This window comes from Dermacentor andersoni, chromosome 3 (assembly GCF_023375885.2).
Source record: "Dermacentor andersoni chromosome 3, qqDerAnde1_hic_scaffold, whole genome shotgun sequence".
In the NCBI taxonomy this organism is placed as follows: domain Eukaryota; kingdom Metazoa; phylum Arthropoda; class Arachnida; order Ixodida; family Ixodidae; genus Dermacentor; species Dermacentor andersoni.
Genome location: NC_092816.1, coordinates 178,302,577 through 178,446,755, shown reverse-complemented (window position 1 = coordinate 178,446,755; position 144,179 = coordinate 178,302,577). Strand labels below are relative to the sequence as shown.

Sequence of the window (144,179 nt, the reverse complement as noted above, 5' to 3'; positions counted from 1 at the left end):
AGCGTGTTGTCACCCCAAGTGCGAAACCTGCAGGCAGATTCAAGGTGCCTGCAGGTGAAAGTAGCCAGAACAAAAACTTTGCATATAAATGAGCTTATACATGCCACTTACTTTTCTTGCGTTAGCTAGCAACAAGCTAAGGTTACGCCAGACGCGACCGATGCATGCGCCAGACACCGTCATGTACCGAGGCCAGCGAGGCCGCTTGGGCAGGTGAAGTTCGCCTGTTCGGCGACCCGTCTCCTTTGGATGTAGCCTGTTTGTTCAGCTCCCTGCGTATCCTTGCGCACGTTCTGCACTTCGACACCGCATCACTGCACTATTGGACTACGGCAAGGGGCGAATTTTGTTTGACAGTCTGTGACGCATTTGAATCAATTTTGCCTTTTAGCACATTGAAACGATACTTGCGACGCAGTTAGCGAAAAACAGCTTGGCCGTCCTGTCGTAGTTCGTTTGAGTTAATGACTCGTACTGCAAGTTGTTTGCGACGCTTTCTACTAGCCCCAACATTATTATAACTTATTTCGGTCATCTTTCGGCACGCTCGCTGGACCCGCCTTTGTGTCACAGTTAGTTGAAAGCCCCTCGGCTGTGTGACGCAGTTTCGTGTGTATCGAATTTTACCGGGACAAGTTTGGGCACTTTTTTTGACCCACATCATTATTTACTAATTTCGTTACTTCTTGGGGCACTTTTTATGCACGGTGGCCGCGCCCGGCGTTGTGCCACATTTAGCGAAAAGCATCTCTCCTGTGTGCTGCAGTAAGTTTCGCGTGCACTGAATCTTACTGGAACAAGTAAATGACGCATTCTCTGACTCCCAAAATTATTGTAATTAATTTCGTAACTTTTTTGGGACACACTTGAGGCACGCTCGCCGCACCTGGGGTTGTAAAGCTGTTAGCTAAAAAGCCAGCCTGCCGTGGTCACAGTTCGTTTCACATGTACTGAATCTTAGTGAGACAAGTTTGTAAAGCTTTCTGCGGCCCCGCATCATATACATTCCTTCAGTACTCACGCTTGTCGAAGATTTGACGAGCGGTTGCCAAGAGAACACTAGGGTGTGTTGCTTGCGCCGGCACAACGTGCAAAAGATAACGCCGATGAGCTCAAAATCCAAGAACTCGACAATTCTGCCTTCTGAATGCCTGGATCAAACAGGATTTGCATCCAGGCATTTCTCTTGCGTGCCAGTAGAAGACATTCTGCAAGTGTTTAGCGTGGTCTGCCTGAAAGCCTGTCTCGTGGCCACCTCTGTGCCCACGTTTCCCCTCTACACGCAGTATTCCTATAAGGGTGAAACACCAAAATGATACATCCTTAGAATTTATTTTTTTCAGCTGATACAATCCGGTGGAGCTTTGCACAGGAACTAGTGCTGCTTACTTGATTCTAAAACGTTGAATGAACGTACGCAACGCCCGAAACCAGCATTTATATAGAGCGAAGTAAACATTTCCTCCTTCACAAGGCCTTTTGCGTCTACTTAGGAAATTGCACGTGAAACAGATTAGATGTAGGCTTGAAACATAGTTCGCAGTCTTTTTAAACAAATAAGCGATTACTCACTAAGACCGCGCGCGATGGAGCAGCAGAAGCAAAAAAAAAAAAAAGAATGAAAGAAAATGGCGCCGAGTATCGTTGCCGGCAGGGGCGTAGCCAGGGGGGGGGGGCTTATGGGGCTTCAGCCCCCCCCGAAATTTTTTCGTGCTGTCCATGCACCGCCGACCAAAGCAAACACCGGCACCGGAAATCATTCTGGATTTTGTCTAGAACGTCTTTTTCACGCTCGAAAAGCCATTTCACCGCAAAAATTGCGAACTCGGGCTGGATTTCGCGGCAACGCCCATGCACCGGGAGTCACATAGCGCAAGCAGCCCCATCCCAGCACAAAGTTTCAAGGACATTTTGATGGCGAACGGGCTAGCCGGGCGTTTCGCAGAGGCCGCGGAATCTACACTGTATCATGGTATCTACGGAGCGCGTGGATGTCAATTCCGAAACTTTATGGGTATAAAGTTCTCATAAACTTTTGATGTGGAAGGTGCATTGACATTTCCAAACGTGTGCTTTAGATTTCAATTGCGGAACTTTGTAAGTTTAATGTTCCCATAAATATTTGACGCCAAAGGTTCATTAACTTTTTCAAAGTCGTACGTACATCGGGCCATACAACGAGACAAGCCAAATCAACACACTATCAGACAAGTTGACAAAGCCCGCAGCGAGGCCCGATGAGAAGAATCGTTGTGGTGGTTCATTCGTGCCGTCATGTCACATAAAAAATATGAACATTTTTTTCCACCTGCGCCAAAGCATCCAGTGAAGACTAGTACTAAAGCCAGCCAAGGTAACTACGTTCTTATTAATTTTTTCAACTTTGACTTTTAATCGCGAGGACCCATTGAGCCTCTTCAATTTTTTTTCTCTCTGCCCTACTCGCGGGCTGCCAGAGCCAGCCAGAGCGCATGCATCTTTCTCGTGTTGCCCCGACCACCGCGCGGCGCACTTCGGTGCGCGTTCGGTTTTCTCTGGCCGAGTGCATTTTCGCCTGGCCGAGTTTTGGACGCTTTCTAGCTAGAAGACGAGAAAAAGAAACAATGGTCGCTGGCCGCCATCACTGTGGGGACTCGATGGATTTCACCGCGTTCGCCTGAGCGCAACCTCTCCAGAAAGTCTTGTCTAGCCGGTGTAGAATACCGAGCAGTATGCGTATGGTTCTAGGTGGACCAAACGTCTCACGATTTCTTCGATATTCTTTCGGTAGCCAAATTAGGTGCCCAAAGTAGGCATTCGATTGTGGAAATACTTTCCTTTGCGTTTCTGCATTTCGGTGCCCCCGCCCCACAAAAGGAAAAGGACATTGTTGTAGCACAGCGAATTGTCGCATGGTGAAAGTTCGATTTTGTTGTTTCTTCTTTTGCGGAAAGTAATGGGCCATGGGATGCTTCAGCTGCCGGATACTCTTATTATATTATTGCGATAGCAATTATATCGACACTCTAGGCGCATTCCTACCGTTGCCGTCGCCCTCATGTTCCGCATAAAGTCCAAGCGCGATAACATCATAACCGCGCACCGCATGCTGTATGTGCGATTCACGTAAGGAGGGGGAGGGGGGGGTGCAATGGATGAGCCGACGATGGTGGCTCAGTCTTGTGTGCGCAAGGGAGAAAAGTGAGGAGCAAGCGCGCCGCTTTCCGTCGCGCGCGATACATCGGGGGGAGTGGATGGAATGGGGGAGGGATCTAGGATTCCGTAAATCTGTGATTGCGCAACATGTTTATTTGCCTTGTTTGACCCATCATACACCGCGACTTTTTCTTAGATACGTAGATTTATTGGAGACTTATGCGTACGTTTAGATATCTTGTTGCGAGGTTTTGTGCATACGTGCAGTATGCAAGTATGCAGTACTTTATTTCCAGTGGCACTTTTTTGCCCTTTATCAAGCTGTATCTTGGCATTTGTATATTCCATTGTATCTTCGCGTTTCTATTGTACGAAGGCGAGTGAAATGAAAGTGAGCCCACCCATCCTGCGCAATTACGGTTCTGTTAATTATCTGCAAGGCCTGCGCGTAGCACACAGGCATCTCTCATTTACAAAAGTGACACGCAGGTGTGAGGATGAATGTTCTTTAATGCGCACATACACTGGGTTGAACATGGTTGCGAGAGGTAACGGACGCTCCAGAAGTCGTGTAGCGAGGTGCCGTGATGTTTTTGACAGCTGAAGGTGTTTCCCAAAAAGAAATTAGTGACCGTATGGCTGCCGTGTACATTGCAAGCAAGCAAGCAAGTAAAGTAAGTAAAGTAAGTAAGTAAAGAAAGTCAGTAAAGTAAGTAAGTGCTTTATTTCCCATATACAATATACATTTGAATATGGACAGGTCTTGAGGAAGAAAGCTGCGTCAGCGGCTTGACTAAGTCCTATTGAACATTGAACATTGCGTTTCATTGGCCACTGTCAAGCGTTAGAACAAACGGTTCAAAGAAGGACGTGAAAGTTGCAAAGACGATCCCAGACCGCACCAAAGCCATCGTGCAATCACTCCTAACAAAACTGAAAAGGTTGGTGAGCTGATGACACAAGAACGAAGGATAAGCATCGATGAACTGGCAGAGCGTGTGAACATCAGTCCCGGTTCGGTTCACCGTCACCGTTCACGCCATAATTCACGAACATCTCGGTTATCAGCTCTTGTGTGCGCTATGGATGTCAAAGATTTTGAACCACCGCCAGAGTACGGAGAAGTTCGGCGCTGCCTTTACTCTCTGATCCGGTATCACAATAAGGGTGACGATTTCTTGTCTGCAATTGTGATCGGAGACGAACCATCGTGCCACTACTACGAGCCTGAAACACGACGGCAAAGCTTACAATGGAAACATTCGAATTCACCACCCCCAAAGAAAGCAAATGCCGTCATTTCCGCCGGAAAGATGTTGCTGACTTTTATTTTTCGATGGTCATGGACCATTACTGATAGAATTTGCTAAATCTTGAGAGACTATCAATTGTTTCCGATATTGCGAAACGCCAGATCGGCTGCGTGTTGCAATCAAGAACAAACTACGTGAAAAATTGACAAATGGGGTCATCTTGTTCCACGACAATGCCCGTCCACACGTCGCTGATGTGGTTAACACAAAACTGGCAAAGTTCAAGCGGGAAACGCTGCAACATCCGCCATACAGCTCAGACCTGTCGCCTTGCGACTTCCACAATTTGGGGCAGCCGAAAAAACAGCTCAAGGGAACCAGATTCCTCTCGGACGATGACGTGAAAGTCAGTTGCAGACGTTTTGAAGCAACAACCCAAGGAGGTTTATGAGACGGGAATTACGCGACTCGTTAGTCAATGGGCCAAATGTCTAAATGCTCATGGAGGCTACTTTTAAATAAAGTATCCCGTCTGTCATATATTCGCATTGGCTCACTTTCATTTGACTGGCCCTCGTATATTCTGCAGTACTCCTGCTTTTTATACGTGCTCTCTGTTGCGACTGTAATTTCGTTGCAATTACTCACGATACATGACCGGTGACAGCTGCTCCGGCGTAATACATTGGAACAAATGACAGCGTCATTGAGATTTTTCACTGGTCCTTGCATATGTACAAGAATGTAAACAAGGATCTTGAATGACAAAGTTTCATTACCATATTTGTCCTCAACTTGTTCATTTCATGGACTTTACATTTTTCATATCAGTGGCATGCACTACTTTGCTGGTTTCGAACTGATGTAGTTCTAAAGTTCGTGTGATATTTTCTTTACTTACTAAGTAGACAGAAACATGAAAGCATCGACATCAGTTATGTTGGGCACAATTTTTGGCACATATGAGTATAATATTCAATGAAAAAAGACATATTTTGCTTGTATTGACAGTGCGTAGCGTTCAAGAATTCGTTTGCAGCATCTTTGGTAATGACAATACAGTTATTATTCATGTATTTGATCCCTAGGCAAATTGTTTAAGAGGAAGCTTTAGCTCGGGCCCAACTCCGACGCGGCCTATTCAGATACATGTAAAACGCAGAAACGCTTTTCTGAGATAACTCTTGAATCGCTTTTAATGAAATTTGTTGCAGTTGAGAGAGTAAGTTAAATTCTAGTGTCTGTTGGAAGTGGAATTTTGATTTAGGGCCCGAACTTTGTTTAAAATATTTTAAAAAATTCGAAACTCCGAAAAAAAGTAGAAGCACGAAGTTTACAATTTAATAGGTCTTCATCAAGAACAGATATCGTGGTTCTGTAAACGGCATCCATTACACCATTCAAAGCGGACAAAATCGATATGTCTATTTGAATTGGTTATGTTATGTACAAGGGTTCTGCAAAAGCCTTATTTCCATAATACGTAATTTTTTGCGACTCATGTGTAACATCAATTTTGTCCGCTGAAGATGTACTATTATGTGCAATTTGCAGAATTGTGATATCAATTTTCATTGCTGATTTACAGAGTTGTAAGCTTCATTCTTTCGTTTACTGAAAATTTTTGATGTTTGCCACTTTTTAATAAAATATTGACCACCTAAATCGAAAATTGGAAACAAAGAATCACTAGAATTTAAGTTTTTGTTTTAAATTCAACAAACCTCATCAAATTTGGTGAAGTGGTTGCCGAGAAAAATGAATTTTCCTTCTACATGTATTTAGATAGGAGCATCCGACCTAATATTTCCTCTTAGGAGGTGGCCGAGCTGCATTGTGAGCCCCCCCCGAACGAAATTTCTGGCTACGCCACTGCTTGCCGGCGTAGCGAGTGCCAGCTAGCATTCAAAGCGCGCGAGCCAATTAATACCATCCGCTTGGTGCGCTACAGTCGATTCGGCCGCTGGGCTCTATGGGAGTGTCCGCTCTTGTTGAATGTCTATCTGTATATGAATACCACAAAAGGCTGGGCGCGGCGAGCTCGCCCATACGTATGTTCATTTTCTGCGTCAGTTATGCTTTCAATGAATTGCAAGACTCGCGTGGGTCTTAGAGAAGCATGTTTTATAAAAGTTTCATCGCTCTGCTAGGTAATATCGAGGATTGGCTCCAAAGTACTCATTTGTGTTAGCCTAAGCTCAACTATTCAAAAGTAAGTTACTGTAGCTTCGTTAATCACGCAAACAACCGTTCAACTTACTTCGTATGTTGAGGTCACCAATTTGAACACTCCAATGATAACAATTATGTGAGCAAGATTTATATTTGTCTATTTCTTAAACTTTGGCGCCAAAAAAGACACTGCCCGAATATGCCTGGTGCGGTATGCTTCTGATAAAGCAGGTGCGAATGAGTGAAGACATTTTCTTGGCGCAATTCAAGTTCATGAACTGAAACGCATATGCCCAACCGCGGATTCCTGCATTAACAATGGATTCTCCTACATTATACAAGAAGCACCTCATTGCTAAGGAACATCCCAGAAGGTGTGCGAGAACAATGGGCGTGCTCCCGGTTCAATTTATGAGTGTTAATGGCATCAGGCTCGGTTTGCTGGCGTTGTCAGGAATAAAAATAGCTGCCTGTGGAAAAAGACTACATAATTTTTGGAGTACTTTGTCACAGACCGAGCAACGCTGATATATGCGTATAAACGAAAAATACTGAAGTATTGGGATAAGTGTATTGTGGCATATACGGTATTTTGGCTGTATATTTTTAATACCTGATTAGGAAAATAATGAGATATGACGACAATTAATGCTGACATACGTATACAGTCAAGCAAACTATGAGCTCCGACATAGTGCGCGTGGAGGAAGCGGCATACGCCTACCCATGATATATTTTCGGCGGGGGGAAAGGGGGTGCTATCCCAAAGTAGCTTTTCTATGAAAATCAGGGGAAGGGATATCTTTACTAGTACAAACGTGAATAATGCCTACCGTTCCCCATAAGGACACGTAAACCCGCAAACGGGAATTGAAATGAGGTGTATCTCACAGGTACGCCGCTGAGATACACCTGTCCTTTAGTTGACAAACAAGGCACCAGATCCAATGGACTCGCGCAGGAAAGAAACGCAAGAACACGTAAACAAGCGAATGTCTAAGCGATTTCTAGTAGCGTTTTTGGGATTAGGTCTGGAAGAATTGTAGAGAAATATATATTTGCGGAACAATCACAAATGTCTTGAATCCTTCGCTTACGGCTCTACCAAGTGCCAAAGCCGACTCGTACTGTTATTTGGGAACTTCTGTAACGATGCGCGGCCGCCGCTGCTGCCGTAAATCCGCGCACAGGGCAGGACGTTGCGGTTCTAGACGTACTGCGCCTATCTCGGAAGGTTAGAGAAACACCCACATAAGCACAGCAGAGAAGTGGCTACGTCAGGCGGCTCGACTAATGACTGTAGAAGCGTTATTTGAAACACACGCAATCATTCTCCATTTCCGGCGGCGTTTTCTCTACTTCTTCTTTTTTTAAAGAAAAAGGTGGTGATCCATAAATATTCTAAGAAACAATGGTAACATTTGTTAATCTTCGCTTTTCCTTCCTGCTTGGCTGTTGCATTGGCTCTCTCCTTTAGTACATCGCTTAATTTCTGAACTCCTTGCGACCGCTGTTTCCCGTTGCCAATTTTCGGGAAAAGTGCTGTACAATTAGTGAAAACGCAGTCGAGGTAACGGGTCACATTCCTATTGCTTATGGGTTTAACGGTTATTGCAGGATTTGCTGAAGGACGCTGTTTCCCATGATTTTATCTTCCACCTTAACTAACCCATCTCACGGGTATGTGGTTCTGAGGATCTGCCAGCTTCTAGCGAGCCATCACTCGAGGAAGTAATGAGGCAAAAGGAAATGGGTAAGCGCGGGGTGGTGTTTCCTCCGGCAGCAACTCATTCCACGAGGGTACAAACCAGCTGTCTACGAACTGAATCCCTTTCCTGGTCTTTGGTTCAGTCTAAACAAAGAAGGTTGAAGTTACGAGGCAACAGCGGTGCGCGTGACCATTGCAAGTGGTCGTGGCAACTGAACGCAACTCTACTTAATCGGGCGCGCATCGAATCAATTAGAGAACTTGCCTTCACACCCCAGGAGATGCCCATAACTACCGCCATCCAAAAGGAGTGAAGCAGGAAGCAAGATGTTGACCGCTGAATAGCTGTCAAGTCTCAGCGCATATGGGGCCATGTTTACAGTAATATTTAAGGCTACTGTGCTACATTTCTTTTAACCTTCTCCGGTGGCCTTTCCTGAGGATCTAACCACTCTCATGAACTTATTGTTTGGTGTACGACCTGGCTCCATGTAAGCGAAACTTGATTAATGGTGTCGCATATTTTATAGTGAAAGAGGATTATCTAATAATAATGTGATCGTGAAGTGAATAGGTGCGTACATTGCTTATCAAATGCGGGCGCCAGCAATTGTGCTGCAATGTATGACGATTTGTGCCTGCTTAAGACACGCCTTGGCTCCGGACAGGCCGCCATTGGAATATGAACCTCGCAACGTTTAACGCTAGAACGTTATCTAGTGAGGCGAGTCTAGCAGTGCTATTGGAGGAATTAGAGGGCAGTAAATGGGATATAATAGGGCTCAGTGAAGTTAGGAGGCCAAAAGAAGCATATACAGTGCTAAAAAGCGGGCACGTCCTGTGCTACCGGGGCTTAGCAGAGAGACGAGAACTAGGAGTCGGATTCCTGATTAATAAGAACATAGCTGGTAACATAGAGGAATTCTATAGCATTAACGAGAGGGCGGCATGTCTTGTTGTGAAACTTAATAAGAGGTACAAAATGAAGGTTGTACAGGTCTACGCCCCTACATCTAGTCATAATGACCAGGAAGTCGAAAGCTTCTATGAAGACGTGGAATCGGCGATGGGTAAAGTCAAAACAAAATACAGTATACTGATGGGCGATTTCAATGCCAGGGTAGGCAAGAAGCAGGCCGGAGACAAGGCAGTGGGGCAATATGGCATAGGCTCTAGGAATAGCAGAGGAGAGTTATTAGTAGAGTTTGCAGAACAGAATATTATGCGGATAATGAATACCTTTTTCCATCATCATCATCATCATCAGCCTGGTTACGCCCACTGCAGGGCAAAGGCCTCTCCCATACTTCTCCAACAACCCCGGTCATGTACTAATTGCGGCCATGCCGTCCCTGCAAACTTCTTAATCTCATCCGCCCACCTAACTTTCTGCCGCCCCCTGCTACGCTTCCCTTCCCTTGGGATCCAGTCCGTAACCCTTAATGACCATCGGTTATCTTCCCTCCTCATTACATGTCCTGCCCATGCCCATTTCTTTTTCTTGATTTCAACTAAGATGTCATTAACTCGCGTTTGTTCCCTCACACAATCTGCTCTTTTCTTATCCCTTAACGTTACACCTATCATTCTTCTTTCCATAGCTCGTTGCGTCGTCCTCAATTTGAGTAGAACCCTTTTCGTAAGCCTCCAGGTTTCTGCCCCGTAGGTGAGTACTGGTAAGACACAGCTATTATACACTTTTCTCTTGAGGGATAATGGCAACCTGCTGTTCATGATCTGAGAATGCCTGCCAAACGCACCCCAGCCCATTCTTATTCTTCTCATTATTTCCGTCTCATGATCCGGATCCGCCGTCACTACCTGCCCTAAGTAGATGTATTCCCTTACGACTTCCAGTGCCTCGCTGCCTATTGTAAATTGCTGTTCTCTTCCGAGACTGTTAAACATTACTTTAGTTTTCTGCAGATTAATTTTTAGACCCACTCTTCTGCTTTGCCTCTCCAGGTCAGTGAGCATGCATTGCAATTGGTCCCCTGAGTTACTAAGCAAGGCAATATCATCAGCGAATCGCAAGTTACTTAGGTATTCTCCATTAATTTTTATCCCCAATTCTTCCCAATCCAGGTCTCTGAATACCTCCTGTAAACACGCTGTGAATAGCATTGGAGAGATCGTATCTCCCTGCCTGACGCCTTTCTTTATTGGGATTTTGTTGCTTTCTTTATGGAGGACTACGGTGGCTGTGGAGCCGCTATAGATATTTTTCAGTATTTTTACATACGGCTCGTCTACACCCTGATTCCTTAATGCCTCCATGACTGCTGAGATTTCGACAGAATCAAACGCTTTCTCATAATCAATGAAAGCTATATATAAGGGTTGGTTATATTCCGCACATTTCTCTATCACCTGATTGATAGTGTGAATATGATCTATTGTTGAGTAGCCTTTACGGAATCCTGCCTGGTCCTTTGCTTGACAGAAGTCTAAGGTGTTCCTGATTCTATTTGCGATTACCTTAGTAAATATTTTCTAGGCAACGGACAGTAAGCTGATCGGTCTATAATTTTTCAAGTCTTTGGCGTCCCCTTTCTTATGGATTAGGATTAGGTTAGCGTTCTTCCAAGATTCCGGTACGCTCGACGTCATGAGGCATTGCGTATACAGGGTGGCCAGTTTCTCTAGAACAATCTGCCCACCATCCTTCAACAAATCTGCTGTTACCTGATCCTCCCCAGCTGCCTTCCCCCTTTGCATTTCTCCCAAGGCTTTCTTTACTTCTTCCGGCGTTACCTTTGGGACTTCGAATTCCTCTAGACTATTTTCTCTTCCATTATCGTCGTGGGTGCCACTGGTACTGTATAAATCTCTATAGAACTCCTCGGCCACTTGAACTATCTCATCCATATTAGTAATGATATTGCCGGCTTTGTCTCTTAACGCATACATCTGATTCTTGCCAATTCCTAGTTTCTTCTTCACTGTTTTTAGGCTTCCGCCGTTCCTGAGAGCATGTTCAATTCTATCCATATTATACTTCCTTATGTCAGCTGTCTTACGCTTGTTGATTAACTTCGAAAGTTCTGCCAGTTCTATTCTAGCTGTAGGGTTAGAGGCTTTCATACATTGGCGTTTCTTGATCAGATCTTTCGTCGCCTGCGATAGTTTACTGCTATCCTGCCTAATCGAGTTACCACCGACTTCCATTGCACACTTCTTAATGATGCCCAACACTAAGGTCTAATTGCTTCAACACTAAGGTCCTCTTCCTGAGTTAAAGCCGAATACCTGTTCTGTAGCCTGATCTGGAATTCCTCTATTTTTCCTCTTACCGCTAACTCATTGATCGGCTTCTTATGTACCAGTTTCTTCCGTTCCCTCCTCAGGTCTAGGCTAATTCGAGTTCTTACCATCCTGTGGTCACTGCAGCGCACCTTGCCGAGCACGTCCACATCTTGTATGATGCCAGGGTTAGCGCAGAGTATGAAGTCTATTTCATTTCTAGTCTCGCCGTTCGGGCTCCTCCACGTCCACTTTCGGCTATCCCGCTTCCGGAAGAAAGTATTCATTATCCTCATATTATTCTGTTCCGCAAACTCGACTAATAACTCCCCCCTGCTATTCCTAGTGCCTATGCCATATTCCCCCACTGCCTTCTCTCCAGCCTGCTTCTTGCCTACCTTGGCATTAAGGTCGCCCATTAGTATAGTGTATTTGGTTTTCACTCTACCCATCGCCGATTCCACGTCTTCATAGAAGCATTCGACTTCCTGGTCATCATGACTGGATGTAGGGGCGTAGACCTGTACAATCTTCATTTTGTACCTCTTATTAAGTTTAACAACAAGACCTGCCACCCTCTCGTTAATGCTATAGAGTTCCTGTATGTTACCAGCTATATTCTTATTAATCAGGAATCCGACTCCTAGTTCTCTTCTTTCCTCTAGGCCGCGGTAGCACAGGACGTGCCCGCTTTTTAGCACTGTATATGCTTCTTTTGGCCTCCTAACTTCACTGAGCCCTATTATATCCCATTTACTGCCCTCTAATTCCTCCAATAGCACTGCTAGACTCGCCTGACTAGATAACGTTCTAGCGTTAAACGTTGCCAGGTTCATATTCCAATGGCGGCCTGTCCGGAGCCAGTGATTCTTAGCACCCTCTGCAGCGTCGCAGGTCTGACCGCCGCCGTGGTCAGTAGCTTCGCAGCTGCTGGGGACTGAGGGCCGGGGTTTGATTGTTGTGTTCATATAGGAGGTTGTGGCCAAGTACTGCACCAGGGTGGCCAATCCTGCTCTGGTGAGGGAGTGCGTTACCGGTTCTGGTCACCGGGATCAGGCCACACTCCAGGCCTGTTTGTGCAATTTTATCAACACGCGGATTTTTTTTTTTTTTAATCCGGTGGAAAATTGCCGGCACCGGGATTCGAACCACGGACCTCTTGCACGCGAGGCGGGTGTTCTACCTCTACGCCACCGCTGCATCAAGCGGGTTAGTCGAAAGTGGACGTGGAGGAGCCCGAATGGTGAGACTAGAAATGAAATCGACTTTATACTCTGCGCGAACCCTGGCATCATACAAGATGTAGACGTGCTCGGCAAGGTGCGCTGCAGTGACCATAGGATAGTAAGAACTCGAATTAGCCTTGACGTGAGGAGGGAACGGAAGAAACTGGTACATAAGAAACCAATCAATGAGTTAGCGGTAAGAGGGAAACTAGAGGAATTCCGGATCAAGCTACAGAACGGGTATTCGGCTTTAACCCAGGAAGAGGACCATAGTGTTGAAGCAATGAACGACAATCTTATGGACATCATTAAGGAGTGCGCAATAGAAGTCGGTGGTAACGCCGTTAAACAGGAAACCAGTAAGCTATCGCAGGAGACGAAAGACCTGATCAAGAAACGCCAATGTATGAAAGCCTCTAACCCTACAGCTAGAATAGAACTGGCAGAACTTTCTAAGTTAATCAACAAGCGTAAGACAGCGGACATAAGGAACTATAATATGGATAGAATTGAACAGGCTCTCAGGAACGGAGGAAGCTTAAAAGCAGTAAAGAAGAAACTAGGAATAGGTAAGAATCAGATGTGTGCGTTAAGAGACAAAGCCGACAATATCGTTACTAATATGGATGAGATAGTTCAAGTGGCTGAAGAGTTTTATAGAGATTTATACACTACCAGTAACACCCACGACGATAAGGTGAGAGAGAATAGTCTAGAGGAACTTGAAATCCCACAAGTAACACCGCAAGAGGTAAAGAACGCCTTGGGAGCTATGCAAAGGGGGAAGGCAGCTGGGGAGGATCAGGTAACAGCAGATTTGTTGAAGGATGGTGGGAACACTGTCCTAGAAAGGTTGGCCGCCCTATATACACAATGCCTCATGACCTCGAACGTACCGGAATCTTGGAAGAACGCTAACATAATCCTAATCCATAAGAAAGGGGACGCCAAAGACTTGAAAAATTATAGACCGATCAGCTTACTGTCCGTTGCCTACAAAGTATTTACTAAGGTAATCGCAAATAGAATCAGGAATACCTTAGACTTCTGTCAACCAAAGGACCAGGCACGATTCCGTAAAGGCTACTCAACAATAGACCATATTCACAATATCAATCAGGTGATAGAGAAATGTGCGGAATATAACCAACCCTTATATATAGCCTTCATTGATTAAGAAAAAGCATTTGATTCAGTCGAAACCTCAGCAGTCATGAAGGCACTACGGAATCAGGGTGTAGATGAGCCATATATAAAGATACTGGAAGCTATCTATAGCGGTTCCACAGCCACCGTAATCCTCCACAAAGAAAGCAACAAAATCCCAATAAAGAAAGGCGTTAGACAGGGAGATACGATATCTCCAATGCTATTCACAGCATGTTTACAGGAGGTATTCAGAGACCTGGAGTGGGAAGAATTGGGGATAAAAGTTGATGGAGAATACCATAGCAACTTGCGATTCGCTGATGATATTGCCTTGCTTAGTAACTCAGGAGACCAATTGCAATGCATGCTCACTGACCTGGAGAGGCAAAGTAGAAGGGTGGGTCTGAAAATTAATCTACAGAAAACTAAAGTAATGTTTAACAGTCTCGGGAGAGAACAGTAGTTTACGATAGGTAGCGAGGCACTGGAAGTGGTAAGGGAATACATCTACTTAGGGCAGGTAGTGACCACGGATCCGGATCATGAGACTGAAATAACCAGAAGAATAAGAATGGGCTGGGGTGCGTTTGGCACGCATTGTCAGATCATGAACAGCAGGTTGCCACTATCCCTCAAGAGGAAAGTGTATAACAGCTGTGTCTTACCAGTACTCACCTACGGGGCAGAAACCTGGAGGCTTACGAAAAGGGTTCTGCTGAAATTAAGGACGACGCAACGAGCTATGGAAAGAAGAATGATAGGCGTAACGTTAAGGGATAAGAAAAGAGCAGATTGGGTGAGGGAACAAACGCGGCTAAATGACATCTTAGTTGAAATCAAGAAAAAGAAATGGGCATGGGCCGGACATGTAATGAGGAGGGAAGATAACCGATGTTTCATTAAGGGTTACGGACTGGATTCCAAGGGAAGGGAAGCGTAGTAGGGGGCGGCAGAAAGTTAGGTGGGCGGATGACATTAAGACGTTTGCAGGCACAACATGGCCACAATTAGTACATGACCGGGGTAGTTGGAGAAGTATGGGAGAGGCCTTTGCCCAGCAGTGGGCGTAACTAGGCTGATGATGATGATGATGATGAAGACACGCCTTGACCCGTAGATAAGATTTCGACAACCGGTGACAATGCTCTCCCGCTATCGTTGTGCGTTGAGCGTTACTTCTATTTCAGGACACAAGTGCCCTAAATATGGCGTTAGAATCGCGACTCACAATTTTGGAATTGTATTTGTCCTTCAGCATCACAGTACAGACGTGGTAAAGTTTCATTGAGTGAATACGGTTAAATGGACCATACGCTTTTGTTCCGCTTGCACTTACTCTTGCAAGAAAATATTCTATAATTCATAACCGAATGTTTTCTCTAACAGATTGCAAAATAAAGGAACTTAGATATTTTGAGCGGAATGTCTTAAGAGAAAAGAAAATTATCATGCTTATTATTCAGGTTTCAATGAAAGGTAGAGAAAGGAAATTCAAGAAAAATATTATTAGTATGTTGAAATGTACATCCCTTTAAATTCAGTCATTTATGTTTCTCCTTTGCGCGCGTATACCGACTATAGGGGGAAAGAGAGAAGTATGACTGGAAACAAAGAATAGTGAAGAAATAGGCAGAGAGGACACACTCAAAGAGGAATGACCTGTCACAGTCCCAATCATTCGTATACAATGTGCAGCCGTTTTCAAGAAGCTGGTCTTTATGTCATTCAACGTCTATTAGTACTTAGGACAAGTTGCCAGGACATTTTCCTACGAATGCATTTTACTATGCAAGCAGCTAAGACGGAGCTCCCGGTACAGAGAGTCTGGCAACCGGCGTTGAGATTCCGGCCTCCATAGGCGTAACGAGACGCATCGGCCTAAAGAGAAGAGGAAGGTTGCTGATGCATCGTGTTGGTTTGGCTATGTTTGCCACCCTATCTTCTTACCTCTTCCTATGTTTGCGTTCGCATATGGCAAACTCAGCCCTGAAGGGACGCGCACCATACCATGCTGCAAAGTTGCTTGCGTTTGACGTGTTTAAGGCGAGAAACGCTATTCCACACTGTCCGTTTAGAATAGCGTTTCTGTCAACCCATGTTTCATGTATTACCACAATCCTTTGACTCAAGAGTATTATTTGCTCTCTAAGTTGTAAGTTTTTTGTCGCGAAAGCGGAGTTGTAATACACAGCACCTGCCTCTAAGACATGCTCGACGAGGTATGGCCGATGACAAAGTAAATGCCAATAATGGTATCGCGGGAGCGTTTATTACCGTGAAATGCGGCGCCTATACCACTGCAAAGAACAGAAGCTGGGTGGTGACTCCAATCGTTTGCTCGCCACATCACATATCTACACTGGAATTCAACTGGTTTCACCAACACCAGCTCGTACTCTATAGACCCTTAATAGCGACTTCGCCTGCCACCTGGGCTCTTCGCTTCTTTCCTCTTTAAGTTCCCCGCCCCTTTCCACATGTGCTTAGACGTGCTACAACCGAGGTCAATCAATCAATGCAGTCAATCATTGCATTCATTCACTGATGCATTCATTGCTGCGGGAAATAGCGCCTCTTCATCTTTATAATTACCCTCTCTCTCCCCTGGACTCTCCCATCGCAAAACAATTTTGCTTTGTTGCCTTGGCTCTGCCTCGCATTTACAATTTCTTTCACCCATTGCATGTCGCCAACAGTGCGACATGCAATGGGTGAGGAGACTAATCAACTTTCTGTGCTGCTTCTGCACTCAAAGCTCTCCTCCGTGAGCTACTACTGGCCGCTTTGACGGCAGATGGTTCTCGGAAAAAAATATCCTGCAATCTTGATATAAGCACACTTGTACGGAAAAGGCCAAAAATACCAACTGTACTTACTGAAAGCAACTATACTGTGTGTACGAACGCTTGCGACTGTTAGCGGCCTCTCGATACCTGTTCAATATTTTTTGTTATATTACTTTACCTCACGATCTATTCTGCTACTAACGCGTTAAGATTATGAGAGTCATATAAGAAAAAAGGTAGACGGATCGAAAAAATAGCTCTTTCTACCACGCGATGTGTCACGTCGACCCAATTGAAAATTCCAGCATTGCCCATCATAAATTTTATGCTGGGCATGATGGAAAATGTGATGGGCAAGGTGGAAAACATGGTGAGTATGATGGAATTAATCGCGGGTATATCGTGTGCATGGTGGGTACAGTGCGTAGAAGCTGGGATGTAATGGTGGGATATATACTGTTTGAGTTGTCGCAATGGGGGACGTGCTGGGTGAATGGTGGGTAAATGCTGGGTTTGCTGGTAGGAATGTGGGTACATACTGGCTGACCTGTGGGAATAGTGGGTGAATGGTGCATGTACGTATTGGGTGGCATGTAAAAAAAAATGGTGCGCATACTCGGTGAATGGTGGGGGTAAGCGGTGGATTTTGAAACACATAGTGGAAGGAAAATGAGCGAATATATGTGACAGCCAGAACATGACGGGTGTGTGTGTGTCAGTGGTAGTAACAACGTGGGGTGATGATAGAGGGTGCTTAATGTGTACACGGTAGTTTGATTTGCTAAATGATACCACTGCATGTAGTTTCATTTTTTTGCGTATATAAAGGTGCATGCACAAGAACTTTACTATTATAACATTTATGCTAATATTTCAGCATATAATTTCATGACGCATACCTAATTATTACCTAAATTATTATCCTCCTAAACTTGTGTCTAGTATTTATAATGTTGTTCTTATTTATGTAACGATTTCACTTTAAAGTGTTATCGAGTTAAATTCAACTTGAACATTGATGGCGATGGCAAACCGTGATAGATATTTCTGTGCTACTATACTCTACTGGCTATGGAAATTTTATATACGCGTCAGCATAGTGGGAAGCGCTTTCTCTCAGTGAGCATTGGGAGACTAATAGCAAGCACATAATCCTGATGGAAAATTGAACTTATATTCTTATGTAATTTATGTGTAATGGGCACAAATGACAATCGTACATATGTGGCACATAAGACATGTGATATTGAAGTTTGCAGAGTGGTAAAACCTATAATTGCTAACGAAAATTTTAGAATAGCTGATGAACAATGTTCTTTAAGGCAGCCACTATTGTAAAAGTGTGTTGTCAAATCGTTCCGCAGGCTGTGGATCAGCAAAATTGCATAAATTAGGTTGTTTACAATATGCTTTCTTTCAATTCACTGTCTTGGCCTCTACATGTGTGTAGCTTCAAGGTCCCAAAAGAAGAAAGTCCTGGCAAAGATGTTGAAAGATGTTGAATTTCCTCCATTTCTGAGTGGATTCGGACCCACATCCCAAGCCTTCATGAAGAACAGCAACTAGACGCTTTAGCAGACTGTGCCGCAAATGCACTGGTTACGGGCCGCATTTCAAAGAATGTTTTTTTAACGCCAGCGCTCCAGCGAGCTGCGCAGTGAATGCACTGGATATCTGGCGCTCTTCAATGAGCACCTCGCCAACATCTGTCCTTGAATATATGTCAGTGGGTGTGCGGCAAGTGAGGGAACAATTCGCAGCGTTCGCAGGCACCCATGCGCCTCTGTTCTCGTCTCAGAGGCCACGCACAGACTTCTCGGCAGCGTCACTAGCAGGGTGCAGCGTGTCCAGAAAGAAGGACCTGAAAGGAGCCCCGTTGCCTCATGACGCGTTTCTAAGCGTTCGCATGCAACGCCGTCCCATGAATTTCGCAGGCCACTAGTAGGCTTCATGACGGCGGCTCCAGATGGCGTCGAATGTTGCGAGGGAAGCGCGCAAGAGGAACCTTGCTGCAGCGTACGCATCATACATAACGCGGTCCGAAGGTGACAACACGTGATCTGGCTATATTGATCCATTGCTAAACCAATTACCGTCGACAGTGATCGCGGGATGGGTTCTACAGATTTTCATAAGAATGAGGTTGAATATACTTTGCGGGAACCTGACCAGCGACCTACCCACCAGAGTGAAACCATCGTGTGGTAGGCAAAGAAATCTTAATTTTATCAAGGTAAGGAACGTGTTATAGTCTACGCCAGCCGCCTTGTTTTCCCTGCTGAGCGTAAATATTCTGTTATTTTTTTCTTGCCGTGTGTAATTGGAAGACACTAACAGAGACGAGATGAGCAGTAGTTATAAAGAGTACACGAAGTGCCACGAAGAAACTTTGTTTCAGCAGATGCCAATGACGAAGTTGTTACTGCAATCCACATTTCCAGTAACCCGGCACTTCCGTAAAGAGTAATGCGGTATGGAGAAGCTAAACGTATCTAATATTCACCAATATAGATATCATCTAGTTCATTTTTTTGTAAAGCCTGTATATTACACACTGTTGTCATCCCGTTACCATGCACATCGAGCGACAGAAGCATATGAAACGTTTTCGCTCATTGCGGTAGGGTATTAGAGACCGGTGATACCATGCCATACGGTAACATGACACTGCTGAAAGTCTGTTGCTTCATCGTTAACCGCAATAACATGGGCATTCATATCCAGTTGGATTGTGCCAGAGGTTATTTTGAAAAAAAAGTAATGCGAGCGACAATAAAGCGGCGCGCGAATTGTTCGTTGCGCAACGCCGATGCACATTGTCAAATGCTTACTGCCAACCTGTGCTACGATACAAGTTCAGCTGCAGTGCACAGCTGTAGACGGCGACCTGGCTAGGCTACACTCGGCCGCATCGCAGCTACCTCCACCTCAAATATCAGCCTACTACTTCATTGTTTCTGTGAACCTATTGTGTTGGGGGGGGGGGGGGGGGGTAAAGTGGCAGCAATGCCACAAAAACAGGAGAAGTTATGAGCGTCGGCGTTTCATTCTGAAGTGCCGTCTGCTACAGCTCCGAAGTAAAACTGAAAAGCCAGCAAGCGGTCAGCGGTGGTGAGGCAGCCGCGACACCAGAACGTACCCATGTTGAACGAGCTTGGTAATTGGCACAAATAATAAATAATAATAATAAATAGAAACATCTGGTGTGTTATATGATAAGCTGGTCATGCGTTGCTTTGTGATAAGCCGCAATCTAAATAAGATATTGAAAACACATCATCAGCATCATCAGCCTATTTTACGTCCATTGCAGGAAGAAGGCCTCTGTCCGCGATCTCCGATTACCCCAGTCCTATGCCAACCAATTACGACTAGCGCTTGCGAATTCCCTAATTTCATCGCACCATCTAATATTCTGCCTTCCTCTACTCTACTTCCTCTACCCATTATGTAGTCCTAATGGTCCAACGGTTAACTAACCTGCGCATTACAAGACCTGCCCAGCGCGTTTTTTTTTTCTCTTAATGTCAAGTAGAACATCGGCTATACCCGTTTGCTCTCTGATGCAAACAGCCCTCTTTCTGTCTCTCAAGGTTATGCCTAGCATTCTTCGTCCCGTAGCTCTTTGTGCGGTCCTTAACTTGTTCTCAAGCTTCCTTGTCAGTCTCCAAGTCTCTGCGCCATATGTCAGCACCAGTAAAACGTACTCATTACACACCTATTTTTTCAATGATAATGGTAAGGTTCCAGTCAGGAGCTGACAATGTCTGCCGTATGCGACCTAAGACATTTTTATTCTTCTGTTAATTTCCTTCTCATGACCAAGGTTCACTGTGATTAGTTGACCTAGGTAAACATTCTTCTTCACAGACTCTAAGGCTGACTGGAGATCCTTGCCAATCTATTCATCATTATCTTTACCTTCTGCATATTAATATTCAACCTCACTCTTACATTATCTCAGTTAAAGGTCCTCAATCATTTGTTTTAACTCGTCTGCAGCATTGCTGCATAGAACCATGTCATCGGCAAACCGAAGGTTGCTGAGATATTCGCCGTCGACTCTTACTCCTAAGCCTTCCTAGTTTATTAACTTGAATACTTCTTCCAAGCCCTTAGAAAACTCTTACCTGAACAAAAACGCCGTCATCGTTACTCGGTTTGTTCAACATGGCGTTTTGCGGTAATTACCTTCAAGCCACGGAGGTTATGTACTTAACCTTTGCAGTGGAGGTAGCTCTCTAAATGTAAACCGGTTGCCGCCATATTGGTAGAGGCAAAAAGCCCGAGCTGAATTAGCGGCCGTAGCATATATCGTTGGACGTTCGTCGTGCTTATCGATTCTGCGCAGATGCAACATTGTTTAACGGATTGTGGCATGCTCTTAAAACAATTATGGGATTTTACGTGTCAAAACCAAGATCTGATTATGAGGCCCACCGTAGTGGTGTGTTTATTTTTTCTACATACTGTGCGTTTATAGCTCTCTAAGTTTTTTATAATAACGCTGTAGTAGGGAAATCAGAAATAATTTTTACCGCCTGGAGTTCTTTAACGTGCACCTAAATATATGTACACGGGCGTTTTTGCATTTTGGACCCCATCCAAATGCGACCACCGCGAACGGGATTTGAGGCCGCAAACTCGCGTTTAGCAGCCCAATACCGAAGCCACTAAGCAACCACGGCGGGTGTGGCAAACTCTCTCAGGGCATTACAATATCTCAGCAGGTAATGGCTGCTCCCATCACGTGAAATAGACGCCCCTGGTATAATGTTCCCCATGTAACACCTGAAGCATAAGATCTCGTTTCCTCGCAACAGGATGTCGTGCATAAGTTTGTTTCACTTGGGAACAGTACTTACACGCACGAAATTTACGCGTCAAATAGTCGCTGGCATGTCTCTGCGCATGGTATTGTGTAGCACAATATCTCTGCTTGTGACCTGATGCACGCTTCTTCCATGACCTTTTCGCTATTTTGCTCGCCTGTATCACGTAATGCCTGTGTTTATAATAGGGAGGGAGACGAAGACGAAGTGATTCTTGCAGAGACCACTGTTCATTCGTGCTGCAGTATTTTCGGCTTTTTCCCATGTTTTACTGGGAGACGCCGCTCCCATTGCCACGGCAATGGAAGTTGAGTCGGCAGAATCCCGACGCGACGTGACTGCTTCGGCAGGTACCAGCCCGAGGAAGAGAAATTGCCCTCCTAGTCAAGCTGACAGCGAGGACAATGTGTTGTACTGCTGCTCAAGCGATGACGCCCCAAATGACCAAGTCTTCGAAAGAGTGGTACGCCGGAAGGCCAAGAGAAGAAACATCAGCGGATGGTCTTCGTCAATTAAGTCTACCGTCATGCCACAGCGAATACCTTTTGTGCCGGACACACCTGCCGACAAACTCACCCGCCTTAAACGACAAGCGATTTCCCTTTCTCTGGAGGTTCTTGTCTCAGGAGAAATCAAAGATATCAGAATTTATACTCGAAAGAATGTCCCGGCTATTGATGTCCACAACCGAAACGCAATAAATGCTTAGATGGCAGTAAAGCTCCTGGGCAACATCAGTGTCCGCTACCTGATTCCGCAGGGCAACGAAACCACTGCTGGTATTGTTTATGCTATTAACACATCGATTAGCGACAGCTACCTGCCAAATTCAATCAAACCGGCGAGAGATGGTGTTGCCTTATTACAATCTTGGCGCCTTGGCAAGTCGACCCCTGTAAGGCTCGTGTTTAAAGGTGACTTCCCACCATCACATGTAAAGGTCGGCCACTTTCGGCATGTGGTACGACCATTCGCACCCAAACTACTTCAGTGCAGAAGGTGTCAAAGAATTGCACATGTAAGTGCTGCCTGCCGAAATATAACGATATGCCTACGATGTTCCGAACAACACGACACTGACACTTGCCGTGCAACAGAGCTTAAGTGCCCAAATTGTCAAGGCTCGCATGCCACATCCTCAAAAGACTGTCCACGCCTAAAGAAGGAGCAGAAAATCTTGAGAAACATAGCCAGATACGGATCATCACTCAGAGATGCTTCTGCAGTGTTAAGGCGACATCGCTCCCGGAAACGAACGTCTACCAAGTCCTCCTCCGGTTCAAGTGAAATGTCTCGTCCGGCAACGCCGCCTCCTGTTCCATCTGTCCCCAGTAAGAGCACGAATGTCAACTAAAGAAGCGGCCTTGCTATGCATGCTTCATCAAGTGAGGTGTGGCCAGCACTACCGAAGACCTGCCACGTGCCAGAGCCACAGCACATTACTCGCCACTTAACGTCAAATGTCACTTCACTTGACCAAATTCGAGACAAGGATTAACAAGTGATTACTACGCTCAAATCGCTCACGAATGTCATGTGTACACTACTGACAAACATGGACACTCCGTCTGCTCGTAGCGCGCTGGAAGTACTGGACGCGCTGACTACATTACTTGATAGCATCGCATAGCACCATGGCCCAACCCTTGCTGGCCTTCCATAAGGAAGTCAAGAAAGCACCTATATTGCAGTGGAATGCCCGCGGTCTCAAATGAATATATATTTCAGATTTAGACACTTTGTCTTCGAAAACCGCTTTGCCATCCTCGTCATTTGCGAACTGCACGTGCAGAATGTTTTACGCATTTCTCGCCATGCGGAATTCATGTCCTCTACCTGTGGTGATGTGAGCAAGGTGACTATATATATTATATGTTATCTGACATACCTGTCGCACCCAGTCCCGTCTCATGACGACAACCAGTACGTTTGTTTAATTGTGAAAACAAATAAGCCAACGTTCACACTCGTCGCTGTTTACATTACCCCTTTAAGTGGCTTCGACTTTAAGCGACTGCACGACGTGCACGACTGCACCCGGCTATACGATTCTCACCGGAGATTTCAATGCTCACCATCCGCTTTGGGGCTGTTTGAAGATACACTCCAGGGGAAGGAGACTAGCATCCTTTGCCACGCAGCACGACCTTTACTGCCTCAACGACGGTAGTGCGACATATTTACGTGGGCTTACATACACCAGCTGCCTAGTCTTGACCCTGGTTTCTCGGCGTCTTGAAAGAAACGTGCAATCGTTTCCAGACATCGAACCACATGGAAGGGACCAGACTCCGACGTACATGAAGATCAAGGGGCTATCTAAATTCTCCTCCACGACTCTCCAGCGAAGTAACTGGTCGGCGTTTCGGTCGCACATGGAGGAAGATTGTCAGCAATGGGATCATTCCAGTCCGTAACACAAAATTCAAAATCCATGCAAGATTCGACGCGTGGTTTTCAGCCTTTCCCGAAATATGAGGAATTGCAAGCCGAACTGCAGCGACTACAATCAATTCGCGGGCGGGCAGAAAGAAGATACAGGAGAACTAAATCCATCCATGATCTCAGAGGGGAAAGGCGGACGCAAAACAAGATTCAACGCCGCTTTGATGCACTCTAATCTCGAAGATGGAAACGTTTCTGTAAGTCGTTGGATCCACGTGAGTGATTATCTCAGATATGGAGAACCGTGCGTGGACTTAGCGTATCAGCGCAACAGCGCGTTCCTTTCAAATACCTCGCTTTGCACCAAGGTCGCAGCGAAATTGACATTGCTTGAAGAATGTTGCTCAAGACTTGCCACACCCGCCGTGGTTGCTCAGTGGCTATGGTGTTGGGCTGCTGAGCACGAGGTCGCGGGATCGAATCCCGGCCACGACGGCCGCATTTCGATGGGGGCGAAGTGCGAAAACACCCGTGTACTTAGATTTAGGTGCGCGTTAAAGAACCCCAGGTGGTCGAAATTTCCGGAGTCCTCCACTACGGCGTGCCTCATAATCAGAAAGTGGTTTTGGCACGGAAAACCCCATAATTTTAAAAAAAGAGACTTGCCAGCTTGCAGCTCCAACCTGAACTTACACCATGTGCCACTTCTGTGCTACGGGATTCCTGCATGGATGTAATATTTTCGGTGGAGGAGCTTGAAGCGGGACTGGTGCCTTGCAGGCGTCCTTTGTCACCTGAGCCGGACAGCGTTACCTATGCGGCGCTCGCGAATCTTCGGCAGAAAGCATGCAGCTAAACCATTACAAGAAGTCTTGGCGCAACGGTTTGTTTCCACGTGAACGGAAATGCAGTCGCTTGGTTCCACTTCTCAAACCATGTAGATCACCATTAGATTTGTCATCGTACCGCCCCATCGCTCTGGCTATTTGCATAGGGAAAAATAGAAATAATGGTTTTGACGCGTCTATAATGGTACCTGGAAAATTACGTCTACCCAGTTGCTATGTCTGGCTTCTGGCGTGGGCGTTCATCCATACGTAATGTGATCGATTTGGTCACGTTTTTTCAACATCAAAAACATCTGAAGCGACTCAATATGGCATTATTCCTTGACATAAAAGGCGCGTATGACAATATAGCACATTATGCTATTCTAGAGGCTCTGATTGAAGCCAGAATTGGTGGCCGCACTTTTCAGTGGTTGTGCAGGTATTTGACCGACAAAGATTTCTTCATGATGACCGAGGGTGGCGCTAAGACTCAACACCAAGCGTTACGGGGAGTACGGCAAGGCGGAGTGTTGAGCCCGACGCTATTCAACCTAGTGCTCGTTGGCCTAGTCAGATGCTTGCCCAACACAGTTCAAGTATCAATCTATGCCATCGACATCTGCATTTTGGTGTCTGCCGTAACACGACTGCAGGTACGAGCACGGCTTAACCTTAACATCATTGTACTTGCGAAAACTGACCTTAGAGCTGTCTTCAGAGAAATGCTGCCTTGCTACATTCACTCGGAAGTCAACGAAGCGTTACTCTGTAAGTGTCAATAGGCAAGCAGTTGCAAATGCACGGAAACACCGCTTTTAGGGGTAATTATCGACCGCGACCTAACATGGAGACCGCACGTTTGATACCTAAAGAAGAGGTTAATGTCAACAATACATGTCCTGAAATTTCTCGGCGGAAAGTCATGAGGCACATCGGTGTGACCAATGCTGAAGCTTTATAACGCCTTGCTCCATGGTTTCGCAAGATACAGCCTCCCTGTGCTTGGTAACACTGGGTAACACAAACCTGCGAATATTCCGGGGACTATAAGCTCAAGCCCTAAGGACGTGTATCGGTCTTCCGAGGTGTGTTTACAGCGGCAACGATTGTCATAGCTAGAGATCACCCAATATCAACATACTTGGCAACCGACGCTCGCAGGACGCATGTTCAGCACGTTCCCCGACTACCTTCTCACCATGATGCCGCTCTACCCGCAGGAAGGCCACACGCAACGTTCAGTCGTATAATTGTTGCCAATCGCACCTCGTTGCCATCGAACTAAATTCCTGCAGCAAGATTATCCTCAACTTTATGGTGCCTGCACAGACCTAAAATACGCCTCACCATCCCAGGAACCACGAAGAAGTCTAACATGGCGTCGTTTGCCCTGAAGCAAGTCACATTAGAAGTTTCACATGAGGTGCACAGTGTAGACGTATACATCGATGGCTCAGTCACATCTGCAAGTTCAGCTGCTGCTGTGGTGACACCAACAAGATTCGTTAAAAGGCACCTAAAAACATCACATGTATCATCAACGACAGCTGCTGAACTTGTAGGCCTGCGTGCGGCCCTTCATTTCATTCAGGAGGAACCACGCCATGCATAGTCAAGTCTTCTGTGATTACAAGGCAGCCCTACAGAGTGTACTCTCAGCACTGCGCCATGGATCACATGAGCAGCTCATCGCAGAGATCAGAGAAGTCCACCATCGCATAGTTGACGAAGGACACGATAGAATATACCAGTGGTTGCCTAGTCACTGTGGTATACTAGGCAATGATCGACAGACGAAGCTGCCCGATCTGCCCATGACGGCGTCAACTGCGTTGCCATTCCTCTTTCGAGAGCGGACGCAGCGAAAGAACTTTCCGTAGTTGCACATGGAATTCATCCGATTTCCCAAGTGCACGCCTTCATACCCTGCACCCTAATTTACAGCTCCGTATTCCGCCCAAGCTTCCGCGACGTGACTGCACCTTTCTAGTCCATCTATGGCTTCGAGTAGCATTTTCAAATGCGTACTCCCTTCTTATAGGAATGACCAATAGCCCACTTTGTGACTTCTGCTCGGGCAATAAAACAATCGCGCAGCTTCTTTGTAAGTTCTCCCGTTTCAACCCGCAAATAGCAGTCCTCTCAGCCACCCTAGACAAACTGGATCTGGATCTGGAACTGGAACAGATTTTGTGGAAGGGTTATGCCAGTCTTCCTTGCTTTTTTCGGTTAATAATATCTACGCACCTGAATGTCCTATGAGGTTACATGAAATTTTCTGCGAAAGAGACAGAGCCTAACAGATACCCATGCTTAAAAACAACAGAAATGCGTATGATGCTTCTACAAAACGCTTCAGAAAACATATCGAATAAAACAGAATGACTGAAAACTGGATCTTTTGAGACTGGCCTACCCGAACATCAGCGCCATTTGCTATGAAGGCACTGCTGCGGTATTTAAATGGCGCTGGACTTTCTGACAGATGGTGACTTCACTGTGTGACGTAGCATTGTACTGTGACACTGCATAACACTAGGAACGCCTTTGCGGGCTGCGTGACAGTGCACACAGAAACAGTTCGTGTTTACGTAAGCAGTTTTTTATGCTTCTCTCTCTCACCGATCGCATCCCCTTGCCCTTCCCGCTGTACAGGGTAGCCAAGCGAAGATAATCTCTGGTTAACCTCCCCGTCTTTCCTTTGCCTTTCTCTCTCTCTCTCTTGTAATAGAGAAACTAGTGAGACGCGTGCACAAGAAGTACGAGCGCACGATATATGACAAAAAGAAAACAAGAGAGGCTATAAGTGTTGCGCTCATCCTGCCAGATCTACCAGAAAAGTGAGATGATATTAAATTGAAATCCAGCCCGCTTATTCATTTTCGTACGCACCTGCATGTCTTATTGGCTTCCTGCTCGTTCAGAAATACGTACAAGCTCGCCCAGAAGCTATTGTGTTATATTACGGTTTAACCCAAGAGCGCCTGTGATCACTTCGAATTGCAAGATTTCAGAGTGCTTTATAATATTTAAAATATACATCCCTCAGAAATCTAATCGAGTGTTTTTTGAGGAGCGTGAGAGAAACATTATTTAACATATTGATGGACACGGAACTTGCGTTCCTACCTAAGCTTGTAGTAAACCAATATACACATTTTGAAATATTCCAAGCGTCACTGAGAAGTGTTTTATCCTTTACCGATGTTTTGAAGCATTGTTCACTGATAAGTTTATATGGTCCGAATATTTCGAACTGGGCTAGATCACTGCGTATGTTACATTGACAAATGTGGTCGATGCAATGGATAAGAGGCATCAATCTCTTTAGCTGCATATAAATTATGAGAGAGCGTCTAAAGTGAACTTCGACGACACAGTCTCTGGATTCAGTATAAAGATATCAAGTAGTTCAGGATGCTAAATGTGTGATTTGCAGTGCCTTTCTTGAGAAAACCAGTTTGGCACTTTTCTATCAATATTAAAGAGTTCTTTATAGAGTGTTGCGAATAAAATAAGGCTCCGATGGTTTGAGGGCCTTTTTGAATTTACCTGGAGCATATAAAAAGTGTGAATTGCAGCTTCTTCCATGACCCCATTGACACGTGTACTTGTATATTTTGTTCGGGCGACCGCTATTCACCGTCTAACAAATGCAATCGCTCAGCGCGGGACGCGGCCGCGTGTATCGAAAGTTTCTCGAATGTTATAGATTGTTCCCATGACCCTCTGTTGTCACCCAAGCTTGTGTTATCTGATTGCATGTGCGAGGAGAATTGTGCAGAACTTTCTGAAACACACGCGGGCACCAGAGATTACTCTGGAACCTTGGATTGCTGACGTGTAAAAGCTGACGCGCTTTACCAGCTGATCAGATTTTCGACGATCGCCGACTGTGTTCGCCGCTGTCGCCGTTCTTTCAGTGTAGCCTGTTTTTGAGGGCACAAGTTCCCCCAATAAAACGCTAGTTTTATCACTCCCAGTCTTGCTGCTTTCTTCAGCGTCACTACTACGTGACAATGTCTATACAACAGCGCCCCCTCTCCTTCCCCCTCCATGGGCGATACAGGAAACAAGTAAATTGACGCGGTGATCGCGCCATATAGCCAGAAATTGCAGATTGGAGGTGTATTATGTCTTTGGAAGCTTCATGACGCTCGTCTGCTGATTCGTCGACCCCTCCTCAAACAGCATCTGGAGGAACGCGTCGCCGATGGAACGTTCCTGCCCCTTATTCGCAATCAAGGCTTGCCTCGTCGCGCTTGAGCACAGCTACTCCAGTGAAGGGCTGGTTGTGTGAACGTGTGCGAACGTTTGAACCGATAATGATGTGTGGGCAGTCTATCCTGTACCTTTTGCGGTCGCTGCGAGACACCACAGCACCTGATATTGTAGAGCGCCGCTTACACTGCATAGCGCACGTCACGAGTCAAGAACTATCAGCTCCATGACCTGCGGTGTACTTCACTCGACGAATGTTTGTACCCCGGTGCTTGTGCGTCTCGAAGCAATCAGGCGCATCAATGTCCTTCTACTTTTTTAAAAGTTAGAGCTGTGAGAAGCGTGATAGTAAAGTAAAAAAAATAAGATATTGCCAATTTTAAGAATCTTATGGGTATGGTGGTCCAATGAAATCAGGGCTCGAATGCTATGAGCGAACACGTATTGCATTCTTAGAAAAAAGCAGAGTGTTTTTTGTGTTAAGTTGCTAGGACTCAGAAAGTCGGTTTCTTTCTCCGCTAAAGGCTACGTTGGCTGTATAAATGTTTACACAAAGAAATGTACCGTTAAGAAATGAAAACATGGACTCGTGACTTATGACTAGTACTGAGACCTGTTTTCAGTGGCCGTGGACGTTGGGTGATTGATTGTCACAGGCAGAGCACCCACCTAGTTATGTTCAACTTCTCCTTTCTTAAAGAGAACAGATTTTGTGGAAGGGTTATGCCAGTCTTCCTTGCTTTTGTCGGTTAATAATATCTACGCACCTCAATGTCCTATGAGGTTACATGAAATTTTCTGCTAAATGGACAGAGCCTAACAGATACCCATGCTTAAAAACAACAGAAATGCGCATGATGCTTCTACAAAACGCTTCGGAAAACATATCGAATAAAACAGACTGACTACACCCAATCTGCCTTTTAGGAACCACTGAGTCATGATGTCGTCATATTCGCATTTCATAATGCCGCGTGTTATATGAGCTGCGAAATGCACCTTGCTCGTATATTTTTCAACTTCAGCTGCCATTTGACATATTCTCATTGTTACGTAAGTTATCAAGCCACACAGCCATGTTTCATAGCACTGACAATGTGCAAAAAGTGGAATTTAGAGCGTCACCGCTGCTATTCGTTTTCATGTTTCATTTTATTGAGGTAGCAGGTATGTGGACACTCCACGCGTATTTCTGCCGTCGGCGTCGCCATGAGCTTCCGTATGAAGTCCAAGGGCGATAAAGTCGCCTACGCACGCCGTAGGCTGCATGTGCGAGTGAGCGAAAACGTGCGACGGTAAGCCAGCGATCGCAGCTCATCCTCGCACTCCGCACCGTCTTCCGTCGGGTGCAAAGATCCGGCTAAGGCTACGGAGGGGGCGTGTTCTGCAACGTCGGCTAGTGCGGCCGCGCGCGTCCAGCCGGGTCGCTGTACCTTAACAGACATCTGTGATGGTACAGAGTCCACGCTGCACTGTGTTTTTGGCGACTTAGTTCGCGTTGGTGCAGACGGCAGCACGAAGGTCAATTCGCACGCTGCTTCTGCCGCGTTTCCTCATTTGAGCGTTTTAACAGCAAGATTCCGACTTCATTGAATGAGATGAGTTCATGTTTGCTTCTGCGCGCTTGGCACACCATGTTTGTTAATTTAATAAGCATGCTATGTTTGCAAGTTTATATGGCCCATAAAGTAACTATCCTTACTTCATATAGCTGTTCAATAATTTGCTATCGCAATCGACGCTTCGGATTTCGGGCGAAACTGCAACATTTTTTTTCGGCTGAACGTTGCTTTTGTTGCCTAATTCGAGCTACACTTCTGACGCCTTGGGACTATGCCAGATTCGTGTCCAAAGCTTATCTACTTATAATAATTTTCATTATTATTATAAGTAGATAAGCTTTCGAAACAAAGCTGGCATAGTTCCTTCACTCTTCCCCCCGTGCAGGGTAGCCAACCGGGACTGCCTCTGTTTAATCTCCCTGCCTTTCTATACATCCTTTACTATCTCTCTTGATTATTTGTGTGCAACCTTTTCTGAAACCTCATTTGACAGCACCGGGGCCAAAGGGGTTAATGTAATGTGTATAAGAGAACCACGGATCTGTTCAAAAGCACTAAAGCCCGGGGATGTGGTTATACTTGTGGGAGCTTCGTAAAACAATACCGCTGTCCACAGTGACACTGAAAGCAAACATGCAAACATGGCTAATGCTCTACTCATAAACGTAGATGTTTGGTGTAAGTGATCTGTTGTTCATTGTCGACCCACCGTTGTCGTAAAGTCACCATGTTGGTGTCGTTGGGTAAGGGTGATGCACCATTTAAGTGATTGTAGCACACTTTAACAAATTTGGCGGAGTTTAAGAAGCCGCTGGTGCCTAATGACTATCCGAATAAGTGAGTTTAGAGGCTTAACATGCCATGATATTTTGTATGCTTGCGAATAAAATGGCGCTCTACATCGTATAACATATTCGACGGCTGTCGCATATATTTTTCTCTACCTAGTACGCACCCATTTACGTAAGTTTACGCATATATCGCGCCGCAACCTTGGTGATGCAGTTGTTCGGCACGGCCTGCATTGTTCATTGTGTTCTCTCCATATTCCTCATCTATTGGCGCCTTAAATTCCAGACAACATATACGCTGCTGGCCCCCGCTATTCGCGATATGTATAGAAGTGAATTTCTTTAGTACTTCGCTGCATTCGCAGAGACTTTGTAAAAATACATTTTGTAACTCACAAAGATATGCTTCTCCAGTTGTTGCGTGGAGTGTGAGAGCGTCGTGACGTCTGTACGTTACTCTAGCTCCCTCTGTATATTGCAGGTACCTGAAAAATTTCCGCGCTGGGAATCAGTTTGGCCATACAAAAGAGTAAGTTTTCGTCATGATGGTAAAAGTGTTACCGGTTTCATTGTGCTAGAGCATTGCTACCAATGACTTCTTTTTAACAATGTGAGAATTTTCGGTATGAGAAACGTTGGCAAATTATGTGGTTTGATATGGCTGTTGTGCTAAACTTCCAGACCCCGACTATGGAAAATGTGAGGCTACGTGTCGACTTTGAATGTGAATTTCCGTGTATGAACCATTTCATACCATTTCCCATACGCGTGTCTCGGGATCACCACCGCGTTTCTCGCTGCATTGAAACACTTATTTACTCCACTTAGTGTTGGTGCGATATATGTCAGGCATTTATATCCTTTACTGCATACTTAATCAGTGATGACGTAATCAAGGTCGCTTGCGGTGTTGGAGTTAAAGTGCAGCTTTCTCCACTTGATATGCTAACCCCGTCTGGAAATTAACCAGAATCAACGTTTGATGCAATAAAATTCGTGTAACGATATATGTCACAAAGGATTAAATTGGCACCCTAATGGACTATAGTTCCTCAGCCTCCCCTTTCTAAGTACTTAAGCTCCACTTGAAGAGGGTCGATATGTCACTGGTGCGCTCTAAACATGGCGCAGCGGTATAAATGCCATCCTACATGCCATTGTGCCTTTGTTTTTGGCAATAGAGCCAAAGTTGTCTTCATAAAGCGAACAGCCTTCTTTCACTCTTTCGGCCGTTTTCATCGTCTGCGCTCGAACTTTCACCACCGATACAAATAGCCGATGCAAAGGGCGCGTGCCGTCATGCAACCGAATTAAAAAAAATTATTCAACCTTAGGCACTCGAAAAACAGGGGCATCTATCAGCACGCGTGCATAGAATCACTAAACTATAAGTTATTGTGCATGCAATTATTGCGCCGATGCAACGCGAATACTTACGCGCGAAAACACTTTTCGACAGAATTCCATTCATAGATGACGTCCGGGCCGCACACGCCTACAAAGTCGTTGCTTAGGCAAACAGAAGGTGGGTTGTCACTGTGGCTGTAGGGGAACTTTGACTCGAGAGACGATTAGGTACGCGAAATTTTTTAGCCCCTCAATGCGAGAAAACCTAAGTGTGAGGGAAACCCACACAACGAGAGGTATGGCAGATTAGAAGCAAATGAAAGGAAAAATGAAAGTAAAAAGCCCAAAAGGAGATACAATGAAAAAGTCAACTAAACTCGCGTTCACCCAGATAAAACAGTTGTTTTTGGCGACCCCATACCAACCCCCCTCCCCCCTCCCCCAGTTTCGGCAGTTTAGGACATATTTGATTGTCGAGATTGCTGTTCAATGCTGTCGAATTAACATAAAATATAGCTAGCGCCGCTGTTGTGAAGGAGACTCGCCAACCAATCTCGTCGCCGCGATAGGCCCGCGATGGAAATTCCATACTTTCTGAAGACCAGATACCAGAAGACTGCGGCCAGATCAGATTGGCACACTTCAATAGGCTTTCTACTTTCCGCGCCTGTTTTGCCGATAGGTTAACATGAACTGCGACCATAGCAGTTTCAGCCCCTTTAGGAATTGAACCGTCATCTTTGCGCCGCCTTCTTTGAAAGCACCGGAGCTGTCCGCAATATTATGGGTATAAATTCCAACATCCGATATGCGAATTGCATAATCATGTTTCTTCCCCTTTGCGCGGCGTCATTAAAAGGGATAGCGACAGCAAATTAGCATATAACTATACGAAGTAAGAACAGTAGTTCTGTAGGCCGCATAAACGTGTAAACATTCGCTTACTAACTGAATTTACAATCATGTAATGTGCAAGCGCGACTGATCGAGGACGTAGACACACCGCCAACCTTCTTTAACTAAACGAAAGAGTAGTATGTCACGCGCGTACATGTAAAAATTAACACACCTCTCCGTATGAGCGCGGAAACCCGCTCTAAAAATGCTGGAGTGACGAATCACGGCAGCCGGAGCGATCGAATTGACCTTAATGCATCTCACACTTCAACGCGAACGAAACGTCGAAAGCACACCGCATACGAAGCGTCCGGCACTACGCGCGATCTGCAAAATCGCAGATCGCTTTGAAGAGCACTTTGGCCACGTCGCAGATCGCTTTCAAGACAGGCGCCCGGACGGCCGCGCCTAAGGAGCAGCCGCCAGAGAAGAACGCCCTCCGTGTCTTGCCTCGCCCCCGGGCCTCAAAAGGTACACAAGAGGGTGCGCTTCCGGCCCGCATACCTCACTCGCACACGCGAGATCCGGCTTACCCTCGCACGCGGCTCACCCTCGCACGCTTTCACTGGCGCATATAGCATAGGGCGCGCGACGACAATTTTATCGCCCCTGGACTTTATACGAAACCTCACGGCGACGGCGACCACATAAATGCGCCTGGAAGTTCATATAATTGCTATAGCAATAATGACACCTTGAAGGTATCCTTCGCTGTGACGTCATCCAGCCTCACCTCAGCTTGAGCCTTCCCTGCAGTGACGTTCAATATAAAGAAGGCTCTCTTTACTTTTGTGCTATGTATCGCCGTTTCAATGGTATCACCCTCAAGAATGTCCACTCGTTTTTCCAGTCTGCGGACACTCTTGGCATAGTACTAAAGGAAACGTTATTTCTTTCGTTACCATAAGGATCAGGCTACTGACAGGTCCTAATGACTGAATCTTGTCTCCCAAATACCACTTCGCCAATCCAGGATGTTTCAATTGATGCAGCGTCATGCACATGCGACGTTGTAATGCTCCTGGTATGTTCGAGAGAATATTGAACATGTTACATGTTCATGAACATATCTTGCTACACAACATCAAAAAGAGCCACTTCACTGCAGGCAATCTATCGTAGACCACGTAATATGATATCATCGCATTCCTCCTCATCCCTTCAAACTTCGTGTCATCACCGAGTTGCGTATGCCAACGATACCAGCTTCGATATAACGGAGTGGATGATCATGATTGTATTTATGGCATCTCCTTTGAACGGGGTGTGGTCAAACAGTCAAATTGTGTGCTTGACCTAATCAGGTTTTATTAAATCTATCGGTATGTAGCATTTTGCCTATCTGACATAGATGTTAACTTTGGTATTTAAAGCTTCTGTCAATATTCTGCACCTTTAGCCACACTTGTACTGACTCCCGTTTTATGAATAACTTCACTGCTTTACATCCACCAATACTCTAATCGTCTCTTATCTATCTCGGCTGCCGACCACTTAATATTTCCAAGTACTTTGAATCACAACGATTCTTGGAGGTGGGCAACCCCTACGGGTATCACGCGGTACCTGTAGGTACCGCCACAGGTACTGATATCTTGGCATTACGTTAAGATGTGCCGTGTTTTTATTTATTGTGCTAATTATTACGTTAAGATGTGCCGTGTTTTTATTATTGTGCGTTAAGATGTGCCGTGTATTATTTTTGCCGAGCACACATGCCCCCTTCTGTGGCAACTATTTGTTCCGGTATGTTCTTGGCCTCAGGCAGCCAGCTCCGTCCACAAACAGCAAGGAACTACCCCTTGCATTACCATACGATACTTTACTCCTGATATCTCATCCATTTCATTTGTACATCTTCATGGTATTTTTTGTTTCCCTTCTTTGCATCTAATTCGGCGTCTCTGTTTCTCTCATATTCTTTTCTGACTATTGGTTGTCTACTTACACCTTTCAATTACTCTGTACTTCATCGCCAATTTTCCTGACGTCTTCCATTCCGTGTCTACGCTTATGACGTACAGATATTTGTTCACATTCGCTGGCCATTCTTTTCAAGCATATTTTTTAGTCTTTCTTTAAAACTATTCTTGTCCTGCGCTTCCACTCACTGGTATTTAGTCAGGCGCAGTACAAGAATCTGTGCTTACGCCCGCCTTTTATTTCCTACCTGCATTAATGACTTTGCTTACAGTATGCTTTAACATGCACTTTTTCACAAACAGCTCTATGTTCCGACAAAATGTTGCTGCTTACGATACTAAAGGACTTCAACGTGACTTTAATAATGCAGTTGATTCATGAGGGAAATGCCTAATAAAGGTAAACAAGAGCAAATGTAAAGTTTTTCCTGTATCTAGAACTCTTCTTCTCGTAGCACTTCGGTCCATCTTGCAATATCGCCTAAATTTTCTCGTGTCCTGCTGTAAATATATTGGTTTGCACATCAGATTTCATATGACTTCGAAAAGTTATGTAGAATACAATTCTATGAAGTATATATGAGATGCTAGTTACGGTAAATTTCTTATTTATTACTTCACTTGAACTAGTCGAAAACACACAGCATGTATACGTTCCATGAAAGTTGGCCTAACACTTCTCTACTAGCTCACCGTCAGAAGTCGTCCGTCTTCCGTCGTTTCATAATATTTCCCACAAGCCAACAAAATCTAACAAAAGGACAACGTAGGGGAAATTACTTGTGCTTAATAAATGAGGTAAACACACCATAAATTCGTGGAAATGAAAGTGGAAGAAAGAACAACTTGCCGCAGGTGGGGAACGATCCCACCTTCGGCAAGTTCTTTTTTCATCAACTTTCACTTTTATTATATTTATCGTTTCTTCATTTCTTTTAATAAACAGAAGTAATTTCCCCTATGTTGTCCTGTACATTGTGGGATTTCACGTGCCAAAACCACGATATTATTATGAAGCACGCCATAGTAGGGGGCTCCCGATTACTTCTGACCACGTCGGAATCTTTAGCGTGCAGCCTATCACGGTAGCCCCACTGGCGTTTTTGCATTTCGCCACCACCGAAATGCGGCCGCCGTGGCCGCGATTTGATTCCACGACCTCATTAGTAACGTCATAGCCACTAAGCTACCACAGCGGGTAATTCTGCGGATGCGGCGTTTAATAATTTGAGAGAAGTGCAGGCGCATGTACAAAAAGCAAAAACATTTAATTTCGACGTTTTGGTCGATGTACAGCCTTCATCAAGAGTGCAATTGCAAGTACCCAAACTAAATTTATAGATTATCTCTGTAAGAAAGAACTATCTTAAGAAAGCGAAGAAATAAACGAAGCACTTCATGCAAGTAAATCACTGGCCACTAACATAGGTTCCAAATGCGCCAACACATTCATGGGCATACTTGAATCGGCGATTCTTGGGAGCTGGATGCCAAAAGCAATATTTTACAAAAAAGTCTATAGACCACGTATTCCTGAGCTGGTCGTGCGTCGAGAAAGACTTATTGAATTTCATTTCTCAGTTCAGTGCAGTCAATCCAACCATCTCATTCTCCCATAAATACTTGGCTTCCGCAATCACATTTCTGGATGTTCGTGTAAGTGTGCACAGCAACAAGCATGTCATATCACTTTACAGAAAACCAACCGATAAATACCAATATTTACATTTAGTAGCCGTACAAAGCATAGCAGCCATGCGAAATAGAAATCCCGTACAACCAAGCTCTTCGTTTCAAATGGATATACACTAAGAAAGTGGACTTTGCATCGAACTGCTAGCAACTCTAGCAACTTACTACGCCAGCACTATCCTCCCTCTGTTATGAACAAAAGCAGAAACCCTTGATCGTTATGGGCTTATCAACAGCAAACCAGTTCCCACTGATACAGAGCCGTATCCGTATCCGCCGGAAACTTCATACATCCCCTTACAGAGCTAGAAAATGCGCCAAATTGTTCCTGAGCCTCCGCAGGTGGTATACAGGCAAACCACCAACCTCAGAGATTTTGTCACGTCCTCCTAAATTAACTCAGCTAATTTAAAAGGCTGCGCACCATGCGGAAAACTTCGATTCACACCATGCCTCATAATGGGTACCGCTAATGTGGCCAATTGCACCGTTTCTTCATTTTCATCTAAAATCTAAGAGGATTACAACTTTAACTGTAACTGCAACGCCTGTAACGTTGTTGATTTCCTCGAATGCACCATTTGTCGAGCACAACGCATCGGTCAAACGGAGATGTACTCTTTCAGGCTACACTGTCATAACGCGAAATCAGATGTAAAATCGACATCACAGCTCCCCCTCTCCAATCATGTGAAAACACTAGGCCTCCCCTTAGAAAAAATTAGGGCCACAATTTCAAAATAAGAATTCTCCACTCACTACGACAGAGAAGCTTGCGAGTAATTTTAAATACACTAGTTCAGCACAATTTCTAGTGGATATAATGAAAGCACAGATAGGCTAACGTGCATGGCCAACAAGGAAAAGAGGTGTTGCCGAGGTTCCTGATATGTTTCGTACAACAGTGAATATTTTCCTGTCTGGGTTTTCCATTTACCAACTGTTATATACGGTACATAATTCATAAAATATTTAAGAAGCAGTGTGTTTATTTGTACCCAATTTATTCGAGATCTTTTTAGCCCTTCTCTTATGATCAGGTTTATTACCTAACTTCGACGCATACTTCTTTATTTCATGACGCGCAAGCGTAACTCGCCAGCTAGGCAATGGGCGGCGTCTCTCTGAATCCCCAAAACAAGGGAACAAGGAAGGCACCTGGAGTTGACGAAAAGCGCGCGCCGGGTAAAGTACGGAGGAGCGTGAGTGCGCTAGTGGTCCCTTTATATGCTGCGCTATCGTGAGCGGCAAAGTAACGCCACCTAGATGATAACGTTGAGCGAAGTGAGGACAGAGAAACGAGGGGAAGCGTCGCGGAGCCCCAAGATACACAGAGGTACGCCGGGTTGACCGCCACTGGCAGTTGTTACAGGTTTTGTATGCGATGCAGGCGTATCGGGTTTATCTCATGATATACCCGCCCTACGCTAGTGTGCCAGTCAAAGCGTGGGACAGTGAGCCGACAATGGCGACTCCATCTCGCGTGCGCAGGACGGAAGCCCGCTGCATTCCGTCGCGCGCATGGAACCGGTGGAGGGAGGCCGTGATGTACCTCGGCCTCGCGATGTCGTGCAGGCTTTATCTTGAAAGTGATCTGCTTTGGGGGCTCAGTCAAGGTGGGCCGATGCCGCGTGCGTTTGCATACACTGTTTCCTCACCGCTCAGTTTGCGTTGAAGCGATACACAGCACGCGAAGGTCACTTCGCTCGCTACTGCTGCCACGATACTTCACACGAGCGTTTTTGATAGCATGGTCATCGAGTGTGAAGTGTTTATGCTTGAAGGTGCACCCTGACACCGTGCTAATAAATTTAGTTAGTAAGCAAATGTTTACAAGGGTGCGCTCTACTGCTGTGGCTGCTGCATATGGCGTGGCCGGACGAGCCCTGCTTTGAACACTACCTGCGATGCGGACAGCGTAGGCGTTTAGGCGCACCCAGGAGCGATAACAACGTGTGTTCTATAGCACCCAATCAATAGCGCGTCACCGTCGGGAAGTGGAACGTCACTGTAACTTTTTTTCCTTTTTTTTCGTACACGCATGGACATTACATAAAATAAAAAGGCACCAGCCTGTGCGGCACAAGCAGCTCAGTCACAGCACAAGCTGGTGAAGCAGCTCCATGAGAGCTCCATTTTCGGCACCACCCACTACGGTCTTCGCATTGTTTTCAAGAGAGGGATCTGAACGGTCCGGCCTGTGTCACGGCGAGCTGCAGCTTGTGCGGCTATCTGCACAGCGGTCTGCTGAGCCCGATGTTGCCTTGTGGTAGCTCTACGATTAACTTCTTCAGCAGTAGTTTGTACCTTATGAGGAGGCGCCGTAACTTGTAACGAGGAGTAAACACACGTATCCAGACTACGTGGGGCACATGTCACATCTCTTCAACTGTGGCACGATACGATATTATTGGTGACGATAATGGTAGAGGATGATGGTACCCCTTCGAAACAGGGTGGTGACAAATGGTCACGCAGCTTGCTTGAGTTAACCAGGCCGAGCTACATTCAGCTTGCAACTCATATATGCAGCTGCTACATTTCGGGAGACCAGGTGGAAGATAACGTGACTACGTTGAAAAGTTTGCCCGTAGCGACGCCCTATATGAGGCTAATTGTGTTGATGATGATGGTATTCCTTTTTAATAGGGACAGTGACCAACAGTCTCCTAGCCTGATTGTTTTAATCATGTATGCTTTAGATATTTTTGATTCTAGCATTTTGTACATCTTAATCTTCTTTTTCTTCCTCAAACTGGTGCGTTTGCAGGTAGTTGTACCTTATACAACTATCTATGGAACTGCTGCATGGCCTGCCTCCTGGTGTAATAATACGTCATTGGAATACGAAGTGTGCACGTAACGACGTTACATGGCGCGCTTCTAACATCTAGCGACTAGTGGCACGTTAAGATGGTAATGGGGATGATGGTGGTGGTGATATATTGGCGTGCCCTTTGAGAGAAGGCGCTGAGAAAGATTCACCTAGCGTGCTTGATATAATGACATATGGCATACTCGTTTTCATTCAAGCAATATTTATACATCTCAAAAATCGTGTTTCTTTCCCTCAAGGCTTCTCTATACACCTAATATACCTACCTATCCAATACTACATGCCAAAAGAAAGGGTAGATGGGTTAGTTGGTTTTGCATTATAATAAAAAGTTAGAGCGCTAAAAACACAAAGGACATAGAAGAACGCGTGTGGGGTGTGTTTTTTTTCTTTTGCTACGTCCCTTGAGTTTTAGCGCTCCAAGTTTTTATTATAATTCCACATGGCGAGCCACCTGGTGTAATAATATGCAACTGCAACGCAAAGGGCGCACCTGTAGACGCTGCACGGCATGCATGTCACATTGCAAGAAAAGTGGCACAATGCTATGCTAATGATGATGATGATGATTTGCAGGTATCCTCTTCGAAACGCGGTGGTGGCATAGTCACTTAGCCAGCTTAATTTTTTCTGGCATTCTTGTATGCATCTTTTTAAACTTTTTATTCCTTAAACCGCCTCTAACCACCTTGTACCGGTACCCGTGCTGGATGGATGGATGGATGGATGGATGGATGGATGAATGGATGGATGGATGGATGGATGGATGGATGGATGGATGGATGTTATGAGCGTCCCCTTTGGAACAGGGCGGTGTGTTGCACCACCAAGCTCTTGCAATTATACCGCCTAATGTCCTGCCTAGGTTAAACAATAAAAAAAGAAAAGAAAACACTATGAACTACCACACCCAAATATTTCTGATCCCTTAGTGCGAACTGTGCTTTTGTACGTCGCCGTCTTTTGTCGTTAGCCTACTTTTCTTCCACCAATCCTCCAATCGCCTCGTATTAATGCCTATTGCGGACATGCTTACTTTACGACTGCTCCCGCTGAACCTAAGGGCCTAATGGAGGCCAGTGGTGCCTAAATCGACCGCTGGGCAGATATCTTCGCATTCTTATAAAACATGCTCCATAGTTTTCCTAGCTTTACCACAGCAGGCTCATGCTTCTTCTTCCTTCTTATATCTCGCTTTATAGGTGCGTGTTCTAAGGCATCCCGCTCTCGCTTCGAAAAGTAATGAGCAAGCGACGTCAACGATTGATAAACATCCACAAATTACGGTATGTTGCTTTTTAGCTCACCGAAGTTGGCAATACTTGGTTCTTTAACCACGAAAGTGACCTTTCTTATTATTTGTTTTGAACACATATACACAGTTAACAGGAAAGGGAAAGCGAGGAGCAGGCTGGCAACTGCCACCGGAAGGGGCACAACGCCTGCCTACTGTTCTGAAGGGAGGTGACAGCAACACAGAAACGGAAGATAGGAAGGAGGGGAGGAAAGAGGAAAAGAAGAGCAACAGGACAAATCTAAAGACTAAAGTAGAACACAGTACAGATCACACACAGTAGGGCCGGTCACTGAAGCTCACGCTACTACATAATGTTGAATGTTCACGCTACAGACGTGAACCTAAGTTAGTTAACTCTGGAAAGCTAAGTAGGGTGCGATGGGCCTGATCGGGATTAGACGCAGAACCACTGGGGTATAAACATTCTTCGAGTGTCGCACACCGCGGGCCAAGGAGATGATAGTTTTTTACTAGCGAAATGCGCTGAGCACTGAAAGCGGGACGCTCAAATATAAGGTGCTGAAGTGTCTCGCAGCAGCCACAAGACGTATACAATGGACTTGCCACACGTCCTTGTCTGTATAAACGTTCGTGCACGTTCACGCAACCAACCCTCAGCTTGACTAGTTGTGCTCTAGCGCGACGAGGCAAGCCTCGACCGCGAACACGGGGCGGGAACGATCCATTTGCGACGCGCTGGTCTGAATGCTGCTTGAGTAGGTGGCGACCAATCAGCAAACGAGCGTCATCAAGCTTGCACAAAATTTCTGGGCAGTCACAGTTGTTATGAGCGCAGGTTGAAGCGCGCCGATCAGCCTCTTCATTTCCCGCGATTCGTACGTGCGAAGGTATCCATTGAGCAACGAGGGATACCGCACGTGATGTAATTTTGCTCGCAGAGTCAGTAATGCTGCGGATAAGTGGATAATCAATCTCACTGCCTTGTAAGCTGCTAAGGGCAACACAAGAGTCCGTAAAGATAGCAACCTTTGATGTAGTTAACTCCTCTTGGACGTATTTCAGTGCAACATTAATCGCTGCTAGCTCCGCATTTGTTAACGAAGCTACACGAGGTATTTGAAAAATGCGCCGTACTTGAGTTGAAGGGCAGAAAAAAGCTGCAGAGGCGCCTTGACCGTCGCTGTGTACAAATTCATCTGTGAGTACTTGAAGATAATCTGGAAACTTTTCGATCATGTCAGACTGAGCCAATTGGAATGTTGCCGAAACAGGCATATCAGACCTTTTGTGCATGTCAGGGATTGTGAGGTAAATGGGGAATACGTGTTTCGTGATATCTTTTGGAGGCGGAGACGTATCTGAAGCAGCATGTTCAGAAATGGCTGCGATATTCATAAATAATGCCGCCAGTTTTCCCATGCGAGATAACGGGCGGTGAATGAGACGATCAAGGAGCGATTGACCATTCGATTCGCGGTGCAGACCATCAATATGATACAGAGCGCTCTGGTCTGCTTGCAGTCTCCGGGATAACTGATGCGCTTCAGTGACTAATGCAATAGACTAATCAACATTCACCCAGCAATTTCGCCAGATATTCGGCATGTCCCCTCCAAGCTCTGAAGACGCAAAACCGATGCTGGGAACGCGGGTACAAGAACCAGACGAGTCTGACACGTCCTAAATTGAGGGCGTCCTCGCTCCTTGCCGCCGCGCACAGAGTGACAGGGCGCAAGCTGAGCGCGTTTGCCACACACTAAAGGCCATCAACTCAGTCGCCTTCAATGCTCTAATCATTTAGAGCGCAGACCTCATAAGTGATACTATCCCAACATGCCAATATCTTGACGCGCTCAAGTAGATTCGCCTTCTGTGCTCCTCTTGTGACACTCGTTTCAACGGTGACGATGAGTTGTGAGCGCTGACGCGTACTCTCATGAGGGAAGAACTTCAGGACACCGTAGGACCTGCGGTTCTTGCAACCGTTCGTCCGGCTCCTTCTGGGCACCATGGCATCGTCAAGGACGAACTGGAATTCATGACAAGCGCCGAACTTGACAAATACACTAGAACATTTGGTGTGCACAGTTATGTGGACATTGACTCACGGCCTACCTCCACCGCTCATTCTCCACCTGCAGAGGCTTACTGCGACCTCCTGGCTTGAGTGGCAGCTAATATTCCTGCCCAGCAGTACTACTCTCCGTGGCGCTCGTCGCGGCCTGTTTCTTTCTGCTGCGGTATTCACAGTCATATTTCTCGCTACAACCTCCGGCGTGAGCAAGATCAAAGGCGAGGCTACGCTACCTTTGAGCGAGACAGGGCACCTAGGTTTCATTCATACTTTCGCGGACCATGTACAACCTCTCCTGGTCGTTGTCCCTGATCTTCCGAGGACTAGCTTTTAGCTTCCCGCTCGCCCCCGCGTCACTGACCTTGATGTTAGTGCCCGTCCTCATCGCCCTTGAGGGATGACTCCCATGCTGTGGACACCCGTTAAGGAAACTAGAGGCTGTAGTTTTTTGCAGCATCCGTACACTCGGTAGGGATGCTATCGAATAGGCGTCACTGATTCGTCGACAATTATTTGACGTTTGGCAATAGATTTCCGCCGGACTTTGGATGACATTGCAAAACATTCAGCGAACTCTCTTACGAGGGTCTCTATTTGCTCCTTCTGTGTGGGTGATAGACCTGGTTCGATGTCCATGGCTGCAAGAACAGAATCCACATCTCAGAATTTCGATGTTGAAATCTCTGGAATGCTCAAGTCTGTAACTTGGACGAGGTTATTAAGGCTGGCAATAATGGTTCCCGTCGCGACATGTTGCACCTCATTTCCAAAATTAAGGAGGAAAACGTTGGCACATCCACCACGCAGCTGAACAAGGCTCATTGCCATGCCGATCTCTTTTTGCAGTAGGAGACTTGTGTTGCTGTCTGCAATTCCTTCGTAGTCACTGAACGCGTCGCTTCTGACTGCGACGACTACGCTGGATCTCGGAGGAAGCATCACGTCGTCATCGGCAATGTAAAGGGCATCGAATTTTTCTGCAGTGTTGAATGCTGCGACAGCGTGCTTTGTTGAGAAGGAAACACATGATTCCCGCAAGTTGAATACAGCGCCATTATTTTGCAAGAAGTCCATGCCAATAATAAGGTATCTTGAGCACTCGGGAACGGCGATAAAGCTAGCGACGTACGTGAAGCCTCGTATTCCTATTCTAGCCGTGCGCTTGCCAGTGGGGTCGATGAGGTGTCCTCCTGTGGTGCGAACTTGTGGCCCTTTCCAAGGAGTCAGCACTTTCTTCAGTTTCTTGGCAAGCTCACTACTTATTACCGAGTAATCTGCCCCTGTATCCACTAACGTGTTCACTTCGTAACAGTCAACAAACACATGTAAATCGGAAGCAACGTCGCTCTTGCGGCACTGGTTTCCGAATCCCTCGTCGTCGCTCGGAGTCATCGATGGAGGTTCTTGTCTTTTCGCGTCCGCAGCGGCCTTACCTCCCGAGGCCACTGACTCTAGCTTTCCCGATGCGGGCTCTGTGAACGGCGTCTTGGGGAGCTTCAAGACGGGCGGGGGCTCGGTGACCGATGCCTCAACGTCTGACGTCGGTGCTGTTGATCGAGGTTAGTGTTGCTGGCAGGTGCATGGGGAGCTTTGACGAGTGGACAGGTACTCTTCGATTTCAAATGGACGATCACCATATCGGGGGGCGAGGTGCGTTCACCGGGAAACCACGAAGCCCTGCCTGGTGATAGTGGCACATTCTGTACAGGTGGCCAGCCTCACCACAGTGGCCGCAGAGGGGTATTCGGTCAGGAGTGCGCCATACATCAGCCGTCCTGAATCTTCTCTCGGGTGGCGGCAGCGTGGTTTCGAGGCATCGAGTTATTCAGAGAGGAAGTGGCGGCGACGTCAGCACGTCCAGGAGTTTGCCGCAGCACATCGGCATATGAGACGCTCGGTTCCCAGACCACCTGTCTGACCTCCTCACGGACCAGGTCCGCCAGCGAAGAGGGCGTTGTAGCGTTCTGGTCAAGCCGTAGTCTCTGGAGCTCTTCTCGCACTACAGATCGTACGATGTCTCGTGTGACCTCCACGCTCTTTCCGAAGACGGCTGGAACTGCGCCTACAGAGGTGATGTTCCTCTCCCGGTTGTACATCCTTGATCGCTGTTGCAACATGCTTTCCATTGTTGTCGCCTCTGAACGAAGCTCAGCGACGGTGCGCGGTGGACTCCGAACCAACCCTGCTAACAATTCCTGTTTTACGCCCCGCATTAGATGGCGTAGTTTCTTGTCCTCGCTCATGTTCGGATCAGCTCGCCGGAATAGGCGGGAAGTGCCTTCTACATACATGGCCACGCTTTCGCTGTTCCGCTGGTTGCTTGCTTGCAGGGCAGCTTCGGCCCTCTCCCTGCGGTCGGTACTCGGGTAAGTTGCCAGCAACTCCCGCCGGAAAGCTTCCCACGACGCAAATGTCGCTTCATGGTTTTCAAACCACGTTCGTGCGCTGTCCTCTAACGCGAAGTAAATGTTTCATAGCTTGCGCTCTCAGTTCCATCCAGTGAACTCAGACACGCGCTCAAAGCGTTCCAACCAGTCCTCTGCGTCTACAAATGTCTCGCCGTGGAAAGGCTCTGGCGACATTGGCGAGTTGACTACGATGTGAGTTGGCGTGGTTTGAGTTGTCATCTCGGTAGCGTTTCCGCTAGCAGATGCTGACGCTCCGATAGAGTCCGGCAAAGGGAAAAGCTCGGGGGGCTCACCCGTAGGCGACGACTGCTGCGTTGGTGAACAGGAGTCAATTCGATGGGTCCAAGTCGCCGTGAGTCCGGGCTCTTTTCTCTGACTCGAGAAGAGCTTGAAATCATACCCCGCACCTCCACCAGATTTGTAACGCACAGTTGAGTGACGGTGCTTTAGTCTCATTATCTTGGGCGAACTTGCGCCCGACAAACAGCTCAACGGGAGCCTCACTAGAACGTCCACATTTTTTTGGCAAGAGACCCACACCTCTTCTTCTTCCCTCGTGTCCCGCGCTGATGACACGTTGCTCCGATTGCTCGTGCCTTGCGAGCCCGTGTTGCCCGCTTCACTGACGCTATCTGTCGCAGGTAGCAGTAAAAAAACTCAACGGACGCAGGAGGTGGCTGGCGCGCGTAATTTGAAATCATCTTGTGTCAGTATATATATATATATATATATATATATATATATATGTATGTATTGGCACGGTGAAGAGAAGGGCGAAATTGAATTACACTAGAATTAAACGAAGTCTGGCAGTTGCCTGAACGCCATATACCTCTGTTGTAAATATACATTATTTTATACTCGTGGGCCTGCTTTCTTCCTGCAACATTTTGGTGGAGGGTGCGGGGTACAATCAAGGAACTTCGGAGCGGACGTCGTCTACGCTGGTTCGTTCCATGATGCTTGCCGCATGAATTCCGCAATATTCTGTATTAGGTGGCCTTTAGCACTGCCTTGAAAAATCAAATTTCCAGACAAGTATTTTTCATAAACTGTTGACTAGTTGCAAAGTGGCGGTGATCTAGAGAACGTTTAATAACACAGTAAATTATTTGCTGTTGGTTTTATTAATAAATGTTCGCGCAAGCCACCCCTGATCTTGGCCAAACATTTCAAAAGTGTCTTCTGATAGCTGCTCCACATGATCGCTGCGCTCGTTGTTATGGCAATATTGTTTCCTTTATTTTCGTGTTTTGTGATCGCTTTTTAAGATAATGGCTTTTTTTGCGTAGTTGCTCTAGATGTCGAGTATCTATTCTTTTTCGTACCACCTGCTGGCCATGTTGAACTGTCTTGGCCACTAGGACTAGTCAAGCCAGCCTTCTGGCGACATGTATCTGAATACCATAGGAATGCTTATGTTGTTTTGAAAAAGAAATGTTTGTAATAATATATTCCTTCATTTATTCATTTATTTATTGATTTTCCCCTATGATCTTACTAGCTTCATGGTAACCACGTGCACTACAGATGTTTTAAGCAATTTTGCAAATAAGCTTTCAGTCATTTGGACTCAAGCACTAGCAATACTTAACAAGATGATGACTGTGGTGCGCGACATGGCACGAGCCAATAGGTGAACTGCATTAGGAAATGTAAAGAGAAGCCATCGGAATGTAGCAAAAGAGGAAGGGAAGGAAAGCAATCAAATATTTTATCTTCAAACAAGAATATACAGCAGCAGCGACAAAAATTCTTTAAACAACTGCAGCACCTGAAGCAAAACTAGTGTACGCGTGCCAAATATTGAGGTACCGGTCACCGTCACTGCTTCTAAGTATGTTGAAAGTAGCATTCTTAAAAAAACGTGATAGATCTTGCACCTGCGTAGGTTCGGGAACATTACAAAATAGACATTTGCTCCAAGTTATGAGCCTTAAGTACGCACCTTGTCACCATCTCTAAACTACATCGTGTACTTCTAGATCAAAAGAAGGAAATATCCACTTCGTTCTTGAGCGCCGCGTTTAGGCACACATTCCTGCGGCGAGTGTGGGAGGCGGAGTAACTGAGTGAACAAGCATCGCGAAAGATGAAAGCCAACGCGGAGAGCAGCAGGGGCTCAACTATTTGAGGAGGAAAGCGGAGATGAGGGTGAAGCTGAACCATGAGGCGGAAAGCGGAGTAGGATTTTGGGAAAGCATGAGAAGAAAGCGTTATTGTGGCGACGGTGGCTAGGAGTTCGCGCCATAGTAGCATGCGCCCTAAGGTCCTTGAATAAAACTAAGCGGTAGCGACATGCTTTTATCTCGCCGCCACCGCCGCTGCTGCGAAGAGAAAGTCTGCGTCTCCCAATTGGTTGAGCGCCGTGACGTGGTATTTTTCGCACCATTTCTAAAATTTTTCTTCTTTTCCTCGTCTCGGCGCGCGCACCGCCACCACAGTTGGCCGTCGAGTTTCCGCGGCGAGGCTTTCGCAAGGAATTTCGTATGTTTTGGCTAAGTTTCGTGACTAAACGCTTCATTGAAGAACTCGGTTATTGCTTTGTTTCATGTCAGGAATTGATTTTAGAGTACTGGAGGTGCAAACGTGTACGAACAGACCTTTTAACGTGACAGCGTTAAGGAGCTCGTGTCGCAGACACGCCGGTGTCGTCGGCGTCGGTGGCGTTCGCCGTGAGCGATAAATCTCAGAAGGCACTTCATAAATAGAAAAACATCTTGCAAGATGGGTTGGTGGAAATCGAACCAGGGTCTCCGTTGTGTGAGACGGAAACCCTACCACTCAGCCGCATGTGTTTTTTTTTTCTTTATTTTACTCAGCCACAAGTTCGTTACTTCAAAACTGGACAAAATCGCCTCTAGTGAATGCGGTGTTCCCTTAGAAACGCGCCGTAGAAAGTTATACTGCGGTGTATATCGCTAATTATGGCCATGTAACTTACAGAAGTCGCAGTTTCACGAGTAGCGAAGTACGTTTCCGCTACATTTTTTCTGCGCTCTGCGCACACGCAGAGCCATCTTGCGGCAAAGACAGAAGACCCCCTCTTCGCAATGTACGGCGCTGCCCCGACACGCGGCGCGCCACTCGCCCCATGATCGCGTCCGCCTTCATGGCGTGTCGGGGCCCGGCTATCTGTGCCGATCGCGACGTTTGGCTGGCGTAGCGCGTTTGAGTAGGCGGTGCGAACGGGGTGCGATAACGCTATCGCGTTCCACTCTTGAAGGCGAAGCTTAAGCGTCCTCCAGAACCAGTTTCACTGCATAAAGAGATGCCAGCGTCATGACAAAACGACGAGAATAGCTGGATGCCCTGCGTTGATCGCACACGATTCTACATGACGCTTGCTTTATTCAGGCGAATATGTCACGCGCCTTGCGCTTCGTCGTCATCGTACTAAGTTGATTAAATTATGAAGCTGCACAACCGCGACACACGGCAGTCGATTGGGCACACCACACATATACGCACTTGAAGCACCACAAACGCTTCTGAGTTGTTCAATCGGCAGCTACACAGTCCTGCACACACCCGAGCGCATCGTATTTGGCGTGTACCGGCGAAACCTTCATCGCAGTTCTTTCACGCCGGGCAAGTGTCTTTAGAAAGCCAGATAAAGAATCTGATCAATGCAATAGAAATAACTCGTGACGCGGGCTAATCTGTACAAGCCGCGACAATGTTTTTGCCTACGAGTACAGTGTATGGCCAAAGACGACATAACACTCAAACAAAGGTCTGGCATGTATACAAAGATCGTGTGCACTACGTATACATTATTGACCAGACAAAGAATTCCGATTTTTGTGCTAGTACTCGACACTAAACGGAATTTGTCCAATAATCTAGCCTCGAAAGCCTTCTTCTAACTGGAAACAGGCAGCCAACCCGAACCCACGAAACAAGCACAAGAAACACCTGTTTCCGCCAGTTTTCTGCCAGTTCCTAGCACGTCACACAATAATCAAGCCTTAAATACCGTAAACATTCATGCGCAAGCACTCAACAACAATTTTAATGTCTCACCTCGTGCAACTTCCGAGCGGACGGCCATACTGGGAGGGCGAGCTACGAGAGAAAGAGCGATCTGCGAGAAGGCCAGTAGAATTAGAGGGCGGGCGAGGAGGAATGTTGCTACCTTTCAGCTTTAATCAGGGACCTTAACGAGCCCTAGCAGCTTTAACGCGTCGTCTGGGGGTTCGGTCGGCGGCGGTTGCTGTTGCGAATCGCGCCCTTGCGTCACCCACACGCTGGCTCTCGCGAACTCCAGATTAGCAAGGCAGTCGCGCAGCGCTTCGTTACATTTGCAAAGTGCCGCACGAGAGAGATTATCCGCGCCAGCCGAAATATCGCTAAATGAAACACGTATAGAGCTCCACTCAAATTTCGCATTAGGCAGTAATGTAATCTTCGGGTAATTTTTCAAGCGTAGATGTCATGGTTCTAAACATTAATCGCTTTCAAAAGATGACTGCGTAATGTACTACGCTGGGTAACATATAAAAAAGTCACAAAGGCGGCGTAGTTTTATTGTGATGTCTCTCAGTACCATGACATGTGCGTTGTGAGTTTCCAACGTGCAGACTCAATGCGCGTTCTTTCCTTTTCTTTATTAAGTGATGCTGAAGCTACTGTGCCTTGTCTTCTGTGCTTTTCTGGCGTCGCCGCTGTACGGTAAGTCTTCTGAATGTTGATATTCTCGAGTTAGCATTTCTAAAAAAATTCATTCTTTCGAAAATGGCTTCAGAATGATATCCATAATCACTGCGTAATTGTGATTGGGGCCGAATGAAAGAAAGTTGGCAGTGCATCCCTCTTTAGAAATATTTGGCGGTTTTATTGTTCTTAACAATCTATACGGTGGTTAGTTTGCTGTGTTTTATATTTTTATATTTTTTATTTATTTAGTCATTCATTTATTTGACAACACTTCTCACTCAAGCAGGATTTGTCGTAGAGTGGGTTACGAAATAACACTTCATACACAGCAAGTCCCTCAAACAGTAAGCAGGAATAAAAAAAAGGAAGCATCTAAAAGACAAACTTTATCAACCTGATGAATTTAGCCGCAAATGTATGTTTGGAACTTTCTATGTCTTCTGTATGAACTGTATGTTAATCTATGTCTATATGCATCATTATAAATCGGGGACGGAAAGAATACTTAAACGCATAATTTTTCGGCTGAAGTGGAACGGATGAAAGACTATGTCGCCCTGTAGTAGCCTGACCTGCTGGAAAATCACATATCTGAATGTGCTACTCTCTAAGTCCTTATTAATTAATTTAAACAAAAAGCGTTATCGTGCAATTCTATTCCACCGCTAGGTGTGCATTAGACCAGCTTTTGCCACCACTCCCTGGAGCCGACAGCCTGCCTAAACAAATAAACCTGTATATAAGCGCTTTATTTTAAACTCTTACCAAATTACTATTGTTCAGATTTGTAAAGGGGTCCCGAATAATATTAGCGTAGTGAAGAATGGGTGCGATAAGAGTCTTACGTATTCTAAGCTGTTTCCAATGAAAAGTTTCGAAGAGAAGGTTTCAAGAAATGTAGTTTATATATAGATTGATTAGTGGTTTTGGGTATGTGATCATTCCAGGGCTGCTTATTGCAAGTGTGAAGAAGGCATTTGTAGTGCTCGACGCGAGATATGTTTCCATTAATTGCGTAGTCGAATAATTTGACTCACGCTCTCTCTGTTGCAGACAACAGAACAGTTTTGCTGAAGTTTACTGACATTTGACATGTTTTACACCGCTCAATAGTTCATGAAGATGTCTGTTTAGGTAAAGCTCATTGTATGTTCAGTTAATAAAAGAATACTACAGAGCCGTCTAGGTATAGTCTAATTTGAACATTAGCCATTTATGTTTAGCTAGAATCACAAAGCGCCGAACAAGGAAGCTTGGGTTATATGAGACAACTGTAAACAGATCTGAAAAGGCTTGGTTAAAATGACATATTGATGTCTATGCCTCACGTATGACTAGACCTAATTTAAAATCATATGTTTTTAGATACGTGATAGTTTGAGAAGTAGTTTGGAGTGCGACAGCTTACGAAACACTTTGGAAAATTCTGTGAACATAGTGTCGACTTGACTAGGATTTTGACAAAAGGAGATGAGTTAGTACCCAAGATTTCAGTGACACAGCTGCATATTATGCGTTCTAGTACTTGGTCATGTGTGCAGATAAAAGATATATGTAGATATTTTATGTTTGTCAGTTAGTTTGAGTGGAGGCATTTTTCTTCAATCACTATTCAATCACATTGCAAAAGACCACCACAAAGGGACTCGTTTATAATTATTAGGAGAAATTTCGCACATCATTCCGCCTACCACATTAAAACGCATGAGGTGTTTCAACGGGAAACGGTCGTTCCTTGTCGCACACACGTCGCAGCACATTAGTTACCCAGATTCCCATACTTCCAAGTTTTCTATACGAGGCGCATCTTTAAAACTGACATAAAGAGGTAAGTAGCCATTGTCGGTTGTAAGCACTGAATCATTATTTGCAAATGCATTGGTAATAAAACTAGTATTATCAACAGAAACGTCGTTTAGACCCAAGGTATCCCAGTATCAGCGCGGGTTTTACAAATCGCCATAAGTTTACTGCGGACTCTGCCATCACTCTGCTAAACCGTACATTCTAAAACATGTATTTTTCCTCTCGCACCCTAGTTTTGGATTCCTGAGATACACTTGTAATCCGTTTACACATTCTTTTATTATTTTGACAGTTTTTTTTTTCAAGCGCTTAACTCATCAATTTAGGTGAATCATATCCTGCATGATCCAAGGGTAGGACAAGTTTGATTTTTAGTTCTAAGTTGTACATAGAGTTATGTACAAGCATGGACTCTATTCCTCTACTTTGAAAACAGAGATTCAATATTACAGGCACGAACGCAGGAAAAGTAATTGTCGTAAGAAGATTCTAATTTATCTATTAAAAAGACATCATCAGCTCTTGAGAAGACACGGAAATGTGAAGCCTTAAGTTTTTTGCAGCGACTTTAAACAAGGAAACTGAGCAAAGACTGCTCCGTGATTAGATAAACCACCAACCAGATCGCACACAATGGTTTACGGAATGTTACCTCGCGCAAAAGAAAAACATCCCGAATAGCTTTAAGGTAGATCAAAACACCATGTGTATTCATTACTTATTTTTCTTAGGTCGATAAAAAGCGCAATATAACTAAGTTCCTCATTGTTGAGAGAATCATTATGGCCAGTTGTGGAAATACTCCAATCATTGCCTGCCAAATTGAAATGGTCGCATATTATGAGCTTAGTGTTCTGCGATGTAATCGAAAACGCAAGTGTTTTAGTTCTTCCAACACTTTTACACACTTCACCCAGCGGTCCCTGAACTGCTCAGAAATACGCCCAACATTTAGGCCTGTCCTGAAAAGGAGTACAACACTTAAATCCCTATAATTCAAATCTGGTCTGTCTACACGGAAGTGCGAAAGCACAAATTTGTTATCGAAAACACCATTGTGAAGATATGTTTTGGCAAGCACGATGGAGTGAGAATTGTGCAATGAACATAATTGACCTATGCCTAGCCCCTTGTGCGCAATGGTACTTCAAATTACGTTGATAATTTCTAATGAAGAGGAACTATCTGGAAGTAATTTTGTTTCCTTTTTTGGAGACGATAACCATATCGCTAGCGCCCTCACCCCACGCATGCGAAGTCCCATTGGCTGGTACCATAACATGGACAAGTGTTAACCGATCATTACGTTCTTTTCTTTCACTGGAACACTAAAACATTTCCTTATATCCCATGCATTTAGTTAGTAGTCTTCTGCCACATAGATGCCTAAATACTATAGTTTTCCACTGTTGTTTCAAAGTTTGCTATTTTTTTACAACGAAAGCTGTATGTTACTAACCTTCCGTAGCTTTTTCGACATCAGGCAACAGAAGCGGACTTAGCAATTTCTAACTATCCCGTAGACAATTAGTTTTATTGTTTGCTTTGTGTGCGTTCAAGTACGGGTGCAGTGGGGTGGCGCAGTTACTAAAATGCGGAAAAGATGAGAACGCTTGCCGTAAGAAATAGCGTGATGTCACGGTTATCGCAGTATATAAGCAGAAGTATCGGTGCTAAACACAGCTGCGTTATCGATGGGGCGAACGAGTACCGTTCGTACACCCGAAGAACAACATGCGTACGAGGAGCGCCGGAGGTAAGAGCAACAAGAATGTAAACGGCGCCGGCGCGAAACGACCACTGACGAAGACCGTTCCCGCTATGCTGAACGAACAAATAGCAACCATTCCACTCTGTCCAGATGGAATCGCAACGAAGCACCTTGCTTTTTGTTTGAGTGCTTTGCCTGCCGTCAGCTTTCGCTGCCATGCCATTTTCACAGAGTGGAATGGTTGTTACTTTTTATTTTAATCGAACAATTTAATAATAGTGGGCCTTGTTGCACATGACCATTTTTATATTATCCTCTCACATCTTTCAAAAACAGTTGCAATAAACTCAAACCTTTCTTGAAAGAAATCAGCAGAACCCATCTCACGATAACTGTTGACGGTAATGCGCTTAGCATTGAAGTAATATAGCAGCAAGACTTATTGCCACCATCCAAACGCCCTATACATGAGGTGTGTACTGCAGCGACATTCCTCTCTCGGGCTTCCCTATGAACACTGCGCAATCTAGCGGCGCCGTCGTGAAGCCTCCGCGTGGCGTCCGAAATACATGGCCTGACAGTGCATGAGCTGAGAAACGCGTCATGCGGCAAGTGGGCTCCTCTCGAGCTTTTTTCTGCACACGCTGCGCCATCTAGTGGCACTCCCGAGAAGTCCACACGCGGCCTCCAAGACGATATGCGTGGCGAACCCGTGCGCGCGATCACTGAGAGTTGTTCCGTCTCGGGACAAAAATCCCGCGGTACATTATAACGCAAGTTGGTGAGGTGTTCATTGGAGGGCAGCACACGCCCAGTGCATTCATCACGGAGCTCAAAAATGCGATGGCGTGAAAGACGCTCATTCAAAAGTGGGACATATACCGTGCATTCGTGGCACGCTTTGCTAACACGTCATGCTGCCGTTATTGAGGAAGCCGTGTGAAGTGTGTTCGGTTCTGCCCCACATGTGGGCAATTTCAAAGCTTATCTAACGGTACATTCAGCTGGCCGAAATGCAGCCGGGCTCCTCTCCCGTTTCACAGCTGCTACTGCACGTCTCCTTCCACTGCACACGCTGCGTCGTCTATGGGTGCCGCTGTGAATTCTCCGCACCATGCGGGTATGATTTCTCAGGGCATTGTAGAAATTAAAAGCTTCTGTTTTTTTTTTCAAAGAGTGGCACGTTCACAATGGCAGTTATCTAGCTACCGACCTTGGCGTCAAAGACGTGCATTGGAGAGCAGCAGTACGTGCCTACTACCCCAGTTGTTATCAAATAGGTTCATTTATGAGCCCCACAAACCAATGGCGCTTAAGCAGTTCTTGAGTCAGCTCGAAAAAGACTCACTGCATAGCGGTACGTACCGCGTGCCACATCTCCATTTACACATATGTATGTCACAGAGGTTCGTTGAAGAGCGGCACACAGGTACAGTGTCACATACCCAATGGTCCATGTTGGTTATATGATTGCTTTCAAATCGCGTTCCCTCAGAATAGCTGCCCAACGCGCTACAACACATTCAACATATGTCCCTCCAAGGCCCTGGTTTGCCCGAATATGCTTAGAGGCATAGCTAGATAAGTAGAGAGATAGACAGAGTCTTAGAAACCGAAAAGTGCGTGAAGTACCCTAAGAATGCCCTAGAATTATGAGGATTATTATTACCTTAGCATTCTTAAGCTGCTTCACGCACTTTTGGGGGATATGTATCAATATATCTATCTATATATCTATTTTATACGCTTATGCGTTTTATATACTTGTGCTCCAGGGAAGTCCATGGCCGAATGGCTAGTTCATCGGCCTGCCGTGCTGAGGTAAAAGGCTTCGAAACGAAGCATCGTACGAGCTTTGGTCACTGAGTATGTGGCAACGTGTACATGTGTGCCACCTCCTTAACGAACATCTTTCTCACGGACTCAAGTGAGAGACAGAGAGAGAACAACTTTAGTGAAAATGCCTGCAGAGTCGGTTAGGCTCCCTCCACGCAGGGAGGACAGGCTTTTACTGCGACGCGGCCACTACGTCAGTCTCGTGCATTGTGCTCCTCGAGGTCTTGGTTCCTCGCTACTTCTGCGGATCCGAGAGGGCTACCGCCCCCTTCCTCGGGGTGCTGCCCCCCTTCTCCTCGGTTTCGCGAGGTCGCTGCCTCTCTAGAGCTGCCGAGACCTGCTGGACGGCCTTGAGTTACGTATCTTGGTCATATCTCCTCGTTGCAGCCTCGAGCTGCGGCGGGATTGTCGTCTTCTCGCTGGCTTCTCGTGGATTTATACTACAGTCCCAAAGGATGTGAGCCGCGGTGGCTCTCTCCTTAGCGCGCAGTCTACACACGTCACTCGCGTACACGCTCGGACACACGTGCTTAGCTAGCACCGGGGTGAGCAGGGACCCCATCTGTAATTGCCTGTATAACACTGCCTCCTTCCGGGTAAACCCCGGGTGAGGTGGCGGCATAGTCTGTCTGTTAAGTCTGTACCACTTCACTATTTCGTTGAAGGTGGTCATCTTGTCCTTGGCACTGCGCCACGACCAACACTCCGAGTCGGCCGTGCTTGCAGCTGCGCAGTTGGTTAGTCCTCGCGCGGCCGAGTTGGCCGTCTCGTTGTGGTTCACGTTCCCGCGTTCCGACACGTCACTTCTCATGTGGGCCGGAAACCACTTGATCACCACAGCGCTTTTGCGTCCGATGTCTTCGGCCTTGCGCAGTATGCGCGCAGCCTCACTACATACCCTACCCTTGGCGTAGTTCTTCACTGCCGTTCTAGAGTCACACAACAGTGTAGTGCATCCGGGGTCGGAGACGGTCAAGGCGATGGCCACCTCCTCCGCCAAGTGCGCCTCTCGAGTCCGGACGCTCGCCGCGGTCTTCGTTTCACCCGTCGATGCCCCGACAGCCACCACCGCGTATGCGTCGCTGCTCCCTCGATACTCTGCCGCGTCCACGTAGATAGCGCCTTCTTCTCTGGCGTGGAGGTCCACGAGAGCCCTGGCCCTCGCCAACCTCCGCTCCTTGTTGTGCTCGGGGTTCACGTTCCTCGGGATCGGGCAGACCCTGAGCTTTCTGTTGATGCTATCCGGTATAGGTACGTCTTTCTGCTGCTCGCCCTCCCTCGGCTCGAGGCCAAGGTCCCGCAGTATCTTCCGGTTCTCATTTCAGAGAGACGCTCGAGTCGCACCGTTCTCTGCGCTTCGGCTATATTGTCCAGCGTGTTGTGGACTCCCAGCGCCATGAATTTTTTGGTGCTCGTGCTCCCGAGGAGGCCGAGTGCCGCCTTATACGCCTTGCGTATGGTGGCGTCTATCTTGTTACGTTCGCTCGGCCTCCAGTTGTGGAAAGCGGCCACGTACGTTATGTGGCTAACTGCGAAGGATTGAACAAGCCTAGTCAGGCTCTCCTCCTTCATCTCCGCTCTTCTGTTGGACACCCTCTTGAGTTTCATTGCCACGGCCGCTTTGGCCGCGAGCTTGTTGACCGTTTCACAGTTGAATCGGTTTCGCTGGGCGAGCAGCCCGAGCACTCGAATCTTCTCGACCTCCGGTAATACTTGTCCTCCCGCTGTCATGACCGTGATCTTGGGCTGCTCGTACTTGACTTCCATATTCTTTCTTTTCCTGCCCGCTCCTGTCGGTGGAATCACCAGCAGTTCTGACTTGGCCGGAGAGCAAACGAGTCCAGACCCGCCCAGCTGCTCCTCGATGGCGTTGACCGCTTCTTGCAGCGTTGTCGCGATGTGTCCGTCGCTTCCTCCTGGTACCCATAGCGTAACGTCGTCGGCGTAGATGATGTGTCGGACTCCCGCTACTCTTTCTAGCCGGTAGGCCACCCCGATCATCACGAGGTTGAAGAGAAGCGGGGAGATCACCGAGCCCTGCGGAGTTCCGACGCTGCCCAGCTTCTCTTCGAGCTGCAGGTCTCCCGCGCAGATTTCGGTGGTCCATTCCGTCAGGAAGTCTTTGATGTACTGGTATGTCCTTCTGCCCATGTTTAGTCTGGATACTTGGGCCAGGATAGCCGAGCGCCTCACTTTATCGAAGGCGCTCTGCAAGTCCAGCCCGAGTATAGCTCTGTTGTCCTTGGTGCCCGTCGTATCGTCGATGATCTCATTCTTCAGTAAGATCATGGCGTCTTGCGTCCCGAGCTTCTTCCGAAACCCGATGATAGAATTTGGGTAAAGCTCCGATTCTTCCAGGTAACGCTGCCACTTGTTCATGAAGAAAGGTCCTCGAGCACAGACACAAGTGAGTCTAAGATTTGATACGGGCGAGGTATCTCTGTCCGAAGAGTCTTTGACGGCGTCTTGCAGACTGGCATATGCGCCACTGGGTTTGTGCTGGTATTCACGTAACCTCTTTGGTGTCAGCATATGTAATTGTGTATGTTGTAGTAGGTGTGTGCCCGTCTTCAGTGAATGTCTTTGTCGCCAGCATGTGTAACTTTGCTGGTGCCACTGACAATCTGCGGTTCTACAATAACGAAAAAGATCCCGTAAAGTTATCCTATGATGAGCTCGACTGAACCGATGTGAGGAATTCTGAAGGACAACAAGCAGACGCTGCAGCAGGCTGCGCCACAAATGCAGTGGGTATGGGCTGCCTTTCACGCCACTGGTTTAGATAGATGCACTACGAATATTTATTTATTTATTTATTTATTCATTCATTCATACTGTCGATCCCATCAGGGATCATAACAGGAAGGCCATACATAGTTATCTTACAATGTAACAATAATATGTTAGCGCAATAATAAGATTACACATAATAGACATGCAAAGGCAAACAATATAGTAGGCAGAAAATACGTTATACATTGTAATAATGTCGCGAAAAAATCAAGAGGTAATAACTAAGGTAGGAAATTTACAAAGGTGATCAAAATGGTAAGGCACTAATTACACATAGCATTAAATTTAAGAGTAACAAGGGGTAATGAGGTAGTTGGTCAAATACCAATGGTGGTAGGCAATAATTACAACAGAAAAAGAAGTGAGCAATTTGCATAAATAAACAATAGTACTCCGTAATGACAAGTTATAGAAGTTATAAACGTAAGGTGCACACAAGAGGTAGTAATCCATAAGATACGTTTAAGGTGTCGTTAAAGAAATTGTTATTATGTACACAATGTAATAAAAAAAAAATGGCACAGAAATAAATGGTGACACAGGTACGTCAGAATCGTGAAGCGCGCAATTCATTTTCGGCTAATGTTAAAAAAGTAGTTAGGGATGGGCTGTTTGTAATACACTGGGTATGTGCCGCTCTTCAACGAACCTCTTGCCAACTTAAGTTACTGAGTATGTACCACGCAGTGTGTGGCAAGCGAGGGGTTCGCACACCCGGTGCGCCACGGTTCTCATCTCGGAGGCTTCGCCCGGACTCCTCGGCAGTGCCACTAGATGGCGCAACTTGTCCAGAAAGCAGCCTGAAAAAAAGAGCAGGGTTTCTGCATGTGGCGTTTCTCTGCGTTCGCACGCCCTGGTGGGCCATGCACTTGGAAGGCCACGTGCAGAATTTGCGGCGTTTTATTAGGGAAGTGCAAAGGAGGAGTCCTGCAGTAGCACATGCCTCATATATTACTATTTTCAACGATGCTATTAAGCTATGTCGCTGTATTGATTCAATGCTAACGCCCTACTCTCGACACTCATCGTGAGATGGTTTCTGCCGCAATTTTATGAAGGGTGGCAGAATACCCAGCGACACAATCTGGCATCAAAGTTGTTTATCGAAAAGCGCACTCACCTAATGGCACATACTTGGACTAAAGTAGGCGTCAAAGAAGTTCGATAATTCTTTACCTGCCACAATACAAAGACTTGTCGTAGAATTTTTCTCGTAGTTTATTTATTCTTCGTGGCGCACAAAAGCATAATAAATCGCATATAACAACATTTCTCGGAAAGCTAACCGAGATACAGAAGGCGTGCATATTGTTCAGCTAACAGGTAAATGTAAATTTGTAGTCCAAGGCTGCTCTTCGGTAGTTGCTATTGAAAGCCAGTAGCACGCCGTTCTTTAGAGTTACAGTAATTACGGAAAGGAACTAAAAGTTCTTGTTACTGAAGCGCTAAAACAAGTTGCATTTTCAAATATTTTAACGCAGAAACACTCTGTGTGCCAAAGATCACAGTGGCCTCCTTGCTGCATACCGGCTGGAGGGGAACACCAGAATTAGGTTCCTGCCACGAGCAGTGAAACTGCGACAACCCTTTTACGCATAAGCAGTTATAAAATGTTACTGCGTCCAATATTCAGAATTTTTTCATACTCAGCTGTTTTTTGCCTTTTTTACTTATTCCCTGTGCTGGGTGATGGGGATCAATACAGAATATGAGCTTTAGGTGTTGTCGAAGAAGAGTGAGTCTGCTTAGCCAACAGGAATACATATTACCCGGTGGAATAGATCCGCCAGCAAAGTAAGCCCAATAGCTTTTCTGTTGCCTTGTGACTGGTCTGACATTTTGGTATCTTCATTTACCTCAGCTGCATTATCGCCGTTTGAGTGAAGCTCTCAGTGTCGCGGGAACAGAATAATTTCTGTGCTGCACTTCGCTGATGCAGCGGGGGTAGCGGTAACATGATCGACGTGAAGAGAAGCTCACGAACTTACGTTTTGATGGCAGTGTGTGCGTGCGTTGCCCAAGCTATTTTTTTTTATTTGCACAACACAGGCATTTCAAATGCGTCATGGACTATTTCAGTGTCATATCAAAGCAAAACCCACTAAAGAAGTTTAACCCGGAATTAATAAAATTTATGGAAGCCAGTACGCCTCGTGCACAGCACAAGAAGCGTGTCTGAACCCTTACTTTCCATGTGACTCATTTTTCAAAGTGTGATCGTGAACCGCATGTGAGGTATCCAATAGAAAAATCACTTTCCCGAGGTTAGGTGTTTTTGATGTACCTGTATCGTGATAAGAAACTTACTGCATCACTCATTTCACGAATAATGTCGATAGTAATGCGAATAGCATTCGAGCAATGTAGCGACCGATCATATTTCTGAGGTCACGTTTATTTATCACTTGTAGTGGCATCTATGAAATTTTCGTTGTTTCGGCGATGCTCTCGCTTAAGCTCTCGCTCCAGTCGCGTCATCTTGCCGCACTTAGTCGTCGGTGCATCGGTGCCACCACAGAAAACCATCCGGCCGTATTCATAAGCCGCTGTCAAAGGACTACTCTACGTGGTTTCGTTCTAATCTAGGTTGAATCGCACAATCTGATGAGTGGAAGGTAAAGACGAGCATTTTGCCAAAACATCGACACTTTCGCATCTTTAGCACCACCACGAATTTATTAGACTTTCGTTGTTTCGGCTATGCACTCGCTTAAGCTCTTACCAATCACGTGATCTTGCCGCGCTTGGTCGTCGGTGCATCGGTGCCAGCACATAACACCATCCTGCAGTATCAGTAAAAGCCTCTGTCAAAGGACTACTCTACGTGGTCTCGTTCTAATGTAGGTTTTATCGCACAATCATACTTGGTGGCGAAATTCGTATCGCCACCAAGTACGAGCTCGTTTACCGTGGTTGGAGTGACTTAAGAACTGCTCCGGTTCTACAGAAAGCGTGAATGGCTGCTTAAAAATTTTTGAAGGAATGGGTTTGGCGTTAACTTTGGGTACGGCGCCACCGGTTGTATAGCATTTAGGCAAAGTTGAGTGTTCAGGTTTGTTTCCTGGTGGAACCGACGGGAGAACTTAGCAGGCAGTTGAAAAGAAATTCTATAAACTAGAAGTGCTCAAACACAATGAAGGCCTTTTCTGGCAGCAGTCCGTACGCTGTACTGGTTGAGAGGCAGGGTGTTGGCACAATGCTCGATAGAACGATGGCGCCACCATTATAGCCGTTTTCAGCTGCCAGTAAAAACACTCGAACAGAACGTAAGCTTATGAATAGTAGGATGTAGTGCGTTGACGATGGTTGCCTAGTACATTTGTAAATTGGCGCAAGAGTGCATATTTTAATTCTCAGCTATGGTATGTAACCACTTTCTCTATTTCTTCAACTTGCCACGTATGTGTGTTGAGAAAATATTTAGCGATAGTTCATTCGGGATATCGCTGCCTATATGGTCAATAATTAAAGGAGATAATGATATCATTTCAATGGAATAAACGATACGATGATGGCCATGCGTACTCTGACAAAATAAACGGTCCCTTGGAAAGAGAAAGTTTTAATGTGAGGTTCGGGTGTGCCCTCGTCTTATACTTCTCTGGTAAGACAAGCAGGTCCACGTACAGGTTCCCGATCAAAGTTCATCGCAGGTTACGCGCGATGCTTATCAATGAGTTTCTGCAAAACTCTGAGTTCCGGATGAGAAAAGAAGTGATGTTTAAATATTTTTTGCCGTAGTAAGAGCGGTTCCGAAAGCCGCAATGAGCTTATGGTTGTACTGTGTAGATGAGACTTAAGGGCTGAAATTATTAGTTGCTGTTCTGTGCTGATACAAGTAATAATGCCTTTGCTGTGGGCCTTCAATACTTTCGACGCGACTCAGTACAACTGCAGGAACGTTGATCGCACCCCTTATGTGCCCGGCTTAAACTGGAAACTGAGCAATGTAAGTCAATTACCTGGTATCTCGTAATGCATAGTTAAGTGGTCCAGAACTTACAGCATAGGTGAATACCTTATGGCTGACAAAGAACGTGATGCAATCACACTCTATAAAATAGCGAAACTGCGTCATGGCGAGGCCAAATGCACACCTGTCGACCAAAGACACTGCAGCACGCCTGAGAGCCAGATGTTCGGGCAAATTCCCAGGGTCCTTATGGGGCCATGAATGAGCTGCATAACAACCATAGCAGCATCGGTGCCGATAGCTTCCACCGTAAAACTGGTGGGCGCATCGTGCTTTAGATGCCTTTGAACTACCGTTTCGGTTAATTGACCCTTAAACGCCAGCAAAGCCTTTTCTTCCGCACCTCTCCAGGCTGGAGGTGAGGTCGCAGATTTCGTGTTTGCCAGGAAGTCTCCGATTGATGTAAGCGTTGCTGCAGGGATTTACAAAAGCACTGTTGATAATTTAGAAAGCGTAAGAATTGTATGGCGTTTGGAGAAGAGAAATTTGCAATGGCTTGCACCTTGGCAATCACAGGTTAGATACCGTCATGTCTGTATGGCAAACAACACTTGTCCTAAGTGATAGCTAGACGGTGTGCTTGAAATGTGTTAAAGAGGAGGCGAATGTATCTAATTTTATAATCAGCTGACCACATTATTGTCGCCAGTATAAGCGAACCCAAACGACAGCACACGAACGTCAATAAACTGTTGAATTGTCTGCACAGCATTCTTGAGGTCAAACGGCATTTGCTGGAAGAAAGAGTAGGGGGGGGGGGGGGGCGATATAAGGAAGGCAGGGATATTAACCAGTCAAGAGTCCGGTTCGCTAGCCGACGCTGGGTTAAGGCACAAGACGAAGATATAGAAGGGAGAGAGATAGAAGAGCGGGGGTGGGGGCTGTTAGAGACTTGCACGGACAGCACAGCAAACTCAAAGGCGCTCGTGCAAACCACATGTTCTCAGAAAGCACCAAACTGTCTTCACTGCCTTCTGAGCAAATGATCTGTGGGGACGGTGTTCTAGTATTATCTATTGCCTCAGAGGACGATCATCTAGTTTCCTGAACGCGTTGGACATAGATTCTATTTGTGCTTCAAATTGAGGACAGTAGCACAATAAGTGATCAGTGTTCTCTCAGCATCCGCAGACATCACACGCGAGACTGTCAGCCATATTTTCCAATTAATGAACGAATGAGCTTTCGTGTCGGCAACTCCCAACTACAACCCACGCAGAAGAGACGCTTCAGGTCGGTTTCATTCAGGCAGGAGGTCCGAGTTACAACGAATGGTGCAGTTTGTGCTAAGGAGAGCGTGCGTGCTATAATGCGAAGTTGTCTTGCAGCCTCGGTCCTTGAGAGAGGAATGGCGACGCAGCAGTCTTCTTGGTTTGAAATCCGAGCTTGCTTACCTACGTCATCATTTACAACGATGCCGCGACGGCCTGGAATTCATTGAAACGAGATGTCATGGTCTTTTTCTCTCAATTGAGGGATAAGTTCTCCAATTTCTAACATGAGCTGATCTTGAGTTTTATGTCCTAGAAATGACTACACGCATTCTAAGGCTGGCCTTGAATCTCAGAATACTGGCAGTTTTCGAGGAGTTTCATTATTATATCACATGAAGCGCATAGCACAGAGCCGCGAGCTCTGCAGATGTAGACATAGTGATATGGAAAGTATTGCTCCGCGGGATTATTTCTATTATTTCAATAACTACAGCACCACCGGAAGTGGTTGATCTAGTTCAGCGAGCAGTATCGAAGTGTGTGCAGCCGCTATATTTCTCGTACAAGAGGAGTAAATTAAGTTGCTTGAGTGCAGATGGCGGTAAGTCCAACTTTTTCTGAAGTGCTTTTATTGTTAAGTTTGCTTGAGCAAGGCTAACACACCATTGACGAATCGAGGGCCTTGCCACTAGTGCATAACCTGACCTGAGAGAGGCATGGTGCGCGAAGACAGTTGCAGTGAATGTAGTGTCGCACCTTTCTACTGGGAGACTTGCAAGGTGGTGTGTAGTGCTCCTAGTGAAATGTCTCATGTGCACATGCATTGTTTCAATGGTAATGTGTGTTCTCATAGTGGAACCTTGAGGGACTGCAATAACATCTGTCGGGGATGCACTCCAAGGTAGGCGAAGGCACATCTTGAGAGCTCGGGCACAGATGCCTTGGATTCAGGGTAGATCTGCAGATGTTGAAGATGACCGGTAAGCTGTACCGCAGGAATCCAATAAAGACGGCCCTGTACAGTGGCAGCGTAGATTATCCTGACACTTCCCAGGTCCTTTTTGCTAGACACTTAGACATACGGCAAATTCCCGTTATATATTGTCTCACATAATCCATATGAGAAGTCGAGGAGACATTTATATCAATGACGACCTGCAAAAGTCGGTGACTTGTGCTGTAGGAGATCAGGTGCCTGCCGAGAGATATTACGTATGGGGACATTTGTTTCCTAGTAATGCCACCACTTCACTCTTTTCACATGATATTTGAAGTCCTTGTTCTGGAAAGTAGGATGATGATAAACTGCCTGCCTTGTGAAGCCGTGCGCGAAGCTGAATTCGCGTCACCCCATACGTCTATAGGGAGCACGGTTTAGCAGAGGCAAGCAATACACTTTCTGACACGTTGAGAACGGAGAGTCAACTGGCTTTATTCAAAAGTAAAGCACGTTTGCCGAGCAGCAGCGGTGGCTCCCCAGTAAGGAAGCTACCTTGGTGGTTCCAAGAAAGAATAGGGGGCAATGACCCCCCACGGCGGGGAAAACGAAGTGACGGACAGTCCTTACACGTCCACACACAAATGTCGTCAGCATAGACGGAGGTCCCAACGTTGCATGAAAGGATGTCGGCGATACTAATAAGTGTAAGAGTGAAGGGCGTTGGGCTCACTACGCCGGCCATCCTCGGTAAAAATGGAAAAGGATATGTTTTGTAGGCAGGAACAAAGCCAGAAATAGATCTTGCCGCCAAGTCCCACTGCCTAAAACGTGCTGAAAATCGCTTCGTGTGTAACGTTATCGTATGTTCCTTTAACATCTAGAAAGAGGGCATCACGTTATCGTTTGCAGGACTTCTGGTTCTTGACGTACGGCACCAAGACGATAGCGTTGTCTATGGAAGAAGGGCTGCACCTGAAACTGGCCATTGCGTCTTGATATACCTCGTAATGTTCGAGGTAACATTCCAGCTGTGATAGAACTACCCTCCCTATTGGTTTTCCGATGCAGCTGGCCAGCGAAATGGGTCCGTAGGATGCCATGTCTACATGCGACTCGCCAGGCTTCAGCTGTGTAATTAGGCGACTGGTCATCTATTCCTGGAGAACCGTACCGGTCTGCCAAGAGCTGTTGAAGAGCAGGAAGACATTTTGAGCCTGTTCGCCTAGTTTGCATAAGACACGGTAGGTTATACCGTCGGGTCCTGGTGGTTATGAATGCTTGCACAAGGCACGTTAAGCCTCTAGTTCGTCCATAGTGAAAAGACTGTCCATACTAGGGTCGCGTGAAATCGATGAGTGGTCGAGCGTCGATGTTCCAGCCGATCTAGTTTCACCAGCAATTAGCCTGCAGTAATGGTCAGCAACGTTAATCTCTCTGCATTCACCTGGATTGAGCCTCAATTGAAGCAGACCGTTTGTTTAAAACACAGGCAAATATGTATACACAAATGAAATATCTCTCCGGGGAATTAAAACATAAATGCGCACCAAAATGAAACTAAAACCTTAGCAGGCAATAGGAGCGGTTTGGCGGCCTCGAAAGTCATAAAGTCGCAGAAAGCTTAGAGCGCATTCGAGAACAGAAAAGGGGTTATCGGTTCATGTTCGGCGCCCATACTGAGCGACATTTTTCTAGCTCACCATAACAAAAACATGTCGCGTACCTTGTCGGAGCACAGGGTGGTTAAAGTTGTCAGTTACGTTGATGACTGACTATCTAGTGATTTTTGAACCGGACGTACGTTCTACAGTAGGCAAGCTTTACGAAGTTGTTCTGCAGGTCTTAGCCCACTTACTCTTACATTTGAAGAGCCGACTGATAACGTGCTGCGTTTCTTAGATATTCAGCTTGAGTTCATAGAACGGCACACGTGTTGCGAGTATATACCTAGAGCTAATAAGTCCATGTTGCCGTATCCGTGCGCCCACTCGAAGCTCGTCAAGAGGAGCATTGTCAACTTGTCCTTTGGAAATGTATTAAAGAAGTTTTGCCACCATAAGGTCTATACGAGCCTTATGGATCAGTCGGGAAGGTTATCGACAACAGGGTTTCCGGAGTCAGTGCAAATTTCGCTCTTAGAGGGGCTGATAAAAAGGTGCGGGTCAAACAGCACAACTAGGGACCCCGCCAATCAACGGACGGAACGCAGAAGGAAGGTAGCGGTAGTACTCTACCGGCATAGAACGGCACACAGTATTAAGAAATTGGCTAGCCGGGTGGACACAACAGTGGTCTTTCTAGCGCCAGAAAAACTCGCGAAAATGTGTCGATTAACGGACCCGTGCCGTAAGGCAGCAGCCGGCTACTCTACGAGTCATCGTAGAGTACCAGTGGGTTGCGTAGAAGCTGTTGTTTATGAGCTCCCGCTGTCCTGTGGGAAAAAATACATCGGACAGACAGGAAGGAGTCTTAACGACCGGTTACGCGAACATAGTCTAAACCTGAGAAAGAAGTAATACGTCCTCTGTCAAATTAGTGTCATAAATGCAGCTGTGCGCCGGTGTATGGATCCTGCTGGGTTCTTGCAGAGCCCAAAGATACAGTTGTTGCGAGAGATTATTCGGGCTCAGGGTATCTGTCGGAATAGCGATACGTGTGTTAGTGCCTCTTTGGTCGACTTGTTAGGTAAGGAGACGGCTTTTCATGGATGGTTAAAATTTCGATGAGGTAGTGCGCCACTGTACGTGGGTTAAATAGGTGGGTGTTTCCTGAAAATCAAGTTGTAGAAGTTAGCGCATTGTGGTGTCGTCTCCCTTCTGGCCTTGTTCGCTGGCGCTAGTTATGCTTCCCAAGAAAAGGGGAACCCGTGCGTGCAACACAAGAGCAACAGATCAGCTCCAAAAATGAAACATGGGATCAAGACATCAGGCGCCATGGATTGAAATTAATAGGAAACGCTTTGATCTCGAGATTCGAATGGCTGAAAATGCGAGGGAGTTAGTGCAATGTTGACCGACGGTAAGAATAAGTCATTCATGATGGAGGACTTAATGCCGGCATTGAGAATCGCGAGAAACATTGGTCTATTTGTTGTGCATTTCCAACATAAATACAGACAAGCTTCTTTTTGAAGAGGCATCTGGCCGCGCCGCTTTCTTGCGTTGTCACCATAAGAAGTAGCCGATGCCATAGCTTCTATAAGGAACAAAGCTACTGAGACTTAAGACAAGTTGAAGTTCAGTCTGCCTAAATATGGCTCGCGGCCCCAGAAAGAGGCACTATGTGAGTTAAAATGTCTAAGAATGTCTGTCGGCACGCGATGCACAAGTAACGCTCGAGAGTCACAATGCTAAGGGTACTAGAGATGGGTCATAAATGCAGAATAGCAGCAAATATGTTGAGGCAGATGAGAGTTACACGCGCCAAGCATGTAACTCCTTTCCTTTCGCCATCATCATTTTCTTCTACTTTTAACCTAGTGGCTCCGACCAAATTGTTTAGGAAGTGTTCCTTAGAAACAATTGATCCGAAAAAGTTTCAAGTAAGGAACGCTCTTTTCATTTAGCCATGCATGGCTAAAGGAAAAGAGCGTTTCTTACTTGAAACTTTTTCGGATGAATTGTTTGGCTAAAGGAAAAGAGCGTTTCTTATTTGAAACTTTTCCGGATCAATTGTTTCTAAGGAACACTTCCTAAACAATTGGGTCGAAGCCACTAGATTAAAAGTAAGAGAAAAAGATGAGCCACCCCAGCCTGGCTGCAAGAAGTCATAGCGTACGTATATAACCCTCTTTCCCGCCATTATATTATAGCAGTACAATCCATGGTTCCGGAACGCGAGGCAAGCTAAGTGAGATTCATGTCATTTGTAGTTCGTTTGTTTTTTGCTTGCCAGCAAAGGTTTTCCTACCGCGAACACCATGGGTACTTCTTTAGAAAAAAGTTCGCAGCCATTCCACTTTGTGAACGTGGACAACGAGCAGAGATTTAAAAGAACTACACAAAGATCACTGCACCAGCCACTTACGTGTCCGTACACGCGCGACACACTTTGCATAACACCGCATCTCTCCATTGACAAAAGGTAGGCACAAGCACGGCAATCGCGCTGTCGTGTTTAGTTACGTCACGAATGCTGGCAGCTACCTATAGGTAGCTTGCCGGTAAGACCTCGATGCACGTCGAAAACTCATCCGCATTTGTAGCAAAGATAAAGGACATCACGTTGAGTGAAGATGACGCCTTGGTCTCGTTCGACGTCACATCGCTTTTCACTAGTATCCCAGTGGATTTGGCAGTAGCCACATGCAAAGAAGCCCTAGAAGCAGACAGTGTTCTTCCTGGTCGTACCCCCTTCGACGTCCCCGAACTCAGCGAGCTGCTGCGGTTTCGTCTAAGCAAGACGTATTTTTCTTATGGTGGCAGCCTTTATCAGCAAACGCATGGCACGGCAATGGGAGCGTCAATATCGGTCACCACGGCCAATCTAGTAATGGAAGCCTTGGAAGGAAAAGTGCTGGCCACATTCAACCCGGCACCTAAAGTTTTTTACCGCTACGTGGATGACTGTTTCTGTATTTTGAAGAAACAAGACATCCAACGCTTCCTGGACTGCCTGAACGCCCAAAATGCGCACATACAATTCACTGTGGAACACGAGAGGGACAACTCGTTGCCTTTCTTGGATGTACTGGTTCATCGGGATGGGGACGCTCTCGCCTTCTCGGTATACAGGAAGCCTACACACACAGGTCGTTATCTTAAGTTTAATTCTTGTCACCCTGTTGGCCATACGACAACCGTAGTGTCGTCCCTGATAACACGTGCCGTACGCGTCTGCTCAGGCGACGATGCACTAAAAAAGGAATTACGGACGATCTACCATGAACTAACCCGCAACGGCTACCCTAGTCGTTTCATACACAAGACCGAGAAGCGGATATTAGAGCCAAGCTCGGAGAACAACACGACAATCCGTGCACGTGCAGTCATCCCTTACGTCCAAGGAATCAGCGAGGCACTGTCACGCGTATTTTCGAAATACGATTTGCGCATTGCCCACATCCCGACCAGCAAGCTCCGGAACCAGCTCATGAATGTGAAAGACCGGTTACCTGTTGAATCATTCCCAGGAGTGGTGTATAAGATACCATGCGCTGATTGCCACAGAGTATATATTGGTGAAACAGGGAAGTTCTCCAGACGCCTCAAGGAACATAAACGTGATGTAAGAAATAATAGCCACACGACAAACGCCATTGCCGAACATGCGCATGAACATAATCACAAGATTGACTGGGACAATGCCACTGTTGTTGCCAAAGAAAAGAACGTGTCATCCCGACGGCTGCTAGAATCTCTAATCATTCAATCGACGCCAGCTACAATGAACCGGACACCAGGGACTATGCCTGCCGTTTACGCACGTTCATTACGTCACGTGCTGGCTATATAAGTGACGACGATTTCATGTCCGATTCAGTGAACAAGGAACCCGTACGCGGTTCCGAAACGTCAGATTATTCATCAGACTTGATCAGTGACCGTAATACCTTCATTTGCATGCCCGACCAGACGAACTTTCGTCGAACTCTTAATTATGATACCCATAGGTCATTTTCGAACCACAATCAGTCACACACACGCCAACTCAAGGCACACGTTCTGTCCACGAAGTCTCGACTTGTCGCGCATTCACGCCACTGTATCAGCCTTCCAAGCGTGGTATCTCTATCGTTGCCCTAGATTCATCTCTTCTCAATCTCTGACGCTCTCTGCTCGAGCCCGCCGCTTACGGCCAGCCTCCTTGACAAGCTCCTCTCTGGTTTGTGCCGCCCGCCGCTCCCGCTTGGGTCACGTGAGCCGCTTCTCCTTTGGCAATTTGCACTACACGCGGGCTTCTCATTCCAGTGCACGCCACATACTAATTGCCTATTGGGTTGTTTGCACAGGCGCAGAAATGCAGCAGCTGGCTTATTATCAATCAATCAAATCAATCAAAAGTTTATTTCACCAGAAAATTCTGGGTAGTCTTCAGGGCTAAAAGCTGCTCTGGGCAGCTTGACTGAGTCCCTGAAGACCCTTACATTGGCAGCATCCGACGTTCACAGCACATATATGCATATGAAATCATAATTATAACATGTGAGCAATACTGTAACAAGTTTACGTAAGGCTCACTTGAAGTTAACATACAGAGTTGCAGCAGGGTTCACATCAATTGTTTTATACAGCATAAAATAAACATCATCGTTTAAAGACTTTTGACTGTAAAAGGAAAAAAAGAGAAAAAAAAAAAGATGTAAATAAAAATAAAATTCTGTTTATTTAACAGGTTTCACAAACAATAAAGAGTAAAAATAGCACTGATAACAGACATCGCGCAACGATGACAGGACCAAAAAAAAAAAAAAAAGAAAAAAAAATGCAATAAGTACAGGATGGGCAAAAGCCACGCAAACAAGACACATGCACGCCATCCCAAAGATAACTATGCGACCTCTATTTACGACATTGATGTGAAGAACTGACATAGCTGCCGTTGTCTAGCAGTAGTTAGTTCAGGAAATTCGTTTAGAATAGATGGTAAATTGAAGTGGAGTGCCTGTGAGTTGTAGGTGGTTCGGTAACGAGGAACAGACCATGTTAAGGTATGTCGCGTAAGCCTATTAGGGTAGTTAGGTGTTAGGTTTGATATAGTTACAAGGAATTCTTTATAAGTGTTTGAAAAGAAGAAGGATCGCAAAATCCGAAATTTGTATAAGTGCTGTACCCGTATGATGCCATATACCTGAAACACCGTTTCAGTTGAAGCCAGGTAGGAAATGTTTGCAACATGGCGAAGAATCTTTTTTTGTAAAAGCAAGATTTTATTTAAGTTCCGTTTAGTTGTGGTAGCCCAGACTAGACTACAGTAGTTAATATAGGATGCGAACAGTGCGTAATACACTTGAAGTTTTACCTTTGAGGGGAGTAAGCGTTGACATCGTGATAATGCTCCAGTAGTTGATGACAGTTTCCTACATAGTTCTTCCGCATGCGAGTTCCAACTAAGGTGAGCGGAAAACGTAACGCCGAGTATCTTGTGTTCGTTTACTACAGCTATGTTCAGACCTTCATATACAATAGGGCTTAACCGTGTAACTACTTTACTCCTTGCACGAAATATAATAATTTTGGTTTTTAGAGGATTAATCTTTATTTCGTTAAGACGCGACCATGTGGATAGCTTTGAAAGTGTGTTATTACATTGAAGGACTAGATCATTTATGTTTGGCCCAGAAAATAGTATGCTACTGTCATCGGCATATATGATAAATTTTGCTGATTTTTCAATATTTACGAGGTCATTGATATAAAGATTGAACAAGAGGGGACCCAGAATGCTCCCTTGTGGCACACCTCTTGAAATAGGACGGAGAGACGATTGGAAACTCTGCAAACATACGTTCTGCTGGCGGTTTTTTAAGTAAGATTTCAACAAGTCCAAAGGTTTCCCACGAATTCCACATGCGAACAACTTGTCCGCAAGAATCTCATGACTGAGAGAATCGAACGCCTTGGAGAAGTCAATAAAAAGGCCTAACGTGTAAAGTCTGTTATCTATGTTGGAAACTATAATTTCTTTCATTGTTAGTAGAGCTGTTTCTGTCGACCTTCCCTTACGAAAGCCAAATTGCGCATCTGATAAGATATGTTTATTAGAGAAAAAAACAGTTATACGCGTACAGATTATTTTTTCTAAGCCTTTGGAAAAAACTGGCAGAACGGATATTGGCCTGTAGTTTTTCATGGACTGATGATCACCTCCTTTGTGTATTACAGACACCCTTGCTATCTTCATTTCTTCGGGGAAAGCAGCAGAAGTTAGTGCAAGGTTAAATATATGCTTTAGAACGGGAGAGATACATGCAATGACGTATTTTACTGGCTTTATCTGCACGTCATTTATATCCAAGGCCCTGCTGTTTTTCAGGTTTATGAAGGTTCTGAAGATTTCAGATTCATCGGTTGGAGCTAAAAACAAGCTGTCACTAATGTTGTAGTTCAAAAATTGCGTATGTGACACGTTCGTAGGGCTCTTCTTGTAATCAGGCACGCCAGCATTCACAAAGTATGCATTGAAGTGTTCAGCTAGATTTGTGCCAGTAATATGCTGACCATTAACTGTGATACTATCTGGAGTGATATGCTTCTTGCCGCGACCCAAAACAGAGTTCACCACCCTCCAAACAGCCTCTGGGCGTTTCTTATTGATATCAGAGAAAAGTGAATGATAATAAATAATTTTAGCACGCTTTAGCTCACTGTTTAGCTTATTTCGTAGTGCCTTGAATTCTTTCAGCTGTGACGGGCACCGTGTGCGTAGAAATAGATGATACAGTTTATTTTTATTTTTTATCATTACTAGGTGGTCGCGTGTAACCCATGGCTTCCTTATCTTTTTGGATTGTTTAAGAGTTTTAAACGGAAAATGCTTAGTGTACACGTGAAGAAAGGTTTCGAGAAATCTGCAATAGGCTTCATTTACGTCTCTTGTACGCGTAACATGTGACCAATCGCACTTAGTTATTTCATGTTTGAACGACTGCAAGGCTGTTTCAGATAAGTGCTGAACAACGAGAGGCTCAGGTTCGCGTCTTTTGTCACGTATAATGCTATCAAATACAGCAAATATGGGGCAGTGGTCACTGAGACCTGGTGCCAACGTTCCCGCATGCAGTACAATAGTTTCGACGTTCGTAATTATTAAGTCGAGAGTTGATGCAGTAGTAAGTGTCACGCGTGTCGCAGTACTAATTAAATTAGTGAAACCAGTAGAGCCAAGGATATTTTTGAAGGCGGTCGTTTCGCGTGTGTTCTCCGAGATATTTATATTGAAGTCACCACCGCTAATAAGGTTAAAATTATTTACTGAGATGTAGTCTAGGAAGCTTTCGAGGTAAGTAAAAAATGCATACGTATTGCCACGTGGTGGGCGGTATACGACAGCTATGAACTCTGTGTTGTCCCGCAGTGTTAGTATTTCGTAGTCATCAGTAACCCTGCAAAACTCTGGTACTAAGACATACGTTTGTCCCTTTTTAACATATATAGCGACGCCTCCACCTCGTTGTTGAGGCCTATTTAGAAAGAAATTATTATAGCCAGGTAAATTTAGCATAGTGCATCCATCATTATACCAAGTTTCTGTGATTAGTACGGCAGAAAATTGGAAACTAAATGCAGTTACAAAATCATATATTTCTACATGCTTACTAGAAGCTGAGCGTGCATTCATGTGCAGAACAGAGCGACAATTTGCGTTAGCTGGGTTAATGTGACGTGGCAAGACAAATTCGTGATAATCCATTTTTGGAGGTTTTCTGTTTCTTAGTAGCAACCAACAGATGTAACCCGAAAAAACTAGCGTATTTTGTCAAGGTCAGCCTCGTCTGTGATCTGAATCATGACTGAGTCATCAAACTGCCTCGCAAATATCCTGCCACCGAACGTCCACACAGACTTCCACTTGTGTTCATGTTTACGTCTGATAGCCATGCCCAGAAGCCGCTTCAGAGTAGGGCACAAATGCTCATTAACAAAAACGGAGTTCGAGCTATTAAGCCCAATCTGCAAGTTAGTGAGCTTTGTCCTTTTGGCCTTTCTCAGCGTTATGTCGCGTTTCGCGCGCGTTTTAAACTGGACAATAATGTTTGTTTTGTCAGGATTTCTTGTCGGCACACGATGGCAGGATTCGATATCGGAAAGTGCTATTGGTTCGCCAATAGCAGTACCAATCTTAGAAACAATGTCGCTGACCTGTTCGTCTTCACGTTTTTCGACCCCTTGAATTTCGACATTGCAGTTTCTCGAGTACTGTTCTTGATTCGTGATACGTCTTTCAAGCTCACAAGCACGCTTTTCAAGAGTTGTACACCTGGTTTGCAAAGCTTCATTTTCCCTGTTCAACTTAGCATTTCTTGCAATTTCTGCTTCCAGACTCTTCTTTAATTCCGCCACAGTACCGTGTGAGAATTCAAGGCTTTCTGTCATTTTTCTTTGTTCGTTGCGGAGCTCACGAATTTCAATTCGCAAGTCTCTCTCCAATGACTCTCTCGACGTCTTAAGTTCCTCTTTGAGTTTATTAAATTCTGCCTTAAAATCTTCTTTTAACTTGCTCAATTCCTTGGCCATTTCACTCATACAACGCTGTAGTAGCAAGCCGAAGAGTGCAAAAGAAGTATGTTTACAAAAACAAACAAACAACAAACTATGGCAGTGGCAACAACGAATACGTCTAAGAAGAACCGGAAAATACTGCAAGTTTAGCGAGCACTAACCTGCACCAAATAACCGACAGCGGTTAGGCGAGATGCAGTGCCGTCGTCACCACTGCCAAGTGTGGCCGGTAGCAGCTCTTGCAGGTCCTTATATGCGCTTTCTTGAGGTTGATAAACGCCGCCGCTAGTTGTAACAGGTTCCAAGCACTGCTGACTGTTCAACTTCCGTCCGGATGTTATCTTCACACGTCGCTGGAAGGCAGCAAACAGTGATGTGCAGATGGTGATGCGCAGGAACGGAAGGACGAAGTGCAGCTGAACGATCGGAGACCTGCACCAAATAACCGACAGCGGTTAGGCGAGATGCAGTGCCGTCGTCACCACTGCCAAGTGTGGCCGGTAGCAGCTCTTGCAGGTCCTTATATGCGCTTTCTTGAGGTTGATAAACGCCGCCGCTAGTTGTAACAGGTTCCAAGCACTGCTGACTGTTCAACTTCCGTCCGGATGTTATCTTCACACGTCGCTGGAAGGCAGCAAACAGTGATGTGCAGATGGTGATGCGCAGGAACGGAAGGACGAAGTGCAGCTGAACGATCGGAGACCTGCACCAAATAACCGACAGCGGTTAGGCGAGATGCAGTGCCGTCGTCACCACTGCCAAGTACCTGCCGCATAAAATGAACGATGAGCGCCATGACCAATAATGTTTCCTCGGCGCAGCGAAACCGAGCAGTGGGATAAGTTGGGAGCTGGGGTAGCTATCAAAACCGCAACACGTTCACGATTCGCGGCCGGTCAAACGTTGCCAATCAGCATGAAATTGTTCTCTCACCAGTCTGTGGCACACCACGCAACTTAATCCGAGATGTCTGTTCAGAACGTCCCTCTGAAATTTTGCATACGCACCCTTGTGCTCGTCCAATTTGCTGGCGTTATACCTGCGTCACTCCATCGCATTCGCCGCTTCGCAGCACCCGATGACTGGTCTGCCGTGGTCCGTTGCATGGATGGCAGCGTGGGAAAGTGCGTTCGCAGCGGCGTTGGATTTTCCGCTGCCTTGACGAGTGTCGCTGGTGAATTCAGAATTGTAGGCAAGCTGTCTTATTTTCGCGGGGAGCGTAAGATTTACTGCTGGAGGCTAGGGCGGAAGTCAGTGGTTTATGGCCGGTAAGGACATAAAAGGAGTGCCACTCGTAAAAATGAGGAAAGGGATTCACAGCCCTGTCTGGATTCACAGCGAGCATGTCTCGGCTAAACGTGCTGTAGCGGCGGTCAGGGGGCGTAAGCTTCTTGAATAAGAAGGAAGGCGATGGGCTGCCAAGCACCAGCAACGAACTGCTGCAAGACTGCACCTACAGTGGTGTCCGATGCGTCAACCATGTAAGGTGTTAGGGCGTCGCATTTGGGGTGGACGAGGAGCGTCGCGCCAGCAATGGCTTTTTCATGCCTCTAAACGCGCTGTCAATGGCGTTGTTCCAGGCCACGGAAGTATTTGGTGTCTTGATGCCCGAGAGGGTCATGCAGAGGCTGCAGTTTATTGGCGCACAGAGGAAGAAAGTGGCGGTAATAGTTGACCTGGCTAAGAAGTTCGCGTAGTTGCGTGGTGACGGATGGCTGAGGAAACTCGCGGATGGCGGTGACGCAGCCCAGGAGGGGACGAATGCAGTGTGCGTTGACGCGGCGACCGAGGAAATCCAACTCTGTAACGGCGAACACGCGATTCCACTGCTCGCGCACGGCCAGCGTTCTGGGCGTGCCCTCGTCGTCTTTTGCGACCGGGCCCTTGTGGCACGCAATAGTGCTCTACAATGTATTTTGACTTCCAATGTAACCATTACTTGTCTCTTCGAGTAATCCACCTGATAAGCAGATTTGTGCTTGTGCCACAGACGACTTTTTTTTAAATTCTGTTAACGTTAAAAAATGCGCTGAGCATGTTGTTCCAACAGCGTTTTTGAAATTGCAATTTGCAATTATAATAGCGTTTTGCAGACACATTGCTGTTTATTGAACAGCAAAAAGTATGTTGAACGGCTCGGGAGAAAACCGATTCCATGAATAAAAATATTCCCTATTAGATGTAGCAAAATGACGAATATTTTGAGCACTGTATTATATCTGAGAAGTTTTACAAATTGCACATGGATGGTTTGGCTATACTAAGAAAAAGGAGTGATTTAGAAGTTTTCCGGCGAAATTCGCGTCTTACGCGACTGAAGAATTTTCACAGAAATATACGAATAATTCCGGCATTGCAGCTTCCCAAATCCACACTGAGGCTATGAAAGACGCATTGCTAGTGGGCACCATAATAATTTCGATCACCTGGGGTTCTTTAACGTGAGCTTTCACGAGCGTTTTTGCATTTCACCCCCATCCAAATGAGGTCGCCGCAGCCATGTATCGACCCAGCGGCCTCGTGTTAAGCAGAATGTGATAGCCACTGCTCCCATAGCAGCAAGAGTCGTCAAAAATGTTTAGGCGAACTGAGGGCTGTAATACATTCGCTTTAGCATAAGCACGGGCCCTTAACTTCGCCCACGCTCTTGATCCAGTCAGCCCTGTAACATCGAGTGCTCGTGGTCAAGGAGTGAAATCTCTTCATGTGTGGAGCATCACGCTTCCTCAGTTATTGAGCGGACGAAGGCTGTAATTTCTATTCCCCATGGATCTGCTACTTTGTGTAGTGGTATCATAGTGTACTTTTAATGAATTTCCAATGGGTTGAAATGAGTCATTTTCTCGAAACCGCTACTAAAGTCGTATAAAAAGGGTTTTTTAAGGGATTAGTCCCGCGTTGTTAAGAAATTGTGGCACCCTACTTTCAAAACAACTCAAGAAAGAAAAACAAAGAAGCAGTACCATCAACGTAATGAATGCCTAGAATAGCGTATGCCTTGTGTGGTTTCTACGTACATTTATTTTTCCTCTTTCAGGGACCAGTCCATATCAGCCTAATGACCGTGATGTTTTCGCCACAATTGATGAGTTCAGAAACGTAAGTATATGTCGCTTTCCATAGCTTAAGCGAGAACTCGCTGTAGGTATGGTACTGCTGATAATATAACATTGTTGACGGTAATATCCGGAACCTTCTATTCTTGGTGGTTGATGTAACCTATATATCGTTTTTAAACGCACAGTTCATTGGGGTGAGAAACTTCTTTTTAGGGTGATGAGTAATAATAGCACAACTGTGTTAGACAAGGAAATCTAGGAAATAATATGATTGCACACGACAATCCTGTACATAAGACAGCGATTGAAAGGAAGTTACAAATCGTCGTCATAGTATATTGCTTAGCTCATGTTCCTGACAGGTGCCTGGGTCCCAACGGAAGCTAAACTGAGACAAATTAAAAAATTCATGTTCAAATCTACAGGCTCACCTATAGAAATAGACAAGGACACTCACGAGATTCTACTAATAATGGGGCTCACCACAGCGGCACAGAAGCAGCTACGCCGCCTGCAAATAATCGTGTCAGTAAAATTACATAATTTTACATTTCGAGTTCAAAATTGTTCGGGCGTTTTAATAATCATAATATTTAGCATACAATTTATGCGCTGTGGACGTAACGTTTCACAATTTTCGCTTGTGCGCTGTATTTCTAAACATTGGAGGAGGTATTCAGTAAACATATACAAATCGCCTAAGCAATTTGGGTGGTTGAATACTATATCATCTATCTTTCATATTGTTACGTGTAGAAAGACACAGACGGAAGAGGCTATTTACCGGCTATCTACATTGGACTGGAGCGAGAGTGCCAGGCCGACATTCGCTCGCGCTAAGGCCACAGACCCACTTCGCCGTCGTTCTCGCGGCGGCTCGTCTCGAGTATCTCCCGATAATATCGTAATAATATAGAGAAAGGTGCAAGAACAGATAAGGTGTCTGAGTGAGGCTGCCTCGCCGACGAGTTTTTAGGTCGTGGTTTATGTCGCCCTCGACATGAGGCGTGGACCATTGGCGGTCAACCATATAATATTATTAGGCGATGTCAACAACAATACAACAACATATCCTAGACGAAGATGGAAAGAAATTGGAAGGGGAAGCGGCATTAAATTACATCCGAAAAATAACAGCCGGATTTTTCCAAGGTATTGACGAGCTTGTATTTGAAGAAAAATAGAGCGTGAAAGAGAACCAGAACACTCTTGTTTATGATGTACATAGTAAGGATAGAGAGGGCGCTAGAAGGAAGTAATATGGGGTTCCATCTCTCATACAAACAGGCGGGTACAGTAGTAGAACAGCAGCTTCCAGGTTTAGATTATGCGGACAACGTTGTGTTGCTAGCTAACAAGCAAAGTGTTTTGCAACGTCTGGCTAATATCTGTGGACACGAAGGCAAGAATTTAGGTTTGAAATTTAGTGTTAGAAAATCAGCCGTTATGGTATTCAATGAAAACAGTGAAGAGACTGTGACAATACATGGCCAGGAAATACCTCAGGTAAGAGAATATAAATACCTCGCTATATGTATAAACGAAGTCAATAGATATGTGGAAACACAGGGAAAACAATAACAGTAAAGGGGAAGAGAAATGCAGCCATAAAGAAGCACAAAGCGCTATGGGGATAAAATAGGTACGACGTTCTCTGGGGTATGTGGAAAGGTGTAATCTTTCCTGGACTTACTTTTGGAAATGCGCTTGTTTGCTTGCAATCACGGATACAATCAGGACTCGATGGGAACCAAAGGTGAGTGGGTCGCCTCGCATTGGGCGCTGGCCTAAACCAATTGCGCGGTCGGAAAGGATTTGGTTCGCGTTGTTGTCGTTCCGGACACGTTAACTTCGGAAACGGTGTGAAAAGTGCGTCAGTGCTGTCTCGAGGTCCCAAATTAACATATCTCGGTTTAATTTTAGTGCTCCATTTGAAAACAAGGCGACAGAATAGGAGGAAGCGAACAACATTACGGCAGAACTGTGCTTTTGGTTTTGGCAGACAGAACAGGGAAACAGTGCAGCTGCGGTGGGCGCGATTATTAACCTTCAATGGAAACTTCGTACCGATAGAAATACGTTATTTGCAGTGTACTTGATGAAGTCGTGCTACAGTTTAATTGTGAGCGTAGTGCTCGAGGCGGACTACCCGACGATACAAATTGGTGGCGACGGATAGAGGTCCTGTCGGCCACTGCAGTCTGCGAACACAGGGCGAGAACACTGGGGCTGCAATCAAGAAGAGCGAGACTATCAAAACGAGTAAATGGCCGGCAGTCACGCGAGCACGCCTACAGGCGTCTAATAATGCTTTATTTCAGTTTTAATTCGTCTCAAAGTCAGCACGCCATATATAATTCAGATCTACATATGATATGAATTTTAGGGTAGATGTCAATATACCCGGCATCGCTTGCACAAATTGGTTTTGAGAGAGGGCTTGGTTGCCGCCTGTTCCATAATTGGACGCAACGTGATCATATAATCATTGCCATCAGCACTTCCCTCTTTCTCACTGCGGCGGAATAATAAAATTAAATTCTGAAGTTTAAGGTGCCAAAAGCACGGTCTGGTTATGAGGCACGCTATAGGGGAGAACTACGGATTAATTTCGACCACCTGGCGTTCTTCAACGTGTCCTCACAATGCATGAGAGACGGGCGTTTTCTCATTTCGCCGCTATGGAAATGCGGCCAGCACGACATCGTGCTCAGCAGTACAGCACCATAACCGCTAAGCTACCACGGCCGGGCTGCGAAGGAATGGTGAAGACGCAGTTCCCCTACAACAAGCAATGCAGTATCACTTTATATTTTGTTATTTTTGTGACATGCCCTGCTTTCATTCACGGCGTTATTCATGCACGTAGAACAATTTGTGGAGATTATATGTATTAGAGTCCACGTGACGTATTGGACTCGAAAAACTGTGGTTTCGAAAATAAAGAAATTTTTATAACGCACGTTCGCGGTAAGCTCAATCAGGAAAATTTATTCTGTGCTATAAGCAGTGATCGCGGCGCATTTCTTTGTGATGAAACGCGTTTATCGGTGACACTAGTTTGTTGGGATTGTATAATAGATTAAGGATTTCGTATTCACTATGAAAGGAGCTCAAAAGTGAGAATTGATTGAGTAGTTGCATTCTACGATAAGCTTGTACTTCAGAAATAAACCCGAAAATCAGCTGTTTAAGTGTCTTCAATGTGTTGGTTTTGTGCATTTTATAACCAAGAAATGTGACGATCATGATGCTCAGTTGCTGCTCTGTTACTATATGTCACGTAAAAGCTAAGCACTCATATTTTGCCTTTTTAGAGCCTTCATTTATAACACATAAGTGGCTTTCTCATTTTTTAAAGAAAATAACGTGCAACATAGATTCCAGTTTGATTAAATACGTACAACCTCAGGGTTATCAGCCAGCACTTTAAAGAGTGTCAGTTAAGCACGGGCTTTGAAAAAAGCCTTACACGTACACTTGCCTAAGACCTTTATAAGCCGTTATACGTATTGCCTCACGGTGTTCTCAAAGAACTGAATCAGGCACCGAACTTTAGCGTACATCAAGATGACCATGCTCACGCCCTTCAATCGATCAATTTATTTCCGTATATTTGATTGTATAGACCAAATGAACAGCGAATAACATTTGTCATTCGGCAACTTCAGGAGCGCGCAGCCCCTTTACATGGTTTCCTGACAGCACGAACACATGTTTCGAGATCATCACCTCAAAATAAACATACCGAAATAAATGCCACATCCACATAACGCCAATTAGCTTCTTCGTAATCACGCACAAAATTCAAGCATAACTTGGTCTATTGGATGGCGGGGTTTTGTTGCTACGTAGTCGAGAAAGGTCGTGATGCGTCATCGTCAGTGGCGGTGGCTATTTGGCATTTTGACGTATAGCAACAGCACCTTAATCAGTTTCTGCTTTTTGTTTTCCGGGTAAGGGCTAAGTAACTGGCTCCAGGTTGTGCCAGTGTACGTTAGGGTTGCCAACTCGAGTTTAAGAAGCCGCGACGTGGGAGGTTAGGGGTGGAGTGGCTGGCGGAGGACGGTTCTGCCAGTGCGAGGAGCCGCCAATGTGTGCGTACGTACAGCAAAATATAACATTTTTTTTTTTACTCACGCCGTGTCATAATTTACAATAAAAAATGCAGCATACTTTCCTGACTAATATGGCTACCAATACGGCCAGAGCAGTTAGGGCATACAACAGGACTACAACCACGATAAAAACAAAACTGCCAAATGTAATGGCAATGCAACAGTACAGAAAAAAACTACGGTAGGACAAATCACGTGGTGACTCAAAGGTAGCACGATTTTACAAAATTTGTTTCTGAATTAATTGATTGTTGACTTAAAAGCAAAGGTTGCTGGTTTGAAGTTTGTGTTGATAGTTTGCGCCGGTATATGTCGTTTGTGTCTCACATCGTCCTCGTCAGTTTAGCGCCGTAACCTTTGTTTTTGAAAGTGAAACCAGATAGCGACAAGAAGTGCTGCCACCGACAAAACGTTTTATATGTTAGGTGTGTACAGCAGCAGGAATGCTATTTAGTGTTTCCCAAAGAACTCTTGGTCAAGGCCATTTGGCCGCCGCAAAGCCGGCGCGTGGCGGTGGCACTACAAACAAACATCCACACATCCACACATACATATGTAGACACAGAAAGTGTACGAAGTGCTCTAAGAAGGCACACGCATTTACAAAACTAACATACAAAAGTGATGACAGGTGTTATAAAAAGGTTGGCTGTGTTCGTTGTTATCCAGTAGAAGCAAAATGTCAAGACATTTGGCCGACCAGAGTAGGTCGAGTCGGGACATGGGACATTTACTGACCAGTGAGGAATTTACCACTAAATTCGGGACGGTTGGCAACCCTAGTACACGGTCGGTGCTGCGGCGACAGGTAGCACTGTGGTGACTATGAACGGCTCGGCCTTAGGTCTCCAGTGATCCGATTGGAAGTAGTCGGTGATTATGCGTAACCTTTCCCCTTGTTGGGGACGCGGTGAGCTGACAGCGAAACTTCGCAGTCCCATCTCGTGATATGGACGCCAGTGTTGCATGTGGCCCGCTTTTGCACAGGGATAACATTGCGGGCAATGGTCAAAATGAGCCAAACGTCTCTTGTCCTTGGCGTGTGGCATGGATGGACAGGTGCGTGATCTGGCGGCAGCAGCTGGCGACAGAATAACGGAGGGACTTGGTCCTGGCCTTGAGGGGGAACGTAGCGGAAGGCTACGGTGGCATAGGTCAGTCCTTCCGGCTGAAGCGATTCAGGATGCACTTCTGAAACTCCCAGTGACCCCTGCATCTGTACTCAGATGATGTCGGAGATTGAGGCCATTGAGACTGCCATGCAAGCAATAGTTTACGCACTTCCTCGTACACTGATTGTCTTCTTTAGCTCGTCTAAGCGTAGTACTTCGGTATCGCAATTTCGCCTAGATATCGATGCCGATATCACCTAGTATCGCATTTCCGTGAAGATATCGTGTTTAACACGCAGCATGAAGACGGGAACATTCTTCCGATATGTCGATGTCGGCGTGTCACAACAGGTCAGCCATTTCCGTGAATATTGTGGTGTGCTCACAAGGAAGTTACACAGAAGCTTCTAGCAGAGCTTCGGCACTTTCAATACGCACAACGCTTGTAAACGTGTCCAGGAAGGTGCAGCGAAACAGGTCCCAAGTTATCAGGTTAGATTCTTGGCTCTGGAACCAAGTCCTCCTGGCATCGTCCAATGAGGAAATACATGCTGCAACTTGTCGTCGTAGTTCCAATTGTCAGACGTAGCAACCCTTTTGTATCTCTAGAGCCATCTTTCAGGGTCTTCAAATGATGACCTACGAAAAATTGGTTTCTCTCTTTGCTCTTGCGAGTCAGAGATGGATGTTCGTGGTTTGTGGTAGTGGTCTCAGATGGCGTACCTCGATGGCTCGTATGCACGCTGGCACCGCGAAGGAAGAGCGAGAGTCTGGTGCAGGACAGCGGTTATTTCTCCACCAAAGCGTCCGGCCGGGCTGCTCCCAGACTAACTCCCCTCGTCCCATCCCGAGTGCCCGTTTTCAAGGGCTTTGACTCGCTCGGTCAAACAACAGCAACAAAAACTCGTACGTCTTCCGACAGTCTCTGCTTCCCCCACCCGCGCCCCTACGGCAGAAACACTCATCTCGTCAAACCCGGCAAGCGTTTTCAGTCACTCCTGCCGGCTAATTGCCCCCGTCATGCCCGTTTGAGCAAACGGTTACCGGCAGCTGGCCCTCTGGTGCAACCTGGGTTGAAAAACCCGCATCCAGCCGAATTCTATTCATCTCTAAATTTAGGATTCACCGCCACAGTTCACTTCCACGAAATACACTTCCCACGTGTACTTTGTCATCTCTCTGCTCACGCCATCACAGCTTTCAACATAATTTCCCTGACGCCGCCCATGTGCATTGCTGAATGGTGCTGCATCCAGTAAGAAGAAGACAGCTAAGAAAAGCATGGTTAGTGGTAGCAAATTCCCCAACTTCTACACTCCGAAACTGACTCTCCCCCCTTCAAAAATGATACTGCTCACTTGTTCTTCACGTAACGTGGCAAAAAAAGAAACGTTTTCTTTCAGAATTACAAAAAAAGAAACGGGAGGAAGACGTATGAAACAAAGACCTTAATTTCCAACCTTGCCCTTTCAAGAATGTTGCCGCGATGTCCTGGTTGTGCGACACAGCCACACATAAAGAAAAACTGTGCCAAGCAGCTGTCCTGGCATATGAGATGTGCTCCGAGCTGTGCTTGGTTCTACAAGCACTCTCAATAGGAGCAACTGGCACGTGGTAGCTTAACGACCGTAAACTGCACGGCTTGAATCGTCAACAGCACGTCACTAACACATTCTAACAGCGCACTGTAATATGCAATACTCACTGCAAACTACCGTGCCTGTACGAATACTTCCAAAATAACCATTTCTTTTAGACGCCAAAACATACTGCGAACTTATCATAGTCAGCCCAGATGTAGTAACGTACTCACACAACAGTCTAACACAAAAATAAAGAGTTTTCGGCGAAACCAAAGCAACGGTACAGCATATCAAAACGAGTACTTTGCATCTAACAACACATCTAAGAATAGAAATAGAAAATAGAAATAGCGGACACAATAAAAGAACAGCACTACTTGAAAGTAATGATAAACATCTGGGCTGCATTTCAGAATAAACAATGCATCGCAAACTCAATGTTCGAGGAGAGAAGTGCTTGTTTCTGTATTTTCTGACTGAGGCGCAAAAGAATATCTGCAGCCTTACTGAGCGCACCCTTTATGTGCACGATTTCCAGATCATACTTTTGAAGCACCGATGCCCAAAGTGGGAGCCCTACACTGGAGGGCGCCGAGCGGGTTAAGATATTCAGCAGGACGTAGTCAGCCCTAATCCTGACCTTTGTGTCGAAAAGCCACTTGTCTAGGCACTCCAATGCCCATGCAATCCCGAACGCCTCCCGCTTGATAGCAGACCATTTCTTCTGCGCAGTGGTGTTAACTTGTTTACTGAGGAATGCAACAGGACACTCATCTCCATCAGCCCTATAAGAAAGGCAAGCGTTACCGCATTCTCTGAGGCGTCCGTGGTCAAGTAGAATTGCTTACCCGGGACTGGTGCTGTTAAGCCACGACCTGATGCGAGGGCATCTTTTACTACATTATACTAGGCCTCTTTTATTTCATATTACCCCTGTTGTCCATGGCAATGTATTTGGGACTCTCTTGTTCGTTAGCCCCGTCAATGGCAGGACTATGCTACAGTAATTTGGAACGTAGTTTCGATAAATAATTTAGAAGTCCCAGAACAGTCCTCAGTTATTTAGTTGTCCTTTTATTGGTGGCCTGAGCTGCTGGATGGCGTGAACCCTATCTGAATCAGTATCATCAGTGCCAGAACCTACCTTAGGCCACAAATATTTTACCCGCGGCTCGCTCGTTCGCCTTTCCAATTCTGCTCTGAGAGCCATCGACAACTCGTACGTGAGTGCTCGCTACTGCTTAGCCCCCGGAACCTGCGTGATTTGGTGCTCATCCCGCTCGCACTGACCTGGTCTGTTCGACATCACCCCTTGAAAATCATCCAGCACTCTACTTGCCTTCTCCTTCTGGGGAGTGCTTAAATTAGTTGCCTTCGTGGCCACCACATATTGTTCGCGAGGCGCAATGGCATGTGCTACGATCTCTAGGCTCTCAAATTCGAAGTGAGCCTCAAATACGACGCCCATATTATTAGTTCGTGCGAACTAAGGTTTCATTTTATTCGCATGCACCAGTTTCTCAGTTTTCCTGCGAAATCAACTATCAAGCAGCTTTCAGCACGCCTTCGTCCCTTCAAACCTAGAGGACCACGCCATTTCGGTTGCGTGTTACCTCCTGATGCATTCTGCATTACATGTACATGATCGCCTATGCTAAAAACATTATCACTAGCTCACCAGTTTTATTTCTCTGAATAGCTCCTTTGCAGCTGACGACACCATTCATCGAATATTTGTTCTTTCGCCAAAGTGCTTTCAGCAGATAGTCTAAGCCACTCACTTTCTTTTGTACAACCCATCTGCAACGGATCTCCGGTGGTCCGTATGTCAGAAACGCTCACCTGCCTCCTCTGTCTTTTGAAGCTGGTTCAACCTCCTGCGTTTTGGAGATCACGCTGTTTCCATTGTCCTTCATCTCATCACCCAGCTTTACGTTGGCCTCGCAGCACGCGTGTGTTCGGCCTCTCATTGAGGGCATCCCGTGGTGTGTTATTGTAGCTGGTACGGGTTTCGGAATCTACATCTGTTTCCCTCATAAAAGTAACCTCTTGCTCAGGCAATACCTCCACTAAGCCACACTCACTGATTTCGAGGTAACGTGCTGACTCGCGCAGGGCGAGACAAAGACTTTCATAGTCGTCTAGAGTCAGTAGTAAGTCAGTGCTCGTGCCATACTCCGGTGTCACCACGCAGAGCAATGGTGCACGCTGAGTAGCATTGCCTGAACGACACGCAAGGCCGAGGGGAACGTACATAAAATCTGCAGCAACACCTTGACCAAATGCACCCGTGCGCTTCATGTACTCGCGGATTTCTCAGCTACACGATATTTGCGTGTGTGCTTATGGGAGGTCCTAACAGAAAACGTTCTCTCACATGCGCCTTTAGTTTTCTTTGCTACGCGATAAATCACTAGGGCCGATGCCACGCAGCGACTTCCAATCGCTCTGAAACTGTCTCGGCTCTCCGCAAGCGAAGCACAGCATGCTGTCAGTGCGCAAGTTACTCGCATAAGGTTGTCTGCCCTGTTATATAGAAAGTAGCTATTTTGTCGTCGTAGTCTCGTGGTAGTTTGTTCTCACTTTATGCGCCGTGCTTTCCTAAAAGCTTGCCGTCAGCTCTGCTGAATGTTTCACCTGCAGCCAGCTTTTCATGTCGCCTTGAGTAACACTGCAAATTCTAAATACAGCACAACAAAGACGCATACACATAAAGAAGACGCGGAAGACGCGGACACGGGGCTACTACGAGCTGTTTATTCCAATCGACACACCCTCCGATATCACAAAGTGAGCCACGCACAAGTGTCACGCCCCTTTTTCCATGCGAAGGTGATAAAAGTCACTAAAAGGTGAAAAATAAGGCTGCTTACATTAGACAGCAGAATTCCACAAGCCCTGTTCGGCACAGTACTAAAAAATAGATGCTTCGCTTACACAGATAGGTGAATTTTCGTGAATATGGAATGCTTCTAAAGCAAGTCGAGCCATGCGGTTTGCAGACTTGCCTAAGATAGTAGTCTCAGAAGAAGGTGCCTCACATCCACACGTGATGACATGAGCAATAAAATGTGCGTGCTTGTCGTCTTTTTCTTAACTTTTAGCGCGTGCTCCCTGACCCGGTCGTTGATGCAGTTCGGTTTGGCCGATCTACATATTTTCACACGTCAAGGGAACTGAATGTACAACTCCTGTCGCACACCTTACGTGGGGCTGTTCACGTCTGGTTTTGCAACCTCGCTTGCTGTCAACGCAAATCCTAAGGCAGAGCCTGGAACACTTATTAGGAGCTGCAAAGACCACAGGAACACGATGCCTGTCCGCGACTTTCTTCAGGTTGTGCGAGACTTTATGCATATAAGGCATTACCGAGGGCCTCTCTGTCCGTCGCTGTATCTCCATGCTTTCCGTTCCGGCTCTATTCTTTACGTTTCGCAGGAGAGATTCGGCTACGGCAGCAAACAAGCAACTGAGGAAATGCCGCTGCCAGTAGACGACTAATCTTATTATCAAAGCTCTGCTGCATTCTGTGCGGGAACGACCCTTCATTTCCTCGGGAATTTGGGGGGCCCTCAGCAAGGAGTCGGCGTTCTTAAGCCACACCGGGATCATGGTGTCGCTCACGGGCATGGAAGCGAGGACGGCCCCTAACTCTTTAGCGTACTTGCCTATCCCGCTCGTCTAGCTCCGTGCTTGCGCTGCATCTTGTAATAAGCCCGAGAAATTCACTTTTCTATGTCAAGCTGAACACTAAGGGTCTCTATTTCTATGGTGAACTCGGGAGTGCGACATGGTTCATTGGAGCTGCCACTAACATCCGATCTCTGATGTGTGTCGTCTATATTGCCAAGCTCGCAGAAATTGCCAGAACGCAAATGCGTGCACTTGAGAACCAAAATAGAGCACGAAACGGGTCTCACCATAGGAACTGATGCTCACCGCTCGCTGTTCCTCTCGCTGCTTTTCTCGCGCTGCTCCTCTCGCTGGTGTGCTCAGAAGTTTCTTGGTTCGCTAGTATCAATGCCCGTGATGGTGCAGAATCTGAATGTGCCCATGAAATACAGGAACGCCTGCCAGCACACGCAACACTGTTGCCCCAGCTACGATCCACCTATCTTCGCTGTTCTGACGTGGTCAGCTCGTTCACTGCGCCAAGCATTTCGTCTGCTGCAGCTGTCATTTTGACGAAGCTGTCCTCATCGAAGCGCTGAACACGTGATGACAGACTTGCTGCTTGCAGACGTTCCTTGCTCATCCGCTCTCACTCCACTGTACGCCCGCAATCCTCGCCATAGGCTTCTTCCGGCTGCTGGTCATTGGGGTTGCTGCTAGTGCACTTCAAAGGTGTAACAACACCTTCCGAATTTTCTCGGTTTCTTCGCCCTTTTCGCGCCTCTCTTGCGACGGCAGGTGATCATCTTAAAAGGCGGCCTGATTGTGACGCTGACGAAACAGCCCATCTCCACCAAGGCTCATATGTGTCTTTCGCTTTGGGCTTTGCCGATCCGGTATTCTACTGCGCCAGTTTGAGAAGAATGTTCGTGATTTGTGGTGGCCGGAGATGGCGCCTCCGGATGGCCCGAGAGCACGCCTGCAACGCCAAGGAAGAGCCAGGTTCTAGTGGAGGGCAACGCTTGTTTCCACAGCAAAGTGCCCTCCGGGCTGCGTCCAGCGAACCTCTCCTTGTCTCATCTCGAGCGCCGGTTTTTAAGGGCTCGGTCACGCTCACTCAAACAACCGCCACAAAAATGCGTACATCTGGTGATCTCTGCTCCCCCACCCCCTGCCTTTACGGAAGCAACACTAATCCGAAAGGACTTCTTCTTGGGCAAGTTGGTGCTTCGATTGCCCCGGTATACTTTGTGGCGCAAAATACATCTCTTGAAAAGGGACAGAAGAAAGGAAGACAGTGAAGCGCCAAACTCCTTACTGCTTAATGACAGCCTGAACAAACGTATAGAAGAAAAGACAACTTCCGCGCATGCGCAGCGAGCCAAGTTGTTCTGTCGACCATGTTGTTCTGTCGCACCTTGGCTCGCTGCGCATCAGCGGAAGTTGTCTTTTCTTCTATACGTTTGTTCACGCTGTCATTAAACAGGTGGTAGTTTGGCGCTTCACTGTCTTCCTTTCTTCTGTCCCTTTTAAAGAGATGTATTTTGCGCCACAAAGTATACCTGGGAGAACGCTAATCCCGTTAAACCCCACAAGCGTTTTAAGTCACTCGCTGCGGGTAATACCCCCCGACACTTTGCGCACAGGGTCGAGGGACGCCGTCATGACTTTCAACATAAGATTCCTGATGGCCGCCGTCAGGAAAGCTTTTGCCAACACTTTTTCTAACTTTGTCCACTCTCAAACCGGAACTACACAAGATCTATATGTAGCTTGCAATACTGACATTATCTGTGCCTGCGATACATTTTACTTTTCTGTCATATAAATGAACTCTGATAAATATAACAAACAAGCTTACTAGCTGCAATATTTCAATGATATATGCGAAGGTTTACAAAGGCATAGGAAGGTATACGGAGCATTTCTATTTTCATTTAAGGAAGCCTAGAATCAATCATTTCCTTTAGTTTCAATCAAAAGAGCAAATCGGTCACAAAAACCTTGGATAACAAACCACTGCCTCAAAATGATAAAAAAGAAAGTTAATCCGTTTAAGAAGTTCTTGGCCATATGTAATCCTGCAGACTAGAAAAAATTTACGCAACACAGGATAAAACTAACTGTCTCCTACGTAATCCGAAGCGCAATTATCTATTCAATTTCTTCCAGAGTGATCAGAATGACAAAGCAGATCTTGTATGGAGGAAAATTAACTAACTATTACAGCGGCCCTGTGCACATCAAAACATTGCTGAAATAATTTTAAATGACAAACCTGTTTATGGTTACAACCTTGTAGAAGCGTTTAATAACTTCTTTGTAAACATGTTCAATAGTTCTTACCACCCTGATGCTACAAGAATGGTCCCCAGAAACATAAACAGCTTGCATCTTAAACCGACAAGTGAAGTAGAAGTCCGTGCAATATTCGCTTCATTAAGCAATACCAGGTCATGCGACATAGACAGCATACAAATATAACCTATTAACTATTCACTTGACTTAATCTCAGCACCATTTGCTCATGTCTTTAATTTAGCTCTCTCTACGGGAAAGTTCCCTGAAAAGATGCAAGTATCGTAAGTTATTGTGGTTGTTAAAGGGGGTGGGGAAGACAAACACAACTTGTCAAACTATTGCCCAATTTCTATTTTGCTCGTATTTTCCAAAGGCTTGGAAAAGATAATGCATGACCGAATTTCAAAGTTCGCTGAAAAGTTCAATATCATAAATACCGCTCAATATGGCTTTCGTATGAAAAGGACCACTGAGCAAGTACTTTTAGCTCGAAAAGAAATTATACTGCAACCCTTTGAAGAAAAGGAGCTCGTAGCTCGCTTGCACGTCCATTTTTCAAAGGCATTCAACCGTCTAAACCGCATAACGTTGCTAAATAAACTGCAACATTGCGCAATACTTATCTCCTTATCTCTCATACGACATGCATAGTGTTGCTATAGATGGTACTTTATCTACGCTTAAACCGATAAGCTACGGGGTTCCCCAAAGGAGTATTCTTGGACCACTGTTGTTCAATTTTTATGTCAATGATATTACTAGCATAAAGCAAAAACCAACATTCGTCATGTACGCACATGACGCAACACTTCTATTTCGTTATACTCATTGCAAATCGCTTCAACGTGACATAAATGAATGCCTTGAGAATTTGAGTGCATGGAGTATATTGAACTCAGTAGAGACAAATCCTAACAAAACAAAATCATTCTTTTGATAAAAAGCGCTTAAGACAAAGTCGAAAGAACACATACGACATGACTGGCGTTTCCAATCCTGTCTTATGTGTTCCTTCGACTTCGTCTTCGTCTTTAGCAATTTTTATGAAAACTGTCAAGAGGAATCAACTCGCCTAAATCAAGGTATTGTTCCATTCTTTTCATTCCAAGACAATCGACCGCCGCACGAACAGGAAACCTTATTCTTATCAATTGTGCTGTGGAGGTGGTAAACTCAATTGAAACACTTGGAGCATACTTTCATAAAGATATGTCCCGGGATACCCACATCAATTACATAATTACTCGAATGTCAAACGCTGTCAGCATATGGTTAAAATTCAATTTTTTTTACCATCTAGTAATAAATTGTCTGTCTACTATGCACTGTTTGCCTCTGACTTTAATTATTGCCTACTTTTTTGGGGTAAAATACCTTTACAAACCTAACCCTCTGCCACACTGTACAAAAGAAAGCAGTTCGAAAAGTAGCTGGTGAGCCTTCCCACGCCAATACTAAACCACTTTTCAGGTGCTTTGACCTTAAATGCGTTCCCAGTGTTTACGCATATACACTGGCAATAAGATACATACAAAATATCACCCCTGAGACGATTCTAGATTTTATTGATCATTTAAAATTGAAGACATGCATTTACCCTACACGTCATACATATATTTGCAGCGTGCCATATTACCGTACATATTATGGCACGCAGATGCTTCGACACACTCTCCCTGTTTTTCTGAATCATCTATATGAGAACAAGATTGCAATAGAAAATGTAAATAAAAAAATATTTACGCACATGTTTTGTTATGTGACTTTACGACACCTTGTGTTTATATTATGTGTGCTTAGTATAATTTTCTCCAATTAACCTCATTCACATTGTTATATGCTTTATATTCCTTTTTTTATTTTTTTATGTTACTCATACCTGTGCTTGTGGCATAAAATTTGTAAACAGCTATAATGTGCCTCAGAAAGGCTGGCCAACGTTTCGATAGGAGGACCTTTCTTCGTCAAAGGTGGCCTCATCATCCTCGGCATGTTAGTTTTAAAGGGTTAGTGCAGTGACGTCACGTGCGCGTGTTGTCGCTGGCTGCTGGTTATAAAGGGAAAGATTTCAGAGGTAATGAGCGCTGTCGTCCGACGTCTGTGAGCTTTGTTCCCAAGACGAGGGGACAAGAGCGGGAAAGTAGGAAGGCGGGGAGAAAAGAAAAGAAAGAAAAACAAAAAAGAACGGGGCGACACCAAGACAAGAAACAAAGAGACAAAGAAAAAAAAGTAAATGAAGATGGGGGCAAGGGACGTTTCTTAACCCCTACCTTGGTGACTGGCCAGAAGCACTTGCGTCATTTGTAGAAGATACGCCCTACCTGCTAAGAATTATAGAGGAAATTAATACTAAAGGCGCACTACCCCACAACACAATTCTCGCAACACTAGACGTCACAGCGCTGTACACCAACGTTGCAATCCCTAATGGTTTATCTTCGATAAAACAAACGCTGTCTAAACACAATGCACAACACCCTACTGAAGTCTACTTGTCGCTCCTTAAATTAGTTCTAACACATAACTACTTCCAATTTCAGGAAAGTTACTACCTACAGATACATGGTACAAGCATGGGTCCGCCTTTTGCACTAACCTACACGAACATATTTATGGGGATTCCAGAAACATATTTCCTATCCCACTGCACTGACAAGCCCCACACATACCTACGGTACATAGACGACATACTCATAATATGGGAACATGGTCAAGACAGTCTAGATAAATATGTAGCATTTCTAAACTCTTTTCACCAAACAATAAAATTCACATCAGAATCCTCAACTGAGCGCAGAAACTTTCTGGACACAACAATATACATTAACAATGGGGTGCTAAATACAAAGCTGTATAGCAAACCTTTCCACAAAGAACAGCACCCAGAATATACGAGCCACCATCCCAGACATTGCAAACAAGGCATCTTTAAAGGCCAAGCCACATTACTACGTCGCATTTGTGTTGAAAACCAAAACTACATAGATGGACTCGATCGCCTTAAAGAAACCCCATCAAACAGGAACCAATCAAACAGTGACCTTCAAACAGCCTACAGCGCTGCAACCAAATTTGATCGAGCCGGGATCCTCAAGCCCCGCCCGAGGATCACAAGAACAACAACACCTCTTATTACTACTAAATTCTCGAACGCCCTCCCAAACGTGAACAACATCCTCAGTAAATACTACCCAATTCTCACCAGCAACCAGATACTTAATAAGATTGTTCCCGACCAGCCCAGAGTAGCCTACAGACGCAACACTAATTTTAAAGATGTTCTTGTGCGTGCCAAACTAAAAACAAAGAGGAAGTTGCGAACCAGTCTCTGTGGCCACCCCAGGTGCTCTACATGCAAACACATTCAATTTACTACTACAGTAAAAAGTACAGCGTCGTATTACGCGCACAAGGTAACTTTGGCTTTCACTTGCACATCAAGCAACGTAGTCTACTGTCTAGAATGTGCCGCTTTCAGCAAACAATACGTAGGTGAGACTGGACAACAAATTCATACAAGACACAACGGTCACCGCGCGGACACAAAACACAGTTTACCTAATGCAGTAGCCAGTCACTTTAATGAACATGGTCATATATTTGACAAAGCAAGGCTTTATATACTACAAACAAATTTCCGTTCACCTCGCGAAAGGAAATATACGGAATCATACCTCATACACAAGTTTAATTGCCTACACCCGACGGGAATTAATTTGGCACGTGGCAACTTAGAATCTTTAAAAGCGGTAACTTAAATCTGAAACTGTCATATCATCAGCCTAGACACAAAATACATTAGCCACCGGCTAACCTTAATTCTTAACCTCACCTACTCTTCCATTTCGAATTTTTTTTCCTGCCTACTACTAAATATAATATACTCTTTCAGGTTTTTACGTTTATATCAACTGTATGACCCCCTTCTCCCATGTACGCTTGCCCCCGCCCGCTTCTGCGCATGTCACCCTCCTATTTGTTATTCCGGTTTCGTTTCCCCCCTCTCTTTTCCTTTTTTATATATTTTTTGAAGCACCCTCACCAGCACATTCCGAAGTCAATATGCCTTTTTCGGCGCTCAACCCAGGGTGTCGCCATTTCTGGATGCCTCCGTAACGACACCTACGTTGAGCGACTGGGGCAATGCCCCTTGAAAGACTATGCCGCTGCCTTCCACTCCATATATTGCACCGCAGACTCCTCGTCGCCATCTAAACTGCTTCAGAAGTACTCGACCAATTGCTGCTATGCTACTCAAGTCACTCTTTCAGCTCATGTTTTTTTTTTGTCTTTTCTGCTACTCGCGCACTGACCGCCTGACCGGCTCTTCTAATGCCACAAAAACATGCCGTCAATGACACCCCTGAATGCTCTCTAACCTCTCGCCTGCCCAACGCCCTCCCATGCTCCCGTCTTTCTTTATTTTTTTCTTTCTTGATCTTTCTCTTTCTTTCTTTTTTCGTCTTGATGTCGCCCCGGTTTTTTTCCCCTTTTTTTCTTTTCTTTCCTCCCCGCCTTCCCACTCTCCCGCTCTCGTCCCCTCGTCTTGGGAACGAAGCTCACAGACATCGGACGACAGCGCTCATTACCTCTGAAATCTCTCCCTTTATAACCAGCAGCCAGCGACAACACCCGCACGTGACGTCACTGCACTAACCCTTTAAAACAAACATGCCGAGGATTACGAGGCCGCCTTTGACGAAGATAGGTGATCCTATCGAAACGCTGGCCAGCCTTTCTGAGGCACCTTATCCCTGTTTACAAATTTTATACCGCAGTGTGCTATTCCATCTGGCAGCCCCTTTCTTGATTTTGGACTTTCATAGCTGTGCTTGTATCACACTTGTATAATAATTACGAATGAACTCTATTACTAAGTGCATTTATTTCATTTTATTTTTTTTCCTGGTCACCGCGGCTGTCCGTCATATAAACGGGGGCCTGAACCTCCGTCAAGTGAACTAGTTTTCACATTTTGTTCACGCCTCCCTCCATTTCTTTAAGGAAAAATAAACTTGATTTGATTTGATATGATTACCTTTGTATTTCATTCTATACATACTTAATTTACTGAGCCATTCTTTATGGAATCTTATGCTACAGATATGGATCAGCTGTACACAGAAAAATGGCACTTCCGTTTCAAGGTTGACAGATTCTACTCCGTGTTACGTAAGTACTTCTAATCTTTGTCGAAAAGTATGACTAATAAATAAATGGAAGAACTTTTTTGGAAGGTATGAATTTAAATATTTCCGATGTCTTCTGTGCTTTTCAAACATAATAACTAGTGTCCAGACCCTTTCAGACTCTAAGGTTAACAGAGGTTGCAGTTCCTGGCCAAAGCACTTGACATTTGTGTCTCATAAGCTGTTTCCTACTTATTGTTTAAATAATTAACAAATCCGACAGAATGTAAGATTAAAAAAAACTGACGGAGCGCCACCCACGACCATCAACGTCCTTCCTTTTTTACTTTGTAGAAGAGTGTCTATGCTGGCACTGATATTCTTCACGACAAGCACTTCCCACGGAGCAAGGAGCCATCCGGGAGACTTAGGAAAAAGACGCCACAGATGGACAGGAGCTCGGTTTGAGTCGCGCGACGTGAATAGCAAGACGCCGCCACAGCCGCTTAGTTTTCTCTTGGTGTACAGTGTCGCTGAATAGGGTGATGGTGAAAGAAACAACGAACATTCGTAGCGGTGGCCGCCGGCAGCGTAGTTTTTTCGACGTACCGTGTGAAATGGTTTGCGGCAACAATTACCTAGTGGTCGCCAACGGGCCTCTTGGAGGGGGGCGTTTCAACAACGACCTCTACATGATTGAATGGTCAGGCCGGGGAGTCTAATGATATCTTCGATTGGTCGCCTCCATCCCCCGAAGCAGAGTGGGGCAGATCCGGCGTTCCCCGAGCTCAGAGATAGAGGACAAGCGCTCAAGCCGAACGAGCAACTCGCTCACGGAGAAGGAATTGACAGATTCCAAACCACGTGACTACTTGCAACGTCCGATGCCCGCTTAACCAAAGCTCACAGCGCTGCCGGGGAAACGGGCAGATGCACCGGCAGGACGAGCGTTCGTCGAAACGCCAGCATGCAGTGGCCTAGGTTACCTAGGTTACGGTGGGTCATCGCCAACAGCAGCGACGCGGCGCTGCGATGACGTTTCAATCTCGATGACTGCTCCATCGACAGGGCGCGGAGCGCCTCAGAGCGCTTGAAGTTGGGGGAGAGCAATCGAGAAGAACCAGCCGAACGCAGCGCGCGCACCCTCTTTCAACCAGCCGAAGACAACGCCGCTCGCGAGAGCGCTACAGAGCACTCAGAAATGACCAGTCGAAGATGGCATATGAGTTGCAGGGAACCAGTTGGACAGTGAGGGGATGCCTTGCGGCGTTCGGATGCACAGCAGGACTGGGCACAGTGGCGAACGTATCGGTAGACGTCACGCCAAGTAGTATCGGAGTAAAAATCGGGACTGGGGCCCATACAATGAAACGTTCCTTTCCTTCGACCGCTTGCTAACCCTACATGAGGCCTCTTTACAGGGAAGGACCGAAGGAGCAAGCAAGCCTACTCTGGAAGCTCCCTTCGCCCGTCTTTACGTAAGGAATGGTTGACACATGCCTGGGTTCGAGATGATCTCTTAAAAGCTTTACACGAACACCATTACTCAATAAAAAGATGTATCGTCGCTGATATAGAGACGCGTGCACTCTTTCTTCTAGTTTGGCTTACTAAACGCAAAAAATACCACATTATAGCGCAAAATTCGGTGGCCTCCTGCAACAGTGGCCCCGCCGGCGTCGTGCAACACCTAGCAACACTCTAGCAACGCCTAGGAACGCTACTCATGCCGAACGTGCGACTGAAACGAGCATGCCTGGCAAGACGTACCGTGCTCGCGCTTCTCCGCAGGCGTGCGACAGTGCGCATGCGCAAGCAAACGTCACGTGGCTAAGCAGTGAGGTGAAGCGCACGTTCAGGGCCTGGAGATGCGTAAGGACGCATGAAGGTAGCTTCGGAGCTACCTTTTGCCGAGGAAGCACCAAGGAAGCGTTCGCTGAGGGTCCCTCAGCAAGCAAGAGAGAGAGAGATGCAGATGAGAGAAAGCCAGGGAGGTTAACCAGAGTAAAAACCTCCGGTTTGCTACCCTGCGCTAGGGGAAGGGAAAGGGGAAGTAAAGACGGAAAGAAGAGCGTGACGAAAATGAAAGCGTGAGAAAAAAATATGAGAAGGGAAGGAATGGGGTCATTGTAGTCTTTTTAATAAGCCGCTGTCACGTACAAAGGTCAACAGAGCCTTGACCGACTTTTGCTGCGACGACAGTTCATGTCGGCATTCCAAAACTGTATGTTCTGAAAGTGGCCTGATGTCAAGGCGTGCCAACGCGGTCGCTAGTGACAGCCGGTGCGCGCTGTATTGAGGACAGTGGCAAAGTACGTGTTCGATAGTCTCCTCGCCGCCGCAGTGACGGCAAGCCGCGCTGTCGTCCATACCGACTCGGAAGGCGAAAGATCTTGTGTAGGCGACACCAAGCCAGTCAGCAAAGTACTTCTGTTTCCAGTCGAGAGAGTCCAGATGGAGGTCGAAGTCGAAAGGATGGGTCCAGTCAGTGTAGACGGGTATGCTTCAAGCTTGGTGTGTTCCATAAAGTTTTGATGGCTTCATTTGCATGCGCACGGATTTTCATTGCAGCTTCTGTTCTTGAGAATGGAATGGAGTCTTGCAAGCCCTCCTCATGTGCAAATTGTGCTGCTGCGTCGGCATGTTCATTGCCCATTATGACACAGTGGCTTGGAATCCACTGTAACGTGATGTCGTGTCCTTGCTCGACGAGATGGTGAAGTAGCAGTCTGATTTCTAGAACATGTTGTGCGTGGGGTCCTCGGCGTAAGGCAGAAAACAAACAATGAAGAGCAGCCTTGGACTCGGTGAACACGCTCCATTTCTTGGGTAGTTCTTCACAAATTACACGAAGTACACAACGAATAGCAGCAAGCGCCGTGGCAGTCGATGTAGTCTGGTGAGATAGTCGAATCTTTATGGTGGAAGGTTTTGCAGGAAAGATCACCGATCCTGCAGACCCATTCACCGTGGTTGAAGCGTCAGTATGTAGATGATGATGCTCGTTGTACGTCTCGTACAGCAAGAGGAGTGAAAGCTGCTTTAGTACGAGAGTTGGGCTTTTGTTCGTATTCCTGGTACCGTTAGTCGAACCTTTGCTTGAGCCAAGCACCATGGTGGAAACGGAACTTTCGCTGGAGCTGTATAACCTGACGGAAGGTATGCACGATAGACCAGGACTTTTTCACAATAGGAAGCATGTAGTCGATCCTCTGGCAGTAAGGTTAGATGATGGGCAGGGGCTCGAGCAAGGTGTCTTACGTGTGCTCTGAGCGCTTCCATGACTAAATGGGTCTTGGCTGCGAAATTGTGTGCAATGGCAATTGTTTCAGCCGTTGACGAGCACCGCGGCAATCCAAGACAGTAAATGCCTGGGCCTGGACGCTTTCGAGTGTACGGATATTACTTCTCCAGGTTTTGGTCAGCACAGGCAAGCTGTATCGCAAATACCCAAGAAAGAGCGTCCTGTACAGTTGCATCATTGCATGTACCGAAGTACCCCATACTTTTTCTCCAAGAAACTTAAACACATTAGAGATATCCGTCAAGCGCTTCTTTAGGTAGGCCACATGAGGACTCCAGCAAAGGTCACGGTCAATGACTACGCCTAAGAATCGGTGCGTGCTGACATAAGGTATGCTTTGACCATCGATTGAGACATCGTATGATCTCATTGGCTTTCGACTAAACGCGACCAATGCACATTTTTCTGGCGAAATCTTGAGGCCTTGTTCATTTAAGTATGCCGATGTTGACGTGGCATCTTTTTGAAGCCTGCCGCGTACCTGCGGCCGTATCATGGGCACGTTGCAAGTGCTAGGCGGCGCCCTGTCTTTCCGATCCCTAGCGCCATCTGACGAATAGTTGCGCGAATGCGGTAGGATTACTCACGGTGTCAGCATCTCGGTCTGCGTGTTTGGTGCCCTGTCAAACGGTAGTGATGGCGTGAAACAGCGTGTCGATATTAATTTTAACCGGGTTTCTGGAATTACAAGATCTTCACAGCTTTTTTCGTGAAAAGTATTTAGATAAAGGAAGTCGTCCATTTGAAGTGGGGCACGTCTACGACGTGAGGGAAGTGTTGAACTCGCACTGATCGGAAGTGACTGCTAGGTGTATTCCGCAAACAAAAAATACCGCACCAGCGAGATGCGTGAAGCTCAGCGTAAGTTACTTAGTTATCTACGGTGTGGACGCATGTAATTATTGGCGACATGGATTCTTGAAGACCGGCGACAGCAGACAAATCCTAGCGTAGAGCTGCGATTGCCGTGCTGGCATCGCAAGGAAGTGCAAGGACGCCGCGGTAGTTTCCCTGTACATACAGGACGGCAAATACGAATCTAAAACATCTCATCCAAGAACGTGAGGCGTACGAACAACTCGTAAGGCCTACCCAAGGTATTCTAACGTTGCTCTCCCCAAACACAATAAAGGGGAGGAACTTACCAGTTGTGTTACACTACGCTGGGAAAATATTTTCGCCCAAGTTACTGGAAGTGCGATACTTTTATGTTACGATTTTTCAGTGCGTGCAAAGGAGGTTCCAATAAACCACGTCGTCACAAATTTTGGGGATCTCAACTGCCCCTTAGTTGATATGCTTGGCGCAGAAGGGTGTATGCCTGCTCAAACAGCTGCAACCCCTCCTCAAACCTCTCAGCAAGCCCTAGCGCTGTTTGAATGAGAGAGGATTGCGAAAGACTTCCACAGCTTTACTGCGGTACAGTGTGGGAACAAACTACTTTGTTTGCTGCATATCCTGGTACGCACGGCAGGTGTCCCGTTGCTACCATCAACGCTGTAAAAGCAAAGAATTCAGCGTTAACGCATTTGGCATAACGCCGGAACATAAAACAGCTTATGCCGTCAGACGAGCGCTATCCATGTTGACGCCGTCCTGCTTCATACGGTCGGCTTGGAAACCTGAATCCTGTAAAACTTTGTTCCTCGCGAGTTGGTGTACGTGCTGTTGCAGCCCACTACGCAACAGCTCCGGTTGAACTTCGGCATTGCTCAGAAAAGGCAACAGCTACGCGCGAAACAGTGCACAGACAGGCTTTCCGAACGCAAGTGGGCCGGTCGTATCCTGCCGGTTCCGCGCTCGCCGCCGCGGGGGCCGCCCTAGTAGGCGCGGGAACTACGTTCGCAACCTGCCTATACCAGAGGCCCAGACGCAGATGTCGTCGGCATACATTGATATTTTAACTGCGTTCGCAAGTCGTTCCACGAGACTAATGAGTACATGGTTGAAAAGCGTGGGAATTAAGACACCGCCTTGTGGAACTCCATGGTGCGTTTAATATTGCGAGGTTGGCCAGCTTCAGTGTTAAGAAATGGAGACCGCCTATGTAAATAACTGCGTGTCCAACGATATAACGGACCGCCTAGGCCCACCGACTCCAATGTTTCAAGCATGGCGTGATGAAGAACGTTGTCGTAGGCTCCCTTTATGTCTAAGAACATTGCGATAAATAACTTCTTACAAGTCTTTTGTGCTGAACATAGGTTACCAGATCGATAACGTTGTCGATAGAACAGGAAGCTTTTAGAGTGACATAAGGTGGCCTCACCTAAATGATGTGAGGCGTGCAGACAGGACGCAAGAGTAGAGAAGTGGACAACACGAATGCCTCAGTATGATTTTGCATAATGAATCCTTACCGACTAGCTCAGGTTTCTGTCGTTCGAAATGAAGGCTTCCTTACTGAGGTAACGAGGGTTTGGTTGTTTAGCCCTAGGTATGTGGTCGCATTAGGGGCCTACTAGGAAATGGCTCACATTGTGTAGCGTAGGTCACATGGAATAATAAGCAGCCACCCACGGCCGTCAATTTGGCAGTCCCGTTGATGCACAATGTCATTGTGGATAACAAAGACGTGCTTTACGACCTAGAGACCGTGAGGCAATTGCATTGGAGCGAACAGACAATCATTGCAGCTCGGAAATTATCGAGTGATGATTACGCTGCTCGGCGGACATTTCAGTCATGATGAATGATGAAGTATTGAAGAATCGACGGTAAAAAATATTATGGCAGAACTCATGTCACGGTTATTGTTGGCAGTAATGCGATTAGCATTTTAGTTGTGTAGCAACACTCAGTATGGTTGAAGTCACCTTATTTAATATCTGTAGTCGTCACTCCGAACGTTCAATTGCTTCAGCTATGTTTAAGGACCACTGCACTTTCTTTTACATAAGGGAAAATCAGAAAGTCATTGCCCCTTCTTTTTTAGCCAAATTATGGGTGTAATTGTGAAGTCAACATATCTCTTCGCAGTGGTGGCCCTTTCTTGGACCGGCCCGGCCTTATCTACCGGTAGCTCCGCGGCATGGCGCTGCGGCCAGGTATTGAAGCTGGCGGTTGTGATTCACACGTACATGGCGTACGAGCAAGGAAATTTGATTTATTTTCATTCGAGCAAGGGACGAACGCCCACTGATATGCACAGGGATATGCAGCCCATGCATGGCGAAACATCTCTCGCTTTAAGAAGTGTAAGGTGGTTGTGTTGTGAGTTCGCAAAAAGCCGTAAAGACATACATGACAATGAGCATTCGGATAGCCAACGTGCGTCTTCTGAGATCGCCGAAGAGCGTTCATGCTGGATTTCATGCCACAACATGCAACACCAATGTCGACAATCATTGTTCCACGCCGTCACGTCTCCTGGCCGCCATCAGGTGAAGACACCAAGGGGTTCTCGATGTGGGCCATGCGGTTATCTTCCACGACAATGCAATGCCACATGTGGCAATCAGCCCCGCTGAGAAACTCCGGTCATCTCACTCGGCAAGTCTGGACCACGCGCCATACAGGCTGAAGCTCGCCCGTAGTGAGTGCCACGTTACGGTCCACTGAAGAAGTTGCTGACAGGACAGCGATTCACGTGCAACTACGAAGCCATGATAGCAGTCTGACGGTGGTTCCACTGTCAGCCGGACGAATTCTACCACAGGGGCACCTCAAATTTAGTGCTGCGACGTGACAAGTGTCTGAACCTGTGAGGAGACTATGTGCAAAAATAGTGTAAGTTACGTGGAATATACTACATATACTTTTACTTACCTCTATGTACCTTAATTTGGCTAACAAAAATAGGCGCAAAGGCTTTCTGATTCGCCCTCCTACATCAATGACCTTCCTACAAAAAGTTTTCTTCTATTATTGTAGGCTCCTTAATATACCACAAAAGCTTTATCACCTGTGACCGTACTTCATTAGACATTGACCTTCATAATAATTAAAGCTGGTTTTCGCATTGGGTATTGAAGCCTAACATCAACAAAATAAAAAGCATGCGCGTTTCCCTGTTGCTTTACGCAACAAATCATGCTGATTACACTCTTTATAGCACAACGCTAACTGCTGTTACTTCTTACAGATATCGCGGCATCATTTTAACAAAGAAGCCATGTGGAGCTTGCATGTTAATTACATTGTCAACAACGTTAAGCACGTGCTAGATAGCTTGCGTCGAAACTTTTCACGCGCCACTACTAATGTAAGGTTTCAATTTTACAAGACCCACACTTCAGTATGCCTCCTTAATTCGAAATTTTTTGCATGTAACACTAGCTAACCCTTTAGAGTCTGCCCAAAATCGAAGAACCCGTTTCATTACTTCTAACTCTAGTCGCTATTCTAGTATTACCGGCCTGAAACTAACGCTTGACCTGTCGCACCTCGCTATGCGCCAAAAGTGTTCTCGACTGTGCCTCTTCCATAAAATACATGAGTTTGATTAAATACTTAGGCAGGAGTTGGTCCATCGGTCATAGTCTCGCATTGATCATCCGCAAAAGGTTGCTGCGCCGGTTTGTCGGAAAAAACATTTGCTCAAACTAATTGATACCATGAGCCTCCCTGCGTCCATCGCTGCTGTCCCTTATATCCACCTCCCTGCGTCCATCGCTGCTGTCCCTAATATCCAAAATTAACGAGACCGCATCCAACACTTATACTTGTTCTCGCCCCTCGTCTCTGTAAAACCTTCGGGCGATTCAGACCAGGAAAATGCATTTCTTTACTTAGGGGCTTTTACGTGCCAAAACCACTTTCTGATTATGAGAGAGAGAGAGAGAGAGAGAAACAACTTTATTTCCCACTCCTAGGCAGGAAGTTAGGGCAGGTAGGCCTAGTGTGGCTCCCAAATGGGGGCGACGTCTTGGGCCCACGAGACGAGTGCGAGTTGCGTTTTTGTCTGCTCTTGCCAGCAGCTGGTTCCAACCCCCCTGGAGGGAGCTGGCAGTAATGATTGTGGAGGAGGGTTACCCTCGCATCCCCAGAGGATGTGTGCCTGAGTGCCGAACAATCCATTGTCGCACTTAGTACAGACGAGGTCGTAATCCCCTCCAGGCATTAAATAAAGCCTAGAATGGACTGAGAATTGAACCGGCCTGCAGTGTGCGAAGCATGGTGGACTACGCTCGTTAGAGGTCCGGGTGGGGAGGCGGGTACACGCGTCTCGTCTCCTTGTAGAAGTTGGTAATGTCAGCATAGGATTTGGGGGCCTCTGCGAGCGCATCTGGGTTCGAGGGGCCGGACCTCCCGGTTAGTTAGGCCTCGGGCTAAATGGTTGGCCCCTTCGTTCCCAGAGTTCCCCGCGTGAGCAGGTACCCACACAAAGCTTACTGTTCTGTAAAGAGCGCAACCGCGGATGATGTGTGTGGCGGGGAGACAGAGTTTCTTGAGAAATTTTGGATAGCTTGTTTAGAATCACTGAGAACCGGGCTTGTGCGGGGATCCGAGATGGCTAGCGCGATCGCGACCTCTTCCGAAGCGGTGAAGGAGTGAGTGCGCACTGTATCGGCACTGATTGGCGGTGGTTGGCGTCGCTACACAGGCTACGTATTTGTTAGAGTCGCATTTCCCAGTGTCCATGTACATGGCATGTTCGTCGGCGGAGTAGCTGACGTGTAAGGCTTGTGCTTTCAGTAGGCGGCGCCTATCGTGGCGGCCGGGTACCATATTCTTGGCGATGGGTTTAAATCCAGCCGACTGCAGACTCCAGTCGGGAGGGGAGCAGTGGGGTGGATGTCACCTGTAGGGTTGATGTTAAGACGATGAAGAATGTAACGACCGTGTTCGGTGCGAGAAAGACGGTGTATCTATGCAGTCTTGTGTGCCTCTATCAGCTTTGTGAGGGTGTTGTATACTCCAAGCTGGAGGAGTCGCTGTGTGCTGGCGGACTGGGGCAGTCCCATTGCCGCCTTGTACGCCCAGCGGATGATGCTATCTGCCGCTTCTTCGTCTTTGCGGCAGAGGTGGTAATAGGGTTAGGTGTAGACAATCCTACTAATGAGGTAGGCTAGTGTGAGGCGGCAGAGGTTGGTCTCCCGCATTCCCCTGCAGCGAGTGGCAATGCGGCGGATTAGGTCGTTGATTTGGTGGGCTGTGGTTCGGAGGCGTTGAATGGTTTCCGAGTTCTGGGTGTTGTTCTGCACCAGCATGCCTAACTCGCGGATGGTCTGTACGGGTGGGCGGCAACATGGAGCGTGATCGGCTTTTGAGGGTCGGGGACGGGTCGGCGAACACGTCTGTCTCGTATAATTAACAGTTCAGACTTGGTGGGCGAACAAACGAGACTGTTTGCCTGCACGTAAGGGTGCACGGTGTCGATTGCCTGTTGAAGTGAATCTTGTATCTCCCCGTCCGAGCCAGAGTTTGTCCAGAGGGCGATATCGACGGCGTATATTGAGTGCTTAATGTGGGGTATGGTGTCGAGAAGTGTGGGAAGGCCTCGCATAGTAATGTTGAATAAGAACGGGGACAAAACAGCTCCCTGTGGTGTTCCCCGGGTGCCCATGGTGACATTGTCACTGCAGAGGTCTCCAATGTGGAGTTCAGCAGTGCGGTTGTGAAGAAAGTTGGCAGTATAGTTGTAGGTGTGAGTGCCTACATTCATCTGCGAGAGATTGGTCAGTATAGAAGCGTGCGACACGTTGTCGAACGCATTACTGACGTCGATGCCGAGAGTGGTGTGTGCCGCCAGGATGAGACCCGGGTCGAGTATGTCGTGTTGTATCTGCCACATGATGTCTTGGGTAGAGAGTCCAGCCCGAAACCCAAACATGGTGGGGCGGAGGAGATCCTCCTTGTCTGCATGAGTGTGGAGTCTGTTCATAACTACGTGCTCCATAACCTTCCCCAGGCAAGATGTGAGCGAGACGGGCCGGAGGTTTCCCAGATCGAGTCTTTTGCCTCCTTTGGGTGTGAAGATTACCTTGGCATGCGTCCAGGAGTCTGGAATGCGACCTTTATGCCAGTCGTGATTGAAAAGGTCCGCAAGTGCTGCGACCGACTGGTCGTCGAGGTTGCGGAGCATCTTGTTGGTGATATGATCATCACCGGCGGCCGCGGTAGTCTTGATGCAGTTGACAGCAGCGCGGACTTCCGACGCCATGATGTTTCTGTCCATGTCTGGGTTCGGGGAGCCTTTGTAATTTAAGGGGGTGGGAATGTCGCTGGAGGTATTTATGTATTTGTCTTTCAAGGTAACGATGAGTTCCTGGTTCGTGCCTGGAAACACGTGTATGACGCGGTTGAGATTCTTGTGTGATGCAGACTTGGTGTGGGTCGGATCAAGCAAGTGCTTGAGTGGAAATCATGGGTTTTTGGATCCCAACCACCCGTCGAGTCGGTCGCAAGTCTGATGCCATTGTTCATGACTAAGTTTGGTGGAGTAGGCTTCGATCTCTCATTCAAGGCGAGCGAGGCGAAGCTTGAGAGGGCGGTTGTGTTTTGCGTCGGAGCCAGCGAGCGTGGAGGCGCCGCTGGGCCTCCCACATATGCATGAGTTTAGCACCTGCTTTGGGCCCACCCTTCTCCTGGGTGACTGTGGAGGTGGCGTAGCCTGCGTCGCGGAGCAGAGTATCTGTCCATGTGTCGAGGTCGTCTATGGGGCTCTGCGGACGCTGACCTCGTACGTACCGGAAAGCGTCCCACGTGGTGTGTTTGAATGTGCGGCGGGGGCCCTTGATGTGTGTGGCTGTGCAGTTAGTGCTGAGAACATAGTGTTCCCAGCACTACCTATGTTCATACAGAGATTTTCCCAGCACGCATCTGGGATCTTACGGGCGAAAGTGAGGTCGGGGCAGCTGTCTTTCGTGATGCTGTTACCGACACGGGTGGGCCGTTCGGGGTCGAGGAGGAGCGTCAGAGTCGCTGTCTGGGCAGTGTCCCAAACCTTGGCTCCTTTACGACGGCAGGCTTTGCTGGGATAGCCCCACTCGGCGTGTGGTGCGTTAAAGTCACCCACTATAAGTAGCATCTCATCCCGCGCCGTCGCACAGGCCTTGCGGAGGAGAGTGGCTACATTAGTACTCTTGCCACTTAGGGGGCTGTACACGTTTAGGATGTTGAGTGGTGATTCGGTTCGGCTGTTTGGAAGGACCCGCACGAAAATGTGTGGGACTTCGGAGTAGTCAAGATCGAGTTGATTGGCGGTGAGGTTGCGGTGTACAAGGATGGCGGTGCTCGGGCGGAGATCCGGCGCCACTGGTTGGTTGTAAGCGGTATAGCTGGCGAGTTTGGTGTCGGTGTATGTTTCCTGGAGCGCTATAATGTGGGGTGTAAATGGCTGGGCCTGCACGGTATACTCCAGGGCTCTCCGCTTTGCCTTGAAGCCCCTGCAGTTACGCTGACATACTGTGATGGGCGCGCTAGCCATCGCGTTTCCTGTAGGGTTCGGGACGCTGCGGAAACGCTACGTCGGTTTTGATAATACCGCCAGCAGACGCGCGCGCGGCTGCACTCTCGGTAGATGGTGGGGGTAGGAACATTTTATTCAGGAAGTTAATAAGAGAGTTGCTTGCTGTGCGCCTGAGTGGCAGCCCCAATTCCGGGACGCCTTTGGAAATGGCCGCTGCCCGGGCGCGCGCCACCAAGGAACGTTCAGCTTCCAAGGTAGAGCAGCCGAGCAGGTACTCCTCCCAAGCCTCTCTAGTAGGTATGGGGAAAGGGGATTAAAAGGAAAGTGGAGTGGCGGGGCACGAAGTCACAACGTGAAAGGTATCGGCGAGGACCTGACAAGTCGGGCACGTGCCTGAGATTTCCGGCATGAAGTGCCGGGCGACCGCCGGACTAAGGAAAGTATTGGTCTGAAGGCGGCGTAGTAGTCGTTCGTCCGCTTTCGCCAAACCGCGTGCAGGGTTAGCGTAGAGTCGGCGCGAAGTGCGATAATAATCCAGAATATCGCTGTAGCGTGTGAGGCTCGAGTTGCCAGGATCCGACACAGGACATGAAGGGGCAGCGGCCCGGAGGAAAGAACCGCGGGCAGCGGCATTCGCCGCCTCGTTGCCGGGAAGACCTGTGTGGCCTGGGGTCCAGATTATGCTGATGGAGTGAGGGTTGAAACGCCAGGAGGCGGCCCGAAGGAGACTAGCCGCCAGCGGGGTGATGGAACCCTGGATGTATCGAGAACAGGCTGAGCGCGAATCTGTCAAGACAGTGCGAGTGGTGGGATTGGAGGCGGCCAAAGCGATGGCAACCTCCTCTGCATGAGTTACAGTGTCGGCTCTGAACGAGAGGCCATCGACGTGGTGACCCTCGGGGATCACAGCGGCCGTGAAGTGACCTGAGGCGGAAGGGCCCGAGACGTCTACGTAGAATACGCCGGGGCGTTCGGAGTGGCGCGCCTGGAGGGCTACGGCACGCGCTTTCCTGCGACCAGGGTGTTGTTCGGGATTCATGTTTCGGGGGAGTGGCTTCAGCCATAGCTTCTGGCGCCAGAGTTCCGGTATCGGGAAGGGAGGGACCGGGTTAGAGATTGAGCTGAGGCCAAGTCTGTGTAGCAGGCGGCGCCCGCAAGGCGTCTGCGACAGACGAATGAGTTGATTGACGCGATGGGCTTCCCGCAGCTCCGCGAAGGAGTTGTGCACCCCCAGGGCCGCAAAGCGGCGATTGGAAGTAGCGATGGGCAGGTCCAGCGCGCGCTTCTACACGGAGCGGAGAAGAATATCCAGCTGGTGTTCGTGGTGACGACGCAGGCGAAGGTATGGTGAGGCGTAGAGTACCCGATTGGTCACAAACGCTTGGGCCAACTGGAGGGACTGGGTCCCTCGGAGGCCGCCACGCTTGGTAGAGACCCGCCGAATCATACGGCTCACTTGTTCGCTGGTGCGTCGGAGAGCAGCTATGGTACCCTTAGGGTTCAGGGAGGACGAGAGGTGAGCCCCGAGAATCCTAAGGTCCTGGACCGATGGGACAGGGCCGGACGGGAGAGAAATCTGGCGTGACGGTAGGCGGGAGACTGATAGGAGTGCCAATTTGGATGGGGAACACTCTAGGCCGCAAGAAGCGGCGTAAGTGTCCACTAGAAGGGCCGCCTGTTGTAGGCGTTCCTCGATTTGAGCCGGAGAGCCGGTGTTGGTCCAAATTGTAATATCTTCAGCATAGAGCGCATGGTGTATCCCCTCGACCTTCTGCAGGAGGGAGGGGAGGTTCAGCATGGCCAAGTTGAAGAGTAGAGGTGACAAGACCGCTCCTTGAGGTGTACCCCGTGTGCCAAGTGGGTAAGGGCCGTGCTCGGTGGAATCGAGGTGGATGAAGACGGCGCGATTAGAAAGAAAAGCGCGGATGTAGTCGAAAGCCTTCTGTCCGCAGTTCATGGTGGAAACATTAGCGAGAATGCTACTGTGTTTGACATTGTCGAACGCGCCCGGAAGATCGAGAGCGAGAACGGCTTTTTCATTTTGGCGCATAGTAGTCGGCTCTGTGACATCGTGGTGGAGCTGTAGCAATACGTACTGTGCGGACAGATGCGGGCGAAAGCCAAACATCGTGTCGGCAAAGGTCCCCCTAGCCTCCAGGTAGGCGGAAAGGCGGTCGCGGACCATAGTTTCCATGAGTTTGCCGGCGCAAGAGGTGAGAGCGATGGGTCTCAGGGCCTCAATGCTAACCGGCTTGCCCGGCTTGGGGATGAATGTGACCAGCGATGTGGTCCATTCTGATGGGAGTGGCGAGCTGTCCCATATCGAGTTAATAAGGTGGAGCAGCGACAAAAGAGCCTGGTCGGAGAGATTGGCTAGGAGCGACACTGTGATGCCATCCCGGCCGGGAGCCGTGCCCCGCCGCATTTTCGCCAGCGCAGCCCGCAAGTCGGCATGCGTGCATGGAGCGTCGAGGTTGGAGTTGGGGGAACCAGAATATGTGTATTCAGGGCCCAAGGGGTCGACCGCGCGACAAATGTATCGGTCACAGAGATCCTTCGCGAGTTGATCCGTCGTGCCCTGATAGGCATGCAGGGCGCGACGGGATTGACGCTGTGTTTCTCCACGGGTGGTGGAGGAGTCCACAAGGCTCCGGAAGAGTCGCCACGTGCTCTTGGAGCTCATCTGGCCTGCTGCCTTCGTGCAGGTGTCGGTCCAATTTGAATCGGCAAGCTGCACAGAATATGCAGCCGCTTGTGTGGTGAGCGCCTCGATGCGGGAGCGGAGTTTGCGGTTCAGCTTGTTTCGCCGCCAACGGCGTATGAGGCCGCGGCGAGCATCCCAGCGATGGAGGAGGTGTGGGTCAATAGCAGGAGTCACGTTGGAGGTGGCAAGGGTCCGTGTGTGCGCTCGTTGCGCATGAAGGGCATAGGATGCCCACGCCACGTATTCGTCTGAATCAGGGATCGGGGGGAAGGGTTGAGATCTGAACTGGGTCCAGTCGGTAAGACGGGCCTTGCCCCAGTGTTGGCGCATTTTCTGTCGCGGTGTGAAGGCAATGCGGAGCAGAAAATGATCGCTACCGAGGGTTTCATCGAGATTCTCCCTCGCAGCATCGCAGATGTTACGGGTGAGAGAGAGGTCCGGGCAAGTGTCACGTGACACCGAATTACCGCAACGTGTGGGATGTACCGGATCGGTGAGCAGCGTGAGACTAAGCGAGGAGATGAGCTCCTTAAGCTATCGGCCTCTGGTCTTTTCGTAGTGGTAGCCCCAGTGAGGGCTGGGGGCATTAAAGTCGCCGACTATCACCAGGGGTTCACGGGCTGCCGTACGCAAGGCCTGATGGAAGAGTTGCGCGAAGGAGACGCCCGATAGGTGAGGGGGGCAATACACGTTCAGAATATGAATCGAGGGTTGGCCCCTCCGCTGAGGGAGCACTGAGACCATGCAGTAGTCATACGGGAGGTCCAGATCGAGATCGATATGAACCGCCGTGTACATCTTATGCACGAGGAGGCAAGTGGTGGTGCCGCCTACGTAGGGGCAGTAGCCGCAAAGGGTTGGGGTTGAGCCAGATTCCTGGAGTGCCAAGACGGCCGGTTTAGAGTCAAGTGATTGGAGAAAGAGGGAAAGGTGTGAGCGCTTTCGCCTGTTCCCGAAACCTCTGCAGTTCCACTGTACGATATCGAAGCGGGGCGGCAGATTTGAATGGGGTGTACGATTGCTGGCCATCATGAATGTCCTAGATTTTATATGTCATCCTCCATGCCCTGTTCGGAGCCTTGGGAGACAGGAAGGGGGATGGAAGCCGGGTTGCCCTGTGTCGAGGTGGTGGTGCCCACCTTGCGGCGCCGGGGAGCGGAACCGACACTACTTCGCGAGGTAGAGCGGGACCGTGATGTTTAGAATTTGAACTGAGTAATCGCCCAGGCCTGAATGGCCTGCGCTACCTCAGCTACAATGTGTTAAACGGAAAAAGTGGAGATGTGGTGGAGAAGCAGATTGTCAAGGCGGGAGACGCGCTCCTCGAGGGGCAAAGTTGAATCAATCGGCAGAGGAGCCTTAGCTACGGTAGCCGGTGGAGTACTCGGTGTGGGCTCTCGGTAGAGAGAGGCGCACCAGGCGACTGAGTGGGCTTTGGTGTAGTGACGGCGTCAGTTTGCGGAGGACCCGTGGGGCGGTCGAGGCGTGTGGTTAGGGTGTGAATATTGGCTGCCATTTTGGTGCGGCCTTCAATGAGCTGGTCGATAAGGGGGGGTCAGCCCTTTCAGGACGTCCTCTATTTTAGATAAGCGGGCGTCAAAGGTTTCGAATTTTGCATCAAGGTCAGTGGTAGAGGAGGGGGCAGGTGCCTCCCGCTTATTGCACTTGGGCTGGTCGGTGTCCATGTTGGGGTCATTGGTGGTGTCGGAGGTGGGAGCGCGAGCCAACTGCTGCGGCCGCGGTTGTGGGTGCGCCTGGGCAGACTCAAGGCTATGAGTTTTAGCATGTGCCTGTGCTAACTGTAGCTGTAGTTGTTTAACCATGTCTGCCAGTTCCCTTACGTGGGGGTTGGGCAGTTGGCTTGTGGCTGGTGGAGAGATCATCCACGCAACCTGTTTGGTGGACTTGGTGTCCGGCCCGTCCTTGGAGGTTGCCCGGCAGTCCTGAGAGCGCGATGGGGAGTGGCTAGGGCTCTTGTGACTGGAGGTGCTGCTTCGCAGTGGTGGGAAAGCGTCATCTCCTGGGGGTCGTTGCTGGCAGCCGCGATTCCGAGAGCGAGACTGATGGCCACGTGACAAGGTGCCGGGGTCAGTTTCAGTGTCCGTGGAGGAATTTGGAAGATTTAGGTCGGTTGGTAGGAACGAAACGGTATTTACAGCTTCTACTGCCAGTGCGATATGGGCCTTTGCATACGATGCACGTGGCTTGACAAGTGGGTGGTTGGCCGACTGGTTGAGGTTCGTGGGCCATACCGTAGCGGTGGCAAGTGGGTTGGCGCGGTTGTGGGCTCACATCTGTTCTGTGGCCTAGCTTGCGACAGTTGAAACAAGCCTCCGGGATCCCCTTTTAAGGGAAGACCTCGAAAATGAAGCCTAAATACTGCATGTATCAAGGCAGCTTGGTGTTGGCGAACGTGACGACAAAGTGTCGTGTCTGGCCCATACGCCGTGCAGCAACAATAGGGATGTCGGCATTGCGAGCCCGAAGCTCGGCGAAGATTTCGGCGTCGCTTTCATAGCTGCAAGCCCGGTACAGAATCCCCCGCATGGAGTTGTCAGGGGCCGGGGCGTAGGCGGCGACCGGGACTTCTGTGGTGTCCATGGTGATAGCGCGGACCTTGGCGTAAGACACTGCACGAGCACTGTCAGGTGCGCTCACTGTCACTGCGTTGTTAGTAGCGTGGATTCTAACCCGGTTGGCAGGAACTGCCAGGCGTTGGTCGACGTTGGCGGCTGCGTAAATGGCAACAGCCAATCGGGCCGGGCCGACGGTGTGGAGGTTGAGTGCGCCCTGTGGGCGAAGGACCTGAGGTCGTCCGAGGGCAGGCGGGGAAGCGGGCGCTTCCTGGTCGGCGGCAGACGGCGGCTGCGTTGCCATGCATTCGGGGCAGACAGAGGCGTGGCCGGCGTTTGGGCTCCAGCGGATTTTTGTTCAGGCGGAGATGGCCGACGGTAGCGGCATTGCATCTCGAACGCCGTCCATGTGCCGTCGGATAACTCATCGGCGGTGATATCGGAGCCTTCTACGGTGTAAGATATCTTCGATGCAGCGTTGGGCGCGGCACGGTGCGGCGTCGCCACCACGGCGGCGCGCGAACGCGTCTAGGTCGTGGCAGCTCCTAGGCTTAGCTGCCACAGCAGGTTTGGCCAAACGAAAAAGGTCGAAATAACATGAAAACTTACTTGCATTGGTATGGAAAGCGCAACATCGCGTCCGAAGCCGTGGTGGCCGCTTCGGCATGCCTTAGTGGAGGACTCCGGAAATTTCGACCACCTATTTTTCTTTAACGTGCACCTGAATCTAAGTACCACGGATCTATTCGCATTTCGCCCTCATCGAAATGCGGCTGCCGTGGCCGGGATTCAATCCCGCGACCTCGTGCCCAGCAGCCCAATACCATAAGGAAAATAAATAAATAAATAAATACGTAAATAAATATATGTGTCAGTCTCCGGAATCATCGAACTTTGCCTATGACATTTATATTGACAAGGCTGCCTTCAGCATGGCGGCATAACGACGACTGTATCACGCCGATGCAGTTAGAACAATGTGTAGACAAGAAATGAGAATGTCTATGAAGAGGCAAGGATGGCATGACGACGAAGGCACTATTACAAGGAGATGATGATTCTTAAATGATGACGATGGTATAACGACAGCTTGACCATGACGACATGAAGACATGACGATGACGGTATGAAGATAAACGGCTGATGGACCTGTAATGATGAAGATGACATGAAGGTGACGCAATGAGGGCGATGACGGGACAACGGCGGCAAAATCATGATTAAATGGCGACCTCATGTTTAAGTTAGAATAAAATAAGAATGACGTCAATGGATCGACGACAGTGGTATGAAGATGACAGCATGATGACATTTGTATGTTGTTACTGAAGTGATGGGAATGGTAAAGCTACTGTGTGACATCAACGCTGTGACGACAATCATGTGACGACTCCGTCAAGATAACAGCATGACGCGAGTCGTGTGTCGAAGTTAGAATAACGACATTGGCGACAATCGCAGCATCACGACTATGGCATGCAACGAATGCGCGACGATGACCGTATGACCATAAGACAACTACAATGACATCACAATGGTATGAGGCCAATTGGATGAAGGCAAGTACGGGACGACGACATTACCACGAAGCAGGTATGAAGACGATGGTGTGACGACGACAGCATGCTAAGACTCGGGTGATAAAGCTGAAGTGACGAGGCTCGCACAGCCACGACGGCACAAGGATGCCGGTATGACAACAGACGCATGGTATTAGCTATCTGACACTGGCACAATGACCACGGTGACATGACAACGGTGGCAGTACCTTAATTGAATGAAAACAGCTTGATTTAAGATAGATTGGCAGAGTATTGACGTCGATGGGAAGTCGAAGGTATTATCATGACGACTTTTTGGTGATGACAGCGTGATGACAATGATATGACAGAAGTCGGATAGCAACGGCGCCAAAACAACAACGATATCATCACAATAACGGTATGAGAAAGAATGCATGACGACGCCACAATTCTGATGATCGTGTCGCACTGGTACGAAAACAATGAGATGACGAGCGTATTGCGGCAATGAAGCTACAAAGAACGTACAAAAGCCTGTGTGACGACAATGGCTCGAACACGAAGGCATAACGAGAGTCGAATGGCGAAGCGTGACTACCGATGACGCATAGTCCATCGTTACGTTACGAGAGTTGGATGACAAAACTGGAATGACGATGCAGCGACCATGACGGCGTCCCGGCTACGAGCACACACCTAGTGGCCCAATCTGTTAGGCAGGTTGACCACGACGGCGTCCCGACCCCAGGCACATGCCCAACCGCCCAAACTAATATACAACTTGGGCCACTGTGTGGGCATAATAGCACAGACAGACAGACAGACAGACAGACAGACAGACAGACAAACAGACAGACAGACAGACAGACAGACAGACAGACAGACAGACAGACAGACAGACAGACAGACAGACAGACAGACAGACAGACAGACAGACAGGCAGACTCAAAACGCCTGACGTAGGAAAAGAATGCTAACAGGAATAAAGCGAGTAAACAGTCTAAAGGACTCAGAGAAAGGGACAGGGCATCGGAATAATAATCTTTGCAGCCAGAACAACAAGGGATACGAATGTGATTTACTGCCAGGTGACAAAAAAGCCTTATGATCTAGGCAGCGAATCAGATTATTCTAGGAAGATAACCGACAGATAACCGCTGGAAGCTTCAAGAAACAGGGCTTCGCCACCATCACCTAGCAACGAGAGCAAGAATAAGTTACCGCATCCTCCACCGCAAGACCCTAGGGGGCGTTCCCGATCCAGGTCACGCTCTCGTTCTAGAGGGAGCTCCCGGAGTCGCTCTCGACTCAAAGGGCGCTCATGCTCTAGAACCAGGACTAGATCCCGGTCTAGGGGTCGTTCCGCATCCCGGCGGTGGGGTGATGTCCGGTTCGAGTCGACAGGATCCTCGAGGTCTTGCTCCAGGAATTGCCCACCAGAGGCCCACCCCACCTAGGCCAACCGAGTTCAAGGAACGCCGGAAGAAGTAACGCGGGGCTTACCACCAGAATATGATAGAGGTAACGTCAGGCTAGCACAACTTGAGGGCAAGAATGACATGATGAAGAACCCAAAGCTCGACTCATGGTAGAAGTTGCCGAAACTAAGAAGGACAGTCATAGGCAACCCGCCATGACTGACATGCAGCCGCTCGCTCCCCAACCAATTGGAGTTCTCATAGCTGAGGGGAGCGACGCGGAGACGCCCGCTAAAAAGAGGGCAATCGCTAATGAGCAAGAAATAGCATCTGGTAAGACCAAATCAGAGATTCCCGAGATGCTCTCAGGCTCTCAGTGACAGCATTAGGCAGATAAATGAGAATTTCTCGCTCTTCCAATACATTATTGCTTCCATGGAAGAGCGCACTAATCAGCGGACTACGAAAAGTGGGTCCTTCTTAGAAAACGTGGTGGCACCTGTGCTGGGGAATAAAGCTCCTACATCCTAGCAACAACATCGACTAGCCACAGCGCGAGGGCGGTCGGCCCTGCGAAAACTCATTCATGATGTGGCAATGGAACTGCAGGGGTTTGCTTTCCAAGAGGGCTCACTTCCAACTGTTCGCTCACACGCAGAGAAGTCAAAGTTATATTTATACAAGAAACACTAACGTCTAACGTCAGGCTGTCTGGGTACAGGGCGATAACGAAGTACGAGAAAGGACAGGGGGTTCGGAGTACTCATTAGCAACAAGCTGGCCCACATCACTCACGACATCAAGATGACCCCAAGAAAAGCCGAATACATAATGATAGAAATTATTTGCAGTTTAGCGAACCGCGAATGTATATCCATCCTAAATGTCTACAGCAGTCCCATATACCTAAGGCAGCGCTTCGAAGCCCTAATCAACAAGGCCACGCTATTAGCGCACGAGTCCCATTTCATCATAATGGGTGACTTCAACGCCCTGTATCATACCTGAGGCTACCCATATAACACTCACGAGGGGGGGGGGGAGTATGACGCGACGCTATGAACAACTTGGCGGTAGTCATGGACCCGGAATTCCCCATAACATGCGGAACATCGTCAAGCCGTGACGCGACAGGAGCACCGCAGCGATCAAGTTGATGAAGCTCGGAGTAGACTTTGTTAGCGACCAGTATATTTTGACCACGCACCTCCACGTCGCGTATGTTGCACATGTTGCGACAGCGCATGTTGCAGTACACAGAATGGCACATGTTTCGCACGAGTAGGGAAAAGCGAGCGGAGAATTAGGACAAGCCCAGCCTCGAACAATGGGTGGCACAGGTTTGATACGACAGCCAAGCTTCCGCCGAAGCTCTCTGCAGCGACCTCCCGGTGGAAAAGATGGACACTCGCGTGGCTCACCTGTTAAAGGCTAAGCAGTCCTTCCTCGCCGGGGGGAAAGGAGAACGCCTCAGAACTGCAGGCTCAAAAGAAGATATCAGGAATCAACAGAACTGTAGAGACACATTGCAGAGCCCTCTCTAAACAGCAATGAGATGAGGTGGTTGGGATGAGCAATGGATGTGCAACGGGGGAACCTGGAATCTCCTAAAAATATCCTCGACCAGACGAACACTAAATCCAACCAAGGCAACACACTGGCACGCACCCTACACGCAGCCAAGCGTGAAACATCCAAAGCGGGAACTTTATCCAGACTCGTGAAGAAGTATCTGTCGGTCGCATCGGGACCTACGCCACCTTTACCTGACTACAAAGGCTCCGAGAAACCTGAGCTCGACGCAGAATGTGGCATTGAGGAGACCAGGCAGCCGCTTCACGACCTCAATGGCAAATCGGCTCCTGGTCCGGACAAGATCACAAAAAAGGAACCCAACGGAACCTGGACAATAAGTCCATCGAATACCTGACGGACATCATTACCCAGCATGGAGCAGTGGTGAAATGCAGAAATGTGGAAATCGGCCAAAACCATTCTAATCCCCAAGCCAGATAAGCCGCCAGGCCTCGAAAATCTCCGCCCAGTTTCGCTCACATTGTGCGTGTGGAAGGTTGCTGCGCAAACAATGCTAAACAGACTTTCTCGCTACTTGGAGGACCAACACGTTTGCCCACACAACATGATCGGCTGCAGGGCCAGACTCCCGACGCAGGACGCGATGAAGCTCATCAGCATCACATTACTGACCGTGATACAGGGGACACGGGACCCATACTAGGTCTAGACATGGAAAAGGCTTTTGAAGCATTCTTCACTCGTTCGTCTTGGACACGATCTCTATCCTTAATCTGGGGAAGCACTTTTATTCCTACACACGATCGTTCCTGTCAGAGAAAGAAGCAACCATTAAGAATAGGGACCTGACTTCAGACATGATGAAGCAGGGGTCTAGGGGGACGCCACAAGGGGCAATCATATGCCCTACTCTTTTTAACCTCACCATGATTGATCTATCCAGGAGACTCTCCGATATCGATGGTATCCGTCACTATATATACGCAGAAGACGCCACCATCTGGTATACAGATAGTAGAGATGGACAGGTAGAGAGGGCCCTGCAAAAGGCGATTGAGGCTACCGAGAAGTACCGCGAGCCTACAGGCCTTCGCTGCTCACCGCAGAAGTCGGAACTGCTACTATATCGTCCGAAGCGCAGAGGCCCCAAGCCTAAAAGATGGAAGCCACCCGCCGATTGCCACATCAAACTGCACACAAACGATGGAGGCTATATAACGAGGGTGGATGCCATCCGGACCCTCGGAATGATGATCCAGTCAAGTGGCTCTAGCAACCAGGTAGTGCTGCGGCTCACTAAGAAGTGGGACAATGCCATCAGACTAAGAAAGAGAGTGACCAACCTGCAGCAGCGCGTCGGAGCAGATAACCTCATCGGATTGGTTCATGCATTCGTATTGTGCCATTTCACTTACGTCGTGGCCATGCTCAGCTGGCAAAGATCGGAACGGGTTCAGCTCAACGCCTTAATCAGGAAGGCATTCAAGAGAGCTCTCGGCCTTTGCATACGTACACACACGGAACGCTTACTTCAACTCGGCATGCATAACACGCTAGATGAAGTCGCGGAAGCGCAGCATAAGGCTAAATTCGCCAGGCTATCTACCACACAAGCTGTAAGGCACATCTTACAGGAGCAGGGCATTCCCCCCACAACAGCCAAGACAAAGTTCTGCATCCCTCGAGAGCAGCGGGACCACATCACTTTCAGCCCAATCCCACAAAACGTTCATCCGGAGCACAACGTGGGAAGACGTTGGGAGTGCGCGAAGGCCCTCCTGAAAAAGGCTCGTGAACGGGCTTCGGAGAGCAGTTTCGTTGACGTAGCGCGCTACGCTGACCGACGGGCCTTCGCTGCGGTTAGCGTAGGCCATGAAAGTCAAGTGACGAACTCAATCTCGATTCGGGTTGCTTCCTCTGAAATCGCAGAGCAGGTTGCAATAGCAATGGCCTTAATGGACGACAAGAGGACATCGATCTACAGTGACTCGAGATCAGCCGTTCAGGCATTTGCCAAAGGGACCTTATCCGAGCTAGCCCTAGGGATACTAGGAAGCAGGGAGATCAAGCCACACGCAGTCATCTGGTTTCCAGCCCACATGGGACAGCCCACATGGAACATGCCCCGCCCAACCTCACTGAGTCGGTTCACAATGCGGCGCGAGAGATCATCGAATGCGTAGCTACCGGGCAGCGTGATGTTGGGCGTACAGACAATCAGCACTCTCCTTCCTCGTACAACTAACTTACTAAGCACGTTTACTTGACTCGGAGGATCTACCCCTTCCAGATTGTAAACTCAGTAGACCTCAGCCTCTAACACTAAGACTTCTGCTGACCAGAGCATACCAAAACCCCTACTTCCCCACAGTATTTACCCCAAAATTCAGACAACACATGCGTCTGCACTATGCATTCACGTAGCGAACTTATGTCACATGCTCTGGCGGTGTCCCACGTTACGTGGCGATGAAAACGGCACTTTTTCATGCTGGGAGGTAGTTCAACGCAGCTCCAACCTTGAGAGGCCGTTATCGGCCGTCCATCGGGCCCGTAACGTGGTGGAGAGGCTCGGCCTCTCTGTCCCGGCGTTGGAGCGTGAGAGCCCTAAGGGACCACAGAAAAGTTCATCCATCGATCCATCTATGTACCTCCCTCCACATGGTGTGATTCTACCAAACTGATTTGCCAAGAGAGCCAAGGGGCATACAGTGGCAACGTATCCTGCAGGCAACCCTGCGAGGGAAGAATGGAACTTTACGAGAGATAGTTCGGGTTCTAAAAGCTGTTTTGGTTTCGGCAGGACTGTTCCTCGTCAGTCGTGAAGTGACAGGTCGATCATATAAAGAACACGTCCCAAAGCGACGTGACTGGCTTTAGGGTGGACAATTTATTCAAATTTTAATTGTAGAATTCTGCGGTGTAGCTATGTTCCCGTATTTACTTTTGCTAGTTCAGGAGAGTTAGGCAGTCAGTCCTGCGGTGCACAAAAAAAGATGATGCGAATGGACTTGCGCTCAATCATTTCTGGAACATCCATGTTTTTTCTTAATGTGCGGGTACCAAATTATAGATGCGTGTTCCTGAGTAAGTCCGATGAGTAACCAATAGGCAGAAAGCTTGACATTTTCTAGGTCTTGCTTGAATAATATACTTGAAGAAACATACCTTCTGAAATGCAGCAGCAAAGGATATAGAGATATGTTTATTCCACCAAGTTACTTGTATCAGAACTTCTGTTTCTTGTCTTGATGGAACTGTCCTAGAATTTCGTAGACATTGAAGCTCAGGAGATTAAGAAAACGCACAAACACTCAACGTAACACACAACTTAACTCTATCATGAGAAGCCAACAAACACTGACGCCAAGGACAACATAGGGGAAATTACTTGTTCTGAATAAATGAAAGTAAATAAACGATAAATTCATGGAAATTAAAGTGGCTTACGTGGCCGCGTGGCTTACGAAATATGGAGAGCATGCGTAGGTCCATTGTTCAGTAAGTGACGAAGGGCTGACCGGAGCACAGTAGGCGTTAGCTACCTTCGCGACCTGGCCCTGTTGACCTTTTTGACTGGACACTAGCCTGCGACAAAGCCTGACCAGATTATGTCGTTTGCTTACTTCACCTCCCGTACTACGCCACTATCACCTGACTTCTCCAGCTGAAGCCCACGCGGGCACGAGTCGTGTCATTCTTGGAGCAGTTCTTGCGCAAGACCAGCCAGACTTTCCTGAATTCCACCACAAATACAAGCCGCACCTTCATAAAGGCGGAAGAAAATTACAGTGTCAGTTAAAAGGAATGTTTCGCCATTCTCTGGGCGAAAACGTCCAGACGCCAATTCACTCTCTAGAGTACTCGTCTTATGCGAGGAAACGCCACTTTCCGCCGCCGTCTCAACCGTGGCTTCGCTCACCGTCAGTGACACCATGACAGTGACATCGCGACAATGATCAGAGCAATGACAATGATGACAGTGAATAATAGAAGTGAAAGATCCTTCCATCACCTTCGTCCTACGTATTCTCTTCCCCTTTACACCTTAAGCATATGCGTGTGCTTTTTCACCACTTGGATATGGTCTGTTTCGCCGCCGAAACGATCAAGTCGCGGCTGGTCGTATACCCTGCCACTTACGCTCCAATATCTGCGCTTACTTCTACGGTGACTCACAATATGCTCACGCTGGCGGGATAAAAAAACATGTCAGCTGTTCCGCCCACGTAACTACTGCCTTGGAATGCACACAATTCACCGTTTTCACGGCGCGGCGGCGCAACCACCCTGCCCTAGTGGATTACTCACGAAACGTTTGGAAGGGTCGCGCGCATGACCGCGCGGTCCGATATCGGGGAAAAGTTCACCAAAAAAAAAAGAAAGAGGCCGTCCGACGTGCGCTGCTTCAAAAACTGGTGGCGTGTACCGCGTTGAAAGTACACTGGTAACGCGATGTAGGGGTGATGCCATAAATATCTGTAGCGTAAGGCTGCAACTCAACCTTAAAACAGAAAAGATCTATGGCTTCGACCGGACTGCACCGTGAACCGCATAGTTGCCACCTTTCATTGGTGGCTAACAAATTTACCAAAAAGCTCCTGTGTTGTACTTGGGCGATACTTCAAAATATTCTGTTGCTGACGAAGTCGTCTTGCAGCCTCTGCCTTCATTCGCTGGTGGTGAAAACGCGTGCCTGACTTCACGCACTCGTTTAAGGCGTCGTCCCACTGGGTCAATACGGGAACGACAAGACGCCCACGCCAGCGATTGGTCGACTGTTCAGCACAGTGCATCGCTGAGACCATTTTATCATAACAGGCTGAAAACCGACGAGCTCGAGTTGTCGTACGGCGATGGGCTTCCTTCTCGACGGCACCGACAAAATCAGCGTTCCGAAAATCGTTCTACCGAAACCCGCGCGATCGGCCGTCGAACCGACAACGCTGCAGCGCACCGCCTTCGCTTGTACATATAATTTTTCGCACTCAAAATGAGTCGAACCACGCACGGGTAGTTATATAAAAAATATATTAAGAAGATGCGATATTATGAAGCCGTCAGTTTTGAATTTCTAGTTCAGTTTAATTTTACTCACCGTTTCATTGCCTTGACCGAGAAATCTCCAAAATTTAGCAGGATCATCTCTAATCAATTCAGGGACAGTAACTTGATAGTGATGTGTCTGTGCTTCATTTTCTTTAGTTGCCAAATTTCTTTTCAGTTAATTAAAAATCTCGAGTGTTGCGTCTCTACGCTTTCTAAGTCGCTTGAGTCTACGTTGGAGACTCAAGGAGAATACGACCGCCTTTTTAAATTATGCCCAGAAAGCATGAACATCATCATGCGTACTGTGGTTTAGTGCACTGCCTTAGTAATCTTTGATGGATGTAAGGTCAGCGCGGTTAAAGTCATTAATACACACTAAATGAGTAATATCATTCCCCACAGACCTTCGATAAGACCAAGAAAAAAACAATAAAACAAAAAAAGGAATGAGCTGTGATCTGACACACCATATTCAGTGCCAGTAACACCATTTAAAAATATACCACAAAGCATAAGTCCAAGACAGGAATGTTGCGCGTAGGTTCACAGGCAATTTGATCAAAGTTCAGAGATATCATTGGGTCTAAAATAACATCAGTCAATTTAGATTGGCCTTAAACTAAATTATCCCATTTAATCGCTGGAAGGTTGAAATCTCCTGTAATAATTACGTGTCGTAGGTGGTTTAGAAGAAGATGGTCGTAAAGTTGTTCAAGGAATGGTTCTGACGTTTCAGGGGCTTTATAAACAACACAAAGCATAAATGTGACAGCATTGACAGTAATGTTCAGAATCAGACTTTCGTGATCAGGAAACTGGTTTATCAAGTATACATCACTACGGAATTAGAAATAACTCATCCGCCACGTGTGCCTCGATCACGCCCGTGTACAGGATAGCCGGGCGGAATAATTTCATCGCCGCGCACGCCATCAAGCAACTGCGTCTCAGTGATAGCATCCACATTAGGGTCGTATGTCATAAACAATATTTGTAGTTTTTCCACTTTGTTCACAATGATTCTGGCGTTTAAAAGGGAGTACACGAAGCTTCGTAAATGTAGACCGTACAAGCTACGCTCTTTATGTAGGATCTTTCGTGGATCAGACAACAGGTGTTTTCGAAACGTCATCCCATACGCTGAATTGGGAATCGATCCGAATTTTATAGTTCTCCAGTGCGACCTTCTTGCCTTATTCTTTTTCAGCTCTGGTAATTTGCCATAACAGTGTTGATTTCTTAATGTTTCAACGGAGAGGTCATAGAGCACGGAAATTTCCGTTCAATTTAGCTTTCTGCAGTTGCGGAGCCCTTCTCGTTTTTCCATATAATTCAGAAAAAACAGGATTACAGGTCGCTTTCCAGGATGTTTTCCCAGGCGAGGTATCGCAGCAATAGATAAACAGTTTACGCTAAGCGTGTCCTCGAACACCTTCTTCATTACTTCGTGTCGCAGTCAACGTCAGTTTAATTTGCTTCATCATCTATGCCGACAACGACTAGATTAGACCTCAGACTCCGATCTTCTAGCTCTACAAGTTTTGCCTGTTGGAATGTGAGTGTTTGTTGAAGTTTTTCAACGGAATGCGCAATGCTAAGCATTTTACAATTGTCTACTTTTTGTAATATTTCTATGATATTTGTTATCTAGGTAGGTCATTCGTGTTGAGAAAGTATTGACAGTATTTTTGGCGTCTTCCAACCTCTTTTTATGCTCTGCCAGATCATCCCAATAGTTTTCTGGCTCTGTATCAGCGTCTGGAGCATACCAGCATTGCAAGGACCCGGATTCGATTCTACATCGCCAACAAAGTAACGATTCGCACACATGGTAGCACTCGTACACTAATGTAATCAAAGTCCGTGGGTACGGCACAGCAACGCCTCTTTCATCGCTGCGGGATCATCATCATCATCATCAACCTGGTTACGCCCACTGCAGGGCAAAGGCCTCTGTCATACTCCTCCAAGTACCCCGGTCACGTACTAAGTGTGGCCATGTCGTCCCTGCAAACTTCCTAATCTCATCCGCCCACCTAACTTTCTGCCGCCCCATGCTACGCTTCCCTTCCATTCGAATCCAGTCCGTAACCCTTAATGACCATCGGTTATCTTCCCTCTTCATTACATGTCCTGCCCATGCCCATCTCTTTTTCTTGATTTCAACTAAGATGTCATTAACTAGCGTTTGTTCCCTCACTCAATCGGCTCTTTTCTTATCCCTTAACGTTACACCCATCATTCTTCTTTCCATAGCTCTTTGCGTCGTCCTCAATTTAAGTAGAACCCTTTTCGTAATCCTCCAGGTTTCTGCCCCGTACGTGAGCACCCGTAAGACACAGCTGTTATGCACTTTTGTCTTGAGGGAAAATGACAACCTGGTGCTCACGATCTGAGAATGCATGCCAAACGCACCCCAACCCATTCTTATTCTTCTGATTATTTCATCTCATGACCTGGATCCGCGGTCACTACCTGCCCTAAATAGATGTATTCCCTTACCACTTCTAGTGCCTCGCCACCTATCGTAAACTGCTGTTCTCTTCCGAGACTGGCAAACATTAGTTTTCTGCAGATTTTTATTTCTACTTTTCTGCTTTGCCTCTCCAGGTCAGTGAGCATGCATTGCAATTGGTCGCCTGAGTTACTAAGCAAGGCAATATCATCAGCCAATCGCTGAGGTATTCGCCATTAACTCTTATCCCCAATTCTTCCCAATCCAGGCCTCTGAATACCTGCTGTAAAGACGCTGTGAATACCACTGGAGAGATCGTATCTCCCTGCCTGACGCCTTTCTATATTGTAATTTTGTTGCTTTCGTTATAGAGGACTACGATGGCTGTGGAGCCGCTATAGATATGTTTCAATATTTTTACATACGGCTCATCTGCACCCTGATTCCGTAATGCATCCATGACTGCTGAGGTTTCAACTGAATCAAACGCTTTCTCGTAACCAATGAAAGCGATATATAAGGGCTGGTTATATTCCGCACATTTTTCTATCACCGGGGTCATAGTGTGTATATTGTCTATTGTTGAGTAGCCTTCACGGAATCCTGCCTGGTCCTTTGGTTGACAGAAGTGTAAGGTGTTCCTGATTTTATTTGCGATTACCTTAGTAAATATTTTGTAAGCAGCGGGCACTAAGCTGATTCGTCGATAATTTTCAAGTCTTTGGCGTTCCCTTTCTTACGGGTTAGAACTACGCTATCGTTCTTGCAAGATTCCGGTACGCTCGAGGTCATGAGGCATTGCGTATACAGGGTGGCCAGTTTTTCTGCGGTTTGAGTGTGCACAACTAACCTGGAACAAGAATATGGGATGCATGGGTAAAGCTCTGCTGCATGCTCTGCCCATATATTGTAGAAAACCTGACGTCCAACTGATTGCCAGACGGGCGAAGTTGCCGCTTCTTCCCCAAGCACGCGCAGCGCAGGTATGATTCGGCGATGTCCAAGAAGCAGCGACAATCTGTAGCAAAACCACTTGGAACAATACTGGACGCATAGTTAACGCTCCGCTTCCTGCGTTTTCGCCGAGCCCACCCTGTCCGGAGTGGTAGCGAACATTCCGACACTGACGCTTGTGCCCGACTATCTGCGATGAGTGCCCAATTGCGCCACCTCTTGAAAAAGTGTTTAAACCTGCCGCATCATGAGTCCTCCGCGGCACCCATGAAGGAACGTCCGCCGTGCTCGGAATGTGCATTGTTCGTCTCAGCATCGCGCAGCCCCTTACCACTATTTTGTTTGCAGTTTTAGAACAGTGCTCTTTCGCCATTATCCCAAGATTGCACTTATCATCTCATTCCGCCCCCTTCGACTGCGTGTCCGGTGTGCTTCAAGTTAAACTGTCCCATTGCTGCGGCATTTCCCAAGGGACACAACCGCGCTTATGTTCCTTCGATGATTACGTTCCCACTGCAAGCCACCGAGTACGTTGCCGTGACTTTATTTCTGCCTGTTGGTGACCCTGTCTATGCGGTGTGTCCGTAATGTTTGAAAGGAACGTCGCCCTTCGGTACACCCTATTCACCGTGGCAGACATTCGGACTACACTCCCTCTCCTCAACTTCAAATACTTCGCACAGCTTGTCCAACGAAGCTTGTCGTTGGCCGATAGATATATGGCTGCGAGATATCTCTATTAGACGCGGAAGTTCCACAATCATCCGCAGGCAAGATACATCTGTCCAGTCCTATACCGAACGGCCTCAGCAAGATGATCGCATCTGGCCTTCTTCATACGCAGGCTACTGAGATGCGCTGTGTCTTGCAGCCTTATTGCAACATTTTTTTTTAATTTGATGGTCATCCTTTAGGCCAGACGTCAGTGGTCATTAACCGGATATATACCGGAAACACCAATCCCATACGTAGATGTCCGCACCGCGTTTCACATGCCGAACAAGTTATACAGCATGAGGTGGACAAAATGCTTATTAAAGGCGTTGTCGAACATTCGTCTAGTCCCTGAACGTCTACAATTGTCCTTGTTAAGAAGAAGGATGGCAGCTGGCGCTTTTGCGTCATTTATTCACATCTGAATAAGATCAGGTGCAAAGGCGTCTATCAACTTCCACGTATTGATGACGCCTTCGACTGCCTGCATGAAGCCAAGTACTTCTCGTGCATATACCTTCGCTCTGGGTATTGGCAGATTTTTGTAGATCACATGGACCTCAAAAACAGCGTTTTCTAACACGGCACTGCCCTTCGTAATGCCTTCGTAATGCCTCGGAAACCTTCGAGCCAATGATGAACTTGCTTCGCGGCTCTAAATGGTCCACTTGTCCATCTGCTTTAGACGATGTGATAGTTTTCTCCGCCACGCTTGCAAGACATCATATAGGTCTTTCGGCCATTCCTGATGTTTTCCGAAGTGCCGGCATGCAACGCAACTCATCGAAGTGCCACTTTGGACGTCGCGAGAGTACTGCTCTCGGCTACCCTTTTTAGTGCCGCAGGAGTTTAACCCGACCCTGACAAGATTCGCCCTGTCCTAAACTTTCCCGTGCCGTGACCCACAGGATATGTCGGAAGTTTTGTTGGACTGTGCTCTTATTTCCCTCGCTTCATCAACAATTTTATCGACACCGCCTGCCCGCTCACTGACCCACTCAAAAAAGTTGTTTCCTTCCATGGGGCCCTGAGCGAGCCAAAGATTTGGACACCTTCGTCTACTTCCCTACGGCTCGCCCTTTGCTGGCTCAATACTAGCCTTCTGCTCCTACTGAATATCACGCAAATTCCAGGGGCAACCGCATAGGAACTGTTCTTGTTCAACAGCAGAACAATGCACAGACAGTTATTGTATACGCTATCTGCCTTTTGTCGCGCACAGAAGGGAAGTTTTCTATCACTAAACGTGAGCGCCTGGCGTTAGTTCCAGTAGTAGCCAAGTTCCACCCTTACTTATTTGGTCGCCCATTTTTCCTTATTACTGATCGCCATGACCTGTGCTGGCTCTTATCGCTGAAAGCTCGACTGGGCAACTGGGTTTGTGGGCGCAGCGGCTACAAGAGTACACTTTTACTGGTCTATGCGAATCTGGCCGTTTAGACAAGGACGCCGACTGTCTCTTCCGTTTCCGGTTGTCAGTCCAGACTACGCTGCCCACAATACCGATGCTTGCGTCTCGGCAATTACAGACTTGCGTGACATTCGCAATGAACAATGCCGCCATGACTATTCACGAGTCCTCATCGATCGCGTAGCTTCTGCACATCATGAACCTGCTTTTAGAGCATTCGTAATCCGCGATGGCATTATTTGGCGATGCAATTTCTCTCCGACGGACCGGAACTTCCCTCGTCCTACCTCGACATCTTCGGGCAGCAATTCTTGAGCAGCTACATGACGCACCCACCGCCGGCCACCCCCGTGTCTCCAGTAGCTGCTTCCGTGTGCGACGTCGCTTTTACTGGCCCGGCCAGTATCGCTCCGTGCACCACTACGTTGCTGCCTGTGCACTCACAAACTCACAATACAGCGCCGCAAACGACGTGCTGTACTACCCGCGGGACGTCTACACCCCATCGATGTTCCTGCGGAACTATTATTTCGCTTCGGCCCCGACCTCCTACGGCCTTCTCCGACGTCCAAAATCGGCAACATGTGGGTCGCTGTTGCAACTGACTATACGACGCCTTACGCCATCACGCGAGCATTGCTGACGCGCTGCGAAAATGGACGCTTCGGATTTCCTTTTGTATGACGTTATTCTACATCACGGTGCGCCGATGTAGCTGCCACTTATCGTGGCCGCACCTTCTCGTCAGGCGTTGTTGAAGATCTTCGTTTCTGCTCTGCCGTGCACAAACTGTCCACTGCATGTTGTTCGCAGACCAATGGACTCAACCGGACCTTCACGGAGATGCTATCCATATACGCTTCTCCGGATTACAGCGACTGGGATGACACATTACCGTACATGACATTTGCATATGACTCGTCCAGTCACGAAGCCACTGGTATTTCTCCATTTTACCTGCTGCTCGGCCGCCACCCAACTTTGCCCTTCGACACACTCCTACCACCCACGACCAACGTTGCAACTGAGTGTTTCCGCGACAGCTTCAACCAGATTCACAAAGCACGCGAGATTGCTCACTCACCACTCACTGCCTCGAATGTTGCACAGAAGGCGAGGAACGACAGCCGCTACCGGGATGTTTATTTCTCCCCTGGGTCTTTAATTCATCTATGGACACCGAGCCGCTGTATCGGATTGTTCGAAAAACTTTTCCAGTGCTACACAGGGCCTTACAATATCCTGCGTCAGCTCGGCGATGTGAACTACAAGGTCTCCCCGCACGAATGTTCATCCTCTGCGTCTGTACCCACTGACATTGTTCACATGTCTAAGATGAAGCTTTACGTCACTGCGACTTCGCCTCTTGCATTAACACTAGCGCCGAGAATGGAGCAGTGGGGCACATTACGACTATCAACGAAGACGACAATTTGGCGCAGAGAGCCTGAAGCTGTTTCGGGCAGCCATTGGGCGTATGTAGCTTTGGTGCAATTTGTAAATACTTGTAAATACATATTCGCTTGACTATTTCTCCCTCGTGGCAGTATGAAAGAAATAATAGCTCCAAGAATCAACAGTCATTCGTAATGCAGGTTGCTTTAAAATAACTATTTTTCTTTGCATGAGTAGGTGACACAGCTGTGGCCTATACTGAACCTGCAACCGCGATTGCCCCAGGAGCTCCCATGATCGGCTGACGAGCACTTTGCATCAATTTACTGGGTAGAGCTGGCGTCCGTGCCTTCTTTGTATTTGTGCACGTGTCCCGCACAATTGTGGATGCGGCATTAAATGAACTTTTCCCCTAAATGTAGATGCTACAGCTGTAGAAAATACTGACCCTGCTGAGCGTGATTGCGCCAGAAGCTGCCACAATTGGCTAACGCCCGATCAAGATTTGTACACTGGCAGTGTCCTTCAATACTTTTGTTTGCGCCACGACAGTTCCCTCACATTCTTATATATCGAAAGAAGGTCGTAGGAGAGGCGCTGGCGTAAGCAGAAGGGCATCCATCAGCCGCGCTAGGGCGGGCGTGGCTGCAAGATTATGCGAATTTTTCACGAGGACAGACACATCTCCCGATTTATTTCGCTATGTTTGCAAACTGAACGTGCAACGAGAACTCTAGAGAAACTAATTTGGCGTGCGAGTTATTGTGGCTTAAAATACATACATCGGCGAGGTGATGAACGTGGCCCGCCAAGTTGCACTACTCGCACAAAACGTGTCAGTCTGCTCTCTCGGGCGATAGCAGTTCTCTGCGTCCCGCTTCCTAACCCTCATTTTATTGCAGCGTGTCATTGTCTTCCCATACACTCGAAACACAAATACCTTTGCACAAGTCGGAGTAGTTCGTAAAGTGCGCGCGCTCGTTCCAGTAATGTGTGCATGGATTACATATTATAATTCTTGTTTTCATTTGGCAGAAATAATTGTGCACATTAATTCAGTGATGGTGTAGAACGTCCCAAATTATGGTAATTGGTGATTTTGTCAGGGAGGGCTTCGGAAGGATCGTATCAATAAAATGGCGCAGCCGCTGCCCCACCACGTTACATAACGAACCTTGTACCAGTAAACCAGATAAACGCTGACGGCAAAAAGAAATAAATTTTACTTGATTCATTTCATGGAGTGGTAAACTCAGAAGGAGTATGAAAAACGTACTTTTAATGCTGATTTGGGCAGCAATTAGGATCGTCGCTAGTCTACGGATGCCTTAGCAGGACAGCCAATTTGTTTAACAAGAGGTTGTCATTGTAAAACGCTAATTAGGTGGTAACTGCAAACACTTATTGAGACAATGCATGATACCGTGTCACATAACGAGGCTGTTTTTTCCGCTTACACGAGTAATCAGGTAAGCCTTCACAAATCTTCGGAATGGCGCTTGCTTTAGGTTATGTAACTTACGTTGCAGCGAAACATTCCCTTTCGCAATACACACGTCTGCGCGAATAACATCTTCGGTATCGAAATGTTTTTCACATATGCGAATGTTTTCCAGTGAAAAAGTGAAGCCGAGAGACTTTCGGCTAGGTATGGCTCACTTTCATTTCTTTTGTAGGTCTCTGTCGGTAGGGAACAAAAAAAATGAATTTCTTTTTCGCCGACGCCCTTGGGCCCAGACCGATACGCTGGCTCGCAACACGTATTGTCACAATGTCAGAAACAGAGGTCGTGGAGCTCTATTCAGGAGGCACAGCGGCAGGTAGGCTTTTTGATACTGAGCGCAACTGGACTTCTTCACTGATCCTTCACAAAAACGCTAATCTCTACTCGCGTCGTCGTCTTCTTCATCGGAGTACTGACGCGGTAATATTAGGCTTTTCCCCTGGCATGAAGCATCGCTATCACCACACCGGGATATATAGGCGTATATATATATATATATATATATATATATATATATATATATATATATATATATATATATATATATATAAATCGCTGAAGAATTCTTACAGCAAGATTAATGACCACCTGTTACGCCAAATTACATGGCAGTGCCAGCTGAGATTACGATTTAGCCGGTTTCGCACCTTGACTAGAAAATCCGCACATCAAGTGCGGATTTTCTAGTCTGAATTAAGCAGCTGTTACTATTCTAAGTTAACCTGGTAACAAAGCAACGTTATGGAGCTCTTTCAAAATTGTTCGCCTTTCAATTTGAGATCACTGTACGGAAAGGGACGGGGAACTTCAACGCTGCGTTTTGAAAAATATCAACTTCACAGATATTATTCAGAGCAACAATTCAGAGCAACAGGAGGAACTCGCGATAAAGCTTTCTGTTGCTGAATATGTGCTACTTAAACGTGTTATGCGAGTGTGAAAGGAGCCCTAAATGCCTCTAGTGGCCAGTCGCGCGTCGATTTTTTCCTCACGCTTATACGTCATTGAGGCGGCCTCGGTTTCTGGGTCTAGTGGTGCCCCCATGGCTCATCGCCTGTGGCACTTCTGCACAGGAATGCGTTTTCTTCTCACGCATACCGCATCACGTGATGGTGGCAAATTTCTGTTCTTGCACTCTTGTGAACTGGGGTCAGGTTTCTGGGCACCCATCTTGCCGACTCGTTTCGGTAACCCAACGTATCATGCAGCATGTGATGGACCTGAGAACGACCAATACACCGTGTGGACGCCTCGTCTAGCATCGTTATGCGCCTGTCCGCTAATACCACGTCCTGTACTCTAGTGATGTCGTTTTCATTCGCGGATGTCGAGGGACGACCGTTTCGACCTTCATCCTCCACATTCTGCCTTCCTTCAATGAACACGCAAAACCAGTGACACAGCGTTTAACGATACATGAACTCTTCAACATACAGCATCTGTAGGCGTTCATGAATGATGGACAGACTAATCCCAAGTGCCCCTCGATAGCGTATAACAGCACGCACTTCCATTGGCAAGCATGTTGTCAGCACACGTGTGGCTGCCATCGTGATTTGTACTCGATAACCTTGGGCACGCCGGCCAGCTGCTACTCTATTGTCTTCGGCACTGAGCCCATACTTCAACCGTTCTCCGCTGACACTTCTTCCATCGTTTAATCAGCAAAACGTGTGGATTCTTATGTCAATTGTTTGTTTCCCCTGGTGTACCATGTTCTCTTTAAAACATGGCGAAACTTACTTCCGGAACGTCCTTAGTAACAGGAGGCCTTCCTAGTTGCGCAGGTGATCCTAACTTAAGTTGTCTTCTTCTAGGTGCAATGTCCATGAGTGAGCGGGCCGGCTTTGTACACGTTAACCTCCTCTTCGCATTCGGCTTGTTATATTCACCGCATGGCGCTGAAGTCCTCGTGTTTTCTCCAAGGAGAGCATGAAACCAATTTATGGAGTAGCCGAAATATGAACTTGCCAAACACCTGCACACGAAAAGCAAGAATCTCAAGGGTTGCTTTATGGAGACCAGTGGCTAAAATCAGTATAGCCACAAAGAACAGCCTAGTTATTCTACTTCACTCCTAGGATGCACTACTTCCAGGAATGAATACGACGCACACTACTACCTCTACACTTCTACACTACGCACACTTCTACCTCAACGCCACCGCTGCGGTGGCGTAGAGGTAGAACACCCGCCTCACGTGCAAGAGGTCCGTGGTTCGAATCCTGGTGCCACGCAATTTTTCACCGGATTAAAATAAATCCACGTGTTGATAAAATTGCATAAACAGGCTTGGAGTGTGGCGAGTCTAGCAGTTATCTAGTGAGGCGAGTCTAGCAGTGCTATTGGAGAAATTAGAGGGCAGTAAATTGGATATAATAGGGCTCAGTGAAGTTAGGCGGCCAAAAGAAGCATATACAGTGCTAAAAAGCGGGCGCGTCCTGCGCTACCGGGGCTTAGCGGAGAGACGAGAACTAGGAGTCGGATTCCTGATTAATTAGAATATAGCTGGTAACATACAGGAATTCTATAGCATTAACGAGAGGGTGGTAGGTCTTGTTGTGAAACTTAATAAGAGGTACAATATGAAGGTTGTACAGGTATACGCCCCTACATCCAGTCATGATGACCAGGAAGTCGACAACTTCTATAAAGACGTGGAATCGGCGATGGGTAGAGTGAAAACAAAATACATTATACTGATGCGCGACTTCAATGCCAAGGTAGGCAAGAAGCAGGCTGGAGATAAGTCAGTGGGGGAATATGGCATAGGCACTAGGAATAGCAGGGGAGAGTTATTAGTAGAATTTGCAGAACAGAAAAATATGCGGATAATGAATACCTTCTGTCGCAAGCGGGTTAGCCGAAAGTGGACGTGGAGGAGCCCAAAGGGCGAGACTAGAAATGAAATAGACCTCATACTCTACGCTAACCCTGCCAGCATACAAGATGTGGACGTGCTCGGCTAGGTGCGCTGCAGTTACCATAGGATGGTAAGAACTGGAATTGCTCTAGACTTGAGGAGGGAACAGAAGAAACTGGTACATAAGAAGCCGATCAATGAGTTAGCCGAAGGAGGGAAAATAGAGGAATTCCAGATCAAGCTACAGAACAGGTATTCGGCTTTAACTCAGGAAGAGGACCTTAGTGTTGAAGCAATGAACGACAATCTTGTGGGCATCATTAAGGAGTGTGCAATAGAAGTCGGTGGTAACTCCGTTAGACAGGATAGCAGTAAGCTATCATAGGAGACGAAAGATCTGATCAAGGAACGTCAATGTATGAAAGCCTCTAGCCCTGCAGCTAGAATAGAACTGGCAGAACTTTCGAAGTTAATCAACAAGTGTAAGACAGCTGACATAAGGAAGTATAATATGGATAGAATTGAACATGCTCTCAGGAACGGAGGAAGCCTAAAAGCAGTGAAGAAGAAACTAGGCATTGGAAAGAATCAGATGTATGCGTTAAGAGACAAAGCCGGCAATATCATTACTAATATGGATGAGATAGTTCAAGTGGCTGAGGAGTTCTGTAGAGATTTATACAGTACCTGTGGCACCCACGACAATAATGGAAGACAGAATAGTCTAGAGGAATTCGAAATCTCACAGGTAACGCCGGAAGAAGTAAAGAACGCCTTGGGAGCTATGCAAAGGGGGAAGGCAGCTAAGGAGGATCAGGTAACAGCAGGTTTGTTGAAGGATGGTGGGCAGATTGTTCTAGAGAAAGTGGCCACCCTGTATACGCAATGCCTCATGACCTCGAGCGTACCATAATCTTGGAAGAACGCTAACATTATCCTAATCCATAAGAAAGGGGACGCCAAAGTGTTGAAAAATTATAAACCGATCAGCTTACTGTCAGTTTCCTACGAAGTATTTACTAAGGTAATCGTAAATAGAATCAGGAACACCATAGACTTTTGTCAACGAAAGGACCAGGCAGCATTCCGTAAAGGCTACTCAACAATAGACCATATTCGCACTATCAATCAGGTGATAGAGAAATGGGCGGAATATAACCAACCCTATATATAGCTTTCATTGATTACGAGAAAGCGTTTGATTCTGTCGAAACCTCAGCAGTCATGGAGGCATTACGGAATCAGGGTGTAGACGAGCCATATGTAAAAATACTGAAAGACGTCTATAGCGGCTCCACAGCCACCGTAGTCCTCCATACAGAAAGCAACGAGATCCTAATAAAGAAAGGCGTCAGGTAGGGAGATCCGATCTCTGCAATGCTATTGACAGCGTGTTTACAGGAGCTATTCAGACACCTGCATTGGGAAGAATTGGGGATAAAAGTTAGTGGAGAATACCTTAGTAACTTGCGATTCGCTGATGATAATGCCTTCCTTTGTAACTCAGTGGACCAATTGCAATCCATGCTCACTGACCGGGAGAGGCAAAGCAGAAGAGTGGGTCTAAAAATTAATCCGCAGAAAACTAAAGTAATATTTAACAGTCTCGGAAGAGAACAGCAGTTTACGATAGGTAGAGAGGCACTGGAAGTGGTAAGGGAATACATCTACTTAGGGCAGGTAGTGACGGCGCATCCGGATCATGAGACGGAAATAATCAGAAGAATAAGAATGGGCTGGTGTGCACTTGGCATTATCCCTCAAGAGAAAAGTGTATAATAGCTGCGTCTTACCAGTACTCACCTACGGGGCAGAAACCTGGAGGCTTACGAAAAGGGTTCTACTGAAATTGAGGATGACGCAACGAGCTATGCAAAGAAGAATGATGGGTGTAACGTTAAGGGATAAGAAAAGAGCAGATTGGGTGAGGGAACAAACGCGAGTTAATGACATCTTACTTGAAATCAAGAAAAAGAAATGGGCATGGGCAGGACATGTAATGAGGAGGGAAGATAACTGATGGTCATTAAGGGTTACGGACTAGATTCCAAGGCAAGGGAAGCGTAGCAAGGGGCGGCAGAAAGTTAGGTGGGCGGATGTGAATAAGAAGTTTGCATGGACGACGTGGCCACAATTAGTAAATGGCCGTGGTTGTTGGAGAAGTATGGGAGAGGCCTTTGCCCTGCAGTGGGCGTAGCCAGGCTGATGATGATGATGACACTACTTTTACTTCAGGAATAAGAGACTGCTCGCTCGGACTTGTGGATCTTTACCCGAACAAGCAAAGTATAAAAGAGTGTAAGGTTTAAATGCTTCTAATCGCATGGTATTTCACCCTCTATAGGTTCACTGCTTCGCGTTACAGCTAAAACTATAGTAGATTTTTTATTCAGCTGCGAAGCTTTCCCTATGAGAAACCCGCAAGGGTTTTCTTCGTACTCGTTACTTCCGCCTACTTTAAGGCAGTTGTATCTTTATAGTTATTCGGTTTCTCCACCGTGTTGATCTTCGCAAAACGGGCTTTCAGTATTTGCAGCACTAAATTTCGAGATCTTGGGAGGAGAACGTGACAGTTTTTTTATAATAATTGTTTTATAAAAGTGCATCATGCTACTTGCCTTTATCGTTTTTGCAGGTGATGTGCCAGAGGCATGGATATAGAGCTACTCCAGATCCTCCTAAATGGTGCCAGTTGTGCGGAACGTGCAAGAATGGGACGTGCAAAATTTCACCAGACTGCCTATTATGAAATAACACCAAGCGTAGAAGCTCCCAAGGAGGATAATAAATATCCGGTATGTTCTTGTGCTTTGTTGTGTCCTTTGAGATTGTAAAAACGTACACGTGCGGAGTAGATCTCCGAGGGTAACTACAGTTTAAAGTCGAATAAAAACATGCCTCTTTATGAAATGAAACGTGCAGACGGGTACTTCATACTGTTTTACACGGATAACATGATAGAAAATATGCTCCGCGAGCCTTCATAATATTAACAATTAATTTTCGCACAAGTGCGTACGCTGTAGTGAAACGAATACCGCCTTTTTTAAGTGTGCGCATTGCTACATTGCCAGCTACGTCGCTTTCCGCTTCGGTTGTGGTTGTGCAAGCGAAGGATCCCGGAACTTTCAGCGGGGCCGATGGCGCGAACGTTAAAAAGTGGGTGGCTATGTAGGAACGCGTCAGTGGAATCAACAGATGGGAACGTAGGCTTATGCTAGCTAACCTGTTCTGCCTAGGAGACATGGCAAAAATCAGGCACATACCCAGAGGAGGGCTCGGGGGGGCCCGCCCCCCCCCACGCCGAAATTAAGTGGCATACCCCCCCCCCCCCCCCCTATTCGCCCACGGCACTATTCCTCCCACACATCCCTAAAGCATCGACAAATCAATCTACTTGGCGGTCAACATTTTGCTGCCTTTTACAGCGAAAGCAGTGTATAACTTCTGTATTATTTTTCGGCCTCCGTTGACAGAAAAAATTATCATGTGGGCCGATCCTGGTGAGGTGCAAAAAGGGTCCAAGATCAATGGCACATACCTCTGTGGAATCGGGAACCTATAACGCGCGCTTAAGAATTTTCGGGATCGGCCTACGATGGAGATTTCTTAACGCCTGCTTCACCTCCGCCGCGGGTGGGCCCAGTATTGCAACATCTTCGGGATCGGCCCATGTATGGGGAGTTCTTAACGCCTGCTTCACCTCCGCCGCGAGTGGGCCCGGTATTGCAATATCTTCGGGATCGGCCTTGGTATGGGAAGTTCTTAATGCCTGATTCACCTCCGCCCCGGGTGGGCCTGGTATTGCAATAGCTTCGGGATCGGCGCACGTATGGGGAGTTCTTAATGCCTGCTTCACCTCCGCCTCGGGTGGGCCCGGTATTGCAATATCTTCGGGATCGGCCTACGATGGAGAGTTCTTAATGCCTGCTTCACCTCCGCCGCGGGTGGGCCGGGTATTGAAATATCTTCGGCATCGCCCTTCGTATGGGAGTTCTTAATGCCGGCTTCACCTCCGCCCCGGTGGGCCCAGTATTGCAACATCTTCGGGATCGGCCCACGTATGGGGAGTTCTTAACGCCTGCTTCACCTCCGCCGCGAGTGGGCCCGGTATTGCAATATCTTCGGGATCGGCCTTGGTATGGGAAGTTCTTAATGCCTGATTCACCTTCGCCCCGGGTGGGCCTGGTATTGCAATAGCTTCGGGATCGGCCCACGTATGGGGAGTTCTTAACGCCTGCTTCACCTCCGCCGGGGGTCGGCCAGGTGTTGCACTATCTTCAGGCCGACCCGCAGCGGAGGTCAAACACTTTGCTTTTCGTTTCAGAGCTTTGACTGTCGTCAGCTTTCGCAGCAATTCCATCTTCACTGAGTGGAATGGTTGACAATTTTTGCACTCCTTTTGGAGGGCGGTAATTATCGGTATCTCCTGGGGTGTGGAGGCCAGTTTTCTCATCGATTCCAGGCCTTCGCGATTAGGTCAAGATCAATTAATTTGTCACCATCTATCGCAGTAGGCAGGGCGTAGCTTATAGTTTTAATTATCATATTTTATTTTATTTATAACGCCCAACTTTCATGTCACCATGTATTCAATAATCCCCCGCATCTCTGTTGCTTCGTTAGTTCAACCTTTGTTTAGACTGATCCAGGGGCCAGGAAAGGGATTCGGTTCATAGTGGGCTGGTCTGTATGCTCTAGGAACGAGTTGTAGCCGGAGAAAACGCCATTAGTGTTTAACTTTTCATTTTGCTTCCTTATTTCCTCGAGTGGCTCCCCGCGAAGCCGGCAGATACTCGGAATCGTATATCCGTGATGTGGGTTAGATAAGGTAGAAAATAAAATATTGCAAAACAGCCTCCATCATCAGACCCTGCAATAACCGTTCAACCCATAAGCAGTGACTGTCACCCGTTCCCTCGTCTATATATATATACTTTTTTCCTTATTGTGCAGTACTTTTCGTGCCAAATTGGCACCTGGAAACAAGAGTCGCAAGGAGATGAGAAATGCAGCGATCTACTAAGGGAGAAAGCCAAGGCAACAGCCAAACAGGGAGAAAAGCGAAAATTGTCAGTGAAAATATTTATGGGTCAACATCCTTTTATTGAAAAGGAAGGAGAGAAAACACCGGTGCAAGTGGAGAACAATTCCGTGTGGTTTGAATGACGCTTCTACAGTTATCAATCGAGCGCCTGGCGTACCCATTTCCCTGCTGTGCTAACGGGGGGGGGTTCCAACCTTCCGCGGTAGCCGCAGCACGTCTAGAACCGCAACGTCCTGAGCTCTACGTGGTTGTACGGAACTGGTGACCACGCATCGTAACGTAATTTTGCCAATAACAACTCGAGTCGGTTTTGCTACTTGGTACAGCAGTAAACGAGGGATCCAAAAGCACTGTGTGATTGTTCCGCAAATATACATTTCTCTATAATTCTTCCAGAGCTAATTAAAAAAAAACGGTACTAGAGATCGTTATTTTGCACTTTCGCTTGCTAACTTGTTCTTGGCAAGGTTCTTCCTGCGCATGTTTCATACGCGAGTCCATTTGACGTGGTTCTTTGTTTGCCAATAAAGAAGAGGTGTATCTCACAGGCGTACCTGTGAGACACATGTTATTTCTATTCTCTTTTGCGGCTTCAAGCGTCTTTATGGCAAATGGTGAGCATTATTCACATTTATACTAGTAAAGTACCCTCCCCCTCATTTGCATAGAAACGGTACCTTAGGTTGGGCCCCCCCCCCCCAAAAAAAAAAAATCCTGCGTACGTGCCTGGCAAAGGTGGGGTGGGAAAACTACGAATAGGAACTAATCAGCTGGGGACAGTGCAAAGAGAAATTAACAGAGTTATTTGGCAAACCAGCCGCCCGTAAAATTAACCGCAAAGCAGGAACTGGCTTCCCGTGCCTATGTGTCGTTCATCCAGGACGTGGTGGCACTTTGTCGTAAAGGCGATTACGACATGACAGACGCCAGACGCCTAGAAGGCCAGGCACGTGCTGAAGGCAATTGCTGGCGACGCCTTTAATCTGCTGAAGCAGGGTGCGAGACCGGGCTAGTTGATTTTCAATGGTGAAGTGACTAGCGCAAGCGCAGACACGGGGCACAAAAGGGCGCCCTTTTGGGCACCGTGTCTGCGCTTGCGCTAGTCAATTCAGCATTTAATCTGCTCATGTGCAAAAGCTGCTCTACAGTTGATGCTGTGAACAAGGCATGCTGACAGTTCGAGCAAGCCGAAAGCCGACGAATCCAGCAGCCATTCGCCAGACTTCCCAATACTGCCGCAACGTCGACGTGTGAAGAGGAGCCCGTACAGCAGCATGCGTCGCCATCAAAGGGCGTGATGCGAATCTTTCGACGTGAACTGGATGCGATGGCGGCCGTCGGTTTTTGATCGCATAGCCCTGATGCTAATCCTTTTTCAGTTCCCCTCTCACAAACCATGGTTCACCGGGAACTTGAAAACATTGGTCTACATTTTGTCTGTGCTGTGGCCAACCCCAGAGCCAATGAATATGCTACTATTTTCGCTCCACCCCGACGCTTCTCTCCGCGTTATCGCAATTCGACTGAATGGAGAACTGTGGACTACGAGCCGATATGTTTCGCCTGTCGCCGCATTGGTCATGTCGCCCGATAGTGTCGCAACTCTTGGCCCTCAACACCTCGCACACTAACCACCCTGAGCCATTTTGATGGAGATGTCCGGCATGTTCCGAGTCTAACAGCGCAGACAACTCTGCTAGGAACACGTGGTACAGTCGCGCAGTATCGGCGCACGCGCACCAGTCTCGTTCTCCGCAAACACGTCGCCCTTCGTGTTCGACGCAGCTACATCGCCTTTCGTCCCCTGTGGCTTTCTGCCGCACCGTTCTTGGCCAGCGTTTTTTGTATTTCCGAATTTCAAATTCAGAGTCTGAATGCCGAGAGTAGCTTATTAGCGCCAATTGCAGCTCACAGCCCTGGTTCCCGGATGACTTCGCGAAAATGATTGCATCTTACCTCACCTCTGCACAGGCCACGTACATACGTCTCCTGCTGAAATCGTACAGTGACATCTTTGATTTTGGCGACAGGCGTTTAGGCCAAACATTTGTTGTTCACCACGCTATAAACACTGGAGACGCGAATCCTATTCGTGGGCGTCCTATCATGTCTCGGAAGCTTAACGTAGAATCATCCACTCAGAAGTAGACAAAATGCTCTGCAAAGGGTCATCGAGTCATTAGCCAGCCCTTGCGCTTCGCCTGTTGTCCTTGTGGAAAAAAAATAGTACCTGGCATTTTTGCGTCGATTATTGCCCCTTAAACAACATCATGCGAAAAGACGTCTGCCCACTACTACGTATCGACGACACCTTGGACAGCTTCCACAGAGCTAAATACTTCTCGTCCAATGATCTTCGATGCGGTACTGGCACATTTCAGTTGATGAAATGGACCAAGCGGAGACGGCCTTCATCATGCCTGATGGTTTATATAAGTCACCATCACCGAGCGGGAGTGCTCCGCTTAATTTTGGGCTGTCGCCAAGTTCCGGGCATGTTTGTGCGGCCGCATGTTTTTTGGTCGTTACAAACCACCACACCCTCTTCTGGTACTCTTCCCTCCGGGACCCGACAGAACGGCTTAGTCGCTAGTCTTTGCGGCTCCAGGAATTTTTATTTATTGTCAACGAGAAGTCTAGACGTCTGCACAAGGACGCTGACTGCCTCTCTCTTCACCACGTGGGTCCACCGATTCGACTGCGCATGATCCGGTGACCTGCGTGATAGCTTTTACTGACATCACCAACATGCGCGCTGAAAAACGCGACGAATCCTTACTGTCTATCATCGCCGGAGTGCAACTGGTAGCACCAACGGCACGTTCCGCTTTGTCGTGCTGCACGACGGCATCCTCTACCGCCGCAATACCAGCCCTGACGGTCCTAAATTACTCATTGTCCTTCCTCGTCATCTGTGATCCGTCGCTCTCGAGCAACTTCACTATGCACCGATGGCGGGACACCTTGGCCTTTCGCGTACATACGACCGCGCATAATGCCGGTTCGTCTGGTTGCGTCTCTACCGCTCCGTGCGTCGTTACGTCGCAACTGGCGAATTGTGTTAGCGCTGGAAGAAACCTCCCCTGCCACTTGTCGGACGACTCCGTCTAATTGAAGTGCCCTCTGAACTGTTCTTTCGCGTAGGCCTTCACCTGCATGGCGCTTTTCCGACGACGACTAGAGGGAATAAATGGATCGCCGTCTCTAATAATTACGCGACACGCTACGCGATAACAAGGACGTTGCCGAGTAGTTGCGCCACTGATGTCGCCGATTTTCTCCTCCACGACGCTATTTTCCACCTCCGTGAATCTCGACAGTTACTTACAGACCGCGGCCGCTCGTTCGTGTCTCGAATGGTGGACGAACTCCTCCGCTTTTGTGCCACTGAACACAAGCTGTCCACCGCCTACCACCCACAAATGAACGGCTTTTCGGAAAGTCTCAAACGAACAGAGACATGTTGTCGATGTACGTCTCCAACAGTCACCGCGACAGGGACGCCACGCTGGCCTAGGTGACATTCGCGTATAACTCGTCCTTACATGACACCGCAGGAAATCCACTCTTTTATCTTTTGTATGGTCGCAACCCCACGTTGCGGTTTGACACCATCCTACCTTCTGAGCCACGAGTTGCAACTGACTATGCTCATGAAGTCATCGATCCCGCTCACATGGCGCGTCAAGTCGCCAGATTTCGCTTTTTAGACTCGCAGCATACACAAAAAGAACGTGACGACCGGTGCTGTTGCGATGTTAATTTCGCCCCGGCTGCTTGGGTGCTCATCTGGTCACCATGTCGTCTGGTCGGCCTCTCCCAGAGGTTTCTCTCTTGCTAGCAGGACCGTATGAAGTACTACATCAACTTAGCGACGTCAATTGCAAGGTCTCGCCGTTACGTTTTGATCCATCCTGAAGTCCTACGGCGGTTGACATCGTGCACATTTCGTGGCTGAAGTCATACTTCCCTCGCAGATCTTCGCCAAACGTGCACCGATGCAATGTCTCAGCACCCGGGGATCCTCCTACGGAAGGATAAAAAAGAGACAGGAAGAAGACCGCGAGACGCTGGCTACTGCATTTTATTGCTGGTCAGCCATCTTAACAACATTTACTCTTCTTGTGTATGTATTGTAGATACAGAATACACTGGCTCTGTTGGTGTAGCCCACAAGAATAAAAACGAGGTGCATGAAAACACGTCTTTTTTACTGTCAAACAGTCCGGCCGGTGGGCCAGCCTTTGTAAGTGGCATGTAACCAGACATCCGCAGGCTTTTCAAACATTTCTAAAATGTTGTTATAGAAGCGGAAAATTATTTAGCGGTAAATTGATACGGTTATACATTGAAGATACACAAACTGCAAGCATGCACAATTTATGAGGTAACCATGCGCACGGCGTCCCGCTTTGAGAGGGCTCAGTGATCGCGACGTGATACATTTTGCTATCTCTGTACCAACTGCTAAAAGGAACAAGCGCTTTAAGCTTATCAGAGATTATAATAAAGCTAACTTTGACGCTATGAACACCGATCTTTCTTTTTCCTCGACAGTTTTTATATATCTTACACCAACGCTTCAGTCGAAGAATCGTGGGCATCACTTAGAGGTAAAGCAATGCATCTAATAAACAAATATATTCCCTTAAGAAAGGTTTATCAATCATCTAACGCGCAGTGGTACACCAGACACCTTAACCAAATGTTTAACAAAAAAGGCAGACTTTTCCGTGCTGCAAAACAATCGTCAACTACTGACAAATGGTCCGCTTATGCCGTAGCAGCAAAAGTCTACTCCAATGCTTTAAAAGAAACTAAATTTAATTTCTATAACACCACACCTCCATTGTTACTCAGAACGAATCCGAGACGCTTTTGGAACACCGTGAAAAGCCGCGATAGTCAAGGTATAACTCTTACTAATGAATTCTTTTGGCATGTTCGAGTCGTCGACTTTGGTAAAAAGTATTCTCAAATTTGAAGATTGAAGTCCCATTCGGGTAGCTTCATCCGCTTTTTCGTTTGCCGAAATACCGGCATGGCCACGTATCCACAGGAGCGGGATGTGATCCCCAGCAATCTTAGTCTTGTGGTGAAGATACGCAACACCGGAATCTGCACGTTGGTTATCACATCGCCTGTGCCAGTTTGACATACTTTGTACGGGTGCTTTCGAATGCGTGAATTTCACCTATGTCATTGGCGGCTGCTGTCGAAGTGTATACATAAGGGCATCCTCAATGCCATATTGCTCAGGTGGCGTAGATGATCTCGTGCACTCAGGACGAAACGAGAATCGTTGCCTTGTAGAGAGCCCAAAATTCCGCACGATGAGCAGCGCTGAGTTCTAGAGCTATCAGTGAAAATTTTCGTTGTGGTTGTCCATTCTTCGTGTATATATTCTATGCATATATTCTAACGCGGTCTGATATGGGTCTAATCTTCAGGCATTTTCTTTTTCGCACTGCATCTAGGCATATGTGGCACGAATTCCATTGGTAATAGTGTCGTGCCATAATTTGTGACGCTTCAGCAGGAGTCGAAATAGATGGGCTTCCGACGGCCTGCCACAAGCTAGATGTAGCACGGGTTCTAGCAATATCCGTTAAAAATCGTCGTATGTACCACGTGTCTGTGGTG

The 144,179-nt window shown here is 47.1% G+C and overlaps 1 protein-coding gene across 1 annotated transcript; it reads left to right on the top strand.

The window, feature by feature from the left end:
• The first annotated feature begins 31,760 nt into the window (after positions 1–31,760).
• LOC140216482 (uncharacterized) lies at positions 31,761–136,278 on the top strand. Its single transcript, XM_072286805.1, has 5 exons — positions 31,761–31,822; positions 50,345–50,401; positions 77,857–77,918; positions 95,708–95,776; positions 136,125–136,278. Coding segments are annotated over exons 1-5 (303 nt in total). The 5' UTR covers positions 31,761–31,821; the 3' UTR covers positions 136,239–136,278.
• The last annotated feature ends 7,901 nt before the right edge of the window (positions 136,279–144,179 follow it).

Coding starts and splice junctions, on each gene's coding strand:
- LOC140216482 (XM_072286805.1), top strand. Junction 77,919..95,707: donor CAATTGATGAGTTCAGAAAC/GTAAGTATATGT, acceptor CTTATGCTACAG/ATATGGATCAGCTGTACACA. Junction 95,777..136,124: donor CAGATTCTACTCCGTGTTAC/GTAAGTACTTCT, acceptor TCGTTTTTGCAG/GTGATGTGCCAGAGGCATGG.